Source organism: Rhinopithecus roxellana, chromosome 13 (genome assembly GCF_007565055.1).
Source record: "Rhinopithecus roxellana isolate Shanxi Qingling chromosome 13, ASM756505v1, whole genome shotgun sequence".
In the NCBI taxonomy this organism is placed as follows: Eukaryota; Metazoa; Chordata; class Mammalia; order Primates; family Cercopithecidae; genus Rhinopithecus; species Rhinopithecus roxellana.
The window spans coordinates 98,350,598-98,493,884 of NC_044561.1; the positions used below are offsets into that span (position 1 = coordinate 98,350,598).

The window sequence follows — 143,287 nt, forward strand, 5'->3', positions numbered from 1 at the left end:
GCTTTATTATGAACTTCATAAGGACAAGAACCAGGTTTTGCAATCACTCAAGGTATCTAATACAGTGGCCCTTTAGTCTAATTTATCATTTTTTTGCTTTTATAGTGAGCCGTTTTGTGTCGTGTTTAAGAAATCTTTGCCTACTCTGAGGTCATGAAGGTGGTCTCCTATGTTTTCTTCAAAAGCTTTATTGCTTTACCTTTCACGTTTAGATGGATTTAAAAATCCATTTGGATTTTTTTTTTGGTATGGTGTGAGGTAATTTTTCACATGAATATATAATTGATCCAGTACACTTATTGGAATGACTGGTTGGGCACACTGGCTCATGCCTGTAATCCTGGCATTTTGGGAGGCCAAGGCGGGAGGATTGCGTGAGGCCAGGAATTCGAGACTAGCCTGGCCAACATAGCAAGACCCCATCTCTATATATTAAAATAACATTTTTTAGAAACCAGATATTTAACACCAACGGTACAGTTTATTTAGAAAAGGCAGGAAACGCACTTGATTCTTTCCTTTCACTAACTAGTTTTAGAAATAGAGTTGGTTTGCCCACATCCTCCAATACTGATTACATGAATGTAGGTATTATTATGAATTCATGTATTTAAATATAATCAATGTGTTTCCATCGATTGCAGTTATTACCCTTATTGATGTTCAAAATGTCCCATGTTTAGGAGCCTCTTCTTGCTGACTCTGCCTCATTTTGACATGACCCTACCGTTTGCTTTTTATGGCTTCCTTGCTCTCTAGTATGTTTGCAGCAATAAATAATGGACAAATAGAAAGTCTTTGGTCAGATAACAATCCCTCAAGGTTGACTGATGACTCTGTAGAGTTCAGTGTGAGCAGCCACTTGTGCAACAGCTATGTTCAGGGGCAGGGAGACCCAGACCCAAGAGTAACTCCCCCACCCAGAATGGGACCACCCCGGGGGTTACATTAAAAGGCCAAGCGACCAGGCACGGTGGCTCATGCCTGTAATCCTAATATGTTGGGAGGCCACGATGGGCAGATCACTTGAGGTCAGGGGTTCAAGACTGGCCTAGCCAACATGGCAAAACCCTGTCTCTACTAAAAATACAAAAATTAGCTGGCTGTGGTGGCAGTGCCTGTAATCCCAACTACTCATGAGGTTGAAGCACCGCTTGAATCCAGGAGGCGGAGGTTGCAGTGAGCCAAGGTAGTGCCACTGCACTCCAGCCTTGGCGACAGAGTGAAGCTCTGTCTCAAAAAAAAAAAAAAAAAAAAAAAAAAACAGGAAAGGCCAAGCCTTCAGATCAGGAAGAAAAGGGGGTGCCAGTGGGAGCAGACACTGAAATAATAATGGTAATAATAATATTTATGAAAACTCACTGTGTGCCAGAAGCTAGTCTAAGCTCTTTGAAAGTATTAACTTATTTAATCCTCACAATGATCATGGGAGTGAGTATAATCCCCATATAGTATAAATGGTATTATCTCCTGTTTTACAGACAAGGAGACTGAAGCACAGAAAGGTTAAATAACTTGCCCAAGGCCACACAGCCACTAAGGGATGGAGTCAGGAATCGAATTCAGGCACTTCCCCAGCCCGAATGGAAAAGAAGACAAGCCATTCCTCCTTCATGGATTTGGTAAGGATGGCTGTGGAGGAGGTTCTAGCACCTGATGGGAACCTGGACGATGTCATGAAATAGCCAGCATTCCAGTGTGAATTTCAGTTCGAGCTGGCCTGGGCGTGTTCAGTGTAAGGTCAGCCACGGTTACCACTTCATTCCCCTCCCCTTCATTCCCAAGAACTCCCTTCCCTCTCTGTGCCCCCAGCCTCAATGTCCGGCTCTGCCTCTGCCTTCACTGGAACATTTCTCTGCTTCTTCTCCGGCATCCCTGAGAAATTCACTTCTCAGCCAAGGTGGTAATATTACAAATAAAAGTTTAAAATAGTGTAAATAAAACTTTCTGTTGGATGATTACTAGATGCTAGGAGGGGACACATGCTTTGTAAATTTTCTCAATTACCCTCAGTTTATAGAGGGGGAAGCTGAGTGGTTAAGGGTTTTGTTACAGACCACAAAGCTAGTGAATGCTGGGCTAGGATCCTCTGCAGATAAGGATGTCTCACTTCTAAGCCCTGCCTGTGCCTCACTCCTGAACCACTACTGCCCTCTGCTGGGCCCATGACAGCACTGCCTCACTATGCTGGGTACCACATCTTACCTAGGCGTCTACAGCAGTGGCCCCAGGTATTTCTATCACATGAGGGAAGGGGTGGCCAGGAAGGAAGTAGGAAGGGTATTTCTTGTTCTCAGAGCTCCTGCGGAGTTCCTCAAATTGCACCAGTCAAAAACATACGTATTAATATTCTTTGCTATGACGGATATTATTGGGATAATTGGTTAAATCTGAATAAGGTTATGTAACAGTAAAGGGACATAATGTCTATGATTTACAAATAATTCAGAAAAAAAAAGTGTGTGTGTGTGGAGTGAGAACATAAACAAATGTGGCCAAATGTTAACATTTGGAAAATTTGGGTGAAGGATGTAGGAAATTCTTTATACTATTCTTACAACTTTTCTGTAAGTCTAAAACTATTCAAAATACAAAGTTAAATAATTACAACTTCAGGAAGTCACAAACCCCAGCTCCCCAGATCCAGGAGGTTCTCTAGTAACCCACAGATTATCAGAGGGCTCCCTCCTGGCCCCGCTTCCTGATGAACACCATGGGAGACAGGGTATTTAGGGGCCCGTGAGACTATGGCGGGAAAGAAGCTCACTCTTGGGCAGTGGCTACGGGGGTCTTCAGTTCTCACAGGATCCCATGCATGCCCCCTCCAACACACGCACTGGTGCACAACTACAGGAAGTGACTAGGGACCCCCAAAAAGGAAGCTTGTGGGTGTCTAGAACTGGTCAGCATAGTGAAAGGAGTGGGAGGCATTTCTCATGAGAAAAAGTGAAAAGAACAAGATGGAAAACTTGGGAAGAGAAGGCTGGGCAGCAAGGGGAACGCCGGGAGGCACTTAAGAATCATTGTAGACATGCGTCATGCAAAAGAGGAATGAGATTCAGTCTGTGAGGTGTAAGAAGACAGAAGGAGGCCGGGTGCGGTGGGTCAGGCCCGTAATCCCAGCACTATGGGAGACCGCAGCAGGCGGATCAGCTGAGGTCAGGGGTTTAAGACCAGCCTGGCCAACATGGCGAAACCTCATCTCTACTAAATTAGCTGGGTGTGGTGGTGGGCACCTGTAATCCCAGCTACTCAGGAGGCTGAGGCAGGAGAATTGCTTGAACCCAGAAGGCGGAGGTTGCAGTGAGCTGAGATTGTGCCACTGTACTCCAGCCTGGGTAAGAAAGCAAGACTGTCTTAAAAAAAAAAAAAAAGAAGAAGACAGGAGTCCTGGGCAGAGGCACTGGGAGGCACACACCATTCTGCACCGTGGCTTATGGTGTAGAATAAAAGCATTGGATAGAACAGCAGCACTGCCCCAGAAGGGTCACCTCGGGACATCCTGAGGCTCACCCTGGGATGCTCCAGCAGAGGGTGCTGCTGACCAGTTGCAGCTGGTTTCTGAGAGGGGCTGGACTCACTGGAGGAAGTTTCAACCACCGTTTCTTAACCTCAGCTACACTTTGGAATCACTCCAGGGAGCTGTCTTTTAAACACTCATGCCTGTGTCCCACGCCCAGAGATTCTTATCTAATTGGTCTGAGGTACTGCCTGGGCATTGGTGGATTTTTAGCTTCCTCAGGCAATTCTAACTTTGAGCCAAGTTTGAGAATCAAAGGTTTAAAAGGCTCTACCTCTACGACTCTTGGAATCCACGAGAAATAGAGACCATGTGGGCAAGATCAGAGAGCCCATCTTTGCTGCAGGAATAACTTCAGTTGCCTCAGTCAAATCCAGATCAGAGTTTACCCTGAACCTAGACTCAGTCTGATGGATGTGCTTATTACCCTAAAAATGTGCTGAAGTTTGTTAAAATTGAGAAGTGATATTAACGTAAATGACACAATGGTGTTTCTTTCATTTGAGAACTCCCGGAGGCCGAGACGGGCGGATCACGAGGTCAGGAGATGGAGACCATCCTGGCTAATAACACGGTGAAACCCTGTCTCTACTAAAAAAATGCAAAAAACTAGCCAGGCGAGGTGGCGGGCGCCTGTAGTCCCAGCTACTAGTGAGGCTGAGGCAGGAGAATGGCGTGAACCCGGGAGGCGGAGCTTGCAGTGAGCTGAGATCCGGCCACTGCACTCCAGCCTGGGCGACAGAGAGAGACTCCGTCTCAAAAAAAAAAAAAAAAAAAGAGAGAGAGAGAGAACTCCCTAAGTTTTGGTTGACTTGGGAACTGGCAATGTCCTTTGGTAAATATTGGATGGCGTGTAAGTTAGTATGCCATGGCCAGGCCATGAGTCCATCTCTGGGGCTCCCCAGCCCGACTGCCTGGCCTCTGTCAAATAGGTAAGTTACTCTTGCTTTGTTTCCCTTCCTCTCCTTTCCCCAGGAGACCAAAAGGTAAAGCTGCCCTTTCTTCTCAAGGAAAGGGCACCCAGGTCTCTAGAATTCCGGCCCCAGGGGAAAATTAATATCTGCTTCTGCTGTCAGGTGGGAGTGGGGCCACCTGAAAGCAATGCTACCCAGGCCTTTCCCCAGGCCTGAAGGCTGGATTGTCTTATTGAAGGGAAAGGAGTAGCCCTAGCTAAAAAGTAGATCCTCAAGTCCAAAACAATGGAGAGGCTCATCTCCAGACCTTAGCTCCTCTCTGTTGGTGACTTTATCCAGTCTTCTGGCTCCTGGTGTAGACTAACGCCCACACCCTGATCACTCTCAAATTTCTATTTCCATCTCAGACTCCTCCCTGGGACTGGATATCCCTGTGTGGGTATCTCACAGGCATCTCAAACCGAACGTGTCCAAACCCAAACTCCTGACTGTCCATCTGCATCCACCTCCCACCTGCACCTGTCCTCCCACAGCCGTCCACAGTTCAGAAATGGCAGCACCATCCTTCTGGCTGCCCAAGGCAACTTCACAGCCATCCTTGACTCCTCTTCTTCCCTCTCCCCCATACCTAATCCTTCTGCAGATTCTGAGTCTGACCATTTCTCACCACTGCCCCACTCCCATGTCCCCTGTTGAGTCACCTGTGTGTCTGGATCGCTGCTGTTGCCTCCACTCTGATCACCCTGCTTTCGCCCTTGGCCGGCTGTAGTCTGTTCTCAACATAGCAGCCCTTTGCAAACAAACACCACTTTGACACTGCCAGGCTCCGAAGGGTCACTCCCAAGTTCTGAACTCCCCAACAGCTTCTCATCTTGCTCAGAGTAAAAGCCAATGGCCCTGTGTCATTACTCAGGATCCCTGCGACACCTGGGTTTCCTGCCAGCGCTCCTCCCCACTCCCCTGCTCCATCTACCCTGCAGTTCCTCCACAACACAGGTGTCTTTGCACTTCCCCAGATACCTGAACAGCCCCCTCCCCCAGAGCCTCGAGGTGTGTCCATTTGCCCAAACACCACCTCTGCAGTGAGGCCTTCCCTGTTCACCCTATTTAAAATGGCAATCTCTCCCTACCAGCATTCCCTCTTCCCTCCTCCTGGCTACGTTTTTCGCCATCTAACAAGCTTTCTCAGGTTTAGTGGTTCTTCCCTAAAATTAGCTCCATGAAACAAGGACTTTTTGTTGCAGTGTCTGGACAGGGCCTACCCCAGAGCAGGCACTCCACAAGTGCTGGCTGAATACACAACCAGCCGTGGCTCACGCCTGTAATCCCAGCACTTTGGGAGGCCAAGGCGGGTAGATCACCTGAGGTCAGGAGTTCGAGACCAGCGTGGCCAACATGGCGAAATTGTCTCTACTAAAAATACAAAAAAATTAGGGGGGTGTGGTGGCACGTGCCTGTAATCCCAGCTACTTGGGAGGCTGAGGCAGAAGAATCACTTGAACCTGGCAGGCGAAGGTTGCAGTGAGCTGAAATCCCACCACTGCACTCCAGCCTGGGCAACAGAGGGAGACTGTCTCAAAAAAAAAAGAAAAAGAAAAAAAAGAAAGAAGACAGAAAAGAGAAAAAAGAAATCATCAAGGCCACTGTGTGGGGGCTCTGGATATGGAAGGACGCCAGATGCAGGCAACTGCACAGGTGCTCTGATGCCATTGGCCTAGGGCCTCCTATGGACTTCACAGGCCTGGACAACAGAACCTTCAGCAGATGGAGTTGAGCCCAGGGGCCCTCACCACTTCAGCACCATGTGAGCCCTTGGCTCCTAGTGCAAAAAAAGGGAGCAAGGCAGCCAGGGAAACCACTCATGTTGGTTTTCCCGACAGTCTTGGAAACTGGTGGCTTGGAGTCAGATTTTGTGGGGTTTAGGAAAATAAGTGAATGCAGCGGGTTTTTTTGCATCTTGAATGTGGGTGAGCAATTCGCTGTGGAAGTTCTGATGGTAACAGGTTTCCTGTGGGTGAAATGGCAGAGGCCCCTGTCCAAAAGGTAATCAATCTAGAGGTCCCACTGGCCTCAGACATTTGCTCTGGTAAGGTTGGTCTGCTGGCTCCCAGGAGTTCAGATCCTCCTGTCCTGGGCCAGGAGACACACAGTGAGGAGACAACACAAGGCCTCCCCAAGGAAGTGCTGTTGACGGTGAGAACTGCAAGGAAAAGAGGAGTTAGGCAGGCTGAGGAAGAGCTGGGGAAAGGAAAAAAACTGGGCAGAGGAAACAGCACATGCCAGGGCCCGGGACAGGCGCACACCTGGAACAAGGAAGGACAAGCAGCAGCTGTGGCTGTGAGGGCCCGAACGTGTGGGTCAGCCACTGGCCAGCTCACAGATGGCCCCAGAAGCCTCGTTACCAAGTCTGAACTTTAACCTCAGGCCCCAAAGGGTTCCAAGCAGAGAGCTCATCCCAGCTATCATGTAAGAAATGGATCAGCAGAGGTGGCCAGGCTGTAGGGAGAGGGCTAGAGGCAGCCTTAGAAATCCTGGCAGGAGGTGGGGCCTGGCCCAGAAGGCTGGCAGTAAGGATGACTCCAAGGATGTTTGGAAGGCAGAATGGGCAGGCTTGGGTGTCTGATGAGATCACTCCAGTTACTGGCTTGTGTGACAGAACACATGGGAAGTTAGAGAACACAGGACTCAGGACATGGGTAGGAAAAGGCCATAGGTTTGGGTTTTATCACGCAAAGTCCGTGTGAGAGGCCTCACAGGCAGCTGGAAATGCAGGTCCACTTGGGCTAGAGACACGGACTTGGGAAATGTGGTGATCAGGGCCCTGGGAGGGGGTGGGAACCCCCAGAGGGGAGAGTTCAGTGGGCGAGAGCCTCAGGCAGAATGCCACCACCCAAGGGATGGCCCAGAAAAGGGACACGTAGAAAGAAGACCGAGGAGGAGCAACCAAGGGCAGGAGGAAAGCCAGGGGGGCAAGTTGCAAAGGCCAAGGACAGAGGGAGTCTCTAGAAGCAAGGGGTGGTCAGTAGCATCCTGGAAAGTAATGCTGGCTTCACATAAGTGACCAAACGTCCACATTCTTGGCCTTCCGCCACCCCACCATCAAAAACCACACATGATCTAGAATTTAATATGTTTATTGGTGTAGTAGGAACATTCAGGTATATAAATAAGGTAAATGCTTTCCAATGTACAGTATATCATGTTCTTACATTGCATGGAAAAAGAACCTACATGTATTGTTCAACACGGATCACCAGTGCACAGAGATCAGCTGCATTTAGTGAAACACCAAGTTGGGGAAACGGCACAGCAGTAGCGCACAGGCACACACCTATCTGGGGAGGCCGTGGGGACTGTGACGTGGACTCTACAAACCGAGAGCTGCTTCAAGGTCGCCCATGTCTGAGTGGGGGAAAAGTGAATATTAACACCCGGGTTATCAGGGTGAGACAACTGAATTCCGTCATGTCCATCCACTTTACAAAGGGGTAGGGGACACCACGGAGAAACTGACCAGAAATGCTCTGCCCTGTCACAGAGGAGACAGGGCCAGGGCAGACACAGGGCTGACCGCTGGGAGGCACAGACGCTGGCAGTGATGGGGCCCATGGGATGCCTGGCACTCCCAGCACAGACAGCTCCCCAAAGCAGGTGGGGAGGCCCTTTCTGTGTCTGGGAACTTTTTAGTTAAACAAATCCTCAGAGTGGAATTAAGAAGGATGTCCACAGCTGTGCACAACTCAACCAGAAAAAAACAAAAACCAAGGTTCCTAAGATCCTTCAACTGAGGCGCTTTCCATCTGATCTTACCCTTCTGTTTTAGAAGGTATTAAATATCAATAAAAATTAAAACTTGTTATCAGTATCAACTCTAGAAGATAACCCATGGCTTCAAATCTCCCTGGATGGGTTCTCTGAGCCCAGATTTCTGGTCCTCAACTCACATGACATCCACGGCCAGTGAGCGTTCAGCTGGCCTCTGTTAGAGTCTGCCCTCCACTGTGAGACTCCTGGCCCCTCCCTGGCCCTAGTATCCCTCCTGCTGCTGCCCCTAGGAGTCCTCCAGCTGGATAACAATAAACCAAACCGCTGTCTCCTAGTCCCTGACTTGTTCTCCTGACTCCTAGTCCTTTGGTTTCATCGGCCGCTGATGTCTGCTCAACTCTTCCCCTTTGTAATCAGCCCCTAGCACCCAGCGAGCATGATGTAAGACAGAAAAATGGTTTACTAAAGGCCAGAGCCCTGTGCATGGAGGATTTAAAAGAAACGCACCCAAAGGACACTCATAAAAACCATGTATGCAGTCTGCCTGCCAGAAAACATTCTTAACCTCTTTTCTACTCTGGTGTTCCTTTAAGAAAAACCAGCATAAGCAGTACAAGAACCTAACGCAGGTGAAAAAAAAAGGCACCCAAACAGCAAGGACAGAGGTGGCTATGTGGATGATTATTGGCAAACAGTTTCACTACAGACAGAATCACCAGGTGGCTAACGCTTCTGAGTGCTTTATGCAGGGAAGGTCCTCTGGGGGCTGCAAAGGGCTAAGCCCTGCCCAATGCCCAGGAGACCACTGCAAGGATATTCTCTGCTTGATTTCCAGAGGGCCCTTACCCCCATGAGTGGAGGCTTTCTATGGATACAAGGCCGCCTGGGTCCATTCAATGACACAGTGAGGGAGGAAGCACCAGGCCAGGCAAACACAAACCCAGAACGGCAAGAGGCCTCTGAGGGAAGCCTGGGATTGGCCCGTCACAGCAGCTGCTTCCTAGAAACCCCCACAACCATCTCCTGGTTCATGGCATCATCATGACTTCATTAATTCACTGAAACAGAGGGACCATTATTTCCACTCTTAATAGCAATGTGCTATTGGGTCCCACAAATATCCAGGAAATAATCCACAGTCAAACCAGTAGTTCAGTGTTATTATTCAACTGACCTAAGGATTCCATGGATCCTGTTAGCCAACACCATTCCTTCAAACTGAGGCGGCCTCCCCTCACACACACACGTGCCCCAACTCCCCATCCCCATTCAGAAAACTAAGTTCAAGAAACTCTTTTCATTAAGTCCTGTGCCTGTTCTCCCATCATTCATGAGTCACCCATTTGAGTCTTTGCTAACCTAGAATCTGGCAGAAACACCACACATCATGTGTCCTCAATGGGTCACCCACTTCTACCCTGTTACTACTTTTAAGAAGGAAACATGAAGCTCCAAATTGGCTGTGTCATAAGGATGTGAGCAGAACTTCTAGGCTTTTAGTCCACATAATCCCCTACAAAGCAGGTTTCTGTTGTCCCATTCTTCTCTTCTTGGCCCCTGATGACATCCACCCATACAGGGAACTGCTGCAGGTTCCTGAGCTATGTGCACAGAGGACAGCCCTTGGCCAGAGCGGGAAGTGGGGTCCAGAGCGAGTCACAGACAGGCCCTCCCTGCCCAGAGTGGAGGCACCACCAGGCAGGAGGAGATGGCCTCCTTCCCACAAGCAGTCTAGACTGTGGGCAGAGGAGATGAGCTGGATTCTCAGGCCAGCCATTCCCACTAAGAATAGAACTTCTGCACACCCTCATATCCTCTTGCCTCGTTAGGCTGGCCTCTTAAATGGTGTGTGAAGCACCAAGATGCTGTAGAGGATGTTCAGGTTGGCCTGCTTCTCTCGGAGGGACCCAGACTGTGTGCAGGATGGTGGCAGTGCGGTGGCTGAGAATCCCATCTCTGGCATTGCACCAACGGAGGTCAAACTACCAGCTGAGCTCAACAAAAGTAACTGTGATTTATTGAGCGCTTACTATGTGCCAGGCATGGTACTACATGCTTACACGCATTACCTCGTTATATCCTCACAACCACACCGCGAAGAAGGTACTATTATCAGACCCAACTGCTTCAAGGTGGAAGCTTAGAGCAGTCTAGTAACCTGCCCACACCTAGGGTGATTTGATCCCAAAGTCGGTCTTAACCACTGCTCTCGGCCTCAGTCATACTGACTGCCTCAGTTTCCTCATCTATAAAATGGAGATAATAATGCCTAATCAAAGGTTGTTTTCTGGATTAAAAAAGATAACGTATGTAAACCCTTAGCACTATGCCTGGCACATATTAAGCACTATACTACTGCAATCCTTATTAATAAACACACTGATATCTCATTGGCTCAACAATAAAAAGAGAAGGCGACTCAGTAGGTAGGCATTTGATGGGAAAAGGAAGGGGAGGGTTGGGGAGGAGACAGGGTCTTTAAACAGCCAACGAATTTGAAACCCACTGGACATAAAACCCGAGACTTCACATATTCTGCCCCTCTATTCTCATAAATCATCCACATGACCTCAAAACTCCAACACTTCAGCATCCAAAGGATACCTCCTAAACTGCACTCAAAGTGCGTTGGGAAACATGGTCCCCATACAAACAGGTGACAGCCTTAATCAAGAGACAGCCCCAGGTGAGAACGGCTTCCATCCACCTGAGAGGCCAGGTAAGGCCACTGCTGGTCAACCTGAAAGGTAGGGGCACATTCAGATGGCAACAGCAGCCAGGACTTTTCTGAGAATAGGGCCCACCTTCTGCAGGGATGGGGATAAGGACAGTCCAGGCCCAAGAGAAGGTGGGCCAGGCAGAGCTCTGAGATAACAATCCTTTGTCACCACTTGGTTTAAACCCTAGCACTCCATGCAGGTTGTAGCACAAGGCCCCCACCCAATAAGAGAAAATGAATCAAGAAGTGAGAGCTGTTCATCTCTTTAAAAACTGGAAGCTGGGCAACTGTGTGGAGGGTAATAAAGGGAAAAGGAAGTTTGTTTTGACCAAGTCAGGGAAGAATATGAGGCTCTGCCCAAGTATTAGCCACCATCTTCAGGAGCCCAGAGTTTGTTCCACCTGCTCTTTGGAGCCCAGTGTTCCAAAGCACAAGTGAGAGTCCATCTGCAGCTTACTGTCTTGCAGTGTGTCCACAAAAGTCACCTGGACATCCTCCCCACCCTGACCTCAGAAGAACAGAAATCTGGGTTCAAGTGAAATTGTCCTCCCAACTCCACCCCTTTCTTAGCACATAATCACTGTGCAAGAAACGTGGGCCCAGATATGTTACTCTGGAAGATGAAAGACAATAGTGCCTAAGATATTACTAAAACAGGGAAAGGCTTCAGCAGTGACATACCACATTCAGTAAAGTGATGAAAATCTACTGCCTTGGACATGCATCTAGGACTGGCTTTGTAACTAACAAGACCCCTGCTTCACAGTTTTCTGAGCAAGGACGCTCTGTCCCAAGTCACTGATACCCTCCCACTACCCAACTCTGTCAACAGTGGAGATGAACCTGAGCTTTGGGAAACATGGTCCCCATACAAACAGGTGACAAGGGCTGAGCCAAGGGCTCAATGACAGTGTGAAGACCTCAACTCAAAGATCCATTCGAATAAGGCTCCAGTCGACTCAGCAACTAGCTCAGATCCAAATCACAAGGTCTGTGTAGTCTCCCTTAAAACATATTTTTGGGATTTTTTTGCATAAAATAGGTCAAGTTACAGGATAAAAACCCAGTGGAAAAAAATTCTATAAAAATGGTTTCAAAGTCCACCTGTGTAAAGTCAAAAGTTATATCCTCCCCAATGAAAGAGATTAGTTTCAAAGGATGTGAAACTAGTTCTCATACGTTATAGGGCTGTACAATACTAAGAGTAATTACATTTTAAATGTAAAATATTGTAGCTATTAAAATGCTCAGAATATGAAACAAGTTGCCTAAGAGGGTTTCACTTTCAGGAGTAAAACATAAATGGAACCTTTTTGAATACTAAGAGCAGCTAAAAGGGCGACATGCACACACACAAAAGGCAAAGACTTGGCACCCTGTGAGCAGTCATGAGCAGAGCTCCCAGGGGCTGGGTGGTGCCCATCAGCCCTGGTTTCTATGACCCCCTTGTTCCACCAGGCAGGAGCCAACAGCAATTTAAGCTCCCACCTGGCTCAGGCCACACCTCCTGAGCTAGAGGGAAGGAAACTGCAATACCTCGGTGTACTCACACCACATTCACAAAAGCAAGAAGGGCTGGGGGACCCTCCAGGTGTCCTGTGGGTAAAGTGCAGGATAGAGTGAGCCCTGACTCCACCACGCTACACTGGGGAAGCTCCCTGCCTGGTAAGGTGCTCCTGACTCTCACCCAGGGTAAGAAGGTTGTTGTGAGAATGTAGGGATAGAAGTTGGAAAGTAAAGCAAAAGTCTCTGAATCAGGATTATGCAGTATTTATGAATACATAAACAAATGAGAAGCATAAAACCACACATGGAAGTGATAAACAGGGAACTCACGACAAGGAAGGGCACACAGTTGCAGTCACATTTTATTTCTGACCAAAAAAAATGGGTCTAAAGCAAGTGATGCCATTCATTAAGATCTGAATGTATATACGTAAAAATGGTTTCTTGAATCTTGTCTGTGAATAGGAGAGAGAGAAACATTGTGCTATACGGACACAAGGCTGCGGTGCTCTCCCAGCTACCTGACAAAAATTCTTCATCTCCAGAAAGCATGCAGGGGAAATCAGAAAATAAAACACAAGCTGACCCTCTGGCCTGCCTGCTGGCAGCTCTAGTGAGCACTCAGCTTTGGCTTCCTAGGACCCCCCTTCCCCACCCCACCCCCCACCAAGTGACCACTTCCACAAGTGAACATGAGCCTTGCCCAGTATGCTCGGCTCCCTGATCCCAAAGGCAGCCCTATTCAAAAGCAGGTCTCTGCAGCTGGGCCCCAGCTGAGACTCCCTCCTCTCGAGGAGCCCACCATATGCCCACAATGGGACAAAAGAGACAAATGAGGAGCCCTTTGGTATCTAGTTTGGTGATCAAGGTTCCTTCTTCAATCTGAAAACTACAGTTTCATTATTGATCACCTTTACTGTTTGGGTGTGCTGCTGAGAGGATAAGCATGTAAGGGCCTGAAAACACTTCCTGTTTGGGGGGTGCCCAGGACCTCACTCAACGAGCCTCTACTGGCATGAACTTGCCCAGCCAGAATCACAGAAGAGTGGAACTGGGAGTAGCTCTGAAAAAGGGGCCCTTGAGAGTGACGCATCCTGCCTGGGGTCACACAGCCAGTACTGAAATGAAACCCCTTGTAATAACACGTTTTGTTTTTAAGGGGCCTTGGACCTGAACTTTTACTCATGGAAATAAAAGTTCAGCAGAAAGAAGCCGATTCAGCCCTGCACACATGTGGAAAGTCACTCAAGGGTGTGTGAGCTGAAACATCCCGAAGACTCCATCCTCTGCTGGACGCTCTAGAGACCTGGGCTGACTGTGCACTTTCAGGGAGGCAGTGAGGCTGATTTACAAACAAAGACACCACAAACCAGCACTAGACCAAGGTGCTGAAGCAAATCATTACACCCTTATTGGCAATGAAAACATCCATGGCACCGAATAATTTAATATATTTGGGCACCAAGTTCTCTCTCCGGCACTCCATTGCTTATTGGCCTGACAAAGAACTAATCTGTCCTCCCAAAGTCAATCTCACCCCTGAAATTAGGGAGGGGAAAAAAAATCACAGTTTAAGCAAACAACAACAACAAAAGGTCCCCAGTACAATATAAACTACATTTAAACTGGTCACATTATATAAAAAGTGTGCATTTAATCTTCAAAATAGTCAAGCCTCTAATCAGGTTAGGTTTTCCATAGTTTTAAGCAGGACTTTGTGGTTTTAGTGAAGAAGTCATGGTACAATTGAAATCACTGTAAGAAATAAGTAACGTTTAAAACAAACACAGACACACACACTCCTCTTAAGAGTTATATATACACAACACAGCAGCTACATGGGTGTTCAGGCAAAGGGTGCATGAACGAGAAGCCCTCTGCTCCCTGCCTGATGAGAAAGTCCCCAGAAAGGATTCAGCAGCAGAAAGTCGACAGCACATACGTGGATGGCATCGTCCCTGAAAACACACAGTTAGGTGGACTGACCTACAGGAGACACTGGAGCCTAGACATGTGGGAAAGGGCTCAGTTACAGTACATCCTACTGCATACACTTGAAATATTACAGTGTGTTTTTTCTCCAGACTACTATAAATAATTTTTCGTGCTTTCTGAAAAAAATAAAAACTGAAACTTTCTTTCAGTCTGTGATGAAGGTGAACCCATCTTATAAAGCAGAGCTTATTTACATTCTGCAGGATTTTGGTGTGGATGGACAGAAGGCTTATCTGGTTAGTAAGCCTCCATTCCTCCGACCTACAGAAGGCAACTCTCCTGCAGCTCCAAGCAGGGATTTCTAGAAAAGACCAGGTGTACAAAACATCCAAGCTGTGCCTCCCCCCACAGGTGGGGAAGTCCCCTGATTTGGTTGGACACAGATGAATGTCTGTGTTTGACTGAGCCCAGAAACAGTTCAATTGATAGGGGCTGGAACCACCAAGAAAACAATCCTGACCTGGGCAACACTGTCTTCCAGATAAATACTTTTGTTTTAAAAAAATCCTAATGGTTTTACAACCCATGACTTCTTTCCAACTCAAAGCTGTAGTTTACTCACAATGCAAATTCTAAACACATAGACTGCTGTATGTACAGATTTGTTGAACCCACAAATAAAAAATACCCTACAAAAAAAAAAAAAAGACAGTGAGTTGAAGCCTCATCATTGTCTAAGTCACACCAGCTGGGCTTGCCTTGGAGACCTGTCCCCGCTCAGTTCCGCTCCTGTTCTTTTGGCCCTGGGTGGCCCCTATTCGTCCTCTGTGGCGGATGTCAGCATCCCCTTGTCGATCAGATGAGACCGCAGCGTGTTGAAGATATGGAGCTGCTGATCTGGCCGTAAGGTCAGGAACTGCTGAATCAGTTTGCTTGGGTTAGGGCCTCTGGAACAGAATGTGAAGAAACAGCACTGAGCTGGGCCCCGGAAGCTTCCAGGGCCTGATTATCCGAGTGGCTGCTCTGATCTCTGGATCAGAGAGTTATCTATTAACAGATGGCAGGAGAAGGCCTCAGAAAATCCGTAAGCAGCAACAACTGAAAATTGCATTATTTGGGATGCTTTTCACTAGAACTGAGATGCTGCTAAAATTCTAGAATTGCACCGTACTTAAAAATCCACCAACTTGGTTCAGATGGAAAGGTACTATACCTGATAAAACTGGCGATGTATACATTGACAAAGGTGGCCATCAGATACTGGCAGTCAAAGCGATCCATGATACCTCCATGGCCAGGAATGGTATTGGCAAAGTCCTGTTAGAGGCAAGTGGAGGACGGGTGAACTTGGGCTCAGCCACTGATCAGTCCCAACCTAATGGTCCCACCCCAATGTCTGGCTTCTGTCCTGAGTAGCTGAGGGCAACAGAAGGTGAGAAGTATTAAATCTACTGGTGAGGCTATATTAGGACATAATTTTACTGCATTACAAAATGTTCTTATTTCATTTACTTAATAAAGACAGGAGTCTTGCTATGTTGCTCAGGCTAATTTTGAACTCCTAGCCTCAAGTGATCCTCCCAGCTTGGCCTCTTAAAATGCTGGGGTTACAGACATGAGCCAATGCCTGGCCCAAAATGTTCTTTTGAAGAAAACTATTATTAACAAATAAACTGAAAAACGACGATTGCATTTTCCTGAGAATAATGTATTGTTATTAACTCACCTAAATTCAGTGCATGGGTCAAGATCACACATTAAATGCCAGGGTGTGTAGCCCAGTGTTTTGGAGGGGGCAGGGAAGGGGGAGAAAGGCAGAAGATGGGTGAGGAGGGAGTGAGATGAGAGGAACGCAAGAGGGTTTTCCTACTTTGATTTTAAAGGCTCGTTTGAATCCACTTGCGAAGAATCCTCCAAAGGGGCCAATGAGCGAGGCAAAGGTGGAGAGGGCGATGCTGTGAATCTGGAAGGGGTACATCCGGACCGTTTTCTGAGGAGAGTAAATGAAGTAAAAGTTAAGGTGCGTACACGCCCAGTGTTAATGGTTTGAGTTGTCAACTCATGTTGAAATTTGACCCCCATTGTAGCCTCACTGGGAGGTGATGCCTAGTGGGAGGTGTTTGGGTCTCAGGGACAAATCCCTCATAAATGGCTTGGTGCCTTTCTCCTGATAGTGGGTTCTCTCTGTCAAAAGACGAGATGAGCACTGGCAAATGGGTTGTTATGAAATGATGAAGCCCCTGGTTTTCCTCTTTGCATGTCTGCTTCCACCTTTGACCTTCTCCGCCATGTTACAATGCAGCACAAAAAGCCCTCACCAGAGGCCAGGCAGCAGCCAATGCCACACTTCTCGCACTTCCCAGCCTGCAGAAACAAGCTAAGTAAACCTCTTTTCTTTATAAATTACCCAGCCCCAAGTGTTCTGTTATATCAACACTATATTGTTATAATATACCTATAATATATAATGTGTAAATATATAATAATGTTATAACAACAGACAGACCAAGACATCCAACCTCATAACTCTTTATGAAACTAATTGCATATATGTAGGTTTTTAAATCAATAAAAGGAGTGAATTTTTCCCATTTTTATAAATTTCTAATATCAAAGTTAATGGAAAACATTAAAACATTCTGCATTCAATCTGTGGCAACATGCTGTTTTAGTGGAATTATATAAAGAAAATCCAGCCTTACACAGATACATAGTTGAAAAGAGTATTTTAGTCATAGTCTCAGATGGTTTTGGGTATTCTCTGACACTACACCAGAGCTTGACAAGCAGTCATTTCTTGAATATTAGGTGTGATATGGAATCCAGAATTCTATCAATGTATTTTGTTCTCTCTTACATTAAAATCCATTGGTCTATCTTATGCTTGAATGGATCTTTTACCCATGCATGACTATATAGCACCGTGCATCAGCCATTTTGAAAATAATGGTTCACTGAGTTATGTAAATCTTCCAAATATAGACACATTTCATTATACAGTGTCAAATGTTTGTTTTTCTCATGTGATCAACACACACACACACACACACACACACACACACACACACGTACGTTAAGAATCATCACAGACCTCATCAGAAAAGGCTTTAAGTATTAGGAAGTTGTCAAGTTCACACTGGCAGGTTAAGTTTTCCAAAATTCTAATGTTCATTTGAAAGCCAAATTTTATCCTTGGTAACAATTACTGTCAGTCATTTTTCTTTTTTTCTTTTTTTTTTTTTGAGACAGTCTCACTCGGTTGCCCAGTCTGGAGTGCAGTGGTGCGATCTCGGCTCACTGCATCCTCCGCCTCCTGGGTTCAAGCAACTCAACCTCCCGAGTAGCTGGGATTACAGGCACACGCCACCACGCCCAGCTAATTTTTTGTATTTTTAGTAGAGACAGGGTTTCGCCAGTTCCAGGCTGGTCTGGAACTCCTGACCTCAAGAGATCTACCTGCCTCAGCCTTCCAAAGTGCTGGGATTTCAGGTGTGAGCCACCATGCCTAGCCTCAGTCATTTTCTTTAAAGTGATAGGCTCACTTCATTTCTTTTCAAGAAAAATGTCTGCCAAATACCCAAGTCTGAAAAATTATAATTTGTTCTTTCCAAGTAAAATTTACTTTCTTTTCTAGAAAAAAGCACCTAATTCAGTTCACAAGTCAAACAACTGCACACCTGCTTTCCCTTTAGGCAAGCACTGTACTGCAGTACTTAGCAGAAATGTTTTACACATACTTTCCATTTCAGTAGAGTATTAAAAAGGTGTGTATACAAAGGTCAAGATTTAACAAAATTAGTAACTTTACTATTTCACAGACATTCATTAGAAGAACTGGCCTGTTTGTACTGTGAGTGTGTGGCATTAGGAACCCACTGCCTTAACTCACGCAAAGGCATCAGCAGTTTTAACCACTGTTGCTTTTGCGCGTATCACAGCAAATGTCAACACAATGAAAAAGGCAAATAATGTCACAGTCTAATTATGAAAGAGTTGTGACCTCACAGACCCCCCACACTACCCCTGCAACTAAAAGGATCCCACAGCCTTCCAGGGATCCACAGAACACACTTTGAGAACCACTGGTCTAAACGATCTGACTTTGGGGGAAACGTCTTCTGCCTGTACCCCAACCTGGCGTGAGCAATTCTCCCTCATCCTGGGGCTTACAGCTTTGGGAAGGAGGAAGCTAGCTTTTTTTGGAAGGCAGGTGGTGGAGGGGGATCTCTCTTTGTAGCCACTGTCCACAGAGGCCGCTGACCCCCTGTGAGTGGCACATACCCAACCAATGACTGACTGGATCACCCCAGGAATGTTGTACTCCTGCAGGCGAAACAGGTCCGAGGGCTCACAGTCCACAGTGAAGCTGTTGGTGTCGTTGTTGTACTCCACAGGGCAGACGAAGCATCTGTACCCAGACATCACATAGGACAGCTGAGGAGGAATAACAGAGAGACTGGCAAGGAGGTAAGTTCCAGCCATCCAGCCTAGACACTGGCACCTGGTTTGGCCATGTTCCTCAGCGTGCCCAGTACCCTGCTAACTGCAAGCTATGTGCTCAGTGGTTCATGTTTTACCATACATATTTTACCCCAATTAAAAAAAAAAAAAGGCTCATGACCCATCAAGGTTACACATAGGCACCCAAACACCTATGCCCCGAAAGAATCTGGGAAAACCTGAAGGGACTGGGGCAAAAAACTATAGGAAGACTCTCCCCATTTGGGGAGCTAGGACCACTTTCCTCGGAATCTCTGAACTCAGTGATAACTGGACAGAGGCCATGGGGAAGGGGCACAGTGAAATTCAGACCTCAGGAGGAACAAGGCTGGAAAGCAACAAAGCTGGGTGGGGAGCACTGAGAGGCAGTCAGACAGTGCTGAAGAAGGAGGACTGGCCCAGGGGTCAGAAGCAGAGAATGGTGTTCTGGAAAGGGTGGGAAGATCACCCACCTCTGGGCAAGGCACATGTAGGAGAAAAGCTGTGTATCTCATCTTCCCTTGGGTGCCCTCACCCTGACCTTGGAACATCAAATGCCTGACAAGAAGGCTACCTGCTGATGTCACCGTGCCTGGGCGTGAGAGGGCACAAAAGGTGCTCTCCAACTGCTAGCACCCTGCCTGAAAGCTGGTGGATGGCTGGCATGGCCAGTGGCCCTCTTCAGGGCAAGGTTGCCATTCAGCAGGACAGAGTCCTGGTCTCCAAAGACACTCTCTAGCTCTGGACAGGCCTTGGAAGGTGGTGTGAGGCCTCTGTCCACCCAATCCCTCACACAGCTAGAAGCCACCACCTACCAGAAGGCCAAACACCACAGTAGCAAAGAAGCCCCCAATGAAGCCTTCCCAGGTCTTCTTCGGGGACAGCTGTGGACAGAGAGCAAGTTCTCAGCAAAGGATGTTTTGATAACTACAGCTTTGGGAACAGTAAGTACTTGTTAAGAACCTTTCTTTCATAAAACCCCATTTTCTTAACCATGTCACCTTCCAAAGCTCCCCCAAATATGGTTTCCTTGTTCCCTACCTTATACCCTCCCTTTGGTTCCCTTTCTGTTTCAATCAGTCACTTGAATAGTTTTATATTACAAAACTATATACTAATTAAACGACTACACTCAAATCCAGATCAAAGTCCCAAAAAATGTGTCCCCCAAAAAAGATTATATAAATCTGTAAAAATATTTTCCTTTCTTCTTTTTTCAAGACATGATCTTGCCCCGTCAGTCAGGCTGGAGTGTAGTGGCACTATCACAGCTCCCTGAAGCCTCAACCTCCTGGGCTCAAGAGATCCTCCCATCTCAACCTCCCAAGGAGCTGGGACTACAGGTGCATGCCACCACCATGCCCAGCTAATTTTTAAATATTTTAGTAAAGACACGGCCTATGTTCCCCAGGCTGGTTTTGAACACCTGGCATCAAGCAATCCTCCTGCCTCAGCATGCCAAAGTCCTAGGATTACAGGAATGAGCCACCATGCCCAGCCTATTTTCTTTATTATCTTTTTTTTTTTAATCAGTTGTCAGTGTTTTCCTTTGGCCTTTCTCCAGGATGACAGGAAGACATGGCCACAATACAACACAGCAAGATTTCTTCTGTCTGCCAGGCTGATCTACTCACATTGAGAGCACCACCCTCCCCCTCACAGTGGTATTTCACATTAGGGTAATCCATTTACCTTGATGAGTGGGGTCCGACCAAAGAAAAAGCCAAACATATAGGCCATGATGTCATTACAGATCACACAAGATATGGGGACAATGAACCTAGAAATGAACCAAAGTAAGGATCAACTCAACCAAGGTGACAGTGCCTCAAGAGTACACAAAACAGTGCCATTCTTAAATTCCAGTACCAAAATCACCCATAAAATTCTGGTAACCCATTAAGGAGTAAGTTAAAAACATAAAAATACCAAAAAAGTCATACCTAGCACCTGACACAAAGTACACATTCAAGTGTTTACTGAATGACTACTGAATAAGTGGAGGTTGCAAACTAAAAGGTTATGTCCTTTTTTTCATGATAAAGAAATATACATAAACGATGATAGAAATTTAATTTTAAAAGGAACAAAAAGTTTTCCTTCTTTCCCCCATCCCTATCTCCATTCCCAAAAATAACCACTCCTAATCGTTTCTAATTTTTATTTTTCTAGTGGTTACCTCCCCAATTCTAAATAATACGCTTTAATGTCCAATTACTGACTTTTTTTTGCTGTTTATTACTAGCTCTAGTAGGCCCTACCTTTCCCTAGGACTGTATTGAGCATGAAACCCCAATATGCACAGCTAGATTTCCTCTCTCCCCACTCCCCAGTCATCCTCACTATGAAAGAGGTGGTTTCCACACTTGCACTCTCTCTCTCCTCACTCTCCACGCTGACACTTTTTAAAAAGTTCTTTGATTACTGTTTTTTGTTTTGTTGTTTTTTTGAGACAGAGTCTCTCTCTGTTGCCCAGGCTGGAGTGCAGTGACACAATCTCGGCTCACTGCAACCTCCCCCCCCAGGTTAAGTGATTCTCCTGCCTCAGCCTCCCGAATAGCTGGGATTACAGGTGCCTGCCACCATGCCCAGATAATTTTTTGTATTTTTAGTAGAGACGGGGGTTTCACTATGTTGGTCAGGCTGGTCTTCAACTCCTGACCTCATGAAATTTAATTGTAAAAGGAACAAAAAGTTTTCCTTCTTTCCCCCATCCCTATCTCCATTCCCAAAAATAACCACTTCTAATCATTTCTAATTTTTATTTTTCTAGTGGTTACCTCCCCAATTCTAAATAATATGTTTTAGTTATTTAATATTTAATTATTTAATATCCAGCCTCCCAAAGTGCTGGATTACAGGCGTGAGCCACCGCACCCGGCCTTTTACCTTTTCACTAAGATCACCTAGCTGCTTTGGTTGGCCAGTGGTTTCTATCAATGCTGACAGATGAAACCACTGCATTTTTGGAATAAAATTCACTCAGTATTTGCATATTATTCCCTTGACACACTGCCAGATTCTATTTGCTAATATTTTATTTAGAATGATTTATCTATAATCGTAGCAGAAATGGGTTTATCATTCCTGCTTCTCTCTCCTCATCAGCTTTGGTATAAAGGTTAGATAAAACTCAGCTGTTAACCCATTTGGTCCTGTTTCTTTTTCCAGATATGGAACCTTACATAATTTTCAAAGCTCATTTAAAGTTATTGATCTATTCACGTTTTCTTCTTCATGACTTTTAGTACACAATTTGCCAAGAAATCATGAATATTTCCTCTAGGTTTTCAAATCTGTTGCCATACATGTTGCATTGTCTTTGCATCTTTAAATATTCCTGTACCTGTTAGTCTAGAACAGTGGTTCTCAGAGCCTGGGTCCTGTCCAGCAATATCAGCACCACCCAGAAATGTATTAGAAATTCAAATTCTCAAGCCTACCCCAGATCTAATGAATCAAAAACTCAGGGGTGGGGCTCAGCAATCTGTGTTGTAAGGAGCCCTGCAGAGGATTCTAATGTGGCTCAAGGTGACAGCTACTGGCTTAGAGGGTATCTGTACATGAGAAACATTCACAAAATAAAAGGGAAAATCCACCTCCCAACTCTCACCAGATCATTCCTTCAAATAGGTTGTGGATAACAAGATGTGACTGTGTTACAACAATCAGCAGGGTCACATGGGTCCAGCCAAACTGCAAAAAAAGAAAAATAAACACTACTTACCAGTTTACCTTGAAAGTAACTTCAAAGAACAATCAGTACCAAATAGAAAATTGCTGAGAAACAGGTAGGAAAAATATCTGCTTTTGTATCTGACTTATTGAAAGTGAACAGGTAAGATCAGGCTTCTGAGAGTAACACTTTGTCCCCCACAGCCCACTAGTGAGTGAGCTCTCCCATCCTCTGAAAGCCTGGGTATTTTCCATTTTCTTAGTAGTTATTGAACACCTGGAGCACTCAGAGAGGAGCTGTTCTCTAGTGAGTCAGGGAATAAGCGGTAGCAAGTGATGTACCAGACAGGACATCTGTGGCAATGTCTGAAGCTTCAGCTTGTGCCTTCTCTGGAACCCACCTCAGGGTCCTAGTGGAGAGGCTGCTTAAGGTGTAAGTTAAGTAACAGTGACTGGGTCTAAGTCAATGTAAAGTCGTTAAACCTAAATGGGCATTCTTCCTTCATGCTCTAGATCCTTACAGATCAGACCATGTTCCTGAGTTTTGATTTGTCACAGAAAGCATGAAAGCCTTGTTGAGTTCCTGAAAAACTTCATTTAAATCAAGAATTCTGACACACACACATGCATTTCCTTTACCATGTAGAACTGCAGTCGATAATGCTTCTTGACCAGACTCAGTACAAACATGCAGAATCCTAGTTTGAGGTGGGAGGAGAAAAGAAAAATGAATTATGTTCTGCATTTATCTTTGCCCTTCTTTAGCTATGTTAAGTGGTTCTCTGGCTGATTTATTCCCAACAGCTAACCAGTGCACAATGTCAAAGCCCAGGGGAGGAAAACAGTATCCAGATAAAGTCACAAGGAAAAAATAACTCCTCCAAAACAGTAAAAGGAAGGCAATATTTTATAGTCATGCAGACCACACTAAACTTAGAACATGGTTCATCAGATAGGAATGTTTATTCCTAGAACAGGGACCAGCAAACAGGGGTCAGGCCAGCTGCTTGTTTTTATAAAGTTTTATTCAAACACAGTTATGTCCATTTGTTTACATATTGTCTATGGCTGCTTTCAAGCTGCAACTCAGCAGAACTGAGTACAGTCATGCTCTGAACAACGAGGTTCTGGTCTACAACAGACCACATATGCAACAACGGTTCCCTAAGATTATAATACCCATTAGATTGTAATACCATAAGATTTACTAACTACCATATAGTACCTTTTATATGTTTAGATACACAAATACTTACCATTGTGATATAATTGACTACAGTATTTATTTAGTAAAGTTACATGCTGTACAGGTTTCTACTCTAAGAGAAATAGACTACACATTATAGCCTAGGTGTATAGGAGGCTATATCATCTAGGTCTGTGTAAGTTCACTCTACGATGTTTGCACAATGACAAAAATCACAACAATGCATTTCCCAGAACATAGCCCATCATTAAACGATGCATGGCTATAATTGCAAGAAAGACCCTATGGTCCCCAAAGCCTAAAATATTTACTGTTTGGAACTTTAATAAAAAGTTTGCAGGCTACTGTGCCTACAGAGTAGCAATTCTTTTATTCCTTTACTTTCTTAATAGACTTGCTTTCACTTTACTCCATAGACTCGCCCCAAACTCTTTCTTGTATGAAATCCAAGAACATTCTCTCGGGGTCTGGGTCTGGACCCCTTTCTGGTAACATCTTTCTGGTGAACCCCAAAGGGACAATACTGAGGAGACCCCCCCCCCAACCCAAAGGAAATAGACTGCAGCACTGATTGGCTGACTTTTTTTTTTTCCTGCAATTTAGACTGTTTGTTCCTGTGAACCAACCAGTGATCTCTGGCTGCAGCTCAGAAGAAACAAGAGGGACTGGTGATGTAAAAATCTGCATCAGTATTCTAATTCTGGGAACATATTGCAGTCAGCTACCGACTCCATATCAGCTTGGTTCCAACAACTACCCAGTTCGTGGAAAGCCTTCTTTAGTTTACTTGGGATAGTTTTGCTTATTTTGCTTTACTGATATGGAATATATTGCTGTTGTACTATTTGTGTAGGAATGCAGGATAAGCTTACTCAATGTTCTCTTAAACACTTACAAAATCTTGCAGATATCACTTTGTGTCCCAGTTGTGAATGGCCCTCACCATACTGACACTTTCTGACTGAGCTCCTCTCTATCCTGAATACGAGAGACCTTGATAGGTAGGCAGGAATATCATTGCCCCTAATCAGCCTGAAGAAGTTACAGAGGATGGATCTTCATCCCTCTGCAACCCTTAGGATTAAGGGTTCTCTTATAAAAGTGATGGGGGAAATGTCAGAAGCATTTGCACTAGAGCAACTCCATCTTGAATAGGAGCTGGGTAGAATCAGGCTGAGACCTATGGGGCTGCATTCCCAGACGGTTAGGCATTCTAAGTCACAGGATGAGACAGGAGGTCGCACAAGATACAGGTCATAAAGACCTTGCTGAGAAAACAGTTTGCAGTAAAGAAGCCAGCCAAAACCCTCCAAAATCAATATGGCAAAGAGAATGACCTCTGATCGTCCTCATTGCTACACTCCAATCAGTGCCATGGCAGTTTACAAATGCCATGGCAACGTCAGGAAGTTACCCTATATGATCTAAAAAAGGGAGACATGAATAATCCACCGTTTGTTTAGCATATAATCAAAAAATAACCATAAAAATGGGCAACCAGAAGCCCTTGGGGCTGCTCTGCCTATGGGGTAGCCATTATTTTATTTCTTTACTTTCTTAATAAACTTGCTTCCTCTTAAAAAAAAGGGGGGGGGGGCCGGGCGTGGTGGCTCAAGCCTGTAATCCCAGCACTTTGGGAGGCCGAGACGGGCGGATCGCGAGGTCAGGAGATCGAGACCATCCTGGCTAACACGGTGAAACCCTGTCTCTACTAAAAACTACAAAAAAAAAAAACTAGCCGAGCGAGGTGGCGGCGCCTGTAGTCCCAGCTACCTGGGAGGCTGAGGCAGGAGAATGGCATGAACCCGGAAGGCGGAGCTTGCAGTGAGCTGAGATCCAGCCACAGCACTCCAGCCTGGGTGACAGAGCGAGACTCCGTCTCAAAAAAAAAAAAAAAAAAAAGTTTGCCAACACCCATCCTAGTATTCACAGGGCTGGGAGAAGAGGGATCCACATGGTATAGGGTCAAGACCACCTTTTTATCTCTCTCACAGTGACCTAGGTGGTAGCAAAACATATCTGCAGACCCCTTCTCCAGGAAGGAAAGGAACCTTTACCCATAAATATGCAGAGCCCCTCAAAAGCAGTCCTGCCCAGAAATAAGCATGTCGTTGTTCCAGACCCCTGACCTCCCACTGTGGAAGGCTGCTTTCGGCGTCTGCAGCATATTCTCTGAATATCCTCAATGGCAGCAGACCCCTTCGCAGATTTTATATTTCAATAGTCAGGTGTCATTCACAGAAGTATTGCTATCAAGATGATCAAAAATAGGTCAGACTGACGTTGCGGTCAGAAGAAATTTTTCGTGCACCTCAAACTAGCTTTGAAGGCAGCTATGAAAAATTATCAGCATTATTAGAATTAGTACGTGGCCTCAACTGAGTTTATATTAATATAACGCTTTAATGTTTGTGAAGTTTTAAAGTATTTGATTTAATCCTCAGAGTAACCCTGCAGTTTTAGCTCTAGATTACAAAACAGTTGAGACTCAAATATTAGGTTCCTAGCTCCCCCTGAGGTTGCAGTCTTTTTAAGCCTAAATCCAGTAAAATTTCCACCATGCTACAATGTCACCCAAGGTGGTCTCCTAAAATGACTCCCCTAAAGATGGTAAGTTCCTAGATGATTTTTGTTTCAGTCCCACTGCAGAATCTTTGCCAACAGGAGAGTCAAGACAGGACCATGCTGTGCTGTTCCTCAATGGTGGCTGAAACACAGGGGCAGGTGGCACAGGCTACAGTCCCATCCCCACACTCCGTTTCTCTTAAAAGTGCTCCTACAAGGGCAGGCGTGGTGGCTCATACCTGTAATCCCAGCACTTTGGGAGGCTGAGGCGGGTGGATAAGTTAAGCTCAGGAGTTCGGGACCAGCCTGGCCAACATGGCGATACCCTGTCTCTACTAAAAATATAAAAATTAGCTGGGCATGGTAGCATGCACCTGTAGTCCCAGCTACTTTGGGACCTGAGGTGGGAGGATCACTTGAACTCGGGAGGTAGAGGTTACAGTGAGCTGAGATCATGCCACTGCACTCCAGCCTGGGTGACAGAGTGAGACCCTGTCTCCAAAAAAAAAAAAAAAAGGAAAGACCTGCTACAGCTTGACATAGAGCATCAGCTCTGCTCCCCTCCATGATCAGAGTTAATGTCACAAAACTGTACACTAACCAAGAAATTCCCCAATTCCTACTTGACAGATATACAAAAGCAATACAGACACAAGAAGTGGTGAACTGCTTAATGCATACCTATTAGATAGAGAGTAAAGGAAATGAACCGGTGGTATTTACTGAGAATCCGCAAAGGCTCTTCTCTCTGGACCAGGGTGAAGAAGTAATCCGTCACTGTCTCACCATAGAAGAAGTAGTTTACACACAGGAGAAAGTACCTGTAAATGAAGACAGGTCATTGCCGCGGAGAGCACCCTTGCCTTTACAGCAAGGCAGTCAGTCATCCCAGAGGAGGGGACAGAGGGCAGCAGAATACCCTCCACCCTTGAGCCCCCCAGCACAGCTCACAGAGGGACAGGCAGACCACGGTTTCCTGCTCTCTGGTGACACCATAGGTGAGAAATTTATCTAGAAACAGACAGCAGCTTTCATTCACTCCCCATTTCTCCCAAATTTGAGACTCCATTTTTGCCCCTTTTGTAGCATTCCCATACCTAACTGAGGGATCTTTGAACCATACGACCTTCAAAAACATGCCTCATCCTGCTTCCCCAGTCTTGTTTCCACTCTTCCCAACAGGAACCCCTTCACTCCTATCAAAATGGTTTCTTCCAGCTATGCCGCCTGTCTGCTGTTCTCCTGCCTTTTTCCTGCTCCTGACATTCTCTTTGCATCTCCATTTTTTCACTCCTTGCTCAAATGCCATTTTATTCATAAAACTTTGCATGACCTAACATGACATCTGCCTCCCCTGCATTTATTTCTATAGCAAGTAATATGTGATTATCTGACTAAGCAATTCATGATGCATCTCCCTCTCTGAAGCCTGGCTCTGACACAGACCTTCCGCTAGCGTTAACTCTTCACTTGCGTATCCTCTCTCCTCAACTGGCATTCGTGAGAAGAGAAGCCATCCCTTGCAGCCTCCATAGTACTGCTGAGTATGGGACTGTGCAGCCACCACTGCAAACTCCCAGCAAAGATCCTGAGACAGAGAAGAAAGTGGAGAGCTTTTCTTTCCCATTCTTTTTTTTAATTATGAAGTACAAAAACTTCATATTTCGTTTCTTTTCTGTTACATGGAAAAAGCTTTCTTTGTAAAGTGACCACAGCCAGGAGTCAGGCCTCCTGAGTATGTTAACAAAACACAAAACACTGCTTTCCAGCTAAAGAACAGCCGCAACAGGGATCTGCATCTTAAGCCACGGGGCAATCACAGTTCCATCTGGAGGCTGGGAGGCAGCCCGTGCTGTTGGGTGACAGGAGACACCTCAGGAAGCAGGTGCCCAGCCTACATCTGAGCACATCGGCTTCCTTGACGGTGACCAGGTTGCTGGGGCAAAAAGCACTACTCTCCAGCCAGCTAAGTCATGGCCTCAACCCCTGTACCCCCTGCACAGTGGGGTGAGAAGGTCCGCATTTGCCCCAGGTCTTCTCGGCATTGTGCAGTGCTCTGCTCAAAGGTCACCACCTGAGAATACTACAGCCAATAAAGCAGAGAGTTTCAGATCAGAAAGGGGTCTCAGACATGTGCTACAGGTTTTTCTTTCGTTTTTGCTTTAAGAAAGCTGAGTCCTTTCCTAAGAAACAGAGAAAGCCAACTTTCCCAGCAGAGCCCAGATCCCATGCATTCAGTCTCACTCCTGTCCACCCTGGCACTCAAAACACCTCTGATGAAGTAGGGCTCAAACACCAGTCTGGAAACCACTAAGTCTCAACCATCTGTCTTAGATACAAGGAAACCAAGTTCCAGGGATAACAAGGAAAGCCGGCAGCAGAACCTAACAACTTCCAGACAACTCTAGTGGGATGCTGAGATATGAGAGCCTGAAAAATATACTGATCTAGAAAAAAGGGATCATCACGCAGAGTTTAAGGAATCCAAATACCGAGGCAAACACAGTCACAGAATGCAGCCCATCTGGTTTCTTCTCAGGAAGAGTCCAGACTTCAAGCAACTATTAAAGACTCCTCCAAGGCCAACCACACAGTCTGGCCTATGAAATACTCAGGTCTCAAAGGCACGGTGCAAGTCTGCAGGAATCACCTCCTTTTCTCCTGCTTTTTCCTGCTAACATTCTCTTACCCATTTCTTTACTCGTTGCTCAAATACCATTTTCTTCATAAAACTTTGCATGACCTAACATGATATCTGCCTCCCCAGCATTTATTTCTATAGCAAGTAATAGAAATACCCACCATCACTGTAAATACCTGCCAAAAAGCACATCATCCAAATTCTAAGGGCCTCTGTTAGGCGGAGAGCTTACCAGCTGAGGGTCCTGAACCAGGGCAGATCATAGGAGTGGTAGACGTTGTAGCCAATAGTGATTATCTCGTGGAAACACTTAATCTGAACACACATCACCTGCGGGACACAAAACATTCACTGACACCCCAATTCTTATGATTTTTGGAAATGGAAACCAACAGGTCATGAGCCTTCCAGAAAATCCATTGTACTTAAGAAAATATCAGGCTTCCAATGGTTCTGCTTCCTCTCTCACACCATCCCACAGAGCAATGCAGCCCTTTGTGTAACAGGGAGTAGATCCAATTTTCCACTCACAATAAAATACACACCCTGATGTTTCAATTAACTTTTTTATTTTTTAAGACAGGGTTTCACCATATTGCCCAGGCTGGTCTTAAACTCCTGGGCTCAAGCAATCCACCTGCCTCAGCGTCCCAAAGTGCTAGGATTACAGGCGTGAGCCACTGTGCCCAGCCAAAAAGACTTTTTTTTAAAGTAGAGACGAGGTCTCACCTTCTTTCCCAGGCTGGTCTCGAACTCCTGGGCGATCTTCCCTACTTGGCCTCTCAAATTGCTGGGATTGCAGGTGTGAGCCGCCATGCCTGGCCCTCAATTAACTTTCTATCCTAGAACCTCCTTTTTAACTTTTTATTCTAGAACCTCCGAGGATTCACCCAATCCATTCTCCTTTTGACTTTGAGTACTTTAAAAGTCTCATCTGCGGCCGGGCGCGGTGGCTCAAGCCTGTAATCCCAGCACTTTGGGAGGCCGAGGTGGGCGGATCACAAGGTCAGGAGATCGAGACCATCCTGGCTAACACGGTGAAACCCCGTCTCTACTAAAAAGTACAAAAAACTAGCCGGGCGAGGTGGCGGGCGCCTGTAGTCCCAGCTACTGGGGAGGCTGAGGCAGGAGAATGGCGTGAACCCGGGAGGCGGAGCTTGCAGTGAGCTGAGATCCGGCCACTGCACTCCAGCCTGGGTGACAGAGCGAGACTCCGTCTCAAAAAAAAAAAAAAAAAAAAAAGTCTCATCTGCTTAGCTCACATGCAGCTGATGGTCACCTGACTCTGTCCAGGACAGTGGGAAGACAGAGAGAGCAGCTCTGTGGACTGGGATTTCTTAATAAAAGCTCTACACCCAGGAAGGAGGCCCCATGAAAACAAGAAACAAAACCAGGAGTCACATAGAGACATGGCTAGGGTAAAATTTTACAGAGTTGGAATAATAAAGTTGGTTGTTTGTTTGTTTTGAGACAGAGTCTCACTCTGTTGCCCAGGCTGGAGTGCAGTGGTGTGATCTCAGCTCACTACAACCTCTGCCTCCTCGGTTCAAGCGATTCTCCTGCCTCAGCCTCCTAAGTAGCTTGGATTACAGGTGGCTGCCACCACGCTTGGCTAATTTTTGTATTTTTAGTGGAGACAGGGTTTTGCCATGTTGGTCGGGCTGGTCTCGAACTCCTGACCCTGTGATCCGCCCGCTTCTGCCTCCCCAAGTGCTGGGATTACAGGCGATAAAGTCAGTTTTTTAAATGAAGATACATCTTCAACCATATACAACTAGCCTCATCAATGGCCCTCCAGGTGGCTACTGAAAAGTGAGAAGTCACAGATGTTCTATGGCAGAGGTTTTCTGAGCAGCCTGGACCCCTGTCAGTTCCCCCAACCAACCCAATACCTGGCACTTAAGACAACCGGGCCTGCAGCAAAAACTGAAAGGAAAACTAAAATAGTATGAAATGGCACTTACAATTATCATTAAAACCATTGGTCCCAGGTAAATGATGATGAAGAAAAATGCAATCATGGCCAAAGTCAGGATGCCTCTCACCCACCAGTTCTTCCATCTATGTCAGAGTAGGGGAAGGAGAAAACACCAGTTAAAAAAACCAATGTACAAACTCAAGGAACATGGATCTTTCTGAGATTTGAGGGCCCTGAGCTCAGTCCTTTCCAGATTCACCTTGACAGAAGCACCAGCCACATGTTGGCAGGAGCAGGGCCACAGTACCAATGCCTCAGCCACAACCAAACTTGGCAGAAAAATACACCTAGCTTATATCTTAAAGAAGGTATCGGGCAAAAAACAAACAAACAAACAAAAAGCCAAGGGAAATGTAGTACCCTCTGCTTCTGTATCCACTTGGATGGTTTCTACAGCTGACTATCTGAAGAAAAAAAAAACTTTTTTTCCGACAGCAGGATCCTACACTGTACTGCCCTGAATAATTATGGGAATAACAGTAACATTATGCAATGATAATAACAGCTACCACAAATATGCATAAGGTAATTTTATGAGGACTTTACATATATTAACTCCTTCAATCCTCAACACACTTCGCTTTTACAGACGAGGAAACAGAGGCACAGGTTGAACAGCTGGCAAACAGTAAAGCTGGGATCTGAATCCAGGGGTCTGGCTGCAAAGTCCACGTCCTTAACCACTGCACAATTCAGACTCCCAAGGGGACAGCTGGAGGCACACATAGGAACACCGGGATAATGCTTTGGGGTCGTATAAGTTGTTTTTGATCTACTCACATAGCTGTGTTAAAAGAACCAAGTTCTCAAGGGCCAAAAGTTTTAACTAGATTCACCTAGGTTAAGATGTTTCCCAGTTCTTCCTGGAGAATTTAAGGAACTGTTCACAATGGATGTGGGAGAGAGAAACTAAACTGAACTGGAAGCATAGACTCCTCAGTGAAAAGCAGCCTGCCCATTAATCACAAACCCAAGGCCGGTTTCCTGTGCTGTGCAGTGTCAGCTGACCTCACCCACCTCCATCCCTCCTGTCCCCTCTTCCTCTTTGGACTGCACTTCCTAGTCCAGTTTGGAGCACCCTTCCAGGGCCAGATCCTTCCAGCCTTGGTTGCCCTCCCCTCCTGGTCACTGTGCTAACTGCCACCGCTAAGCACTAGATTACACTCAATGGAGCCTGGAGCAGTGGCATGGGAGGCTGAGGCAAGGGAGCAGGCCTGCTCTGCAAGACCACGGGCTCTCTGCAGGCTCTTCCAGGGCACTTGGACATGGTGCAAACCCCCCAACAAGCACCTGCATCATTAAGCCAGGTTACCTTGAAGACAAGTTGGAAAGGGCCCTATTGAGGACCTCCGGGGTATCATCTGCAGAGACTGGCAGGGGTGCAGATTCTGCCCGGCTCTCACTGTCCGATGCAGTCTCTCCATCTACCTTTGCTTCTGACTCTGACTCCTATGTGGCAGAAATACAGAAGAGAAAAAGGTCAAAAGTGCTGAGTCGACCATTGAGAAGTCTATGCCTGTCATGAGAGATCTGTGGGGAAAGACTCCAAACAGGGCCTAAGAACCTGGCACAGTCAAGTGATGGGACCGACAGGACTAGCAGCAATCCTGACACTGTTGTGACATGTGCCGAGGTGGCCAGCCGCACTCTGCTGGAAGAGAGGTGTGCATCTGCACCATGTACCATCTGCCCAACTGCAGAGGACAGATCCAGAAGAGAGAACATGGCTCCTTTGTATCCAAAGAATGCAAAAGGGAGGCAGGGACCAGTTTTACCAGGAGGTTATCCCTGAGCCTGGTAGGGCAGCAAATGGCACTGACCAGGCTCTCTCAGGGGAAGCCAGGTAGTGTGGGCTATTGCCCCTGTAGACCCGTTAATGTCAACATGCCCCAAGTCCAGAGTGTTATTTCTGGACTTCACTAGAGCACTCTGTAAGGAGGTCAATCACAGTCAGTGTGGACGACGAACCAGACAGCCTACTCCAGCCAATGCTTGAGCTAGGACTGTGCACCTCAGTCCTTTCCCTGCCACCAGGCCCTGGGTGTCAAAAGACCCGAAGGAACTCACCCTGCTCCCAGCCTGGGTGAGGGAACCAGAGCCATGCCAGCCGCAAGCTCTTTACCCAAAGTATCAAGGGACAGGATATTCTGAATCCTAGGAACTATCCTATTACTCAAGTCTTTTCTTTCGTACGGGAATTTAGAATAGCTGTTATGAGAAGAGGTGGAGGAGAAATTAAATCACTTAGAGTAACAACACTACTTAGTATCTGTATAGTATGCAGGGTCTGAAGAGCCTTTCCCATGCCTGCAAGCTTCAGAGCAGTACTGGGAGGAAGGGAAAGGACAGAAGCCTCATTTACAAATAAGAAACGGGATCTGGGACGTTCAACATGTGGCCCAATGTCTCATATTAACCCAGGTCCTCTGACCTCCCTGATGATTGATAAATACATGGAATTGAGCACTGTTTCACATGTTCATTGGCCATTTGGGTATCTTCTTCTGTCAAGTGTTTTTCAAATTATTGGCGAGTTTTTCTCGGAGTTTTCTGCCTTCCTTTTTTTATTGATTTGTAGTGGTTTATGTGCTCTAGATTTGAGTACTTTGTTTTACTAATATGTTCTCTCAGACTGCTCTAACCCCCACCTTCACCTCAGGTAAGGTTAGACACTCCAGTTATTTGCTTTCTTAACACTCGGACCTTCTCCCTCTCAGCGCTGGCCACAATGGGGACTTTCATAAATGTCTCCTTGGCTGACAATAAACTCCTTAAAGACAAGAACATAACTTCTTGTTCTCATTATCCCCATGCGTGGCACACAGCAAGACACTTACTAATGGATGGAAGGAGGAGAGAGGAATTAGGTTCAGGTGTGTAAAGAAAAACCCAGCCCCTGCCCTCAGGGAGACAGCTCTTTCTAAATTAATTTACAACTGTGACAAGACAGAGGGCCTTAACCAGTGCAGATTAGCAAAACAGAAACACAAAACAGATTAGCAAAACAGAAACACAAAACAGATTAGCAAAACAGAGGGCCTCGCCTAGTGCAGACTGCTGATAAAAAAGAGACAGCTGGCTTTGGTAAAGGCCTGATAAAGACGCCTCATCATTAGGATCCGAGAGGAAGAGCTACAGCTTCTGATGACAGTGACTGCTCCCTACTCTGCCACAGCCGAGCCAGGTGGCTCTGGATAAGTCATCCAAGTGCCTCTATACTTTGGCGTCTTCATCTGATAAAAGGGGCCCAGTAACGTAAGGACCCTCCTTCCAGTGGGGATTCCTTGAAGAGGTATAACCGAACTCTCACCCGGAGCTGTGTCCCAGTACACCACTCCAGAGGTTCTGAAACACAGTAAGGTCTCCAGAGTCGCCCCTCTCCAGGGAGACTAAATGAAGACGAAGCATTCAGAACAGCTGTCCAGTCTTTATTTCAACATTGACACCCACACACCATCGGCAACCACCAGTTGCCAGTAATATTACGGTAATCATTACGAGTTACAAGGTAATGATGCTGCCTGATTATCTGGCTCTGACCTCTAAAATCTCGGGGCTTCAAAATGCTAGCACCTGGACCCCACCGAGGCTCCCAGAGATGCATCCCAAGAGCCTCTAGAAGCTGCAGGGACTGTGCTCTAGCATAGCAGGCGAGAGGGCACTCACACACAGAAAGCTCGGCACAAGGTTATTTTTAACTTATCCATCCTGTTGTCAAGGAGACTCACAAAGGCTGCTAGTTCCCCAGGCAGGAAAGGACAGGAACGGAATCCAGGCAGCGTCCTGTGAGGGAGGAGCAGGCAGCTCCAGCTCCGTGCTAAGAGCCTCTCTGGATTTCCCGTTAGCCCAGCACTGCATCCTGCAACACTGTCAGACCTGACTCCTCTCCTTCCTTGTAGGAGGCGGTGAACTGAAGAGGGGTATCCGGAAGCAGGGAGCAGTAAAAGGAGATGGAGAACTGTTACAAAGATACCGCAACTATTGTTACCAAGAAGACCTCAGGGGGGACCGATCTGAACAACTAAGAAATGAAGTAATCACCTGAGCAAACAAGGCTGAAAGAGATTCACTTTCTAGGTTTTCCCTGCCTTTAAGTGAGGAACTCCAGGTTCCCTGGGCCTCACCTGGGCCTGCTAAGGAATGATCCTCTGAGCAGGAGACCAACACAAACCACGCTCTCCCAAAAGCTGAGATAGAGCCGAACATGTGCCAAGGGCAAATCCCTGTGAGGGGGGAAACTGCACAGCCTGGGGAAGACACAGAGGGGGGGGGGGGGGGGGACAGGTCAGCCAGCCACCCAGCTCCTGATATCCTGTGGATGCCAAAGGGAACAGAAACATGAGAGAACGTGGAGGTCTGCAGTCTCCCGGCTCCTCCCCACCCCGTGGACAAAGTCATTCTGCTTGGGGAAACAACTGCTCACACCTGGGAAAAGGAAGCTGCGTGCCAGCGGCAGCTTCCACAGGGGGTCTGGAAGGAGGCAGGGACCTGGAACCCATGCTTCTTCCCACAAGAAAGGTGGTACATGCTGAACATGTTCATCAGTTTGCTCCTCTGGGGCATAGCGAGGCGGGAAGATGTCAAGGAAAACTTTCTGCAGAATGAGGCAGCAGCCAGTCCAGGAAAGCAAGGCCCAGGGCTGGCTCTGACACTCATGACACGCAGCACAGGCCTCCATCCTCTGGTCTTCAGTGGGGAAAGGACTCCCTGTCTTGGAAGGTTGTTGGGATGACCAATGTGACCTCGATGAAAGACTATGAAAACTATAAAGTACTGAATAGCAGCAGGTGCCTGCTGCACTCCCCTCAATAGCCTAACCACAGCACACAGGACAGAAGCAGGAGAGCCTAAAACACCCACCCCAGACAAGCTGGGCACCCTTCCCAAGGAGAGCATCAGGCCTTGCTGGGGCCAAGTGCTAATAAATGATCTGGGCACAGCATTTGCCTACCTTGCTTCAAGCTCTTTCACACCAGCTGCCCTGACTCAAAACTGTGTAAGGTGGTGTCTGAAACACAAAGGCTACCCATTAAAGCAACAGTCCATGCTAGTAGACTCTGAAGCTGAACCATCTGCCAAAGTGTGGGAGGAAATCTTAGGACTTGTTTCTACTTACCTCATTCTTTTCTTTCCCATGTATGCTTTGTAATAGGCATTATCAGGACATATGTATATGTTCATGAGTGTAAACTGGGACACATGGTAAAAACACCACATACATGTCAGACATGGTGGTGTGTCAGGGGCCAGGAGTTACCTGTTCACCACTGCACTGAGCGGTGTCTGGAACATAGCAGGTGCTCCAAGATTTGCTGAACTGATAAGCTAATTAATTCTACTTGACCTATGATGGACCAAAGTGTCCAGACTACACTGAGATATGATAGTACACACTTTCCTGCTCGTGTGCCTGACTGGTGCCCCTGTAGCAGCCCTGGAAGCAGGACCAGCATCCACTCCTGCCTTGCTCCTGGTGGGAGCCGAGACCAGTACGGCAGGGAGAGGCTGCCATGCCTCTTCCGACTCATACCCGCCCAGCTCCCAGGCACCCCTCCTCCTTCCTTCCCTTTCGATCCCAAGGGCCAGGAACAGAGGCCGAGTGGGGCAGACCCTCTCAGGTTCTCTCTCAACCACCGCCCATCCTCCCACGGTTCCTCAGCCACTTCCCAAGGGGGCTGTAGTGCTGGAATAAACAGGAAACAAGAGTGCTGTTTTAAAGGAAGGGGGAAAGCTCCTCTGAGGGCCCACCCCTTTTGGTTTACATAGACCCTCTAGGGAAAAGCAGAAGCACTTAGGATGAGGGACACATATAGTGTCCTGTGCACCAGGGGCTCAGTAAGAGCCATTAGCATTTTTGGAGAAACTCATGCTTAGAAAGCTTCTCCACCAACTGCCCAGAAGCTTCCACACACACAGCACTGACCCGAAGATCAGAACAGAACAGAAGCAAGAGAAGGCAGTGAGGGAGGACCAGAGGGAGCAGTGGGCGGGAGGGGATGTTCCTGCCTCAGCCTCCCAAGTAGCTAGGATTACAGGTGTCCGCCACCACGCCCAGATAATTTTTATATTTTTAGTAGAGATGAGGTTTCGCCACATTGGCCAGGCTGGTCTTGAACTCCTCACCTCAGGAGGAAGGAAATTTCATTAAAAGGCAGAGTTCAAGGTACTGGTGGGTTATACCTCCAACAACTCTGCCTTTCCCACTGACACTGCATTCAAATTCACAAGTTTCACTGACTAACTCCATAACTTACACAACTTTTTGTATCGCTTTATACACAAATTATCAACTTTCTCCTGGAGGAAAGTCATTAGTCTAAGCCTAACCTTTCTGCTGAATACTATGGCCTCCATCTTCTAGATCAAGCCCTGTGGCCAGCTGCCAGGGAGGGCAACTCCCCACTCACACAGACAGGATCCTAGGAGAGAAATTACCAGAGATCTATCCTTAATAAGCATCCTTAATAAGTGTCAGGGACTTAGGTGGCTGTCTCAATGAAAAAGCTAAGTAGGCTTTCATCTGAGTTCCTACTGAAAAAAATATATACGTATATATGTGTGAGTGTGCATCTGTGTGTGTGTATTGTTAGGAATAACAAAGAAATACTTTAGTCCTAATACTAACTCCATTTGGCAAGTTCAATTGTCAGAACAAAACACCAAGCAGAAGGAGGACCCCACTCTGAATGAGTTTACAATCATCGCCAGTATGGCCATACCCTGTCCTTCAAAAGCCTCATAGCAATGATGGGATCCAAAGCTACCCAGATGGACAGCTTCACTTCTGGCATCTCTAACAGGTTAACTGCACTCAGAGAAAGGACAAAAAAATACATGAATGTAGCAGATTCAGCTTCTTAAAACCTAACTCTGGCTGTGAGCCATTTTGCCTCCAGATAAAGCTATTTACAAAGGACCACAGGGGACTCGGTAGAGGACACACTACTGGTGGCAAAGGACAACTGTCCCCAGGACAGTCACACTCGGAGCCAGCCATGTGCTCGCAATGCCCTCTCTTCCTACCTCCTCAGAGACTCACTCCATTGCCCTCCCCATCTTCTCACCTCTCTCCCTCACTACAGCCCTACTTACAACCATCTAGGCAGGCTCAACAAACAACTTTTAACAGCTCATCCAACCAACACACTTTTTTCCCCACTTCATGGGTAAACCTCTGGGAAGAGCTGTCAACATTTCATTTCCCCTCCCTGGCTGTGCATCATTCCTCAAACCACAACAACCCAACTTCAGCCCCACCTGTTCCACTGAAGCAGCTCTCCCAGGTCAACAAGGACCTTGTCACAAAACCCACCGGGTACTCAGTCCTCACCTCGTTCAATCCCTCAGCAGCTTTTAATGCTATTATTGAAAAACACTCTTCCTCTGGCTTCCAAGCAGCACCTCCCCCTAGGTTTCCACCTGCCTCTCTGGCCAGGCATCTTTAGCTGGCCTTCTCCTTAGGAACGGCCTCTTCCTCGGCCTGTCCCTTCATTTGAGGGTTCCTTGGGGGTGGTCCTAAGCTCTCTTATTATTCTGCTGCCTCCCACTCTCCCTGAGTTTTCCCATTCATTCTCATGCTCCCTGCTGTCTCTTCTTGAGCTATAGACCCTAACTCCAAATGCCGAATAGATGTCTCCACAGACACCTAAAACTCAACATGTGTCCAAAACCGAGCTCATCATCGCTTCCCACAAACGTCTTCCTTCTACTATGTGACTTATCTTAGCAAATGGTACCCTTTACCCTGAATTCTCAAGGGAACAAGGTGGCCATCACCCTTAGTGGCTCCTTCCTCAGCTTGCAGATCTGTCACCAAGCTTGTTCATGCTACCTCCAAAACAGCTTTCAGCTGCATCCACTCATTATGCCACCCGTAATTCAAGCCATCATCCTTCCCCTGAGTAACTGCAACAGCCTAACTGGCTACCTCACCTTCAGCCTAGAGTCCACTCCACCTACACTCTCACCACTGCAGCACAAGGATCTTCCCAGAAATTCTGATTGGGTCATTCTCCATCCTGAACCCCTCCCACAGCTCCCCAGTACCTACATAACAGCTCTTTAAAATGGCGTACAAGCCCCTTGGGAGAAGGGTCTTATCTACTCATCCAGCCTTATCTCTTACAGCCATTCTGAACTAGAGTCAGTTTCTAGAACAGGTTGTACTTTCTTACCTTTAGGATTTTTGCTCCTGTGTTCCTATCTAAAACAGTCTGCAAACCACCCTCTACTGAAACCCACTTCTCTTCCGGCAAATTTTCATTTATCCTTTAAGAGTTCCCTTTCTCCCCTAATCTTCCCCAGCTGCCTGTGTGTCCCAGCGGCCCCTGTCCTTCCTTAGGAGTGCTCCCCACCGTGGTTCATGCCTGTAATCCCAAAACCTTGGGAGGCCAAAGTGGGAGGATCGCCTGAAGTCTAGGAGGTTGAGGCTGCAGTGAGACCTGATCACGCCACTGCATTCCAGCCTAGACGACAGAGCAAGACCCTGTTCTCAAAAAAAAAACAAAAAACAAAAAAGGACTGCTTCCCACACTGCACAGTCTCTACCTCAAGACCATCATCTCTCTGGGGGAGCCATGTTGATATCCTCATCACTGTACCCCCAGCACCTGGCCTGGCACCTAGAACCACATCTGCATAGGCAGCCACAGTCAATTATGTTGAGAGAATCCAGGGTTTGCTACAGTGGCAGGTACAGCTGGGCTACATATAGCATAGGCCAACCATTCATTTTTGCACTCAATAGCACTATAGGAGGCATTTTAGGGCTGCAGCCAGCTGTCCCACTGTTTATCTCCCCGTCTTCTTAGGTGTTTGTGGCCAAATGTATCCTAAGTGATACGGGGGTTTCCAAAAAAAGTACAGGGTCTGTATGTCTCAGAAAGGACAAGGAAAGCCTGTCTGAAATCCAGTTTCTAGGAATGCAAGGCTTTCTAATTCAAATACATATAGTTGTATTGAGTCCCAACCTCTGCACAACTGCCAATCTCATACATTAAACCCGTAATTTTTGTGACAAGGAATGATCAGGAATCCTTCTTTCTCCCAACACCCTCTCACACCTTGCCCATTAAAGCCTCCTTCTAGAGTAAATGCATCTGTTTACTAACAGCAAGCATAAAACGATAAATGTGAAAGAGTTGCAGGAAGTACCAACCTCCATTACAAGCCATTACTTAATTCAGAACAGAGACTATCAGAGACAGGAAAACCACTCAGGTCCCCAGGAGGCTCTGCCAATGGCTCTGTTCTGATGACATCACTTGTTTTCCTATTGTCTTCCAGGGTTAGGGGAAAGACACCAAAAATCAGAAGCCCCACTGGAGTTCAATAGGTCCTCCTACTATCAGTTCCTTAGTCGGGCATCTCTATTTAGTATTTAAAGGAAAATGAGTTTTCAGCCTTACTGGGAAAGGAAGGAATTTTTTTTTTTTCAGTTTATTAAGATAAAGCTCTTCCAAGAACAGAATACGTCGAATACTGCCAAAAGATCTAGTAAGATGGAGAAGAAAAATATATTTGCAATCTCAAAACTGGGCTCAAGTGTGCTCCCCAGACCCCTGCCAAGAAGCAGAACCAGGACAGCTGCTGGGTTCCACATGCAACGAGCCCCTAAATCATAAATCGCTCTCTGGTACCTGCTTCGCTGTCACTCACCTCACAATAGTGCTTAAGATTCCTAGACAAAATAAGTAGACATGAGAGCAAATGTCCCCAGTGTCTCATGCCCCAAACTCTTCTACTCCTGTGGGCAGGCAAGTACCCTGGGGCTGTTTATCATATGGGAACATTATATTGTCACTTTTGTACTATTCCTGGTTTATAACCAACACTCATGGAATCAAGTACCAATCAAATAGACTCTAACTATTCAAGGGAGAAACTAGTATGTTTCTCCCTTGAAGAACATGGAATTAACAGTGTTCTCAATCCCAAATTTGTCATATTAGTTATAGAAGAAATTATGGGCTGGGCCCAGTGACTCACTCCTATAATCCCAGCACTTCGGGAGGCCGAGGTGGGCGGATCACTTGAGGTCAGGAGTTCAAGACCAGCCTGGCCAATATGGTAAACTCCGTCTCTACTAAAAACACAAAAATTATCTGGGCGTGGTGGCAGGCACCTGTAATCCCAGCTACCTGGGAGGCTGAGGCAAGAGAATTGCTCGAACCTGGGAGGTGGAGGCTGCAGTGAGCCGAGATCGCACCACTGCTCTCCAGCCTGGGTGACAAAGCTAGACTCTGCTTCAGGAGGATGTCACTAGACTCTGCTTCAGGTAGGAAGAAAGGAAGGAAGGAAGGGAGGGAGGGAGGGAATTATGAAAGCCACAATGCTAAATAGTTTCTCTTTTTGATAAATCACTAGGGATGCCTGGGGAAAAAATTAAATTGAAAATGAGAAAGGCATTGAAGAAAGACTCCTAATGGCCAATGATAGGACAATTTGAGCATTAAAATAATAAACAAAAAGTGATTTAAACACAAGTATATAAAAATGTATGAGTTCATAATGATAACTATAAGAAACTACTGGCCAGACGCAGTGGCTCATGCCTATAATCCCAGCACTTTGGGAGGCCAAGGCAGGCGGATCACCTGAGGTTGGGAGTTTGAGACCAGCCTGACCAACATGAAGAAACCTCATCTCTACTAAAAATACAAAATTAGCTGAGCATGGTGGCCCATGCCTGTAATCCCAGCTACTCAGGAGGCTGAAGCAGGAGAATCGCTTGAACTCAGGAGGCAGAGGTTATGGTGAGCCGAGATTGAGCCATTGCACTCCAGCCTGGGCAACAAGAGCAAAACTCCATCTCAAAAAAGAAAACAAAACTACTTTGGCCACCTTTGAAAGGTGCTGAAACACCAAATCTTTTTTTGAAAACCAGTAATTAAAAGGAAAGAGCCTCCCTACATTGCCCAGGCTGGTCTCGAACTTCTGGCCTCAAGTAATTCTCATGCTTTGGCCTCCCAAAGTGCTGGGAGAATAAGCATGAGTCACAGCACCTGGCCATCAAATTACTTCCAAATATCCATTACCCCAGCAAAGAAAAGTCAGTGTGGCCTCAGTGTGATCTCCCCAGGCTCTGGAGACTAAAGTCTTCAAACATAAGTAAATAAAACAACCTCCATGCTGCCAAATCAGACTCTCCTGCCTTCATCTTATCATATATCTTGGCAATGTCAGATCTAGTTGACCATCTCCTCCTTGAAACATTCTCCGCTCAGCTACTTCCATACCATACTTATCAGATTCTCACTCTACCTGACTGGCTGCTCTTTCTCAGTCTCCTGTGCTATTTTATCTCTATCTGACTTCAAAATGTTGAATGAGACCTGGGCTCAGTTCTGGACCTACCACACTCTCTCCCTAGGTATCATCATCCAGCCCCTTGGCTTTAATTCCCAATTTCATGCCAATGACCCCAACACTTGTATGTCCAACCCGAACTTCTCCCCCAAGCTTCAGACTCCTATTTCCAACCAACCACTTACCAACATCTCCACGAGAAAGTTCTTACAGGCATCTCAAAAATAACACATCTAAACAGAGTGCTTTTGACACTGTCCATAAAACTGTTAATCCTGAAGTCTTGCCTAGTCAATCAGTTGACAGCATGCAAGTCTATGTACCCTGCATAAGCCAGAAACCTGAGAGGTACAGACTGAATATCCCTTACCCAAAATGCTTGAGACCAGAAGTGTTTTGCATTTCAGAATTCTTTTCAGAATTTGGAATATTTGCATTATACTTACTGGTTGAGCATCCCTAATCAGAAAATCCTAAATCCAAAATGCTCCAATGAGCATTTCCTTTGAGCATCACATTGGCACTCAAAAACTTTCAGATTTTGAAAATTTCAAATTTTTGATTTTGGGATGTTCAACCCTTAATTCTTATCTCCCCACCTTCCCCCAGGTACTGGACACTGCAGTTGGTTCCCTCCTAAAAATCCATTCAACTCTTTCATGGTATACAGTAGCTTGTACAGTCTACTTATTTTTAATCCTGCCCCTCTGCCATAGTGATAGGTTCACGAACAGGCATTTACCCCAGCCTAAGGCAATGTGCACCTTGACTGTTTTGGAGTAGGCACTTGACTCAAGATGGTACAATCAGTTCAAATAGCAAAAATAAGTAGTGGTATTTTAGGTTATATTAACACAGGCATGGTCTGGTTCTAGTTAGCATTAGTCAGACTTTACCTAGAGGCCAAATATGTCCAATGGAGTGGTTAAAACAGTAAGGAGACCAAAAAGAGCAAGATGATAAAATGAATAGATGAAGAAACCAGAAGGGCTAAGCGTGGAGACAACTGGGAAATGAGCATACTCTACTGCAGTACTGAAAAGGAGAAACTGGTTTTATGTCCCTAACAAGGAAAAATTATTAGGTAAATGATGGTAAATCAATTTTCTGTGCAGCTATTAACAAGACAACTATAAACACCGTGCAGCAACATGAAAAAGGCAGAATATAAAACTATGTCTATACTGGGCTATACTACATACACAAAGTATGAAAACAATTGATGTATGTGTCAGTTATCAATGGATTGCCTCTCAATGTATGTGTCAGTTATAAATTGACTAAATCCTTGGTGACTCTGCTGGGCTTGGATCAATCCCTTTCAGGTCCACTGCTACCTCCAGGTTTTGTCAGTATAGAACTTTCTGCAATAATGGAAACGTTCTCTCTGTACTGTCCAATATGAGAGCCACAGCGGCGTATGGCTATTGAACAATTAAAATGTGGCTAGTGTGACTAAGGAAGTGAATTTATGTATTTATTTTTAATTAAATTTAAACTGCCACACACTTCACATCCACTAGAGTGGCTATTTTCAAAAAAGAAAAACCAAAATAACAAGTACTGGTGAAGATGTGAAAAAACTGAAACCTTTGTGCACTGTTGGTCAGAATGTAAAATAATGCAGCTGCTATAGTAAACAGTCTGGCAGTTCCTCAAAAAATCAAACATAGAATTACCACGTGACTCAGCAATTCCACTTCTGGGTATATACCCAAAAGAACTGAGGGCAGGGACTCAAAGAGATATTTATACACCCATATTCATAGCAGCCTTATTCACAATAAACAAAAATGTAGAGGCAATCCGAGTATCCATCAACAAAGGAATGAACAAAACGTAGTATACATACACAGTGGCATATTATTCAGCCTTAAAAAGGAAGGAAATTCTCACACATGCTACCACATGGATGAACCTTGAGGACATTGTGCTAAGCGAAATAAGCCAGACACAAAAGGACAAATATATTATTCCACTTACATGAGGTACCTAGAGTAGTCAAATTCATAGAGACAGGAAATAGAATGGTGGTTGTCAGGGGCTGGGGGAGTGAGAGGGGAGAGTTGCTTAATGGGTACAGAGTTTCATTTGGGGAAGATGAAAATATTCTGGAATGTTTGTTCTGGTGACAGTTGCAAAACAATGTGAATGTACTCAATGCCGTAGAACCATATGCTTGAAAACGGTTAAAATTATCAATTTGATGTTATATATAATATTTAGCCACAGTAAGAAAAGGTTTAATTGGCCACATGTGGCTAGCAGCTACTATACTGGACAGTGCAGACAGTCTAACAGCTGTATCTACCCCAACCTGCAACCAGGGAGAAAACTGCTAAGGTTCCCCAAAGCTCTGATTCCCCTACTACTGTGAGAAGGGGGCTAGAACCCCCGATACCACCTCAGCAACCTACAACTTTTAGTCCTCAATAGTCAGGTCAACACGATTCTGAACAAGATTCAACCAGTCAAGGACAGACCTATCCCTTCAGCAAGCATATGAAGCATTAAGTAGTTGCAGGGCTAAGAAAAGACCTGAGCAAAGCCATCCTCAGCAGAGATTCCAGCTCTCCCCTGCCTTTCTTTTTAAATTTAATTCAGTGGCCAGTTACTACTCTGCCTTTTAACAGAAGCAGCAACAGATATAACAGTTGTGATTCTCGCAGCATCAAATGGCAATGGCACAAACAGCTCAGCTTCATCATCATCGGCATATGGGCAGCCGGTCAAAAAGTAAAATGAAGAGAGGCATGCCAACCACTCCAATATTCTGAATCTTGCATTACTTTTCCCTCTTTTTAAAAAACATAAGGGCACTGAATCACAACGATTCTGAGTTTTTACTTCATTTTTTAAAATGTGTCAGTAATTTATACTGCTAAGATGTACACACTTTACACAGATGCCCAACACCATTATTTTTAAAGTAAAAACAGGGGAATTATTTAACAAACCAGGGTTGGTTTGCTTTTTAACCGCACATAATATATATGGAAATGACCTGAAAATTACTAGAAACATCTTTCAAAAGAACACAGTTTGGTATATACTTAGTAGAAAAGGTTTGTGAATAGTGTAACAAATACAATTTTTACCAATCTTTTATGGGGAAAAGATGAACAAAACAAAGCTGGTTACCATCTGCACAGGCATTATTATTCCTTTGACATCTTACTAATAGTCTTTTAATGAAGATCAAAACACCTAAAATTTGCTTCTGATGCTTTACAAACATTCCTTACACTTGTTTACATGCACATCATCCAAAAAAAGGAAAAAAAACTGTAATATACTTTTAAATTACTGAACTATAAAATTTTAACATAATTTCATATTCAAATGAATTTATCAAGACCATTGAGTCATTCTTTGATGCTTCTCTGTTTTACATTTTCTGACATAAAATTTCAATCTGATTTTCAAAGCAGCTTGCTTACCCTTCTGTTCCACTGCAAAGACACATGGGTTAAAGCAAGGTTTTCCTGACATCAAGTGCCTCACCCTCACCTGTGCTGAAATAACAGTGTGAATGAGTCTCAGTTCATCTTCACTGTCAGATTTAAATTTTGTTTGGAGAACCCCTAACATATCAGCAGAGAACACAGTTTGCAAATCACTGCAAAACACCACCTTACATCTCTGACAAATGAGTCATTACTACTTGAGGATGCACCTTGTGAGATACAACAATCACCCAGTATTAAATTCCTACTGTGTCCCCAAACCACCAGCTGCTCAGAAACTGGCTGTGTTCTCATTCTGTCACTCCAACCAGAAGTTGGGGTACATACTGGTGGCTCTGTTTGTACATATCAAACCAAGATTCACAAGCTTTACTGTTAATAGAAAAGTCTACTTATAGTCTTATATCCTGAAAATACGTCATTTGATAACCTGGAGACCAGAGTCAAACAGATTCCATTATAATCTCGAAACAGCTGAAAAATCCTGGTGAGATTTTACAGGGTTTTTTAAAAAATGATGACCTAGGCCGGGCGCAGTGGCTTACGACTGTAATCCCAGCACTTTGGGAGGCCGAGGCAGGTAGATGACTTGAGGTCAGGAGCTCAAAACCAACCTGGGCAACATGGTGAAACCCGAACTCTACTAAAAATACAAAAAATTAGCTGGGCATGGTGGCAGGTGCCTGTAATCCCAGCTACTCGAGAGGCTGAGGCAGGAAAATCACTCGATCTTGAGAGGCAGAGGTTGCAGTGAGTCGAGATCATGCCGTTGCACTCCAGCCTGGGCAACAAGAACAAATCTCTGTCTCAAAAAAAAAAAAAAAAAAAAAAAAAAAAAAACCTAAAGCAGGAGCCAATTTTTTGGCTTCCCTGGGCCACACTGGAAGAACAATAATTGTCTTGGGCCACATATAAAATACACTAACACTAACGATAGCTGACAAGCTCAAACAAACAAAAACCAAACAACTCATAATGTTTTAAGAACGTTTGCAAATTTGTGTTGGGTTGTGGGTCGGACAAATTTGAACTAAAGGACCTAAAATGATAATCTGTCAGTAACAAGCTCCTTCAGAAAGAAGTGAAATAAATGCCTGCCATCTACCCCAATCTGAAGTCTTGGCCTACTGTGGTCTGAATATCTATGTCTCCCCAAAATTCATACGCTGAAATTCTTTTTTTTTTTTTTTTTTTTTTATTTTTTATTATACTTTAAGTTCTAGGGTACATGTGCATAACGTGCAGGTTTGTTACATATGTATACGTGTACCATGTTGGTGTGCTGTACCCATTAACTTGTCATTTACGTTAGGTATATCTCCTAATGCCATCCCTCCCCCATCCCCCCACCCCACGACAGGCACTGGTGTGTGATGTTCCCCTTACTGTGTCCAAGTGTTCTCATTGTTCAATTCCCACCTATGAGTGAGAACATGCAGTGTTTGGTTTTCTGTCCTTGTGATAGTTTGCTGAGAATGATGGTTTCCAGCTTCATCCATGTCCCTACAAAGGACATGAACTCATCCTTTTTTATGGCTGCGTAGTATTCCATGGTATATATGTGCCACATTTTCTTAATCCAGTCTATCATTGATGGACATTTGGGTTGGTTCCAAGTCTTTGCTATTGTGAAAGTGCTGCAATAAACATGTGCATATGTATTTATAGCAACATGATTTATAATCCTTTGGGTATATACCCAGTAATTGGATGGCTGGGTCAAATGGTATTTCAGTTCTAGATCCTTGAGGAATCACCACACTGTCTTCCACAATGATTGAACTAGTTTACAGTCCCACCAACACTGTAAGTGTTCCTATTTCTCCATATCCTCTCCAACACCTGTTGTTTCCTAACTTCTTAATGATTGCCATTCTAACTGGTGTGAGATGGTATCTCATTGTGGTTTTCATTTGCATTTCTCTGATGGCGAGTGATGATGAGCATTTTTTCATGTGTCTGTTGGCTGCATAAATGTCTTCTTTTGAGAAGTGTCTGTTCATGTCCTTCACCCACTTTTTGATGAGGTTGTTTTTTTCTTGTAAATTTGTTTGAGTTCTTTGTAGATTCTGGATATTAGCCCTTTGTCAGATGAGTAGATTGCAAAAATTTTCTCCCATTCTGTAGGTTGCCTGTTCACTCTGATGGTAGTTTCTTTTGCTGTGCAGAAGCTCTTTAGTTTAATTAGATCCCATTTGTCAATTTTGGCTTTTGCTGCCGTTGCTTTTGGTGTTTTAGACATGAAGTCCTTGCCCATGCCTATGTCCTGAATGGTACTACCTAGATTTTCTTCTAGGGTTTTTATGGTATTAGGTCTAACATTTAAGTCTCTAATCCATCTTGAATTAATCTTCATATAAGGAGTAAGGAAAGGATACAGTTTCAGCTTTCTACTTATGGCTAGCCAATTTTCCCAGCACCACTGATTAAATAGGGAATCCTTTCCCCATTTCTTGTTTCTCTCAGGTTTGTCAAAGATCAGATGGCTGTAGATGTGTGGTATTATTTCTGAGGACTCCGTTCTGTTCCATTGGTCTATATCTCTGTTTTGGTACCAGTACCATGCTGTTTTGGTTACTGTAGCCTTGTAGTATAGTTTGAAGTCAGGTAGCGTGACGCCTCCAGCTTTGTCCTTTTGACTTAGGATTGTCTTGGCAATGCGGGCTCTTTTTTGGTTCCATATGAACTTTAAAGCAGTTTTTTCCAATTCTGTGAAGAAACTCATCGGTAGCTTGATGGGGATGGCATTGAATCTATAAATAACCTTGGGCAGTATGGCCATTTTCACGATATTGATTCTTCCTATCCATGAGCATGGTATGTTCTTCCATTTGTTTGTGTCCTCTTTTATTTCCCTGAGCAGTGGTTTGTAGTTCTCCTTGAAGAGGTCCTTTACATCCCTTGTAAGTTGGATTCCTAGGTATTTGATTCTCTTTGAAGCAATTGTGAATGGAAGTTCATTCCTGACTTGGCTCTCTGCTTGTCTGTTACTGGTGTATAAGAATGCTTGTGATTTTTGCACATTAATTTTGTATCCTGAGACTCTGCTGAAGTTGCTTATCAGCTTAAGGAGATTTTGGGCTGAGACGATGGGGTTTTCTAAATATACAATCATGTCATCTGCAAACAGGGACAATTTGACTTCTTCTTTTCCTAACTGAATACCCTTGATTTCTTTCTGTTGCCTGATTGCCCTAGCCAGAACTTCCAACACTATGTTGAATAGGAGTGGTGAGAGAGGGCATCCCTGTCTCGTACCAGTTTTCAAAGGGAATTTTTCCAGTTTTTGCCCATTCAGTATGATATTAGCTGTGGGTTTGTCATAAATAGCTCTTATTATTTTGAGGTACGTTCCATCAATACCAAATTTATTGAGCGTTTTTAGCATGAAGGGCTGTTGAATTTTGTCAAAAGCCTTTTCTGCATCTATTGAGATAATCATGTGGTTCTTGACTTTGGTTCTGTTTATATGCTGGATTATGTTTATTGATTTGCGAATGTTGAACCAGCCTTGCATCCCAGGGATGAAGCCCACTTGATCATGGTGGATAAGCTTTTTGATGTGCTGCTGAATCCGGTTTGCCAGTATTTTATTGAGGATTTTTGCATCGATGTTCATCAGGGATATTGGTCTAAAATTCTCTTTTTTTGTTGTGTCTCTGCCAGGCTTTGGTATCAGAATGATGTTGGCCTCATAAAATGAGTTAGGGAGGATTCCCTCTTTTTCTATTGATTGGAATAGTTTCAGAAGGAATGGTACCAGCTCCTCCTTGTACCTCTGGTAGAATTCAGCTGTGAATCCATCTGGTCCTGGACTTTTTTTGGTGGGTAGGCTATTAATTGTTGCCTCAATTTCAGAGCCTGCTATTGGTCTATTCAGGGATTCAACTTCTTCCTGGTTTAGTCTTGGGAGAGTGTAAGTGTCCAGGAAATTATCCATTTCTTCTAGATTTTCTAGTTGATTTGCGTAGAGGTGTTTATAGTATTCTCTGATGGTAGTTTGTATTTCTGTGGGGTCGGTGGTGATATCCCCTTTATCATTTTTTATTGCGTCTATTTGATTCCTCTCTCTTTTCTTCTTTATTAGTCTTGCTAGTGGTCTGTCAATTTTGTTGATCTTTTCAAAAAACCAACTCCTGGATTCATTGATTTTTTGGAGGGTTTTTTGTGTCTCTATCTCATTCAGTTCTGCTCTGATCTTAGTTATTTCTTGCCTTCTGCTAGCTTTTGAATGTGTTTGCTCTTGCCTCTCTAGTTCTTTTAATTGTGATGTTAGAGTGTCAATTTTAGATCTTTCCTGCTTTCTCTTGTGGGCATTTAGTGCTATAAATTTCCCGCTACACACTGCTTTAAATGTGTCCCAGAGATTCTGGTATGTTGTATCTTTGTTCTCATTGGTTTCAAAGAACATCTTTATTTCTGCCTTCATTTCATTATGTACCCAGTAGTCATTCAGGAGCAGGTTGTTCAGTTTCCATGTAGTTGAGCGGTTTTGATTGAGTTTCTTAGTCCTGAGTTCTAGTTTGATTGCACTGTGGTCTGAGAGACAGTTTGTTATAATTTCTGTTCTTTTACATTTGCTGAGGAGTGCTTTACTTCCAATTATGTGGTCAATTTTGGAATAAGTGCGATGTGGTGCTGAGAAGAATGTATATTCTGTTGATTTGGGGTGGAGAGTTCTATAGATGTCTATTAGGTCTGCTTGGTGCAGAGATGAGTTCAATTCCTGGATATCCTTGTTAACTTTCTGTCTCGTTGATCTGTCTAATGTTGACAGTGGAGTGTTGAAGTCTCCCATTATTATTGTATGGGAGTCTAAGTCTCTTTGTAAGTCTCTAAGGACTTGCTTTATGAATCTGGGTGCTCCTGTATTGGGTGCATATATATTTAGGATAGTTAGCTCTTCCTGTTGAATTGATCCCTTTACCATTATGTAATGGCCTTCTTTGTCTCTTTTGATCTTTGATGGTTTAAAGTCTGTTTTATCAGAGACTAGAATTGCAACCCCTGCTTTTTTTTGTTCTCCATTTGCTTGGTAGATCTTCCTCCATCCCTTTATTTTGAGCCTATGTATGTCTCTGCATGTGAGATGGGTCTCCTGAATACAGCAGACTGATGGGTCTTGACTCTTTATCCAGTTTGCCAGTCTGTGTCTTTTAATTGGAGGATTTAGTCCATTTACATTTAAGTTTAATATTGTTATGTGTGAACTTGATCCTGCCATTATGATATTAACTGGTTATTTTGCTCATTAGTTGATGCAGTTTCTTCCTAGCCTCGATGGTCTTTACATTTTGGCATGTTTTTGCAATGGCTGGTACCAGTTGTTCCTTTCCATGTTTAGGGCTTCCTTCAGGGTCTCTTGTAAGGCAGGCCTGGTGGTGACAAAATCTCTAAGCATTTGCTTATCTGTAAAGGATTTTATTTCTCCTTCACTGATGAAACTTAGTTTGGCTGGATATGAAATTCTGGGTTTAAAATTCTTTTCTTTAAGAACGTTGAATAGGCCGGGCGCGGTGGCTCAAGCCTGTAATCCCAGCACTTTGGGAGGCCGAGACGGGCGGATCATGAGGTCAGGAGATCGAGACCATCCTGGCTAATACGGTGAAACCCCGTCTCTACTAAAAAATACAAAAAAACACTAGCCGGGCGACGAGGCGGGCGCCTGTAGTCCCAGCTACTCGGGAGGCTGAGACAGGAGAACGTTGAATATTGGCCCCCACTCTCTTCTGGCTTGTAGAGTTTCTGCCGAGAGGTCTGCTGTTAGTCTGATGGGCTTCCCTTTGTGGGTAACCCAACCTTTCTCTCTGGCTGCCCTTAAGATTTTTTCCTTCATTTCAACTTTGGTGAATCTGGCAATTATGTGTCTTGGAGTTACTCTTCTCGAGGAGTATCTTTGTGGCGTTCTCTGTATTTCCTGAATTTGAATGTTGGCCTGCCCTACTAGGTTGGGGAAGTTCTCCTGGATGATATCCTGAAGAGTGTTTTCCAACTTGGTTCCATTTTCCCCCTCACTTTCAGGCACCCCAATCAGACGTAGATTTGGTCTTTTTACATAATCCCATTCTTCTTGTAGGCTTTGTTCATTTCTTTTTCTTCTTTTTTCTTTTGGTTTCTCTTCTCGCTTCATTTCATTCATTTGATCCTCAATCGCTGATACTCTTTCTTCCAGTTGATCGAGTCAGTTACTGAAGCTTGTGCATTTGTCACGTATTTCTCGTGTCATGGTTTTCATCTCTGTCATTTTGTTTATGACCTTCTCTGCATTAATTAGTCTAGCTGTCAATTCTTCCACTCTTTTTTCAAGATTTTTAGTTTCTTTGCGCTGGGTACGTAATTCCTCCTTTAGCTCTGAGAAGTTTGATGGACTGAAGCCTTCTTCTCTCATCTCGTCAAAGTCATTCTCTGACCAGCTTCGATCCGTTGCTGGCGATGGGCTGCGCTCCTTTGCAGGGGGAGATGCACTCTTATTTTTTGAATTTCCAGCTTTTCTGCCCTGGTTTTTCCCCATCTTTGTGGTTTTATCTGTCTCTGGTCTTTGATGATGGTGACGTACTGATGGGGTTTTGGTATAGGTCTCCTTCCTGTTTGATAGTTTTCCTTCTGACAGTCAGGACCCTCAGCTATAGGTCTGTTGGAGATTGCTTGAGGTCCCCTCCAGACCCTGTTTGCCTGGGTATCAGCAGCAGAGGTTGCAGAAGATAGAATATTGCTGAACAGCGAGTGTACCTGTCTGATTCTTACTTTGGAAGCTTCCTCTCAGGGGTGTACTCCACCCTGTGAGGTGTGGGGTGTCAGACTGCCCCTAGTGGGGGATGTCTCCCAGTTAGGCTACTCAGGGGTCAGTGACCCACTTGAGCAGGCAGTCTGTCCGTTCTCAGATCTCAACCTCCGTGTTGGGAGATCCACTGCTCTCTTCAAAGCTGTTAGACGGAGTCGTTCGCGTCTGCTCAGGCCTCTGTTGCTTCCCCTGTTGTTTTTTTAGCTGAGCCCTGCCCCCAGAGGTGGAGTCTATAGAGACAGGCAGGTTTCCTTGAGCTGCTGTGAGCTCCACCCAGTTCGAGCTTCCCAGCGGCTTTGTTTACCTACTTAAGCCTCAGCAATGGCGGGCGCCCCTCCCCCAGCCTCGCTGCTGCCTCGCGGTTAGATCGCTGCAGACTGCTGTGTTAACAATGAGGGAGGCTCCGTGGGCGTGGGACCCTCCCCGCCAGGTGAGGGATATATTCTTCTGGTGTGCCCGTTTGCTTAGAGCGCAGTATTGGGGTGGGAGTTACCCGATTTTCCAGGTGTTGTGTGTCTCAGTTCCCCTGGCTAGGAAAAGGGATACCCTTCCCCCTTGCGCTTCCCAGGTGAGGCGATGCCTCGCCCTGCTTCAGCTCTCGCTGGTCAGGCTGCAGCAACTGACCAGCACCGATTGTCCGGCACTCCCTAGTGAGATGACCCCAGTACTTCAGTTGAAGATGCACAAATCACCGGTCTTCTGTGTCGCTCGCGCTGGGAGTTGGAGACTGGAGCTGTTCCTATTCGGCCATCTTGCTCCGCCCCCCCATACCCTGAAATTCTAACCCCCAACTCAGTGGTATTAGAAGACGGGGCTATTGGAAGGTGATTGGGTCATAAGGCTGAACCCCTCATTAATGGGATTAGCACCCTTATAAAAGAGGTCCCAGAGCAATCCTTCTTCCACCACATAAGGACTCAGTGAGAAGCCATGGATGAATCAGAAAGCAGCTCCTTACCAGACACAATCTGCTGGCGCCGTAATCTTGGACTTCCCAGACCCCAGAACAATGAGAAATAAACTTCTGTTGTTTATAAGCTTCCCAGTTCATGGTGTTTCATAATAGTAGCCCAAACAGACTGACACATGGCCTCTCTTTCCCTGCCCAGGCCCCAGATCCCACATCTTCCAGTGCTCTCCCACACCAATCAACTCCTCCTCTCTCTACCTCTACCATATGATCTTTTCTCTCAGATTTTTTTCCACTCTTCAGATGTTTGTCCTAAAACCATTTTCCTTTCAACTCCATTCGGCCTGGAGTCACCAATTCACTTCTCCTCCTCTTTACTTCCAAACTCTTTTACAAAGTCTGCATCTACCATATGTTCTCAAACTTCCTGAGTCTGGCTTCAGCCTACACTGTGTCAGAAAACCGTTTCCTGAAAGATTAGCTCCTGACTGTCAAGCCCCACACACTGTTCTCCAGCATCCTCACAGCTATCTCAGCAGCATCCAACCAATTCTTGTTTTGTGCACCACCATTCCCCTTCCCACCCAGATCCCTGGTGTCCTGGACATTTAGTGTCTTGCTACCCAGCTTCGTTCCACTCTGTGCAGTAACGGTTCCTTTATTTTGCTTTTGAGTACTCCTCCCACCCCCTACTCCAAGTGTAGGCACATAATTTAGACCTGATTCATCAGAGCACTGTGCTCCCTTAACCACAGTGACCAGGTCAGAGATGACAAGAACACATAACAGCGATTTCCTGTGCTTCTGAAGCCACCAGGAGGAAGGCATGACCTTTCCCATGGGACTCTCACCTGCTGGCCGACACCTTTCTACATCTAGCTCCTACCATTTAAAACCCAAAAATGAAGCCAACACGAGGGGGAGCCAAGAGATGGAGGGAGACCAAAGCTTGGTGACATCTGAGAACCTGGATTAAACCAGGCCTGAAGCTAGAATTACCTTAGTCTTCTAAGTTACATGAGCCAATGGATTCCTTTTTTTCTTTTTAGTCAATTTGAGTGGCTGCCTGCATTTACAATTAATCACATCTGAATCCTCTCCAATGACATCTTCTCTGTTCTTCCTCCCCACACTTCCTAAATGCCAGTAGCTCCCCCAGGCTGTATCTCCACACTGCCCCTTAGTGAGCTGACCCTGCCATTCAGCCTCTCTTCTGTGGACCAGCTCCCATAACATGAGTTATGTCCTCTCCTCCAAGCTCCAGTGCAACCTTTCAACCTGTCAACAAGATACCTCCAACTCAGTGGGTTCAAAAATAACCACCATATTTCCCATCCACACTAGTTCATCCTTCTGCTTTCCTTCAAGACCCTAATCTACCTGAAATGTGCCCCATGGAAAAGACTGTCCACATCACTGTTGCCAAATCCCCTGCCCTATACACCTCCTCAGTTCTCACACTATGCAGACCCTTTCATTTAGGGTCTTTCCCATTCTCACAGCTAGCACCCTTGCTGAAGCCTGCAGATCAACCCTTCACTACTACGCTGGCCTCCTAATTGGCATCTCCACAAACTCCTCCCTTCTCTCATTTATTCTCCACACACTACCATATTAATCTTCAAAAAGCACAGCTCTGATTACACCCCTCCTCCATTCATTTTTGCCTAGTGAATTAGACAAACTGTTCCCACTCAAGGTCCTTCACAATCCATCCCAGTCCATCCCCCACACCACCTGCTCCAGCCAAGCAAAACTGCCGCTCCCTGTTCCTGATTACATCCCACCCTTCCCTCCTCTCCCCCTTTACTCTCAATCTTTTCTCCTCCCTGTTCATCCTTACAAGCCACTAAGATAAACCTCTTCTGATTGTTGTCTATGGGTAGGCAGAAAACTCCCCCCAACAAAATTCACTTCCTAATCCCTGGAACCTGTGAATATTATCTTACACAGCAAGAAGAGTAAATATTACCTTACATGGCAAAAGATATGACTAAGCTAAGAGAGAAGGGATTTATCCTGGATTATCCATGTGGGCCCTAAATGTAATCATATATATACTTACGAGAGAGGGAGGAGATTAGACACAGAGGAGAGAGCAATGTGACGACAGAGCAGAGAGAGACATGGCTACAGCCAAGGAATGCCAACAGAAGCTGGAAGGGAGACAGCTAGATCCTCCCTAGAGGCCCCATATGATTTTTTTTATGAGTTATATTTACAGTAAGAGGGCACCTTCCATAATTTTAGACTTCGAGATTATAAAAAGCAGGGACTGCCTTATTCATCTTTGTTTACCTTCCTTTGCCTTGAACCTGTTAAAAACTCAAGGAGTAATTTTTTTTAAATGAATGAAATCCATCAACCTTTATCTACAAGGCCCGCAATATTGCCTTGCCAGCATTTGTGTGGGAAAGACAACCTTAGAGCTACAGTTACATAAACACAACTAATGACTAAAAGCACAGCATTTCAGCCCTTCCCAAAGGTTAAAATGACTTGGGGTGGGGGAGTGCCTCCAAGGAACGACCATAAAATGGAGCGTGGTAATAAATGAGCTGCATCTCCCACAGCAGCAAAGGTCCTGCCAGGGATAGTGACTAAGTAGGCAAAGTAAAAACTTTTAGAGTCCTAAGCGGTTCAATCTTGCCCTACGGAATGTGTAGGTCTATAGATGTTTTCCTTCATTTCCCTTGAATAACGGGAAACGCTCTAAGCAGAGTCGGAACAAATCAGCTGAGTGCAATGGCTCATGCCTGTAATCCCAGCACTATGGGAGGCCAAGGCAGGCATATTCCTTGAGCTCAGAAGTTTGAGACCAGCCTGGGCAACATGGTGAAACCACATCTCTACTAAAAATACAAAAATTAAATGAGTGTAGTGGCACGCACCTATAGTCCCAGCTACTCGTGAGGCTGAGGTGGGAGGATCTCTTGAGCTCGGCAGGTGGAAGCTGCAGTGAGTCAAGATCGCACTACTGCAGTCCAACCTGTGCGACAGACTAAGATCTTGTCTCGTTAAAAAAAAAAAAAAAAAAAAAGGCCGGGCGCGGTGGCTCAAGCCTGTAATCCCAGCACTTTGGGAGGCCGAGACGGGCGGATCACGAGGTCAGGAGATCGAGACCATCCTGGCTAACATGGTGAAACCCCGTCTCTACTAAAAATACAAAAAAACTAGCCGGGCGAGGTGGCGGGTGCCTGTAGTCCCAGCTACTTGGGAGGCTGAGGCAGGAGAATAGCGGGAACCCAGGAGGTGGAGCTTGCAGTGAGCTGAGATCCGGCCACTGCACTCCAGCCTGGGCGACAGAGCGAGACTCTGTCCCAAAAAAAAAAAAAAAAAAAAGACATCTGTCCTTTGTGCCAACTGGACAGCACACTGGAAAGCTCCTTCAGATACTGGCACTTCAAAAGGCTGTATCCTATTAAGAAACACCTGTTTTATTCTTCTACCATCACTACCACCTGAAATGACTTCACATTTGTCTGTCTCCTCCACTCGGACAAATGCTCAGAGTGGAAGAGACTTTGCGTATTCACTGCTATATCCCCATGGCCTACAACACAGCCTGGGACATACCCTGACAGTGTTTCCAAGCTGCCTCTCTCCCAGAGAACTACCAAGGGTGGTGAACCCAGAAGGTCAAGGCTCTCAGAATGAAAGCCTCAGCTGTGAACTACCACAGCTAGTGAACACCTCACAGCCCAAGAGAGCCTCGAGGCTCGGCAGCTGGGGAAAAAGTTTCCGGGTATGGGCTATGGGCTTCTACTCCCAGAGGTGCTGGCTGGGAGCAACGATCTCACAATCAGACAAGCCTGCAGATGACAGGACAGCTTAGCACTCAGGCCCTCCACGTAGGTATTCTGGAGCCTGAGGGAGACATGAGGTGGGAACGGGGTGGAAAGAAATCTCTCTATAGGCAAAGCCTACAAGCAAGGAAGGGACTGCAGGCCAGCACAGTGAGGGTGGGGAGCTGTGCACAGTCATCATTTGTCATACCCGCATGCCACCTGAAGAGCTTCATCCTATTAGGGGGAGGCCATGAAAGTTTCCAAGCCACAAACCTCCAAAGCAAAAGCAAATGCCTTCGACTCAGTCACAAAAACACAAACCATTCTCAGTACTTAAGAATGGTAAGATCAGGAACTCACTAAAGCTACATTAATAATGAATATCAATCTTGTAAATACATTAAGGGAGAGTGATAAACAAGACATAAAACAAAAAGGGCTGCAACTGTCTTTCCAAAGCAAGTCTCTCCTCATCTCAGGGAGAAGAGTAGCTCAAATGCATGGGAAAAAGGGGAAACAGTACAAGCTGTAAGATCTTGGGAGAAATCTGACCACTGGGTCTTACCTTTTTCATCCATAAAAAGGAATTCCTATCTTAAGAGTTATTGGGAAAATAAAACAAAGTTGTGTTTTTCAAACTATAGGTTGCGACCTACTGGGTCTTGAAATCAATTCAGTGGGTCACAACTAGCAAAATATAAAATAAGATATGGAGCCAGAAGTCAGGCTACTGGCTCCCCTGAGTGGGGGCAGTGACCAGGAGATATCATGAGAGATGCTTCCCAGGGACTGGTGCCATTTTGTTTTATCTTGGTTGCAGGGATGTGCTTACTTTATGAAAAGTCATTGTAAAAATATGATATGTACACACTCTATATGTATGTTATACTTTAATAAAAAGTGTACATAAAAAGTATAAGATAGACTCAAACAGAAAAGAAAACTTCTGAATATATCACAAATAGTAAGTACTGTTTCTCGAAACTTTTGTATCCAAGTGATACATGCCTGCAAGGTGGTATTGGGACACACTGTAAGTTGTTATTTACTCCTGCGGATCAAGGTTCAAAACAAGCCCCAAAGGCCCCAAGATAATCCAGACAAAATATTGTAAACTACACTACACAAAAGCTGGCTATCACTGTGGGACAAAACAGGAGGGAAAGGAGACACAGTATGGCTGACCTTTTACAGATGAGAACCTAAAACACAAAGCCATAATGCCTGTGTGGTACGAATGCATTCTAAATGGCATGCTTTTCCAGTTACTCCACTTATATTTTGAGAGCTATCCACACCAAGATGTCCTCATTTAAAAGCCTTCTTCTTTTCCTCCATAATCCTCAAGAGGAGGAAGAAAACCAATCAGTAAAGCAAAGTTTTTGTCTAGAGACTAATTCATGTGTGTGTGTGTGTGTGTGCGCGCGCGTGTGTGTGTGTGTATGTGTGTGAAAGAGAGACGGAGTCTCACTTTGTCACCCAGGCTGGAGTACAATGGCGTGATTTTGGCTCACTGCAACCTCCACCTCCCGAGTTCATGCAATTCTCCTGCCTCAGCCTCCGAAGTAGCTGGGACTACAGGTGTGTGCCACCATGCCTGGCTAATGTTCTGTATTTTTAGTAGAGACAGGGTTTCACCCTGTTGGCCAGGCTGGTCTCGAACTCCTGATCTCAAGTGATCCACCCGCCTCGGCCCTGCAAAGTGCTGGAATTACAGGCGTGAGCCACTGTGCCTGGCCTGCCTGGAGACTAATTCTTATGCCAGTTCAAAGAGTTTCCAAACTAAAGATGAAACAAAAGTACACCAAGATAAACAGGAAATGCTGTCTTTGAAACAAAAACCATAGGACACTAGCAATAAAAAGGCTGCAATCTCGGCCAAAAAAAGGAATCCTTAAAGTTATCAAACATAAGGTGGGATTCTTTAGAGATGAAAGTTTAACAGGAAAGAGTTGCAGTTCAGTGCTCTCATCACTCCCCTACTCCTAGTTAGTTTATCAGCACGAGGAAAAAAAAACTTGAAAATACACTTATATCAATGTCACCAATTATGAATATTTTAAAAGATCACTGCCTGTTTTTTGTTGTTATTGTTATTTGTTTTTTTAAAAAAGACATGGAGTCTAGGCCAGGCATGGTGGCTCATGCCCATAATCCCAGCACTTTGGGAGGTGCAGACAGAAGGACTGCTTGAGGCCAGGAGTTCAAGACTAACCTGGACAACACAGCAAGACCCCACCTCTACAAAAATTTTATTTATTTATTTATTTTTAAGAGATGGGATCCTGCTATGTTACCAAGCTGGACTTGAACTCCTGGGCTCAAGCAATCCTCCAACTTCAGCCTCCCAAGTATCTGAGACTACAGGTACATACCACCTTGCCCACTGATCACTGCATTTTAAATCTTAGTTTTAACTCTGAATTAAATGCAGTAAATGAAGTAAATGTAATTTAGTACATCTTAGTAAACATTAAATTTTATCTACACAGGAATGGTAATTTATGTTGTGCATTTAATTTTTATCAAATTTGGTTTTTATTTGATATTCTCTAATGCGTCCAAACTTGGTGCACTTGCATCAGTTTTACTTTTTTAGTTTTATAAATTCTAAGTACTTTTTAATCAAATATTGAGACTAGCTGGTCGCAGGGGCTCACGCCTGTAATCTCAGCACTTTGGGAGGCCAAGGCGTGCGGATCACGAAGTCAGGAGACCAAGACCATCCTGACTAACACGGTGAAACCCCGTCTCTACTAAAAATACAAAAAAATTAGCCAGGCACAGTGGCAGGCACCTGTAGTTCCAGCTACTCGGGAGGCTGAGGCAGGAGAATGGCGTGAACCCGGGAGGCGGAGCTTGCAGTGAGCCGAGATCGCGCCACTGCACTCCAGCCTGGGCAATAGAGCGAGACTCTGTCTCAAAAAAATAAATAAATAAATAATAAAAATAAAAGAAATATTGGGACTGATACTAAGTATATCATATGTTAATGTAGCATTAACACTGTCAACTTGTTAAGGTGGTGCTTCAACACTAAAAATAAACACTAACATGGCAATATTTTATTTTGCTGCACAACAAATTCCTGCTGAAACCAGAGGCCTGGGTCTCATTGCTCAGGCAGCTGCTAATCTTCAAAGCTGATTTAGTACCAACTCAACCTCCTGACAACCATACGTACTTGGAACAGCCAGGTCTGACCAGCAAGGAGTTCATGACCAAGTCAGAAGGTGGCTCAGCATGTGATCTCTGGCTACTTTGTTCCCCTGATAGTTTTGCCCTTCTGCCAGGAACCCCTATGATGAATCAACACGCTTTTACTGAATCATGTGGGAGCTACAGAAATCTAAGACAAATAACCTGACTCCAGAGAACATCTGCTGAGGAGACAGCACCTAATGAGGGTTTGGACAGTCAATTTCCAAAGAAGCCTGGAGAGGAGACAGAGATGAGGAAATGGGGTGGGAGCATCAGGAGAGCTCCACAGCAGAGGCTGGGGATGGAGCTGAGTTGAGCCTCGGGATGAGGGCACTGTGCCACACAGGCCTGGCACTGCTCCAGGGTGCCCTTGCTTTTGGCCTGCAGGCCCCATGGAACCCAGCGGCCCCTGTCACCTCCTCTTCTCTCTGAGACTGGGTACAGAGTAAGGCAAGGGCTGCCCCACTCCTTATGGCCCTGCTGGCTGACGCTGAGAAACTTCCAAGTCTTCCCTGTGTTAGGGGCTCTTTGGCCAACCTGTGGGAGAAAAATGACTGGCGGAAACCAGGAAGCTGGGAAGGCAGAATTGTAACGCAAAGAACATGGAACTGAGATTCAGCACACCTGGGTTCAAACTCCAACATGTCAAGTTACTGAACTGCAGGTCTGTTTGCTCATCATGGTAAAATAAGGGCCAATGCTTCTGATAATCCAGTGAGCCCGTTTCTAGAAACGGACACAGGAGGACAGCTGGTTATTGCATGGTCAGCCCTGCTGAGCAGCCAGCCAAGCCAACACAAAGTCACACTGCCCGAAACCCTCCTCAGTTATCACAGTCGCAGCACTTAGAAAAATTGATCATTTTTTAAAATCCTTTAAGAAAGTGTCACATTTTAGATCTCTACTTCACACCCCATTAAAAGATATTCCAGATGGATGAAAGATTTCAATGTCAAAAGCAAACTATAAAAATACTAAGAGGGCCAGGCACAGTGGCTCACACCTGTAATCCTAGCACTTTGGGAGGCCAAAGTGGGTGGACCGACTAAGGTCAGGAGTTCGAGAAGAGCCTGGCCAACATGACAAACCCCATCTCCACTAAAAATATAAAAATTAGCCAGGCGGGCCGGGCGCGGTAGCTCAAGCCTGTAATCCCAGCACTTTGGGAGGCCAAGACGGGCGGATCACGAGGTCAGGAGATCGAGACCATCCTGGCTAACACAGTGAAACCCCGTCTCTACTAAAAAATACAAAAAACCAGCTGGGCGAGGTGGCGGGCACCTGTAGTCCCAGCTACTCGGGAGGCTGAGGCAGGAGAATGGCGTAAAACCCGGGAGGCGGAGCTTGCAGTGAGCTGAGATCCGGTCACTGCACTCCAGCCCGGGCGACAGAGCGAGACTCCGTCTCAAAAAAAAAAAAAAAAAAAAAATTAGCCAGGCATGGTGGGGGGGCACCTGTAATCCCAGCTACTCGGGAGGCTGAGGCAGGAGAATCACTTGAACCCAGGGGGCAGAGGTTGCAATGAGTCAACATCGTGCCACTTCACTCCAGCCTGAGCGAAAGAGCAACACTCGATCTCAAACAAACAAACAAGCAAAAAATGCTAGAAGTCTGTGCACACTGGCTCACACCTGTAATCCCAGCACTTTGCGAGGTTGAGGTAGCAGGATCACTTGAACCCAGGAGTTCGAGACCAGCCTAAGCAACATAGTGAGACCCCATTTCTAAAAATAAACTAAAAGAACATATAAGTTAAGTACCTATATGGTGGGGGAAGCAAGGAGAGGAGGACTAAGGCCCTTCTAAGCATGTCATCACAAGCAGAAACACAGGAAGACTGACAGGTTTAGTGAAAATAATTTAACACTTCAAATGGAACAACACTAAAAATGGCAAATTGAGAAAAATCTGCAGCATGTAACAAAGGGTCCAACCTCTTTAACTATTTAAATAACTTACAAGTCAATAAGAAAAATGTGAACATGCCAAAAGGAAAATTAGCAAAAAAGAAAAGTCATTTACCAAATATAAATAGCATGTATATTTGAATACTCAATCTCACTAATAATCCATGATATAAAAAATAAAATAGCCATGAGAAATAATTTTTCTCACATCAGGTTGATGGGCCAGGATTGGAGAAAACTAGTATATTATACTCAAATAGTACTCATGGAAATGGAAATTAGCACCATTTTATAGGATCGCTTGAGCCCAGGAGGTCAGGGCTGTAGTGAGCCATGATCGTGCCACTGCACTCCAGCTTGGGTGACCAGAGCAAGACCTGGGCAAAAGAGCAACACTCCATCTCAAACAAACAAACAAAAAACACTAGGAGAACTCGGTGCACACCGGCTCACACCTGTAATCCCAGCAATTTACAAGGTCAAGGTAGGAGAATCACTTGAACCCAGGAGTTCGAGACCACCCAGAAAAAAAAAACCCAGAAAAAGAAAAAAAAAAGAAAAGTCCCCAGAGGAGACTGGTATCTCTGAAGAAACAGTTCTTGGTCAATTTTCTTTTTTTTTTTTTTTTTTGAGACGGAGTCTCGCTGTGTCGCCCAGGCTGGAGTGCAGTGGCCGGTTCTCAGCTCACTGCAAGCTCCGCCTGCCGGGTTCACGCCATTCTCCTGCCTCAGCCTCCCGAGTAGCTGGGACTACATTAGCTGGGACTACAGGCGCCCGCCACCTCGCCCGGCTAGTTTTTTTTTTTGTATTTTTTAGTAGAGACGGGGTTTCACCGTGTTAGCCAGGATGGTCTCGATCTCCTGACCTTGTGATCCGCCCGTCTCGGCCTCCCAAAGTGCTGGGATTACAGGCTTGAGCCACCGTGCCCGGCCGGTCAATTTTCAAAACAGTTACTCCTTAGTGGTACGTTTTCAACAGAGAGGTCACTGCGTACATATTGAAAAAAATCTCTGTACAAAGAATTCTGTTGAACAATAGGAGATAGAAAGAGCAACTGTTCAAGAGAAAATTGGGCGTTTGGCTGACATCCCTGTGAGAAAACAAAGCTCAGGCAGCTTTTACGCTCCCAAAAATCACAAGAGGGGACAGATACTGACCCAACCACAGTGCAGATAGCATTGTAGGGGGAGATTCTACTCAAAGTGCCAAAAGATCAGCAATGAGGAGGGATTGCAGGGCATCTACACGCCACCTTCACACTGGAAGCAGATTTATGGGACACCATAAACCTACAGTTGAAGGGACTAAAAACTAATTTTTTATGCCGTCAGAGTGAAGCCCATGGAAAAAAACTAGCCAGAAGCAATCAGACATCTGGCCAGCCTGCCAGTCTCTCCATGAGCCTCAGTTTCCACATGTAACAAAACAGATGGCCTAGACCTACTTCTAAACCTTATCCTTTCATATTTTTGAACCAAAGATCTCTTATTTTGAAGACTGTCTACTAAACTGCATTAGTGACTGATTCATTTCCCCAGAGAGAAGTGTCCCCATAAAGCTGATAAGAGCCTAACCATGGCATCCTCAAAAGGCCCTTTAGACAGCAGGACACCTGGGTTTCAATCTCAGCCACACTGATACCTGTGCCACCTCTAGCAAGTCATTTTGCAGCATCTAGGGAGGAGACGGTTCTGTTGCGATGGCAGGAAGGGGGTGCAGCTGCAATAACTTGTATCCAAAGTCATCTTGTTAAAGCAGCCCCATTACTGGCTCTCTTCAACAGGTCATTTCCACACAATTTTGTAAGAGCTCAAGATCATGTTAGATAACAATTACTGCTCTTAGAGGTTGCAGTGAGCCAACATCATGCCACTGCACTCCAGCCTGGGCAGCAGAGTGAGACCTTGTCTCAAAAAAAAAAAAAAAAAAAAAAAAAAAAAAAAAAAAAAAAAAAAAAAACAGCAACAACAACAAAAAACAAGTACTGCTCTTAGAGATCAAGAGACACAAATCAGACAATGAGGGACAGAGAGCTGAAAGACTGGTTTTTCCTCTACTTTTAGAAAAGCGTGCCCCGCTGGGTGCAGTGGTGTGCCGCTACAGTCCCAGCCACTCAGGAGGCTGAGGCAAGGAGTTCAAGACCAACCGGGGCAACATGGCAAGACTCTGTCACCGAAGAAAAAAAAAAAGAAAGAAAAAAGGAAAACAAATGTGGCTAGGCAGTGTGGTTCACACCTGTAATCCTAGCACTTTGGTAGGTTATGGCGGGTAGATTACTTGAGGCCAGGAGTTCGAGACCAGCCTGGGCAACATAGGGAGACCCTGTCTCTACAAAAATAAAAAGAAAGAAGTGGGCCTGGACATACTTGAGAGCTACTGGGATGCAGGGAGTTTTCTGCAGATTAATCCCTTTATTTACCAAACATTTATGTACCAGACACCAAAAGACCTGCAAGGCCTGTGCTCTCCTGGGGTCCACTGCTGATGTGCAGGCAGCTGCTTGTGACTATACTTGACCCCCCTCTTTCCTATCCCCAAGTCTACAAAACAGTCTCCCTTCCCTTTCTGCCTGGCTGTCATTGAATCAGCTCTTACCACTGCTAATGAAGACTCCCAGCAACCACAACTGGTCTTATCTACTCTCCATCCTTATAATCTCCCAGCGTCTCCTCTGTATTGCGTCTTAGATCTGTCCATTTTTAACAGGCATCTTCAGGCCTTTAGGAGTTCTCAGAGACTGCTGGTTGTCTCCCAACATCCATTCTCCTTTTCTTCCACTGTAATAGAAACCTCAATGCTTAGCCAAGCACATGACCCCTCAGGAGGGACATTTCCCAGCTTCTCTTGCAGTTAGGTAAGAAAATGCAAATTAGTTCTGACCAATGAGATATGAGCAGAAATCATGCGTTTTTCAGAAAGTATCCTTACAGGAAAGGAGCAGACTTCTCTCTCCTTCCTGCTTACTGAAGTATGAAGTGATGGTCCTAGCAGCCATCCTATACTAGAGATAGAAGCCACACACTCAGGAAGGTAGAAGAGCAAGAGAATAGAAACCTGAATCCTAGACACCATGAAGCTGCTAGAAATCTGACCTCCAAACTTCTTTCAAGCGAGGAAAAATAAACTTCTAGCTTGTTTATTATATTTAGTTTTCAGTCATTTGCAGTTAAAAAGACATGTACTATTTTTTGGTATAAAAGTCTGGAATTTTGTTGTAATGGTTTAAAGAAATAGGTTATAAATGCATAGTGGTAGTTATTTCATAAGAAAATAGAGGCTAAAAAAATCATAAACAACAGCTTAGCAGTATCCAGAAAATAACAAATGTATTTTATAAAGGTTTACTGCTCAAAAAAATTTAGGTCCTATCACCCGAGATGACAGCATCTTCATCTGCCGTCTGGGCCACTGTGAGAAGCCCACAAGGGTGGGATAAACCATGTCTCCTTATGCTACTCACACCCTCCCGTGGCACTTGACACTGACCTCTTCCTCCCTCTCAAAAACATTCAGGCTTTGGTAGCACTCCACACTCTCCTGACTCTTTCGTTGGTCTCCTTCCCTGACTCCTCTGCTACATCACCCACCTCTAACCAAGCACAAGCACTTCCCAGGGTCATTGTCAGTGCCTGCCTGTCTTAATGCCAAGAGCAGAAGCCCAGAATTCACAAGCCTGATCAATCAAGAGGAACCATTTTTATCCTTCACCACATACACAAAACCAAACCAAAAAATGTCAACAAAAGTGTTGCAACTGCCTGCTTCTATGTTGTAATGCCAGCTCAGTTTCTCAAAATTGGATGGGCACAGTGGCTCATGCCTGTAATCCCAACATTTGGAGAGGCCAAGGTGAGAGGATCACTTGAGCCCGGGAGTTTGAGACCAGCCTAGGCAACATAGTGAGACCCCATCTGTACAAAAATTTTTTAAAAATAGCTGGGCATGGTGGCACATGCCTGTGGCTCCAAATCCTCCGTAGGCTGAGGTGGGAAGGTTGATTGAGAGTGAGAGGTCGAGGCTACAGTAAGCCATAATTACACCACTGCACTCTAGCCTGGGCAACAGAGTGAGACTTTGTCTCAGAAAAACAAACAAACAAACAAACAAAAACAAAAAAATGCAAAAGACAAAACACACAACTTGAAACTTCCTGCAGAAGCTAGGAGACAAAGCCCATGCTTTGGGCCCCAATATCCCAGTGAAATGAATGTCAATAAGTACAGTAAGGAATGAAACTATGGCCTTAGAAACAGCAGGAGACAGGCATCACCAGTGGATATGAGATTTCAGCATATTTCTGGATGACAAAAGAGTCTGAAGAGCTAAGATGGATGAAACAAAACAGAAAATGCAGCCAAGAGTGTACTTCAGGAAGGCTCTGGAGGAAGTAGGCGCCTCTGCCCTCTGAAACTCTGGAGAAGCTCCAGACCAATATCTGGCAAATGGGATAGCGGATGAGAGAAAGAACTAGGGACTGTAACAGAAATTGAAGGTCTGTACACTGAAACAACTATGCAAGTTACAAGCTCTATTCCCAGACTCACCTGCGGAGAACGTGGCTATTCCTCCAGGCTCAAAACTGGTATTATCTTTAAATAAACCAAATAGACCATCTGGGTTAATTTAAGCTTCCAGCGTGAATACTGAACCCTAGAATGGAACTCTCCCAATTATTGGATTTGGTGGGGGGATCGGGGGGTCGTTCCTCTCTCCCCATTCATCCTTAAATGAGGCCTATCGGGCAAAAGACTCCATCTACACGCCCAGAGATCTTAGTCCAATTTCCACTCAGGAGAGAGGTGAGCCAAGACACTGCATCTTGTCTCCCCATTCTTTCCTTGTCAGAACAGGAAAGCTTACTTTGGTTATTCTGCCCCACTCCATCCTGTTCCTCTTCCACAACTGCAGTTGGAGGGGAAAGGGAGGACAGATGACCCTTTGGTGCACAGTCACTGGACCCAAGAAAGAGACTACTGGGCATTAAACTGTGATGCTGAACTCTGAGCCACTCACAATACTAGTAACTGGATGGGGCTTCATGCTGCCTCCCTTGGGGAGGAAGCGATATGTTCTGCAAGTCAGAGGGGAAAGGACTGGATCAAGCCAACACACCCTGCAAACCCTCCACAGTTAACATTTTCCTAGGAAGACATACATGGATTGTTAATACACAAACTTCACAGAATGCATGTAATCCTCAACATGATGGTTTCAATGTTTATATGAAAAAAAATGTGGCTGGGCATGGTGGTTCATGCCTGTAATCCCAGCACTTCGGGAGGCGCGTGGATCACGAGGTCAGGAGATCGAGACCATCCTGGCTAACATGGTGAAACCCTGTCTCTACTAAAAATACAAAAAATTAGCCGGGTGTGGTGGCGGGCGCCTGTAGTCCCAGCTACTGGGGAGGCTGAGGCAGGAGAATGGCGTGAACTGGGAGGTGGAGCCTGCAGTGAGCCGAGATTGCGCCACTGCACTCCAGCCTGGGTGACAGAGCGAGACTCTGTCTCAAAAAAAAAAAAAGAAAGAAAGAAAAAAATGTATATTTTGTCTCAAAATTTACTCAACATTTTTAACAAAGAAATGTGTAGGAAAAGTTTCTTGATCTTAGCCAAAAGGCCGAGAAGCGATGTGTAGGAAAAGTTTCATGTTGAATTTCAAATAACACTGGAAGAACATCAGAATTGCTACTCATTTTGGTAAGTATGTCAAATCTCAAAAGAGATATGTACTCTCCAAAGCCGTTTCTTTCATCCTAAACTTTGGTCCACCAAGGTTGGCCATCAAAGGAAGATTTAAGTCTGTGAGTTCAGGGAGCTCCACAGCAACACCAACACTAAGGTGACTTCATTACCAAGTGTGACCATCTGCCTAATATGAACTCCATTACTAGGGGGGCCATATATCACCCAAACTGGGTCACTTGAGAGCAAAAGAGTATGTCACCCAACTCACCCATGTTATCATTTTCTATACTCACTGACAATGGCTGCTTCAACCCTCTCCTTGATAATACAGTTCATTAAAGTAGTTCTTGAATTACTGAGGATCCCAATAGTTATTGATGTAGATTATATCTACAGAATAAATTAAAACTGAGAAGTTTCTAAAATACAAGAATACCCAAGTGTGGCAGTTGCAATCCAGTTCTTCTGGGTATATACCCAAAAGATCTGAAAGCAGGCGGGGCGTGGAGGCTCATGCTCATAATCCCAGCACTTTGAGAGGTCAAGGTGGGCAGATCACTTGAGGCCAGGAGTTCAAGACCCGCCTGGTCAACACGGGAAAACCCTGTCTCTACTAAAAATACAAAAATTAGCAGGGCATGGTGGCACACTCCTGAAGTCCCAGCTACTCGGGAGGCTGAGGCACAAAAGTCGCTTGAACCTGGGAGGCAGAGGTTGCAGTGAGCCAAGATCACACCACTGCACTCCAGCCTGGATGACACAGCAAGACTCTGTCTCAAAAAAGAAAAAAAAAAGAAAAAGAACTGAAAGCAGAGACTCAAACGGACATCTGTACACTTATGTTTCTAGCATCATTATTCACAATTTGGATTGTTTGAAGTTTGGGGTTACTACAAAGAACACTGCTTTGAATGTTCTGGAACTTGACTTTCAGTGAATACATGTACAGATTTCTACTGGGCAATCACCTAAGAATGGAACTGCTTGATCATAAAGTCTGTGTATATTTAGCTTTAGTAAATATTGTCAAATAGTTTCCCAGAATGATTGTGCCAATCTATACTCCCTCAAGCAGTCTAAGAAATGTCCACTTGCTCCACATACTTGCCAACTCTCAACATTTTCATTCTTTTTGTTTGTTTGTTTTGAGATGGAGTCTCGCTCTGTTGCCCAGGCTGGAGTGCAGTGGCGCAACCTTGGCTCACTGCAAGCTCCGCCTCCTGGGTTCACGCCATTCTCCCGCCTCAGCCTCCCGAGTAGCTGGGACTACAGGCACCTGCCACCATGCTTGGCTAATTTTTTGTATTTTTAGTAGAGACGGGGTTTCACCATTCACAGGATGGTCTTGAGCTCCTGACCTTACGATCCACCGGCCTCCACCTCCCAAAGTGCTGGGATTACAGGCATGAGCCATTGCGCCCGGCCCATTCTTTTTAATTTTAGCCAATCTAGTGGGTGTGCAGTGGTATCTTATCAAGGTTTTTAATGTGCATCTTCCAGATGACCAATGATACTAGACATCTTTTCATGTTTATTGATCATCTAAAGTACCCATTTTTGGCTGGGCATGATAGCTCACACCAACAATCCCAGCACTTTGGGAGGCTGCGGTAGGAAGAATGCTTGAGCTCAAGAGTTCAAGACCAGCCTGGTCAACATAGTGAGACCCTGTTTCTACAAAAAAATACAAAAATTAGCCAGGCATGGCGGTGTTTGCCTCTATTTCCAGCTATTAGGGAGGCGAAGGCAGGAGGATCCCTTGAGCCCAGCCGTTTGAGGCTTTGGTGAGCCACTGCACTCCAACCGGGCAACGGAGTGAGAACCTGTCTCAAAAAAACAAAGTGCCCATTTTTCTACTGAGTTGTCTTTTTATATATATTTATTTTGAAGTAATTATTTATAGATTCTAGAAATTAGTCCTGCATCAGATACATTTGTTATAAATACCTCCTCATTGCCCGTGGCCTTCCTTTTCACTCTTAATACTGTGGTTCAATAAACATAAGTTCTTAATTTTAATGTTGCTCAATTTATCAATAGTTTCTTTTATGGTTAGTGCTTTTTATACAGGAGTAATGTTTAAACATCACCATGCCAATATCGTACCTAAAAAATTAACAATTCCTTTATTTTAAATATCCAATATTCAGATTTACCCAATAACTCAAATTCTTTCTCTTTATCGCAGTTTGATTGGATCAGGATCCAAATTAGGTCCAGAAATCATTAATATGCCTTAAGTTTTTGTTTTTGTTTTTTTTTAAGACGGAGTCTTGCTCTGTTACCCAGGTTGGAGTGCAGTGGCGTGATCTTGGCTCACTGCAACCTCCACCTCCTGGGTTCAGGCGATTATCCTGCCTCAGCCTCCCGAGTAGCTGGGATTACAAGCATATGCCACCGTGCCTGGCTAATTTTTCTATTTTTAGTAGAGATGAGGTTTTACCATGCTGGCCAGGGTGGTCTCAAACTCCTGACCTCAACTGATCTGCCTGCCTCAGCCTTCCAAAGTGCTGGGATTACAGATGTGAGCCACCGCACCCAGCCTTAAATCTTTTATTTAGGCGATAGGGTCTCACTCTATTGCTCAGGCTAGTCTGGAACTCCTGGCCTCAAGCCATCCTCCCACCTCAGCCTGTAGAGCGCTGGAATTACAGGCACAAGTGAACACATCCAGCACCTAAAGTCTTTTAATCTATAGGTTTTACCTTTCATATCTATCTCTATCTCTCCCCTCTCTTCCATGTTTTTTTAAATCAGAGAGAGTAGTGTGTGAAAGTGGTAAAACTCAAACTGTTTTTTTTCCCTCTGTTCTCACACTGTAACAACAATCACAGAAGGCTCTGTGACCAAATGTTTGGGGATGTCTCCCCACACACCCGACAAGCAATCAATTCTGCAGCGGACACTAGCTGGGTGCCCTACAATTCAATTCACTTCAGCCACTATTTGCCTGGAGATAGCTTCAGAAACCAGAGGTTAAGAACTCAGTCCCACAAGACCACCCCCTCTTTCCCATCAGTTGCAAATCTGAGGCTCAAGAACTTCTGATCTACCAGCTTCAAGCTGGAGTCCCCATCATTCCCGCCCCCACCACCACCTTTGAGTTTGACTAATTTGCTAGAATCGCTCACAGAACTGAGTAAAACACTTACTTACATTTACCAGTTTGTTACAAAGGACACTTTAAAGGATACAAATATACAGCCAGGTGAACAGATATATAGGGAGAGATCTGGAAGAGTCCCCACTGCAAGAGCTTCAGAGTCTCTAGTGTGAGAGCTTCTGTCCCAGTGGAGTTGGGGTACACCACCCTCCCAGCATGTGTTTACCTTCCTGTAAGCCTCCACATGTTTAGCTACTCAGGAGCTCCCTGAACCCTGTCCTCTAAAGCCTTGTATAGAGACTTCATTAGATGCACACGTTGCATGGACAACCATGCAGAAATGTGACTGAACAAAAAGGATACTATCTAATACTAACAGACTAAGTGGGGAAACCCAGCAAGGCCTGTCTGTTCAGATTCTCCTTAGCCTCCCTGTGCAACAGTCTTTCCTCCAGGCTACAGGGTTTTGAAATGAGGTCTTATAACAATCAAACAAGGAAAGCCAGATAATTTTTTATGGCCAGCTCCAAGATAGAAAGGCAGGGGAAGATTCCTGCCTTGGGGAGAGAAAGGAGCAGGTGAAAGGGGAGGAGGAGATGGTCAGAGAGGGAGATTCTATTTTCTGAGGCCTGCTTCTGAGTTTCCAAGTGCCCCAAAGTTATAACAAGAGATTTTAATGAGGGCTTTGAGAATTATAAGCCAGGAAATCGCAGACATGGAAAAAGAAATTTACACACACCCAAAGAAATTTACACACACACTTATTTAACTAAAGCAACCAGGTCCATGTGTTCTTCTGTCTCTTTAATTTCCTATAAACCAGCACTTAGAACTAGAGTCTTGATCAAGTTCAAATATGATTTTATGGCAAGATTTCTCCATCAGGAGGTACATAGTATTTGGTTGGTTGTCTCTGTGATGGTAGGAGCATTGATGATTACTGCTTCATTCTATTAATTCACTGGGGATTGGAAATTTTAAGTATTTTAATTACATCACTTCATCATTTATTCTATGAAGAGAAACTCTCCCTAATCAACTACTTGAGCTCTAAGGTACAATTTTAAAGGAAAGAAATGATAATGCCTTGGAACAACCCTATAAGGTTGATACTATTCTCAGCCCTATTGTTCAGATGACAAAACTGACACAAGTTAATGATGGAACTAGGCTATAAATCAAGGAGTCCAACTCCTGAGCTTATGATTGTAATCAGCAGGCTAAAATGCCTCTCCTAAAATCAAGAAACAAGTGAATACTCAGTATTACTCTGCAGGGAGGAGAGACCACAAAGACAGGCATTCATACAGTTAGAGTGGCTACAAATTTACTGCAGAAGAGAATATATTAATTGTATCAAAACCTAAACAAAGTACATCCCTTTGAGTTAGCAGTTCCAAACAAAGGAACTTATCTAAGAATACCATACATGTGCAGAAAGGTTTTTGCTTTAACAAGGGTTATTTCCTGTAGCATTACTTACAATAGCAAAAACCTTAAAACAACTTAAATGCCTGATTGGTTCAATAAGTTGAGATACAGTCACAAAATGAAATGGCACATCACTAAAAATGATGCTATATCAACAGAATGAAGGACAAAAACCATATGATCATTTCAGTTGATGCTGGCCGGGTGCAGTGGTTCATGCCTGTAATCCCAGCACTTTGGGAGTCCAAGGTGGGCAGATCACCTGAGGTCAGGAGTTCAAGACCAGCCTGGCCAACATGGCAAAAACCCGTCTCTACTACAAAATACAAAAATTAGCTGGACATGGTGGCGGGCGCCTGTAATCCCAGCTACTTGGGAGGCTGAGGCAGGGAGAATTGCTTGAACCCAGGAGGTGGAGGTTGCAGCAAGCTGGGATAGCACCACTGCACTCCAGCCTGGGTGACAGAGCGAGACTCCATCTAAAAAAAAAAAAAAAAAAAAAAATTGATGCTGAAAGAGCACTTAACAATGGTTCACAATAAAAACTCTCAACAAATTAAGTATAGAAGGAACATACCTCAACATAATAAAGGCCATATATGACAAACCCACAGCTAACATCATACCGAATAGGCAAAAGCTGAAAGCCTTCCTCTCAGCACTAGAAGACAAGGATGTCCACTTTCACCAATCTGATTCAACATAGTACTGGAAATCATAGCCAGAGCAATGAAGCAAGAGAAACAAATGAAGAGCATCCAAATTAGAAAGGAGGAAGTCAGACTCTCCCACTTTGCAGATGGCATGGTCTTACATACAGAAAAACCAAAAACCATCAAAAAACTCTTGGAACTAATAAAATAATTCCGTAAAGTTATAGGACACAAAAACAACATACAAAAATTAGTAGCATTTCTTTTTTTGTTTGTTTTTGATACAGAGTCTTGGCTCTGTTGCCCAGGCTGTAGTGCTATGGCATGATCTCGGCTCACTGCAGCCTCCACCTCCCAGGTTCTAACAATTCTGCCTCAGCCAACCAAGTAGCTGGGATTACAGGTATAGGCCACCACACCCGGCTAATTTTTGTATTTTAAGCAGAGATGAGGTTTCACCATTTTGGCCAGGCTGATTTTGAACTCCTGGCCTCAAGTGATCCACCCACCTTGGCCTCCCGAAGTGTTGGGATTACAGGTGTGAGCCACCACGCCCAGCCCGTGTGTCTGTTTTTATACCAATACCATGTTGTTTCGGTTGCAATAGCTTCATAGTACATTTTGAAATCAGGTAGTGTGATGTCTCCAGCTTTGTTCTTTTTGCTTGGGATCACTTTGGCTATTTGGGATCTTTTGTGATCCCATACAGATTTCAGGATTTAAAAAATATCTGCAAATCTGTACCTTGTTTTAGGTGGTATGGTCGTTTTAACCATACTGCAGTGCAGTGGTGCGATCGTGGCTCACTGCAACCTCCACCTCCCTGATTCAAGCGATTCTCCTGCCTCAGCCTCCCAGGTAATCCCAGCATTTTGGGAGGCCGAGGCAGGTGGATCACCTGAGGTCAGGTGTTTGACACCAGCCTGGCCAACGTGGTGAAACGCTGTCTCTACTAAAAATACAAAAATTTGTTGGGCATGGTGGTGCATGCCTGTAATCCCAGTTACTTGGGAGGCTGAGGCAGGAGAATGGCTTGAATCCGGAGGGCGGAGGTTGCAGTGAGCCAAAATGGCACCATTGCACTCCAGCCTGGGTGACAAGAGCAAAACTCTGGCTCAAAAATAAATAAAATTAATTAACAAATTAAATTAAAACAGACACACAGACCAACAGAACAGAATTGAGAACTCGGAAATAAATCTATGCATTTACAGCGAACTGATTTTCCACAAAGGAGCCAAGAACACACATTGGGAAAAGGACAGCCTCTTCAATAAATGGTGCTGTGAAAACTGGATATCTATATGCCAAAGAGTGAAACTAAAACCCTACCCTATCTCTCTCCATATACAAAAATCAACTCGAGGCTGGGCGTGGTGGCTAATGTGTAATCCCAGCACTTTAGGAGGCTGAGGCAAGAGGATCACTTGAGGCCTGGAGTTCGAGACCAGCCTGGGCAACATAGCACGATCCTGTTTCTACAAAAAAAAAAAAAAAATTTAAAGAAATGATAAATGTGGCCGGGTGCGGTGGCTCACACCTGTAATCCCAGCACTTCCGGAGGCTGAGGCGGGCAGATCACAAGGTCAGGAGATCGAAACCATCCTGGCTAACATGGTGAAAACCCATCTCTACTAAAAATATAAAAATTAGCCGAGTGCGGTGGCAGGCACCTGTAGTCCCAGTTACTCGCGAGACTGAGGCAGGAGAATGGCGTGAACCCAGGAGTCGGAGCTTGCAGTGAGCTGAAATCGTGCCACTGCACTCCAGTCTGGGTGACAGAGAGAGACTCTGCCTCAAAAAAAAAAAGAAAGAAAGAAAGAAATGACAAATGTTTGAGGTTATGGATATGCTAATTACCCTGATTTAATTATTATACACTGAACACATGTATGGAACTATCACTCTGCATCCCATAAATATACGTCAACTAAAAATTTTTTTTAATGCTGGGTTAAAATATTTTAAAACTTGAGCAATATTTAGGGCACATGTGTATTTTTTGAGACATTGTCTTGCTCTGTTGCCCAAGTTATAGTGTAGTGGGCTACAGTGCAGCCTCAAACTCCTGGGCTCAACTGATCCTCCTGCCCCAGCCTCACATGGTAACTCAGAATGCAGGCGCGCACCACCACGCCCAGCAAATTTTAAAAAATATTTTTGTAGAGACCTACTTCTGTAATTTTTAATAATACATGCTTACATCACTTCTAGCCAGAGATGCTCTGAGACACATTTTGAAAAAATAAGACTTAAATAGGTAGAAAGGTCAGGCGCAGTGGCTCACGTCTGTAATCCCAGCACTTTGGGTGGCCAAGGCAGGCAGAACACTTGAGGTCAGGCATTCGACACCAGCCTGGCCAACATGGTGAAACCCCATCTCTACTAAAAATACAAAAATTAGCCAAGCGTGGTAGCATACACCTGTAGTCTCAGCTATTAGGGAGGCTGAGGCAGGAGAATTGCTTGAACCCGGGAGGTGGAGGCTGCAGTGAGCCAAGATCACGCCATTGCACTCCAGCCTGGGTGACAGAGCAAGACTCTATCTCAAAAAAAAAAAAAAAAAAAAAGGTAGAAAAATAGGTAGAAATGAGGGAGGGTGACAGAAAGAACACATTTCAGGGGTAGGAAAGAGCAAGAATCAAGATCCATGACACAGAGGCACCCAGCAGGGAGAAAGGCCAGTTAAGAGAGAAAGCTATATAAAAAAGAATAAAATCATGTCCTTTGCGGCAACATGGATGCAGCTAGGGGTCATTATCCTAAGCAAATTAATGCAGGAAGAGAAAACCAAATACTGCATGTTCTCACTTGTAGAGTCAACTGGGAGCTACACATGGACACAAAGAGGGGAACAACAAACACCAGGGCTTGAAGGTGGAGAGTGGGAGGCTGGTGAGGATTGAAAAACTATCCATCTAGTACTACGCTCACTACCTAGGTGACAAAATCATTTGTACACCAAACCTCAGCAACATGCAATCTGCCCATGTACCAAACCTGCACATGTACTCCCTGAACCTAAAATAAGAATTGGAAGGAAACAGAGGGACAGAAGGCTACAAAGGATCTTAAAGTTTAAGTATTACAAAAAAGAGCCAGAATTCTACCATTCCACCCCACCCCCCAATAATTATTAGAGTAGTTTCAGAACCCCTGGAAGAGACAAAGGACAGATGGATTAGGAGGGACCTAGAGCAAATCCTAACAGGAGGGAGCTCAATTCACAGGGTTTACAATAAGACAAGCAATAAATCCTGAAATCTGGGAAATCTGAAAGAGCAAAAGACAGATAAGGATTCCAGGAGAGGTAAGGAACTCGGATTTAGAAGGATACTGCAGGCATTTACAATACTGCAGTCCTGAAATGATGAAATCTCCAAAAGCAACAATCAGACAACAAACAACAAACAACAAACAGATAAGGATTCCAAGTCACACCTGGTTCGAATCTGCATCCCACAGATTCAAACAAAGGCATAGGAGATTTCAAACCTGAGTAACTGAGTCATCTGTGATTTTATCACAGAAAAAAGAAACTGAAGGAGGGTGGTAAGAGTAGAATGAGAGAATTCAGATTTGAGACAAAGTCAGTTTGTGTGGACTGAAGGGCATGCACCTAGGAATGTCCCGTAGACTACTGAAACCACAGGACTAGCCGGGCATGGACTGTGGAGACACAACTCTGAGAGCTGTCCACTCAGGGCTTCGGCGTCAACGGCAGACATCCTCTCCACATCAGAGACCCAGAGACAGAGAGTGTTGCCCGTAAATCCCAAGTCCCAAGAACTCTCAAAACCTCAGCAAAGTCTTCACAGAGAAGTCCCAAGCTGGCCCTATGGTGACCTTAATTCAAAGGAGCTTCTGCCGAAGGCAACAAATCAAAAAGATGTCTGACTTTGGTAGGACAGGTCAGGTCCTTCCACACAGACAGCAGTGCTCATGAGAACCACAGTGTGGCATGAGGCTGTCCCTGGGGAGAGGCAGGTGGGAGAAAGGAAACCTTCACAGAGTACCCTTTGCTCCCTAAAAATTCTGAACCACACATTGCCTACTCAAAATAACATCATAAAGTTTAACTTTCTTCAAAAGGTCACTCAACTTAGTGGGCTCAATGCCATCCCTACTGTTGGGGCAAACAACATGAGAACAAAGATCAGTGACTGGCATAGGAAGCTGCCTGGTGGGGACCATGCGTGGGGGTAGGGAGGGGGTGCCTCACTATTACCCCAATCAAGTAACCACCACATGACAAGATTTGGAAGGCAGGAGCCCTGCCCAATGCCAGGAACAAATTAGCATTCTTTCAAGGAGACTTTGGCAAAATTAATAGTGAAGAGTCAGTGTCTGTCTCCTTTCTGAACCAGAGGCAGTATGACACACAAACAGCCGTACTTTTTCACCCCCAGCAGCCTCTAGTGCCAGTACAGAAGGCCTGGGAGACCTTAACACCACAGAATGTAGGTTAACAAACTGTAGAGAGGAATGCCCTCCACCTATGTGGATCCTAGAAAAGATAGAAAAGTGTGAAAACCAGAAACAGTAACACTCAAATGTTTTCAAACAGTTTAAAGGACGGTTAACTGCCCTGTGAAATTAGTTACAATGGCCAGGCACAGTGGCTCACTCACGCTGTACCAGCCCTTTGAGAAGCCGAGGCGAGAAGATCGCTTGAACCCAGGAGTTCAAGACCAGTCTGGACAACATTTTAAGACCCTGTCTCTATTATAAAATAAATATATATTTGTATATATATTTTATATATTTATACATAAAGAAATTAGTGACAAGATTCATTTTAAAAAGTTTCTCAAATATATTCAAGATTATATAATTTCTGGCAGTTGTAAGTTTGAGAATAAAGTGAGGGAGGGGAAATGCTTTACATTAGTAGGGCAGTGAAGGTTTTATACAACCTTCTTGTTTGTCAAACATATTCTGAATGATTTTATCAAGTATTATGTTCCCATATCCATCAGCTGTTAGACTCTCATGATCACTTTCTACCTTACCAATTTAAAAATGCCGTCGGCTGGGTACAGTGGCTCACACATGTAATCCCAGCACTTTAGAAGGCCAAGGCAGGCAGATGACCTGAAGTCAGGAATTCGAGACCAGCCTGGCCAACATGGTGAAACCCCATCTCTACTAAAAATATAAAAATTAGCTGGGCGTGGTGGTGGGCGCCTATAATCCCAGCTACTTGGGAGGCTGACGCAGGAGAATCACTTGAATTCGGGAGGCAGAGGTTGCAGTGAGCAGAGATCCAAGCCATTGGACTCCAGCCTGAGCAACAAGAGAGAAACTCCATCTCAAAAAATAAATAAATAAAAATAAAACTATTAAATATTATTGATTTAAAAAAGATTGTATTATTTCTTTAAATCAGTAAGGAAAAAATTGATTATGTGGAGTCAAAACAGGCATAAAATTCTCAATAATATCCTTATGAACACTGATAATACCAGCCCCTCGCAGAAATACAGACACTGTCCATAGCAGACCCTGGAGTCAGTGAATGTTCTAAAGAGAAGTGTTGAATACCGAATGACTGCTTCTTACTAGAACAAATGGTTCTCATACTAACAGTCATTAACTGGAAAGCATTTCTTCCAAGCAGCCTCACCCGCTGCCTGGGTGAGGCGCCTTGTGGTCTTCAAGCACTGTGCTAGGAGTGACTTTCAAGGATACCAGAGTGGCCACTCCCAGGAAAGTGCTTACAAATGTCTAAATCACAGTCATCCAATAACCAGGAAAACTGAACCTAATCAACTTTCTCTACAAAAAAAATATATTTTTTCTTCACAGTCTCCACATTTACTCTCTGAGACCTTACTTTTAAACATTTAACATTTTGAAAGATTTATATAGTATTTTTCTGATTTTGTAGCCAAATAAGAAAAATAGGTAATATTTGGATATCATATCTACCAACGTTAATCACTACAGAAGCTTTTAAAGTCTGTAAATTAATTCTATGAGAAAAAAATAAAAAACAACAACCGGGAATTAGAAGACCTTCAAAGGCCGGGCGCGGCGGCTCAGGCCTGTAATCCTAGCACTTTGGGAGGCCAAGGCGGGAGGATCACCTGAGGTAAGGAGTTCAAGACCAGCCTGACCAACATGGAGAAACCTCATCTCTACCAAAAATACAAAATCAGCTGGGCGTAGTGGCGCATGCCCGTAATCCCAGTTACTTGGGAGGCTGAGGCAGGAGAATTGCTTGAACCAAGGAGGCAGAGGTTGTGGTGAGCTGAGATTACGCCATTACACTCCAGCCTGGGCAACAACAGCGAAACTTCGTCTCAAAAAATAAATAAATAGAAACTCTTCATAATATGAACCACTCTGTATCTAACCAACTATGTCATCTTGAGCTAATAACTTAAAACTCTCTGAGCTGTGGCATCCTCTTCTATAAAATAACTGCCTCAAGCCGGGTGACATGGCTCGGGCCTATAGTCCTGAGCTACTCAGGAGACTGAGGCAGGAGGATGGCTTGAGCTCAGGAGTTTAAAGCTGTAGTGAGCTATGACTGTGCCACTCTACACTCTAGCCTGGGCAACAAGGTGAGACCCTATCCCTAAAAATAAAAAACACCTCTAAAGTCCCTTCTAGTCCTAACATCCAAGGAGAGCAATTTAACATTTTTAAAAGATGATAAAAATTTTTTTTTTTTTTTTTGAGATGAAGTCTCGCTTTGTCCCCCAGGCTGGAGTGCAGTGGCGTGATCTCGGCTCACTGCAAGCTCCGCCTCCCAGGGTCATGCCATTCTCCTGAGAGGCTGGAATTACAGGCGCCACCACACCCAGCTAATTTTTTTTTTTTGTATTTTTAGTAGAGAAGGGGTTTCGCCGTGTTAGCCAGGATGGTCTCAATCTCCTGACCTCGTGATTCACCCGCCTCGGCCTCCCAAAGTGCTGGAATTACAGGCGTGAGCCACCGCGCCTGGCCAATAAAGATTCTTCTAATGAAATACCATATTAACTTGGGCAAACACAAAACATTTTTTAAAAACAGATTTTGGAAAAACTTTAGTCAAAAATCGTGAAGTAATTGAGTTTTTTAAATAAAATCATACTGTTTGAGCAACAAAAATAAGAAACATAAAATACTGGGTTATATAACAAAACAATCTTTCACCTCCTCTCCGTGTTAAGCCTGGGAATCATAGTTAAGGTTTATAGGCCAGGCGCGGCGGCTCAAGTCTGTAATCCCAGCACTTTGGGAGGCCGAGACGGGCGGATCACGAGGTCAGGAGATCGAGACCATCCTAGCTAACACGGTAAAACCCCGTCTCTAGTAAGAAATACAAAAAAACTAGCTGGGCGAGGTGGGGGGCACCTGTAGTCCCAGCTACTTGGGAGGCTGAGGCAGGAGAATGGCGTAAACCCGGGAGGCGGAGCTTGCAGTGAGCTGAGATCTGGCCACTGCACTCCAGCCTGGGTGACACAGCAAGACTCTGTCTCAAAAAAAAAAAAAAAAAGTTTACTGATATTTTAATTCCCAAATTACTTCTCAACATAAAAAAATTTTCTTGAAAAAAATTAAGCATTTCTCTTACACCTGAAGTAGTTATAGTTCTTTAATATTTTATTTGAGTAGTTCAATCTCAAAGTCTATTGAAAACCATTTTTTAATTATAAAAAGATAATTGCATACAACAACATTCAGTGGTCCTTCTACAGTTAAACCTTGTATTCGGAGTACTGAAAAATTCCTCAAGAAAATAAACCAAAAAGATAGGTCATGGAAGGCTAAGTCCTTTCTATAAAACCTTCCTTAAAAGGTAATGAATATGAATAGTTTCTACAAATATGTATAACTTGAAGATTTCATCACCTTTCACGAGTGTAAGATGAATATTAAAGTTTTTTCTATAAAAATCTATTTTAATCAGTAGCAACATAGCTAATATATTACAATGTGATAAGCTCTGCTGGCAGCCCATACATACATTTAATCCACATGAATATCTTGTGAAGCACATACAATTTTATGACCCCCATTTTAATGATGAACAAACTGAGGCTGCCACAACTTCAGTGATCTGCTCAGAGTTACACAGCTTCTATGTGGCGGAGCCCAGGCTCAAGGTAGATGTAACCGACTCAAGCCCCTGCTCTTACACATTATCTTCAGTTAAAATGTAAACTCCCCTTTCTTTTTTTTTTTTTTTTTTTTTTAATTGAGACGGAGTCTCGCTCTGTCCACCAGGCTGGAGTGCAGTGGCGCGATCTCAGCTCACTGCAAGCTCTGCCTCCCAGGTTCACACCATTCTCCTGCCTCAGCCTCCCAAGTAGCTGGGGACCACAGGTGCCTGCCACCATACTCAGCTAATTTTTTTTTTTTTTTTTTTTTGAGAGGGAGTTTCGCTCTTCTGCCCAGGCTGGAGTGCAATGGCACGATCATGGCTCATCGTAACCTCTACCTCCCGGATTCAAGCAGTTCTCCTGCATCAGCCGAGTAGCTGGGACTACAGGCATGTGCTACCATACCCAGCTAATTTTGTATTTTTAGTAGAGGCAGGTTTTCTCAATGTTGGTCAGGCTGGTCTCAAACTCCCAACCTCAGGTGATCCTCCTGCCTCGGCCTCCCAAAGTGCTGGGATTATAGGCGTGAGCCACTGCACCTGGTCTTTTTTTGTTTTGTTTTGTATTTTTAGTAGAGACGGGGTTTCACTATATCGGCCAGGCTGGTGTTGAACTCCTGACTTTGTGATCCACCTGTCTCAGCCTCCCAAAATGCTGGGATTATAGGCATGAGCTACCACGCCTGGCCATGTATAGGATTTTTAATAAGGGAACATTTTAACAACTGCGAAATCTATTATTTGTCTTTGAATGTATATAGTAAACTTTTGTTTGTTTTTTTTGTTTTTTGAGACAGAGTTTCACTCTTGTTGCCCAGGCTAGAGTGCAATGGCACAATCTCAGCTTACTGCAACCTCCGCCTCCCAGGTTCAAGCAATTCTCCTGCCTTAGCTTTCCCACTACCTGGGATTACAGGTGTCTGCCACCACACCCAGCTAATTTTTTTGTGTTTTTAGTAGAGATGAGGTTTCACCATTTTGGCCAGGTTGGTCTCGAACTCCTGACCTCAGGTGATCCACCTGCCTTGGCCTCCCAAAGTGCTGGGATTACAGGTGTGAGCCACTGTGCCCAGCCCATAGTAAACTTTTAAAAAATCCTAATTTATTCTGTTTCATAGTTTGGGAAACACTTACGTCTATGACTTTGGCTTTGCCAATATTCTTGTGTTAGAACCCGAGGAAATTAGAAATAATAAAACAGAGTTGTCTTTTTAAGGAAATGCATTATGAAACAAGAACTTCTTAATTTCATAAAAGAATCCAGTGAACAATTTTCAAGTCAGTGCTTTAAAAGCTCTGGAATAGGCCGGGTGTGGTGGCTCATGCCTGTAATCCCAGCACTTTGGGAGGCCACGGTAGGCAGATCACCTGAGGTCAGGAGTTTGAGACCAGCCTGACCAACATGGAGAAACCCCACCTCTACTAAAAATACAAAATTAGCCGGTCATGGTGATGCATGCCTGTAATCCCAGCTACTCAGGAGCCTGAGGCAGGAGAATCGCTTGAACCCGGGAGGCGGAGGTTGCAGTGAGCTAAGATTGCACCATTGCACTCCATCCAGCCTGGGCAACAAGAGCGAAACTCTGTCTCAAAAGAAAAGGAAAAAAAAAAAAGCTCTGGAGGCTGGACGCAGTGGCTCATGCCTGTAATCCTAGCACTTTGGGAGGCCGAGGCAGGTGGATCACGAGGTCAGGAGATCAAGACCATCCTGGCTAACATGGTGAAACCCTGTCTCCACTAAAAATACAAAAAATTAACCAGGCGTGGTGGCGGACGCCTGTAGTACCAGTTACTTAGGAGGCTGAGGCAGGAGAATGGCGTGAACCCGGGAGGCGGAGCTTGCAGTGAGCCGAGATGGCGCCACTGCACTCCAGCCTGGGTGAAAGAGCAAGACTCCATCTCAAAAAAAAAAAAAAGCTCTGGAATAAACTTGAAAGATTCCTCAAAATGTTACAGTTGCTTAACTGCTGTGGCAAAACTGTCTTGTAAATAGAAAATCATTAGTATCAAAATAGTCTGGAGAATGTTTATTTATAAAAGTCAGAAGGTATTTTGTTATATTTAGCATCTGGGAATGGAATTTTCAAAGCCAATTGCTAATAAAGGAAATGTTCTCCTCTGGGAACTGTGCTTATAATTTTAAAGTCCCAAAGCACAGTATAGTTGCCAAACTAAGAAACTTGGAGTTTAGGCTTTGGGAATGATCCTCTTCCTACCCAACCATATTTTTCTGATGGAGCTTAGGAAAGCAAAGGATGAGATGTGGTCTGAAAGACTGGCATCTTAAAATTTATGATTGAGTTGGCATTTCAGGAGATTTTGTTTCAGAAGTTAGAGGTTCTGGGAGATTGTGCCACTGCACTCCAGCCTGGGCGACAGAGAGAGACTCTGTCTAAAAAAAAAAAAAAAGAAAAGAAAAGAAAAAAATCCCATACATGACAATTCAGTGACAATTCAGAAGTTCTGAATGATGGGGTGAGGAACTGATTTTTCTCGTTCTCAGTAACGAACATCAGGCTTTTAAAACAGTGCACAGCAGCTGTCTTTTAGGGAACAACATGCCACGAATGGACCTCATGACCCCAGGTATTCTGTCACTGTGTAAGTGATGTAAGTGCACCTCTAGCTGGACAGCTCCTCATGTCCTCCCTGTCTAAAGTACGGGATGTGAAAGTAAGATGGTTCAACTGGCACTTTATCTCTGGGGGATGGATCTAACGAGTCCGGGAAGGAGGGTAGAATCTTTATGTTGCATATCATAACCCCAAGGTTGTTTTTTGACATTCTAATTATTGTACATAGTTAGCTTTTCAAAAACATGGCCCACCAGCTATCATGCCTTCTTTCTTCTCTCTCTCCTCACACCTTCTAGGTCCACAAAGTCCCACTGACATCAAGTATGATCTCACCCTTAAACAGAGCTACAGAGCCTCCAAACATCTGCATACTAATCAACTAGCAGTAAAAGGTGAGTCAGAATTATTTCAGGCTGAACCAGGATAGCCAAATGAAAAATTAGAGACTTCAAAGTATCTTGTCTCTGCAAGCGACTGCTAAATCCTCAGCCCCAGTCCTAAATTTTCTCCAAAATGTTTTTGTTTTTTGAGACAAGGTCTCAAACTCCTGGGCTCAAGCGATCCTCCTGCCTCTGCCTCTCTAGAAGCTAGGATTACAGGCGTGCAGCACTGTGCCTGGCCAAAATATATGTTCTAAAAATCAGTAGGAACAGTTATCTTTGGATGGTCCACTGTCAGCTGCAGTAACATGAAAGTTGTTTTAAAAAACCCATAATCTCATTATATTTCACCCAAAACATTCCTCCTAGTGTAACTGCTCTGTTGACATCCTGTCACCAAATCTTGTGTTTTCTTCCTTCTTCGTGTCTCCCTAATGTCCATTGCGTCCAGTCATCAAAAAGTTACAGGCTGCATTAGGGGAAGGTGTGAGTAAGGCAACAGGGATTGGTGGGAACACATAATCCTCAGCTCCAGCCAACCATTTATCGGGTGACAAAGTGATGATGGACCCTCCAGTTATCTAAGACAAGAAAGAAATTTAGATTGTTAGGATAAATTTTCTGATTTTTAAGACAACATGTGGGCCAAAGAAAACATCTACAGGTCACTCATGGGCAATCCCTGAGTGAACCAGTCTCGCTCATTCTGGTCCAGGCTCCCTCAGTCCATACACATCACTGCCAGAGCAGTTTTCCAAATACAGGGCTCCTGATCACTGCTATCTCGGAAAGCACAACTACTGCTACAAAGTCCTACACTGCCATTCAACCTCCACAGTAATAAAACCAATCCCTACCTTCCTTAACTCCCCTACACAGACCTTTCACTTCACCCAAAGGAGTGTACTCCCCCACCCGTCACCCCCACCCCGGGCCACTGTCCCTGCCAAGATGGCCTCCTTCCTACTCTCCTCCCCTACCCACCAGAGCCCACACGGTGCAGGAAACCCATCAACCGGGCGGACGCCCTCCAACACCTGCTGATGACGGGCTGGCTGACTGCGTTAACACCTCTGCTCAAAGTCGATGATTTCATGCCCAAGAAGGGACTTACATCTCCCAGGAGGCAAATGCTATGGCCTTGTCCTGATTCCCTCACCCCCCAAAATAATAATATTGTAAAAGGGAACGGAGAGCCTAAGTTGCGCTCAGAGGAGCCGCCTCCCTAAGAAGGCTCTGCACATCTTCACCTCCAGGAAGGCCTCAGGGAGTTAGGGGAGAAGGGAATCCCCGCAGCCAGCCCAGCGAGGCAGGAGGCCGTACGCCACTCCTGGCGAGCTCCTTCCTGCGCCGCGGGGGAGCCACTCCAGTCAGACCCTGAGCCCGGACCCCGACCCGCCGAGACCTGACGCGCGCGCCGCGAGGGCCGGGCACCCGAGGACCCTTCGCGCTACCCGGGCCCGGGTCCGCCGTCGGCTGCGACAAAAGGTCAGAGGACAAGACGACCCCTCTGCGCGCGTCCCCCGCGGGCCTCCCGGACGCGCCGCTATCCCGGCCGCACCCACCCCGACGCTGCCGCTACCTTGTCCTCGGGTGGCGCATCCGGCTCATGGGCCACTCTCTGCCTCAGCTCGGTCATCCTGGAAAAACCGGCCCGACGCCGCCGCGAGCTAGCAGCGAAGCCGCCAGAGCAGGCAGCTCGGCGCGGGCACGCGCGGACTCCCTCAGCCGGCCCCGCCCCGCCCGAGAGGCGCGCGGCTCCGAGCGGCTCACAGTTCCCTTAGCAGCCCAGCAGCCAGCCCTGGAGCTCGGCCCCACCCAGTGCCGTCGCCGCCCTTTCACCCGGTCCGAGTTGGGTCAGCCTTCCCTAGCCCTGACCCGCGAGCTCCCTCTCCCGGGAGGAGGGCTCGGAGCGAATGCGCATGCGCAGCGTCGCCATCACGTTCCGGAAGATCCACCAATGGCACAAATACGACAGGGAGGCGGGGCGACGGGGGCGGGGCGGAGCAGAGTCGAGAGGCGCACATTGGACGGCAGCGCCAGGGCCGGGAAAAGGCGTGCGTTTCAGAGTGCGATTAGCCAATGGGAGCTCCCGCTTGACCACGGATGGCCGGAGCTGGCGCCCTGGTTCTGGAGGTGACGGGTTACTGAAGGCGAGAGGCGCCACCCGAAGGACAAATGCTTGCTGACCTGGGTCAGGGCTCTTCCCTTACGCAAGTAAGTAGATGTTATTTAGGTCGAATGGAGAGGCCAGGTGAGCCGACCTGATTAAGAGCATTTTATCACCTATCACATGATGAGAAATGAAACCCACACTTCAGTCTGTGTTGCTTTGCCAAGCGGTCGCTAGTACTTTTTGAGAGCTAATTGTATACTAGGCACTGAGCTGAGTAATCTCTTTAGTTGGCTTATTTCATTTAATCCACACTTGGCTTGGAAGTGGGTATGATTTGCATTTTACAGTTAAGATCTTCCTCAGTGTTTTTTTGTTTGTTGGTTGGTTTGGTTTTTTTTTTTTTTTTTTTTTTTTTTTTGAGACGGAGTCTCGCTCTGTCGCCCAGGCTGGAGTGCAGTGACGTGATCTCGGCAAACTCTGCCTGCCGGGTTCAAGCAATTCCAAGGCGTGCATCACCACGCCTGGCTAACTTTTGTATTTTTAGTAGAGACGGGGTTTCACCATATTTGTCAGGCTGGTCTCAAACTCCTGACCTCAGGTGATCCGTCCGCCTCGGCTTCCCAAAGTGCTGGAATTACAGGCATGAGCCACCGCGCCCGGCCCTTCCTCAGTTTTTCAAATTTGTCTTCTGGACTATGGAAAGACCTTTTTTGGGACAGAAGTGCTGTCTACTTTGTTTACTGTGCATCTTGTATATCTTTGACACATCCATCTTAAGTACTTGTTGGATGGATTTAAAACTTTTAAAAGGACCTTAGCCAAGGTCTCCCAGCTAGAAAGTGCCTAGCAAGAATTAGAACACAAATAGGTTTGTTACCAGCCGACACTCTAACGACCATACTATACTGCCTGCCTGAATTTATTAAAATTTGTGTTGCTCCAGCATTGCCTTTGGTGTTTCCTGTTCTTTTCTATTCACTGCCCTGTAAGTGATGTAAAACACATATAACATAACACTGGGTCCCCAATTTAAGCATATTGTAATCTCACAATGAGACACTTGCACACAAAAGAATTGCAATTTCCTTTTTTAAAAAAATGTAATTTTACATTTTTCTTATTTTCAATTTTTAAATTTTAATAAATTTATTTCTCTCTCTCTCTTTTTCTTTTTCTTTTCTTTTTTTTTTTTTTGAGACGGAGTCTCCCTCTGTTGCCCAGGCTGGAGTGCAGTGGCGCAATCGCGGCTCACTGCAAGTTCCGCCTCCCGGGTTCACGCCATTCTCCTGCCTGAGTAGCCGGGACTACAGGCCGCCACCAGGCCCAGCTAATTTTTTTGTATTTTTAGTAGAGATGGGGTTTCACCGTGTTAGCCAGGATGGTCTCGATTTCCTGACCTCGTGATCCGCCCGCCTCGGCCTCCCAAAGTGCTGGGATTACAGGCGTGAGCCACCGCACCCGGCCTATTTCTCTTTTTTTTTTTTTTAGAGACAGGGTATCGCTATGTTGCCCAAACTGGTCTTGAACTCCTGGGTTCAAGAGATCCTCCTACCCGGGTCTCCCAAAGTGCTGGGATTATAGGCATGAGCTACCACACCTGGCTAAAATCTCCTATTGGTAATTTTGACCTGAGCTGTGAGTTTTGGGGCAGGTAGTGAGAATTCCGAAAACAGCATTATATATTCCTGGTTTCTATGTGAGTATATTCCCGAGTAGCTTGGACTATAGGTGTGCAGCACCACACCCAGCTAAGTTTTAAATTTTTGTGTAGCAATGAAGTCTCATTTTATTACTCAGGCTGGTCTTAAACTCCTGGGCTCAAGCAATCCTCCCACATAGGCCTCCTAAAGTTCTGGGATTACAGGGATGAGCCACAGCATTCGAGCAAGATGATCGTCTAAGACAGGTGGAGATGTTAGTGTCTAGAACTTCACCTTTAGGGGCACATAGTTATGAAAGGTCATATCTAAGTGAGTGTCATGTCAGTCCTTCTAGAAACTCAGCTGTTCCTTTTCAAATCCAGCCTAATAAAAGGAGGCTTGGGCCGGGCGCGGTGGCTCAAGCCTGTAATCCCAGCACTTTGGGAGGCCGAGACGGGCGGATCACGAGGTCAGGAGATCGAGACCATCCTGGCTAACACGGTGAAACCCCGTCTCTACTAAAAACTACAAAAAACTAGCCGGGCGACGTGGCGGCGCCTGTAGTCCCAGCTACCCGGGAGGCTGAGACAGGAGAATGGCGTGAACCCGGGAGGCGGAGCTTGCAGTGAGCTGAGATCCGGCCACAGCACTCCAGCCTGGGTGACAGAGCAAGACTCCGTCTCAAAAAAAAAAAAAAAAAGGAGGCTTGGAGAACCAATGCACGTAAGTCAGAATTATAGAATGCACACTATGATTACTAGGATGGATAATATCCTAAAATGTGCTCTGAACAAACTTCTCATCCATTACACTCAGCCCTCTCAGGTTAATGGAACTCAGATCAAGTATATTCCTGAAGCCAGTGCTATGTAACGAACAGGGGTCTGGTGGAAGTCATGCTAATAGGCCTTTAGGCAAGCTTTAGGGCCTTTCTCTCTCTCTTTTTGTTTTTTGTTTTTTTGAGTTTTTTTGGGTTTTTTTTTTTTTTTTTTTTTTGAGACAGAGTTTCACTTTTGTTGCTCAGGCTGGAGTGCAGTGGCATGATCTCGGCTCACTGCACCTCTGCCTCCTGGGTTCAAGTGATTCTCCTGCCTCAGCCTCTGTAGTAGTTGGGATTACAGGTGCACACCACCACACTTGGGTAATTTTTTGTGTATTTTAGTAGAAACAGGGTTTCACCATGTTGGCCAGGCTGGTCTTGAACTCTTGACCTTGTGATCTGCCCGCCTCAGCCTCCCAAAGTGCTGGGATTACAGATGTGAGCCACTACGCCCGGTCAGGCCTTTCTCTTAATTGTAGAAAGAAATTAAAAGTAAAAGTCTCTCTCCACCTTCAGCTAAAAGAATTTTGTTACTTTACCTTGCACCTCCTCCTCTGTTCTCGATTTTTCTGTTATGTTACTTATATTAACTTTTTCCTCCAGGCTTGGGGCACATCTTGTACACAGTGATTTCTCTTCGTTGCACTCCTTGGTTAGTTTCATTATTTTTAGATGCTATGTTGATTAACAGAAGTCACTAGCATGGGATTCCTGGTCCCCCAGAATATGCAGGCTGACTGCAAGCTCAGTATAACTGGGCAGCTGTTGCTATAGCTATTATAATTCTATAATGAAAACACCTTCCTTCATCTTGATACTGGAAAACTACAATGGTACAAGTGGCATGACAATTCTTCAGTTCCCTGAATAGTGATTTCCCTTCTCTTAAGAGGGGAAGAATTGTCACTAAACATTCCTTGAACACTAAACAATAAATTCATTGAAAAAGAATTTCTTTTTGTTTTTTTGTTTTGTTTTTTGAGACAGGGTGTCTCACTCCATCCGCCCAGCTGGGGTGCAGTGGGGCAAGATCTCAACTCACTGCAACCTCTGCCTCCCCGGTTCAAGCTATTTTCCCACCTCAGCCTCCCAAATAGCTGGGAGGACAGACATGTGCCACCACGCCCAGCAGATTTTTGTATTTTTAATAGAGATGGGGTTTCACCATGTTAGCCAGGCTTGTCTTGAACTCCTGACCTCAAGTGATCCACCTGCCTCAGCCTCCCATAGTGCTGGGATTATAGGTGTGAGCCACCGTGACTGGTCTGAAGAATTGTTGATACACAAAATCAGGCTTTATCTGATCTGCTCTTTCTCTTGCCCCTTATATTGCCTTTCTAGTTCTTAGTTTGAGAAATGTTTTCAGATAGCTAAAACTTCTTATTCAGTTTAATGAAATGACATACAAAGTGAAAGTGAGAATAAGCTATGCAGAATTGTCTAACTCTTGTTTTTTTGAGGCAGGATCTTGCTCTGTCGCCCAGGCTGGAGTGCAGTAGCACAGTCACAGCTGAACTCACTGCCTGGGCTTGAGTTACCTTCCCACTTCAGCCTCCCGAATAACTGGGACTACAGGCGCCATCACTACACCCAATTAATTTTTGTTTTTTGTATAGAGATGGAGTCTTGCCATGTTGCCCAGGCTGGTCTTGAAATCCTGGGCTCCGGGGATCCACGCACCTTGGCTTCCCACAGTGCTGGGATTAGAGGGGTGAACCACCATGCCCAGCTTTGTCAAACTTCTTACAGCTTCAAAAAATGTAAATCCTGCACTCCCATAAACCTACAGGCCTATTAGATTATGACATACAGAATCTGAACGATGTCAGTCTTCTCTCTGACAAACTGGAGGCCTCACTTTTTCAAACCAATACTCTACATCGTGGTTTTAAGCACAAATATTCGTCTATTGACCACACACGCTGTAAAGTGCATCTCCGTCCTGATTATTCATTAGAATTGCCTGGACAAGGCTGGGCGCACTAGCTCACGCCTGTAATCCCATCACTTTGGGAGGCCAAAGTGGGTGAATCACTTGAGGTCAGGAGTTCGAGACCAGCCTGGCCAACATGGCAAAACCCCATCTCTACTAGAAATATAAAAATTAGCTGGCCTTGATGGTGGGAACCTGTAATCTCAGCTACTCGGGAGGCTGAGGCAGAAAAATGGCTAGAACCCAGGAGGCAGATGTTGCAGTGAGCGTAGCACAGCACTCCAGCCTGGGCAACTCCATCTCAAAAAAAAAAAAAAAAAAAAAGAATTATCTGGACAGCTGCTAAAACTACTGATGGAGGGGCCACCCTAAAGTAAGTAAGAATTTCTGGAGGAGGGCCAAGTGGAATAAACTTTTTTTAAGCTCCCCAGGTGAGTCTCAAGTGCAGCCAGGATTGAGTATAATACTGATACATATTACGTTGTGAAGAAATTTGCCAGATACTACATAAAATACAGCATTTTCTCTCAGTATTCATTTTCTGATCAACAATACATTTTTACTGAAAAAAGTATAGAAAATACAAAAAGGTAAAAGAAAAAATTAAAATTATTTGTGGCACCATCAGTCACAGATGTTAATATTTATATTCTTGCTTTTCCATTCCATTTACTGTACACATATACCTAGATATAACAGTTTTAGAAAATTGGAATATCTTTGTTTATTCTGTTTCATAATGTGATTTTTCTCTTTATCATTAAATGCCTTTTGCAAATGGTACTTTAGAGGCTATACAATATTCCATCTTACAAATTTATCATAATTTACCTAACAAATGCAAATATTGTTATACCTTAAGGTTATGTCCAATTTCTGGGGAATTATTAATAATTCTGTAAGAGGCCAGACATGGTGGCTCATGCCTGTAATCCCAGCACTTTGGGATGCAAAGGTGGGAGGATCGTTTGAGCCCAAGAGTTTGAGATCAGCCTGGGCAACATGGTGAAACTCTATCTCTACAAAAAGTACAGAAAATTAGCTGGGATGGTGGTGTGCATCTGTAGTCCCAGCTAATTGGAAGGCTGAGGTGGGAGGATCACCTGAGCCCAGAAAATCAAAGCTGTGGTGAGCCAAGATTGTGCCACTGTACCTCAGCCTGGATGACAGAGTGAGAAACTGTCTCAAAAATCATCATCATCATCATAATTCTGTAAAAAACATTCTTTTTTTTTTTTTTTTTTTTTTTGAGACACTGTCTTGCCCTGTTAGCCAGGCTGGAGGGGAGTGGTACTATTTTGGCTCACTGCAACCTCCGCCTCCCAGGTTCAAGCAATTCATGCCTCAGCCTCCTGAGTAGCTGAGATTACAGGTGTGTGCCACCATGCCCAGCTAATTTTTGTATTTTTAGTAGAGACAGGGATTCACCATGTTGGCCACACTGGTCTGGAACTCCTGACCTCAAGCAGTCTGCTCGCCTTGGTCTCCCAAAGTGCTGCGATAAAAGTGCTGCAATTACGTGCATGAGCCACCATGCCCAGCCAAGAAACATTCTTTTTTTGTTGTTGGTTTTTTTTTTTTTTTTTGAGATAGAGTCTCACTCTGTTGCCCAGGCTGGAGTATAATGGCGTGATCTTGGCTCATTGCAACCTCCACCTCCCGGGTTCAAGCGATTCTCCTACCTCAGCCTCCTGAGTAGCTGGGATTACAGGCGTCCGCCACACGCCTGGCTAATTTTTGTATTTTTAGTAGAGATGGGGTTTCACCATGTTGGCCAGGCTGGTCTCAAACTCCCGACCTCAGGTGATCTGCCCACCTGGGCCTCCCAAAGTGCTGGGATTACAGGTGTAAGCCACTGCACCTGGCCCAAGAAACATTCTTAAGCATGCTTGATCTTGGTAAGTTCCCCTGATTTCTTCTGTAGGAAAAAAACCTAGAGATTGAATTTCTCTGTCAAAGAATAAGTAAAATTCTAAGGCTTTTGATACATATTTCTAAGTTTCCACCAGAAAAATTATCCCAATGTATACTCCCACTTGCAATGTATTAAAGTGCCTACTTCCTTGAATCCTTCCTAACACACCGGGTGTTCACATGATTTTTATTAATTTGATAGGTTAAAATTCTGTCTCCATTGAATTTACATTTCTTTGCTTATTAATGTGGCTAATAACCTTTACTTATTTACTAAGACTAGGACTGGACAGTGGAAGCCAGATACCTCTGGCTTTTTGTTTAGATGAATAAATTTTCTTTTTCTGTTAATCCATTCAAATTGAGTTCTCTGTCACTGAAACCTAAACTATACTAACCAATAGAATCCTCTGAGGCATACTGAAGTCTTAGAACTTATATAGTCATTCATTATGTTTTATGGGTTTTTTTCTTATGTTTAGAACCCATAGGAAGATCTCATTAATATTTACCAAAATATTTTTCCATTTCTTACTGGGTTAAGATTTGAATTATTTATCTAGAATTTATTCTAGTGAATAATTATTAGGAAAAGTCTTTTTTTTTTTTTTTTTTTGAGATGGAGGCTTGCTCTGTCACCCAGGCTGGAGTGCAGTGGTGCAATCTCGGTTCACTGCAACCTCCGCATCCCAGGTTCAAGCCATTTTCCTGCCTCAGCCTCCCTAGCAGCTGGAATTATAGGCGTGCACCACCACGCCCAGCTAATTTTTGTATTTTTAGTAGAGACGGGGTTTCACCATGTTGGCCTGGCTGATCTCGAACTCCTGACCTCAGATGATCCACCCACCTCAGCCTCCCAAAGTTCCAGGATTACAGGCATGAGCCACCGCGCCCGTCCAGAAAAGTCTACAGCTTTGATTCTCTTCTAATAGTTTAACCAATTATCTGATCAAAATTTACTTCATTCTTCCACTGATCCAGTAGTACCTTTACTAGATGTTAAAGTAGCCGCTTAAAATGTTAATTGGATCACATCAAAGACCTGCTGCTGACCACATTCCCTTGCACTTTTAGAGAGCCTACAAAGTCCTGCAAGAGCTCACCCCAGCCTCTCTGCAACCTCACAGTGCACCACTCTTGCTTCAGACACATCAGTCTGAGTTCCACATCAAACTTGCCTGAATATATTCCAAGTATGCTGACCTTTATAATCATGCTATTCTCTCAGCCTAGAAAGCTTTCTTCCAACTCTCCAAACAGCTGCCTTCTCTGATAAGATGCTACCTCCTCAGAGAGGCCTTCTCTGACCACAGTCATAGACATGTTTATGTCCTCATTTCAGTTTAACATAAAATTAACATAACTATACACCTCTTTATCATCGGACACTTTTAGGAGCACATCACTTCTATAATAGCAGAAATAAACAGATTCACATACATCGCGGGTCCCACATGGGTAGAGTTTGACATTAAAATGTCTTCAAATCTATTACACTGTGATTTGGCATTAAACCAAAATGATATTATGTAAGCAGACAGAACTGAAACAGAGTAGTGGAGCATATGCATTTGTTTTTAGTGAAGCAAATGTTCCTCACTGGAGGAATGAACACATTCCACATTTTGCAAAGGAACTGAGATTTTAACGGACCCAAGAAAGGAAAATACCCACAAACAGATGATGCTGTATTATGTTTTGATATTGAGATGTATGCAAATGGATAGTCCATCACACATAAAGCAAGAAAGTGCCAACATCAAAACTTACAAATGAGTAGCAGAGGCTTGCAAGAAATTCGAGAGACAATAGAATAGCACTACTGAAAAATGCTGCATCAATACCCTTGGCAACACAGAGTAGGATATTATACAGAAAACAGCAGTATCAACAACTGAGTGGAGAAACAGTAGGAATGCCTTAACCAATGTAGCTTAAATTTTTTCATGTTTGCACAAGAGTAATATATAATAAGAATGTTTTTAAAGTCTAAAAGTTCTTTTAAAACAAAATAGACCTGGCGTGGTGGCTCACGCCTGTAATCCCAGCACTTTGGGAGGCCGAGGCAGGCAGATCACATGAGGTCAGGAGTTCAAGACCAACATGGCGAAACCCCGTCTCTACTAAAAATACAAAAATTAGCAGGGTGCAATGGCACTTGCCTGTAATCCTAGCTACTTGGGAGGCTGAGGCATGAGAATTGCCTGAAGCCAGGAGGCGGACGTTGTGGTTAGCCAAGATCGCACCACTGCACTCCAGTCTGGATGACAGAGTGAGATTCCTTCTCAAAAAAAAGGAAAAAAAGAAAGAAATTCTAAGTGATAAAGCATTGTATAACAGTTTGAGGCTGGGCACAGTGGCTCATGCCTGTAATCTCACACTTTGGGAGACCGATTGGGAAGATCGCTTGAGCCCAGGAGTTGGAAACCAGCCAGAGCGACATAGTGGGACTTTCTCCCTACAAAAACATTTAAAAATTAGCCAGGTACAGTGGTGCGCCCCTGTAGTCCCAGCTATTTGGGAGGCAGGAGGATCCCTCGAGCCTAGAAGTTGGAGGTGGCAGTGAGCAGTGATCTTGCCACTGCACTCCAGCCTGGGTGTCAAAAGGAGACCCCCCTCTCTAAAAAATAATAGTTTGACAGTTTTCTTTCTTGTGCTACATAAAATAATTGTACACATTACAACTGAAGGCATCTTATAATAGAAATACCAGAAATGCCCTTTCCTATTCCCTTTTAAGGTTGACCCAGTGCTTTAAGAGGCTGATACAGAAGGGTAAAGTTAAGTCTCCACAAAACCCAGGGAAGGGACTGTGAAACTCCTCTTAGAACCTTGTATGGAGTCATAGCTGAACTAGAAAAAAAAAAAAAAAAGGAAAGAAAAGCATTCCAGAGTAAAGAATAGAGTAAGGAGAGGAGATACTTGAAGCCATAATGATTGAGAATATGTCAGACTTGAAATGAATCTTCAGTTCCTTCAACAAGATAAAGAAAACTAAATCCATACCTAGATACATGGTAGAAAAACTAAAGAATTCTGCTGACCAAGATATTAAAAGTAACTAAAGAGAAATGGTGTAAACAAAGCAGGAGAGAAACAACAAACCCTGTCCATCCTGTAATAATTGAAATTTTCTGGCTGGGCGCGGTGGCTCACACCTGTAATCCCAGCACTTTGGGAGGCCAAAGTGGGTGGATCACCTGAGGTCAGGTGTTCGAGACCAGCTTGGCCAACATGGTGAAACCCCATCTCTACTAAAAATGTAAAAATTAGCCGGGAGTAGTGGTAGGCACCTGTAATCCCAGCTACTTGGGAGGCTGAGGCAGGAGAATTGCTTGAACCTGGAAGGCGGAGGTTGCAGTGAGCCGAGATAGTACCACTGCACTCCAGCCGGGGCAACAGAGCAAGACTCCGTCTCAAAAAAAAAAAAATTGAATTTTTGACACAGATGAGCAATGATTAAAAAATGAGATTGCTAATATCTATAGTTAGGAAAATAAAGATAAATGAGCATGTTCATACACAGTCTTGGCTAGAATGTAAATTGCAAACTTTTAGAGATTTAGTAACATTTATCAAAAATTTAGCCGGGCATGGTGGCGCATGCCTGTAATCCCAGCACTTTGGGAGGCTGAGGCGGGTGGATCACCTGAGGTCGGGAGTTCAAGACCAGCCTGGCCAACATGGTGAAACCCCGTCTCTACTAAAAAAAAAAAAAAAAAAATACAAAAATTAACCGGGCGCGGTGGTAGGCGCCTGTAATCCCAGCTACTCGGGAGGCTGAGGCAGGTGAATCACTTGAACCTGGGAGGCGGAGGTTGCAGTGAGCCGAGATCGCGCCACTGCACTCCAGCCTGAATGACAGATCAGGACTCTATCTCAAAAAAAAAAAAAAAGAAAAGAAAAGAAAAAAAATTAAATGTGTACGCTCTTTGACTCAGCTGTATTACTTCAAGGAGTTGGTATCACCAAAACTGCCTAAGTGCTCAAAGGTGTTTGTAATTAACAACAGGCGATTGATAAGTTACATACATATGATGCTATCTTTTAAAGAGGTACTGATATAAAAAAGATGTACGTGGCATAAAATTAAATGTACTTTATTAAGTACTTTTTCGAAGTGTTTACGGAATGAGTGCATTTTGAAAAAAAAAGTGCATTCGAACTTTCAAAAAAGCTTTAAAAGCTTTATACAAGGAACGATTGAGTGATTATAAGAGCTGACGGTGAAATGTTTAGAGAGTGAGAGGGAGCTAAGTTTAACATAACACTTCACCTCTTTATCGTGTGACACTTAGGAGCGCATCACTTCTGTAATTGAAAAATAAAAATAAAGTGCATATTTGCAGCAGCTGTAGACCCTTCAGGCTGCAAGGAGGCTTTTCCTCCCGGTAGGCTTGATTTGCTTTTCACTTTCACTTTCGTGGCTGGAAACTTTCTACCCACGGAGTTGGAGGCTGAGGAGGCACCATAAAGCTGGGGCTTGACGAACCGGGGCCTGGGCCGGATCCTCACATATGCCCAGACTTGTTCAGTGGCCAGCTTCAGGAGTCAGCCGAAGAGGCGGCGAGACCTGCGGGACGCTGCCCCGCCCTGCACCCGCTTCCTCCAATGTATGTTCTAGGGGGCGGGCCTCGCGAGGAGCATCGACACGATTGGCCCTAAATTCTTCCCCGCCCAGGCCGTGGGCCGGGTAGCGTGGTGACGTCGCAACGCGGCGCAGGGTGAGAGCGCGCGCTGGCGGACGCGGCGGCATTAAACGGTTGCAGGCGTAGCAGACTGGTAGTCTTCTTTCTAGGTCTCAGATTGTCGTCACGACGTTCGCCCGCTCGCTCTGAGGCTCCTGAAGCTGCAACCGGCTAGGCTTTCCTCCTTCCCGCCTGCCTGTAGCCGCGTTGTTGCCACCCCGCCACCATGTTCGAGGCGCGCCTGGTCCAGGGCTCCATCCTGAAGAAGGTGTTGGAGGCCCTCAAGGACCTCATCAACGAGGCCTGCTGGGATATTAGCTCCAGCGGCGTAAACCTGCAGAGCATGGACTCGTCCCACGTCTCCTTGGTGCAGCTCACCCTGCGGTCTGAGGGATTCGACACCTACCGCTGCGACCGCAACCTGGCCATGGGCGTGAACCTCACCAGGTGAGCCTCGCGGCGCAGAGAAGCCGGCCCCGACCCACCCCCACCTCCGCCGCTTGGCGGGATCGCTTCCGAGCCGAGCCCTCATTGGCTGGCGTGGACCATCCGCACCTTCTCATTGGCCTGCCATGCAGGGGGGTGGGGCCCAGTTGAGCGCGCGGTTCGGAAAAGCCCGCGCTGGCTGCTGCGCGAACCTCCTTTTTCGCGCCAAAGTCACAAAGCGGGTGGTGGCGGGAAAATGACTGTTTTTTCTGCAGTGCCAGGAACACTGCTCCAGAGCTTTTGCTCACTAAATCCTGTCGGCCTTGAATGGACGCTTTAGTTGTGGCTTTTTTGTTTCCGAGACGGTCTCGATGTATTGGCCCGGGCTGGTCTCCAACTTCTGGGCTCAGGCGATCCTCCCGGCTCAGTCGCAGTTGACTTTAAATGCTTTATACTGTGCCCTTGCGAGAAGTGTGTCAGCTTGTCATCCTACTTAGTGGCAGGAGATTGTTTCTATCCAGAAGGGAAACTGCTGGTGGTATTTTAGTATAAATACTGCCAGATGCATCCCAAAATGTCTGCATTAATAGTCGCATCCTCCAGCAGTGCAATTACCCTCCACCAGTTCTGAGACAGCCTATGGGTGAGAGTGGTAACCCCTTCTAACTGCGTTAGAAATACAGACCTTCAGCAGATGGTGTTGATTTTAAACCATGTGTCTCCTGTCTTCTAGTATGTCCAAAATACTAAAATGCGCCGGCAATGAAGATATCATTACACTAAGGGCTGAAGATAATGCGGATACCTTGGCGCTAGTATTTGAAGCACCAAGTAAGTCATACCTTTTTACTGAGTTATGAAGCTACAGAAGATCAAAAGTCTGTGCCAGTGTTTCTCAAGAGCATTTGCTTTTTTTTGGTAGACCAGGAGAAAGTTTCAGACTATGAAATGAAGTTGATGGATTTGGATGTTGAACAACTTGGAATTCCAGTGAGTATCAGTTTCTGATTGTAGCGAGTGCTGTACACGGGCATGATAGTTATGTCATAGAATGTTGTTTATTTTTACAGACAGGGTCTTCTTCTGTTGCCCAGGCTGGAGTGCAGTGGTGCCATATAGCTCACTGTAACCTGGGACTCCTGGGCTCAAGCAATCCACTTAGTCTCCTAAGTGGCTAGGAAGGACTACAGGTCTGTCCCACCACGCCTGGCTAATTTTTTTATTTTTGTGTGGTGTGGGGGCAGTCTTGCCCAGGCTGGTCTGGAACTCCTGGCCTCAATGATCCTCCTCCGTCAAGATATATTAATATAATTTAAGCCTACTTCACAACAGAACTTTTTCTAGAAACATATCTACTGGTGCATGTTTTAAAGAGATTTTAGTATTTGGATAGTTGTTTACCAGAAGTCTAAAACTCACTGGTTACATTTATTGTTTACTGCCAGTTGTCTATTTGCTTTAACTTCCATGAACCTCTTTTAAAATTTGCTTCCTTCTAGGATGCTTGATTTTTATTAAGTGGGTTTGAAAGCTATCTTAGAAGAAATTTATCCAGGTTAGGTTTATAAACACCAAAGGAGAGAAGAAATGTTGGAATGTTGAAAATGCCTAATATCATATTCTCTCATTTTCTTTTAGAAAGTAGTTAGACCTGCTTGCGCCGTCATCATTTCTGTGCCATACTCTAATGTTCTCTTACTTTATCCCTGGAGGATGAGGAGGAGGAGGAGGCTCTTGTTCCCTGGACAGTGCATTTAATAGCCATTTATTTTTTTTTGAGTGGAGTTTGTTAAGAAATTACACGAGTCAGTAATCAGAAAATCTTGATTCTGGGTTGTTTAGATGTTGCCTTTTAAGAAAGTGAGGGTGCTGGCCGGGCGCGGTGGCTCAAGCCTGTAATCCCAGCACTTTGGGAGGCCGAGACGGGCGGATCACGAGGTCAGGAGATCAAGACCATCCTGGCTAACATGGTGAAACCCCGTCTCTACTAAAAATACAAACAACTAGCCGGGCGACGAGGCGGGCGCCTGTAGTCCCAGCTACTCGGGAGGCTGAGGCAGGAGAATGGCGTGAACCCAGGAGGCGGAGCTTGCAGTGAGCTGAGGTCCGGCCACTGCACTCCAACCTGGGTGACAGAGCGAGACTCCGTCTCAAAAAAAAAAAAAAAAAAAAAAAAAAAGAAAGTGAGGGTGCCAAATCATTAAATTTCTAACAATTAACTTTTGGAAAATTTTTGTTCTTAATAGGAACAAGAGTACAGCTGTGTAGTAAAGATGCCTTCTGGTGAATTTGCACGTATATGCCGAGATCTCAGCCATATTGGAGATGCTGTTGTAATTTCCTGTGCAAAAGACGGCGTGAAATTTTCTGCAAGTGGAGAACTTGGAAATGGAAACATTAAATTGTCACAGACAAGTAATGTCGATAAAGAGGAGGAAGCTGTAAGTAGTTTTTAAGTAAAAAGAAAATAGTTTGAAGAGAATTTTAATACTGCTTATTAGGTTAATTGCTAAAATTAAAAGTAGACAGAATTGGATCCCAAGTAATTTCTGAAAATTGAGATACTGTTGAAATCTGCAACTGATTCTTAAGTGTCATCCAATTTAGAATTATTTGCAAGAAGGGAATACAAATTCAGCACATGTACATACCACAGAACAATGGTTTGTGGATCAGGCCCACACAGGCTCTTAAGGGTAGGATTGGGAAGCTAGGCATCTAACCTTTAGCTTTCTGGAGATATTTACTGTATTACCAAATAATTGAGCATAGAACAGCAACTCAACAGGAGGATATGGTTAGGAGTAAAAGTCTACCTGTTAGGAGCACTTATGTAATCCTTATATTAGCTTACATGTTGTGGATCCAATTGGTAGCCCATTTTAAAGGTGGAGAAGCAGGCTGAGCAACCTTAAGTGACAATTCAGCCAAAGTCACAGGCTGTAGGAATCAAAGGTTAAACAGGAAGACTTCTCACTAAGGCTAGAAAGCAGACTCCATGCAACTTTGAGAGTACCTAGAGAGCCCTTGTTTAACCAAAATATAAAAAATTAGCAGGGCATGGTGGTGCACACCTGTAACCCTAGCTACTCGGAAGGCTGAGACAGGAGAATGACTTGAACCGAGGAAGTGGAGGTTGCAGTGAGCCCAGATCATGCCCCTCCCCTCCAGCCTGGGTGACAGAGCAAGACTCCATCTTAAAAAAAAAAACTCGATAACCTGAGCGTAAATTAAAACTTGGTAAATCAAGGATGAAGGTCGTAATCTCATAAGCTTGTTAGGATTAAATATGGTAAAGAGCTTAGCATATGCTGTGTCTGGCATATTATAAGCTTACAATAAATACTATATATTGCTTTCTTGTCCCTTGAATGGGTAGTCAACATTTAAAGTTGTAAAATTCAGTTGGAAGTTGTTTTTTTTTTATTAATAAAGGCTAGGAGCTGATTCTTTATCTGTTTCCTGAATCACATTTCCACTCCTCTGCCAACCTCATTTTTTTCTTTTTCTGTTTTTCTTTGTTTTAGAGACAGGGTCTTGCTCTGTCCATCCAAGCTGGAGTGCAGTGGTGCAGTCATGGCTCACTACAGCCTCAAACTCCAGGGCTTAAGTGATCCTCCTGCCTTGGTTTCCCAAGTAGCTGGGACTACAGGTGTGTGCCAACACACCTAGCCTGGTTTCCTCTAATTTCATTCTCCCCCTTCCATTACAGTCTATTTGTTGAAGAAATTAGATGATTTGTTAAGTTTTCCAGAGTTTGGATTTTGCTGATTGCATTCCTGTGTATACGTAAATTCTTCCACCCTGTGTGTCCTACAGACTGGTAGCTATAGCCCTGGAGCCTTGATGATACTCAGGATGTTTTGTTTCGGGGGTGAGAGAGCAAGAATACTTTATAGGTGGTGGTGTGTGTAGAAGGCACAAGGGGTCTGGATGTCTTCGCAATGTTAGCAGCTATAATAGTCATTGTCTAGATCCATTAAGTCATTAATTAATACTTAATGAAAGTATTAAGTATTTATACTTAATAAATTTTTTTATTTAATTTATTTAAAACTTATTTATTTATAAATAAGTATTTATACTTAATAAATAAAAAATTTATACTTAATAAATAAGTATTAAGTATTGAGCTGAAATTAATACGTTTTATTCATTTATTGGCTGCTTATCAGAAGATTTTCCATAAAGAAAAGCTTTCCCATATTATATAATTTGGTTATCTAAATTATAGGAAAGACGAGCTAGATACTCGATTCTTTTGCTTTATGCATCAGTCTTCAAAATTTTCATAGCTCCCTCCAAAGTGACCAATAAAAGTGTTTGTGGGTTTTTATAAATGCAAGCTAATAGATTGCAACTTTCTTGATGTTTTTCAATGATGAATCTTCTGTTTTCTCTTGTAGGTTACCATAGAGATGAATGAACCAGTTCAACTAACTTTTGCACTGAGGTACCTGAACTTCTTTACAAAAGCCACTCCACTCTCTTCAACGGTGACACTCAGTATGTCTGCAGATGTACCCCTTGGTAAGATAATAAATTTGAACCTTGTTTTGTAGGTAGTATATGTGATACTCCTCAGTAATTAACTATCTTCCTGTCTTTCAGTTGTAGAGTATAAAATTGCTGATATGGGACACTTGAAGTACTACTTGGCTCCCAAGATCGAGGATGAAGAAGGATCTTAGGCATTCTTAAAATTCAAGAAAATAAAACTAAGCTCTTTGAGAACTGCTTCTGAGATGCCAGCATATACTGAAGTCTTTTCTGTCACCAAATTTGTACTTTTAAGTACATATGTAGATATTGTTTTCTGTAAATAACCTATTTTTTTCTCTATTCTCTGCAATTTGTTTAAAGAATAAAGTCCAAAGTCAGATCTGGTCTAGTTAACCTAGAAGTATTTTTGTCTCTTAGAAATACATGTGATTTTTATAATACAAGAGGGTCTTGACTCTAAATGCAGTTTTAGAATTGTTTTTGAATTTAAATAAAGTTACTTGAATTTCAAACATCACAGGGCAGTGCCTTCATTTTGACCAGGACTGTTGGAAGTATCCTACTGAATTCCCAGCTACCCTTTCATGTAAATGGTTTTTCAGTTTAGAGCAGCCTGATGGAGATCAAAAGGATTTCAAATACAGTAGGTTACTAGATATTTTAGGGGGATTCACTTGTCAAACTTACTCCAATTTGAGGACAAGGAACAAGCGAGAGTAGTACAAATCCTGTGTATTTCATTTTACTTGGCAAAAGTAATATTCTTCAGAAGCTTCATGTACCCAAAGTCGTGTTGGCTTTATAAGGATGTTAATGGAGTGTTTCTTTTTAGCCTAGGGAGTCCTACAAGAGTCTTTGATGTTTCAGTAGATCTGTAATGGGGCCCAAGGAGTATGGTTCTGCAAAATTTATCTAGTTTACTTTTTGCAACTTCACTCACATAAAGGATGAAGATGTCTTAAATTCCATGGATGTTGGATCCAACCAAGAAAGTGAAAAAGCCCTGAAGTTACGAAGAAAGACTTAAAAACATTCCCATTAATAGCTGTAAGATAACTGCTGTGTATTAATTTTTTTGTGTGGTGCAGTGCCTCACACCTGTAATCCCAGCAGTGGGAGGCAGGCGGATCAACTAAAGTCAGGAGTTCGAGACCAACCTGGACAACATGGTGAAACCCCATCTCTACTAAAAATGCAAAAAAAAAAAAAAAAAAAAAACTAGCTAGGCATGGTGGCGCATGCCTGTAGTCCCAGCTACTTGGGAGGCTGAGGCAGGAGAATCGCCTAAACCCGGGAGGTGGAGGTTGCAGTGAGCCACGATCATGCACTCCAGCCTGGGCAACAGTGAGACTCCATCTCAAAAATATATATTTTTTTGGCTGGTTTGATAGTAGTAGGTTATCAGAACTTACATTAGTGTCACTAAAGTAGGTATACAACCCCCGCTGCTGAATTTGGCTTTAGAAAAAACATTTTTAAAAATTGCTTTATCATAATCCTTTTTTCCAGTGCATTTTTGTGTTTGGTAGATTAAATGACTAGTTTCTTTCTTAAATTACTTGGACTGAGTTCTAGTTACTGGACATGAGAATTAACCATGTTCAGTAGTTAAGTATTCATTTTCCTACAGTGTGCCTGTGAGTGAAGAAGGAAACAGGCTGCAAAAGAGGCTGATGGAATTTTGGGGTGATGGATGTATTTCCATCTAGATTGGTGATGGTTCTAGGACCATACGTATTTTCAGAGCTCATCTAATTGTACTTGTGTATAAATTATACCTTAATAAACAACTTTCTAAAAAGCTTCATGTACAGCAAAATGTCCCTTGTGGGCAGGCCTTTTACCTGGACAAGGCCTGAAAATAAGCACATTTTGTGGAGCTATTCAAGGGAAGTATAGTGGGGTGTTGACAGCACAGACAAGTGTGCTATTCAAGGGAAGTGTGGTAGTCGGATGTTGACGGCGCGCGCCCGTGGAAGGCTGGCGCCTTGCAGCGGATATCTGGCCGCTCTGACTGCTGGTCCTGAGGCTGCGACGGACTCGGCTTCTGCCTCCCTGGGAAGCCATGGCGCTCTCTAGCCTGGCCCCTGTTCTGAGGAAGGGAGAAACCACGTAGCTGGCTTGCCCCGGGCCTGACGGTGACCCAGGTGGGCGAGGACCCTAGGTGCTCGCCCGCCACAGTGGAGGTAGCCGGCGGCGGGCACAGGTCGCGGCTGCCTAAACAAAACCCATGAATCGGCATTCGGGCCCTGCGGGCCCGCTGCCTACTGCAGCTGATACTCGGTAAACGACAGCCCGGGAAGCTGGTTGAGGAAACAAACGCTTCCGGAGACGCAACTTCCGACGCGCCTGTTTCCGGCACGCCAATTCCGGCGCACTGATTCCGTCTGGGGCGGGCTGAGTGGCCCTTAAGCGGGCCGTGCCATGCGACCTCGGGCCCTGCCAACCGTGGGCGAGCTCTGGGTGTGCGGGCGGCCTGGCGCGGCGCTCCGGTAAGGCGTGTGTGCGACGGGGCGGGGACAGAACCGTCCTCTTGGGCTCTGGGCGTGTCCGAGACCGCGCTTCCCGCCGAAATCAAGCTCTGAGTCATCCGTGTGGGGCATTCGTTCTCCCTGGCACAGTTTGTTTTACGTCTAAGTTCGCGTCGGTTCTTATTTATCTCTCTGGCAAGGTCTGAAGACGGGCAGGAGAATAACGTATGTAGAGACGCGTAATGCCAGGCAGGCACTGTGCCAAACGTTTTATGATGCTTTTAGAACTCTCGTAACATTCAGGTGCTGAGGGAGTTTGGGGGTAGCGGTGAGCTGGTAAAAAGCCTGTTGGGAACGAAGACTGATACTTTGAAAATGCTCGTTTTTCTTTTTCCCCTCTTTTAGAATCCTCTTTGCCCAGAGTAAACATTCGTCTCCCCTCTCCCTCACGCCCCTGCGATGTATTGTTTTGATGCGGATGTATGAATAATGTCAGGACATACTTAACAAAAAAGCCTAAGTGCAAGTTAGATGTGGTTAAATTCCTTCAAAAACCACACATATTGGTAGTTTGAACTTTTATAGAATTAAATGCAGTCGGGATCACAACACTAAAAACCTAGTATTTGACGCAGTTTGATCCAATCTTTTTTGAAAAGTATAGAGATTAGCATTATGCTCATTTTTCAATACTTGATTTTTAGACCAGGATGTAATCAATAAAAAGGGACACTAATATTTAGCACCAATTATTTAATTATGCTAGTTATTTTACATTGACTGCAAGCCACTTAAAACAGTTTGTTAGACCGGGCACGCTGGCTCACGCCTGTAATCCCAGCACTTTGGGAGGCCGAGGCGTACGGATCAAAAGGTCAGGAGTTTGAGACCAACCTGGCCAATATGGTGAAACCCGTCTCTACTAAAAATACAAAAATTAACCGGGCATGGTAGTAGGCGCCTGTAGTCCCAGCCACTTGGGAGGCTGAGTTAGGAGAATCGTTTGAACCCTGGAGGCGGAGGTTGCAATGAGCCGAGATCGGGTCACTGCACTCCAGCCTGAGTGACAGAAGCGAGACTCCGAGACTCCGTCTCAAAAAAAAAAAAAAAAAAAAAAAATTGTTAATTTTTGGAATTAAGTATGTGCAAAGTACTTAGAACAGCTGGCATCTAACAAAGACTAGTTAAGTACTAACCACCATTATTGTGATGATGATAATGATGAATTTTCAAATTGCCAACCCAGAGAAAAACTAGTCCTTTTTTTATGTTGCCCTTATGCCCTTATTGAAATACTTCATTTTATTTATTTATTTTTTTTTTGAGACGGAGTCTGGCTCTGTCGCCCAGGCTGGAGTGCGGTGGCCGGGTCTCAGCTCACTGCAAGCTCCGCCTCCCAGGTTTACGCCATTCTCCTGCCTCCGCCTCCCAAGTAGCTGGGACTACAGGCGCCCGCCTCTTCACCCGGCTAGTTTTTTGTATTCTTTAGTAGAGACGGGGTTTCACCGTATTAGCCAGGATGGTCTCGATCTCCTGACCTTGTGATCGCCCGTCTCGGCCTCCCAAAGTGCTGGGATTACAGGCTTGAGCCACCGCGCCCGGCCTCTTTTTTTTTTTTTAATACGGAGTCTCGTTCTGTTGCCCAGGCTGGAGCATAGTGGCCTGATCTCAGCTAACTGCAACCTCTACCTCCTGGCTTCAAGCGATTCTTCTGCCTCAGCCTCCCGAGTAGCTGGGACTACAGGCGCCCTCCACCATGCCTGGCTAATTTTTGTAGTTTTAGTAGAAACGGGATTTCATCATATTGGCCAGGCTGGTCTCGAACTCCTGACCTCGTGATCCACCTGCCTCGGCCTACCAAAGTGCTAGGATTACAGGTGTGAGCCACTGCACCTGGTCAGTTTTCTTTTTTTAAGGATATGTTTTTGAATTTAGAATTTAAAAACTTTGACTAAAATATATTTATCCATTTTGATCATACAGCTTTGTTACTTTATGGAGGAAAAGTGGACAAATAAAAAAAATTATTTTTATTTTATTTTATTTTTGACACAGAGTCTCATTCTGTCGCCCAGGCTGGAGTGCAGTGGTGCAATCTTGACTCACTGCAACCTCTGTCTCCCAGGCTCAAGCGATTCTCGTGCCTCAGCCTTCCAAATAGCTAGGATTACAGGCATGTGCCACTGTGCCCGGCTAATTTTTTTGTTTTTTTTAGTAGAAACGGGGTTTCACCATGTTGGTCAAGATGGTCTCAACTTACTGACCTCAGGTAACCCACCCACCTCAGCCTCCCAAAGTTCTGGGATTACAGACATGAGCTACCACACCCAGTGTATTCACACCCAGCGTATTAATACAAATTGCCTTAATTTAAATGTTAGGATTTTTCAGACTTATCCACTGTCTCTTAAACTGACATAATAGCCATGATTTCATTACCGCTGTCTGCTTTGAATATTTTGAACAAGAACCCAGGTTTTTATTCCATTTTTTCTTTCTTTAAAATTTATTGTATGATATTGTACCATGTTCCGTTTCTTAAGGTTGGTACAGAAGTAATTAGGAAAATGAAATACTACTTTTGGTGCTTGGGATGGGACAGAGAGGTGGGCACTTCTGGAGGCACTAGTATAGCCAGGCCCTTTTCCAAATTTACAAGGTTCCTGGCATGGTGGCCTGTAATCCCAGCGCTTTGGAAGGCTGAGTTGGGCAGATCACTTGAGGTCAGAAGTTCGAGATCAGCCCGGCCAAAATGGTGAAACCCCATCTCTTCTAAAAATACAAAAATTAGCTAGGCATGGTGGTGCATGCCTGTAATCCCAGCTACTCAGGAGGCTGAGGCAGGAGGATTGCTTGAACCCAGGAGGTGAAAGCAGCAGTGAGCGAAGATCGCGCCACTGCACTCCAGCCTGGGCAACAGAGTGAGACTCTATCACAAAGAAAAAGAAAAAAAGGAGTTCGAGACCAGCCCGGCCACCATGGTGAAATCCAGTCTTTACTTAAAAAATACAAAAATTAACCAGGCGTGGTGGTGCATGCCTATAATCCCAACTACTCGGGAGGCTGAGGCAAGAGAATCACTTGAACCCAGGAGGCGGTGGTTGTAGTGAGCTGAGATCAACCCACTGCACTCCAGCCTGGGTGACAAAGCAAGACACCATCTCAAGAAAAACAAACAAACAAAAAAAACCCACAAATTTACGGCAAGAAACTTTACAGATCTTTTGCATTAAAGGGTTGATCTTTATCGAGGGGCAATAGGCAAAATATTGATGTGAGTGTATTCCATTTCCTGCCCTCTTCTCCCTCCCTGTCAAACAAGAGAATCATTTGAGTATATGCTCCTCTTGCTTTTTCTTAAAAGTGGGAGCAGGGGACAGGCAATACTGTGGTGTCAGGTGGACCTGGATTTAAGTCCTCATTATTCTACCTAGTCTCTATGTGACTTTGGAAAAATTAAAAGTCAGGGAATCTTGGTGCCAAAATAAACTGGAATGTGATTCTTGGTGAGTGTCTTCACTGTCATTCTACAAGGACAGACCAGACTAGATATTTAATATATAGTGAGAATGTTTTCACTGTGTCAGAGGCATATCTGGTTCTCCAGATGCGTATGCCTCTGAAACAATGAAAATTTAGCAGTGAAGTGTAAATTGCCCATTGCTAGTCTGACGTGGCAGCCCAGAACTCCAATGCAGAGCATCCAGTAACCCTGAACTCATTGGCTCTAATGCACCATTGTCACCTACAGACAATAACAGGGTTTTTTGTTTTCAAACCGTAGCTGTGTCAGCGTGTTATGATGCCGTCCCGTACCAACCTGGCTACTGGAATCCCCAGTAGTAAAGTGAAATATTCAAGGCTCTCCAGCACAGATGATGGCTACATTGACCTTCAGGTAAATGCAGACGAGAACTGCAAGACTGGCTGGCTGTGTTTCTGTTGAGTTAGCCGGAAGACCTTCCAAATGGAGGTTTTGCTAACTGTCCCTAGGGATTAGAGGGAGCAACAAGAAGAAAACTCAGCTCTGAGACCTTTTCAGCCATAATTGCAGAAGAGGGCGGTGGCAGGGTAGTTTCAAACCAATTCCAGTATTGTCCATTTCTAAGAATTTTTAGTTGTAATGCCAGAGCCTTGTAGTTACAGGTTTTATTTACTTTATTCAGAAACTAATCAGATTGTGTTTTGTTAAGATGGAGTTTGTTTTTTTTTAAGGAACTTTAAAATTTTTGTTAGGTGGAATTTTTTTATCACTGTTTATTTACACTTTAGTCAAAGCCAGTTCACCTTTTAAGGGAGAAACTTATTGCTAAAGCCAGCAGATTGTAGGAGTCTTCCTTCTTTCCTGATGTCATGAGATCCAATTTATTAAAGGTATTCTTTGTGATAAACAGTAAGTAAAATAGAGTATTTATTAAATTTGTATCCTACCCTAACCATTTATAAACTAGTCAGTACTATTATAGCATCTCCTTTTTATGCACTTCCCCTTACAATAGAATATTCTAGGTGGAACTAGGGCCAACGAGGAAGTAGCAGGAACCCATCCTTTATAAATAAATAAATTACTCTTTGGACCCACATTTGAAGGAGAGATAAAAATAGATCTGGAAAGATCTGGAAAGCTTCCAGCCACTTAGGTCAGACACAACCATGAGCCAAACCTTAGAAAATTTGTCTCTGAATCTTAACCTTGAATTGAGTTTGTTCATAAGGCAGGTTTACTTGCTATGTGGAACAAACAATTAATGGTTTGGAATAAACTGAAATTGCCTTCCTTTCCTTTTTTTTTTGAGACAGAGTTTTGCTCTTGTTGCCCAGGCTGAATGAAGTGCAATGGTGCCGTCTCGGCTCACTGCAACCTCCGCCTCCCAGGTTCAAGCAATTCTTCTGCCTCAGCCTCCCAAGTAGCTGGGATTACAGGCATGCGCCACCATGCCCAGCTAATTTTGTATTTTTAGTAGAGACGGTGTTTCTCCATGTTGGTCAGCCTGGTCTCGAACTCCTGACCTCAGGTGATCTTCCTGCCTCGGCCTCCCAAAGTGCTGGGATTATAGGTGTGAGCCACCGCGCCCAGCCTCGTTTTGTTTTTAAGATGTAGTCTTGCTCTCTTGCCCAGACTGCAGTACAGTGGCGCAGTCCTGACTCACTGCAACCTCCCTCTCCCAGTTCAAGCGATTCTCATACCTCAGCCTCCCTAGTAGCTGGGGGACTACAGGTGTGCACTACCATGCCTGGCCAATTTTTGTATTTTTAGTATAGATAGGGTTTTGCCATGTTGGCCAGGCTGTTCTCAAGCTCTTAACCTCCAGTGATTCACCCACCTTGGCCTCCCAAAGTGCTGGGATTACAGATGTGAGCCACCGCTTTTTCTTTTTTTTTTTTTTTTTTTTTTGAGACAAGGTCTTGCCCTTTTGCCCAGGCTTGGGTACAGTGGCACAGTCAAGGCTCACTTCAGCCTTGACCTCCTGGGCTCAAGCAGTTTTCTTACCTCAGCCTCCTGAATAGCTGTTACCACAGGCATGTGCCACCACGCCCAGCTAATTTTAAAATTTTTTGTAGAGACAGGATCTGTTAAATCCTCGTAAGTTAGTACAGCTATCTATGTGCCAGGCAGTTAATAAATATATGTCTAACGAATGACCATAAAGTCAGTTCTGTTTTTTGTTTATAAAAAGTTTCTTGGCCTGGCGCGGTGGCTCAAGCCTGTAATCCCAGCACTTTGGGAGGCCGAGACAGGCGGATCACAAGTTCAGGAGATCGAGACCATCCTGGCGAATACGGTGAAACCCCGTCTCTACTAAAGAATACAAAAAACTAGCCGGGCGACGAGGCGGGCGCCCGTAGTCCCAGCTACTTGGGAGGCGGAGGCAGGAGAATGGCGTAAACCTGGGAGGCGGAGCTTGCAGTGAGCTGAGATCCAGCCACCGCACGCCAGCCTGGGCGACAGAGCCAGACTCCGTCTCAAAAAAAAAAAGTTTCTTATGATACAATGAATGATTTATGGAATGAGATTCAAACTAGAGTGAATGACATTCCTCTGAGATTCCTTTGAGTAACTGTGTGAGCAATAACTAGAGCTTCATCTCTTGCATCTCTTGCCAGTCCCTTTTATTTCTCAGAGCTGCACTGGGTGGCAGGACATACTTAAGACACATAAAGCATCTAGTTTGGTTCTTAATTACCCTCCCGTTTTTGTTGTTGTTGTTGTTGTTTTTGAAACAGGCTCTTGCTTTGTCACCCAGGCTGGAGTGCAGTGGTGCAATCTCAGCTGGCTGCAGTCTTCACCTCCTGGGCTCAAGCCATCCTCCCACCTCAGCCTCCCAAGTAGCCGAGACTGCAGGCACATACCACCATGCCCAGCTAATTTTTGTATTTTTTGTAGAGATGAGGTTTCACTATGTTGCCCAGATTGGTCTCAAACTCCTGAGCTCAAGTGATCCGCCTGCCTCAGCCTCCCACATTGCTGAGATTACAGGTGTGAGCTCTCCTCCCTATTTTAAAGTGTTTGTGGCTGGGCTTGATGACTCACACCTGCAATCCCAACACTTTGGGAGGCAGAGGTAGGAGGATTCCCTTCAGCCCAGGAGTTGGAGACCACCCTGGGCAACATAGTGAGACCTGTCTCTACAGAAAATTTTAAAAATTAGCTGGGCATAGTGGCATACGCTTGAAGTCCCAGCTACTTGAGAGGCTGAGGCAAGAGAATTGCTTTGAGTCCAGGAGTTTGAGGCTGCAGTGAGCTATAATTGCACCACTGCACTCCAGCCTGAGTGACAGAGCAAGACTCTGTCTCTAAAATCATAAAAATTAGGCAGGGCGCTATGGCTCACGCCTGTAATCCCAGCACTTTGAGAGGCCAAAGCAGGTGGATAACCTGAGGTCAGGACTTCGAGACCAGCCTGGCCAACAAGGTGAAACCCTGTCTTTACTAAAAATACCCAAAAAAGTGCTGAGTGTAGTGGCAGGCACCTGTAATACCAGCTACTCAGGAGGCTGAGACAGAAGACTCGCTTGAATCCAGGAGGTGGAGGTTGCAGTGAGCTGAGATCATGCCATTGCACTCCACCCTGGGCAACAACAGCAAAACTCCGTCTCAAAACAAGCAAAAAAAAAAAAAAAAAAAAACCCATAAAAATTAAAAGTAATTAAATGTTTGAACACAGGTATTTTCATAATGTTCTTCATTGTCTTTTTTTGTCTCTGTTTCTCTTCCAGTTTAAGAAAACTCCTCCTAAGATCCCTTATAAGGCCATCGCACTTGCCACTGTGCTGTTTTTGATTGGCGCCTTTCTCATTATTATAGGCTCCCTCCTGCTGTCAGGCTACATCAGCAAAGGGGTAAGCTGACGGGCATGTGGGAATAAGCTGTGAGATTTTAAAAATGTTAGCCAAGGCTCTTGTGTGTGTGTGTGTGTGTGTGTGTGTGTGTGTGTGTGTGTGTGTGTGTGTTTCCCAGTGGTCTATTTTTTTTGAGACAGGATCTTGCTGTGTCATCCAAGCTAGAGTGCAGTGGCACAACCTTTACCTCCCTGGGATCAAGTGATCCTCCCACCTCAGCCTCCCAAGTAGCTGGGACTACACGTGTGTGCCACCAAGCCCAGCTAATTTTATTTTTTATTTATTTTTGTTTGTTTTATTTTTTGCAGAGGCAGGGTTTCACTATGTTGCCCAGGCTGATCTCTAATTCCTGAGCTCAAGGAGTCTGCCTGCCTCAGCCTTCCAAAGTGCTGGGATTGCCAGTGTGAACCATTGCATCTGGCCAATTTTTTTGTTTGTTTGTTTGTTTGTTTTCAATTTTTTTTCCAATTTTTACGGGGACGTAGTAGGTGTATATACTTAGGGGATACATGAGATATTTTGATACAGTCATGCATTCATAATAATCACATCAGGATTTCTAAATGGGGTATCCATCACCTCAAGCATTCATCATTTGTGTTACATTCCAATTATACTTTTATTTATTTATGTATGTATTTATTTATTTATTTTTGAGACAGAATCTCACTCTGTCATCCAGGCTGGAGTGCAGTGGCATGATATCAGCTAACTGCAACCTCTGCCTCCCAGGTTCAAGCTATTCTTGTGCGTCATCCTCCCGAGTAGCTGGAATTACAGACGTGTGCCACCACACCCGGCTAATGTTGGTATTTTTAGTAGAGACGAACCATGTTGACCAGGCTGGTCTCGGACTCCTGGCCTCCCAAAGTGTTGGGATTACAGGCATGAACCACTGCGCCTGGCTTACTTTTAGTTATATATACATAAATATATATATATATATATATATATATATATTTTTTTTTTTTTTTTTTTTTTTTTTTTTTTTTTTTTTTTTGGAGACAGAGTCTTGTTCTGTCACCCAGGCGGGAGTGCAGTGGTGTAATCTCAGCTTACTACAACCTCCGCCTCCTGGGTTCAAGTGATTCTGCTGCCTCAGCCTCCTGAGTAGCTGAGACTACAGTGGCAAGCCAGCACGCCTGACTTATTTTTGTATTTTTAGTAAAGACGGGTTTTTGCCATGTTGGCCAGGCTGGTCACGAACTCCTGACCTCAAGTGGTCTGCCTGCCTGGGCCTCCTAAAGTGCTGGGATTACAGGCGTGAGCCACCACGTCCAGCCTTAGTTATTATATTTTTAAATGTACAATAAATTATTCTCTAGTCATTTTGTGCTATCAAATACTAGAGCTTATTCATTCTATGTAACTATGTTTTTGTACCCATTAACCATCCCCATTTCCCCCCACCTTTCCCAGCCTTTGGTAACCATCATTCTGCAATATCCATGAGTTCAATTGTTTTAATTTTTAGTTCCCACAAATGAGTGAGAACATGGAAAGTTTGTCTTTCTGTGCCTGGCTTATTTCACTTAACATAACGTCCTGCAGTTTCATCCATGTTGTTATAAGTGACAGGATCTCATGCTTTTTTGTGGCTGAATAGTACTCCATTGTATATATGTACCACATTTTCTTTATTCATTTGTCTGTTGAAGAACAAACACTTTGGTTGCTTCCAAATTTTGGCTGTTGTTAATAGTTCTGCCATAAATATGGAAGTGCAGATATATCTTTGACAGACTGATTTCCTTTCTTTTGGGTATATACCTAGCTGTGAGATTGCTGGATCATATGGTAGTTCTATTTAATACTGTTCTCTGTAGTGGCTATACTAATTTACGTTTCCATCAACATTGTACGAGGGTTCCCTTTTCTCCACATCCTTGCTAGCATTTGTTATTGCCTGTTTTTTTGGATAAAAGCCATTTTGGCTGGGTGCAGTGGCTCACACCTGTAGTCCCAGCACTTTTGGAGGCCAAGGCAGGAGGATCACTTGAGCCCAGGAGTTCGAGACCAGCCTGGGCAACATAGTGAGACCTCGTGTCTATATTTTTTAAAAAGCCATTTTAACTGGGATGAAATGATATCTCATTGTAGTCTTGATTTGCATTTCTTTGATCAATGATGTTAAGCACCTTTTCATATACCTATTTGCCATTTGTATGTCTTCTTTTTAGAAATGCCCATTTTTGACTGAATTATTAGATTTTTTTCTATAGAGTTTGAGCTCCTTATATATTCTGGTTATTAATTTCTTGTCAGATGGATACTTTGCATATATTTTTTTCCATTCTGTGGGTTGTCTCTTCACTTTGTTGATTGTTTCCTTTGCTGTACAGAAGCTTTTTAACCCGATGTGATCTCATTTATCTGGTTTTGCTTTGATGGCCTGTGCTTTTGGGGGCATTACTCAAGAAATCTTTGGCGGGCGCGGTGGCTCAAGCCTGTAATCCCAGCACCTTGGGAGGCCGAGACGGGTGGATCACGAGGTCAGGAGATCGAGACCATCCTGGCTAACACGGTGAAACCCCGTCTCTACTAAAAAATACAAAAAACTAGCCGGGCGCGGTGGCGGGCGCCTGTAGTCCCAGCTACTCGGGAGGCTGAGGCAGGAGAATGGCGTAAACCCGGGAGGCGGAGCTTGCAGTGAGCTGAGATCCGGCCACTGCACTCCAGCCCGGGCAACAGAGCGAGACTCCGTCTCAAAAAACAAAAAAAAGAAATCTTTGCCCAGTCCAGCATCCTGGAGAGTTTCCCCCATGTTTTCTTGTAGTAGTTTCATAGTTTTAGGTCTTACATCTAAGTGTTTAATCCATTTTCATTTGATTTTTGTATATGGTAGGAGATTTGAGGGGTCTAGTTTCATTCTTTGGCATATGGATGTCCAGTTTTCCTAATACCATTTATTGAAAAGACTGGTTCTTTCCCTAGTGTATGTTCTTTCTTTTTTTTTTTTTTTTTTTTTTTTTTTGAGAGAGAGTCTCACTCTGTCATCCAGGCTGAAGTCCAGTGGCACCATCTTGGCTCACTGCAACCTCAGCCTCCCAAGTAACTGGGACCACAGGCAGGTGCCACCACACTTGGTTAATTTTTTTTTTTCATTTTTTATATAGATGAGGTTTTGCCATGTTGTGTAGGCTGATCTCAACCTCCTAGACTCAAGCAGTCCAGGAGTACAGTGGTGTGATCACAGCTCTCTGCAACCTCGATTTCCTGGGCTCAATCGATCCTCCCACCTCAGCTTCACAAGTAGCTGGAGTTACAGGTGTGAGTCATCATAACCAGCTAATTTTTTTGTTTGTTTGTTAGAGATGAGATCTCATTATGTTGCCCAGGCTGGTCTTGAACTCCTAGGCTCAAGCAATCCTCCTGCCTCAGCCTCCCAAAGTGCTGGAATTACAGGCTTGAGCCACTGCACCCCTATGGCTATGTTCCCCATTGTGTATTAATTATGGTCAGTGTGAGGCCCACCCTAGCCTCCCAAAGTACTGGGATTACAGGTGTGAGCCGCTGCACCCGTTGGATGTAGAATTTTATCAAATGCTTTTCTGGCATTGATTGAAATAATCATATGATTTTGGTCCTTTATTCTGCTGATACGATTTTATCACATTGATTGATTTGTATAAGTTGAACCATCCTTGCATCTCTGAGATAAATCCCACTTGGTCCTGATGAATAATCTTTTTAATGTATTGCTGAATTTGGTTTGCTAGTATTATCCTCCTTATTGAGGATTTTTGCATCAATGTTCATCAGGGATATTGGCCTATTTTTCTTTTTTCGATGTGTCTTTGCCTGGTTTTGGTATCGGTAAAACTGGCCTCATAGAATGAGTTTGGAAGTATTCTCTCCATGTCTGTTTCTGTTTCAGAATAGTTTCAGTAGGATTAGTATTCTTTTATTTATTTATTTATTTATTTATTTTGAGACAGGGTCTCATTCTGTCACCCAGGCATAGTGCAGTGGTGCGATCTCAGCTCACTGCAACCTTTGCCTCCCAGGCTTATGTGATCCTGCCACCTCGCTAGCAACTGGGACCACAGGCGTGTACCACCATGCCCGTCTAATTTTTGTGTTGTTTGTCAAGACGGGGTTTTACCATGTTGACCAGGCTGGTCTTGAAATCCTGAGCTCAAGCGATCTGCCTGCCTTGGTCTCCCAAAGTGCTGGGATTACTGGAGTGAGCCACCATGCCCAGCCAAGTATTAATTCTTTAACTGGTATAATTCAGCAGTGAAACTATCAAGTCCCAGGCTTCTCTTTGCTAGGAGACTTTTTATTAAGGCCTCAATCTCATTACTCTTTGTTTGTCTATTCGGATTTTAGGTTTTTTTCCTGGTTGAATCTTTGTTTTTATATTCATGTCTAGTACAGCAGATTCCAGCAGAAAGAACAAAAAGATTTTCTTTTGCATTTTGTTTTCTGTTAGCAAAACATGTTTTTCTTCCTTTGAGCAACAGTAAACTTCCATAGTTCCTGTAAGAGAGGTGGTGGCAGGTAGACAAACTTGGTCTCTGAGATATTAGACAGTTTGCCCTGTAATAGTTTGGAACAACATGGCTGAGCCTGGCATGCAAGGGTCCTGACTGGTAAAGGGCTGGAGCTGGAGCAGCGTGCTATCATTGTAGCTGTGCAGTGCCATGGACGTACTGTCAGTGTTTGGAGAGAAATAGCAATTCTGTTATATGTGTGGGGTCACTGTGCCTCATAAGTCAGTTCCTTCTTATGTTTGGATGGAGTTCCTGTTGAGCTTCAATATGAAACCTTAGAGTGGCCGGGCGTGGTGGCTCAAGCCTGTAATCCCAGCACCTTGGGAGGCTGAGACGGGCGGATCACGAGGTCAGGAGATCGAGACCATCCTGGCGAACACGGTGAAACCCCGTCTCTACTAAAAAATACAAAAAACTAGCCGGGTGAGGTGGCGGGCGCCTGTAGTCCCAGCTACTCGGGAGGCTGAGGCAGGAGAATGGCATAAACCCGGGAGGCAGAGCTTGTAGTGAGCTGAGATCCGGCCACTGCACTCCAGCCTGGGCGACAGAGCGAGACTCCGTCTCAAAAAAAAAAAAAAAAGAAACCTTAGAAACCTAAAGTAGTTGGTGCTTCTTTCTCATGGGCTGTCCCCACATACACAGTGTCTAAGTTGTCTTGAACCAATTCTGACTATAATTAACACACAACAGGGAACACAGCCAGCCAGGTGCAGTGGCTCAAGCCTATAATTCCAGCATTTTGGGAGACTGAGGCAGGAGGATTTCTTGAGCCCCAGAGTTCGAGACCAGCCTGGGCAACATAGTGAGACCTCATCTCTACCAAACAAACAAACATACAAAATTAGCCAGGTATGGTGACTCACACCTGTAACCCCAGCTACTTGGAGGCTGAGGTGGAGGATCACTTGAGCCTTGGAAGTCGAGGTTGCAGTGAGCTGTAATCATGCCACTGTAATCCAGCCTGAGCAATAATAGAGCAAGACTCTTACCTCAAAAAAGAAAAAAGAAAAAAAAAACCTGAAATTCTGAGAAAAGCACAGAGTTTATTGTAGTGGTAGCTGTACAATTACAAAAGGTGAAAAACAACCAAAGTGTCCAGCAGTTGTATGTGGGGCATTTAAGTAAAACTGGCATGTCCATTTCAGTGGAATGTTACACATCCTTACAGTTTAAATATATGAAGAAGTTTTAATAATATTGGCCACAGGACACAGAATATGTTGTGTTCACAACTAAGAGCTTTAAAAAAAAGGAAAAGACGCTAAAATATCTGGATGAGAATGGGTCATTTTTTTCTTTATAATTGTTAGTACTTTGTAGTTTTTCTTCAATTTATAATCAGGAGGAAACCTTTTCCCTCGGTAGTACACAACTCAAAGAAAATGTACTGAAGAGTATAAAATACTGATTTAAGGATTAGGTACGAGACTTTTTATTTTAAAATGTGTAACTCTTACGATACTAACGTGTTTGCCTCCTTCTGCCACCAGGGGGCAGACCGGGCCGTTCCAGTCCTGATCATTGGCATTCTGGTGTTCCTACCGGGTTTTTACCACCTGCGCATCGCTTACTACGCATCCAAAGGCTACCGTGGTTACTCCTATGATGACATTCCAGACTTTGATGACTAGCACCCACCTAATAGCTGAGGAGAAGAGTCACAGTGGAACTGCCCCAGCTTTAAGATACCTAGCAGAAACTATAGCTAAGGACTAAGGAATTCTTCTGCTTGCAGATGTTTAAGAAAATAATGGCCAGATTGTATGGGTCCTTCCCAAAGATGTTAACTGAACCTACAGTAGCTAATTAGGACATGCTCTGTTTTTCATCCGTTGGCCCTGGCAAGAGCTCCTGACAAGTTTTTCCACAGGAATATCATGGAAAAATAGAGGTTATTCTGTAATGGAAAAGTGTTGCCTGCCACCACCCTCTGTAGAGCTGAGCATTTCTTTTAAATAGTCTTCATTGCCAATTTCCTCTTGTAGCAAATGGAAGAATGTAGTATGGCTAATTTCTTATTACTAAGTAATTTATTTTTAAAATATCTGAGTATATTATCCTCTACACTTATCCCTACCTTCATGTTCCAGTGGAAGGCCTTAGTAAAATCAAAGATCAGTGAGTTCATTGGTAATGTTTTTTTACTTGCTTATTGACAGCAACCAGGAATTTTTTTTTTTCCTGCAGAGCAAGTTTTCAAAATGTAAATACTTTCTCTGTTTAACAGCCCTTGCCCCATTCTGATCCAGTTCACCAGTAGATTGGACAGCATACAATTTGGATCATTTTGTCCCTTGTAAATCAAAATGTTCTGTAGATTATTCCTTTAATGGCTGGACTTTTGGCTGTTTCCTAATGAAACATGTAGATAAGTGGTTATTATTTTGAGTTTATAACCCTATTGCTAGCACCTTGTATGATGTCATCATTCTGCTCATGATTCCAAGGATCAGCCTGGATGCCTAGAGGACTAGATCACCTTAGTTTGATTCTATTTTTTAGCTTGCAAAAGGTGACTTATATTCCAAAGAAATTAAAATGTTGAAATCCAGATCCTGGAATTAAAATGAGTTAACTTTAAACATTTCAGAAAACATTTTAATGATTTTATGATATCTTTAATCCCAGTACCCAGATCCACCTTAGTTTCTAGGTAGCTGGCATTGTGGGTCACACTCTACTTTCCCTAACTCTGAGGTATGGACTTGGGCAACTAGAAGCATGGACTTGCCATCAGCTGAGTTGGAAGGCTATGGGAAGAGCAGGTTTTAGATGTCTACTCAATATCCAAGTGGAGCTGTTGAGGAGGCAGTTGCGATACATGTGTGTGTCTAGAGTTTAAGAGTGGGTCTTGGATGGAAATAGAAATTTGGGAGTCAGTATTTAAGACTGTATGTATCTTAAAAATCAGAGGGCTGTTTGAGATCACCAGTAGAGCGAGTGTAGTTGGAGGGGAAAAAAAAAAAAGACTCAGGAAATGAGGGACAAAGAGAGGGTGACCTGAAGCAGCCTCCAAGATTAGGCACTTTTGGTAATGGGAATGTTGACTGGGGATTCCAGTAGTCTAGAGTTCCTGATCCTTGACAGTGAATATGTGAGGTGATATATGAAGCTTTATCTTGGGGAGTGGTTGCCAAGCAAAGCTCAGATCAGAAGGTTTTGACCAAACCGAATGATTTGGTTTGTTTATTTATTTATTTATTTATTTTTTTTTTTTTTTGAGACAGAATCTTGCTCTGTCACCCAGGCTGGAGTGCAGTGGCCAGCCAGATCTCAGCTCACTGCAAACTCTGCCTTCTGGGTATACGCCATTCTCCTGCCTCAGCCTCCCGAGTAGCTGGGACTACAGGCACCCACCACCTCGCCCAGCTAGTTTTTTTGTATTTTTTAGTAGAGATGGGGTTTTACCGTGTTAGCCAGGATGGTCTCCATCTCCTGACCTCGTGATCTGCCCGTCTCAGCCTCCCAAAGTGCCGGGATTACAGGCTTGAGCCACCGCGCCGGCCTATTTTTATTTTTGTTTTATTTTTTTGAAACAGAGTCTTGCTGTACTGCCCAGGCTAGAGGGCAGTGGCAGTCATGGCTCGCTGCAGCCTTGAATTCCTGGGCTCAAGTGATCCTCCCACCTTGGCCTCCCAAAGTGTTGGGATTACAGGCATGAGCTACTGAGCCTGGCCTATTCGGTCCTTTTTTAAAAAGTTGATGCTGCTGGTCAAAAAATATAAACAGAAGGGTGTAAAGTGAAAAGTAAACATTTGGGCATGGAGTGGAGAGTGTACATTCACTCTAGCTTACCTCTCAAGGTTTTCCAAATAAATTTCTTAATATACCCCTTCCTGAAATGCTCTAAGCACATATATACATACCTGGTTTTTAAAACTTGGTCTCCCATTGTATAGTTCTATAATTTTTTCCCCCCACTGATTCTATTTTGTATATCTTTCCATATCCATGGAGATCAGTCATATTCTTGTTAATGTACATTATAAGTGTAGTTTTTCATCCTATGCATTTAGTAGTCATAGGATCAGAGCAGAAACCAACCAACTTCCTACCTGGGGTAGGAATCTCCTCTCCAGAGTTCCCTGAGGAATGTCCTTTGCTGCTCTATTTGAACATTCACACTTGTGATCTTACTCCAGCTGGCATTGTTACATAATTATCATTTTTGAAGCCAAAATCAGACTCCCTGCAACTTACATGCTTGTACCGTAGTTGTATTACTTGGTGTTTTATAGAAAAGACTTAAACCTCTACGGCCATACTACCCTGAATGCTCCCGACCTCATCTGATCTTGGAAGCTAAGCCGGGTCAGACCTGGTTAGTAGTTGGATGGGAGAAAAGATCTAAACCTCCATAATAATGTTGAACATTTCTTGACCCCTTTGCCAGGTATTCTGCCAAATAGTTTCATTACATATCTCATTTTAATCCTTAGAAAAGTCCCAAGTTAGCCAGGCATGGTGGCTCATGTCTGTAATCCCAGCACTTTGGGAGCCCGAGGCGGGCGGATCACCTGAGTTTGGGAGTTTGACCAGCCTCACCAACATGGAGAAACCCTGTCTCTACTAAAAATACAAAATTAGCTGGGCGTGGTGACACATGCCTGTAATCCCAGCTACTTGGGAGGATGAGGCAGGAGAATCGCTTGAACCCGGCAGGCTGAGGTTGCAGTGAGCCAAGATCGCACCATTGTACTCCAGCTTGGGCAACAAGAGTGAAACTCCATCTCCAAAAAAAAATTCTGAGGTAAGATTCTTAGGTAGGAAGTAGGTGAGATATTTGGGATTAAAGTTAGTAGGCAAAGCCTGGGCCTGGCACGGTGGCTCACGCCTGTAATCCCAACACTTTGGGAGGCCGAGGTGGGCGGGATCACTTGAGGTCTGGAGTTCAAGATCAGCCTGGCCTAAAAATACAAAAATTAGCTAGGTGTGGTGGCGGGCACCTATATCCCAGCTACTCAAGAGGCTGAGGCAGGAGAATCACTTGAACCCAGGAGGTGGAGGTTGCAATGAGCCAAGATCACACCACTGCACTCCAGATGGTGACAGAGTGAGACTCCATCTCAAAAAAAAAATAATAAAAATTTTAAAAAGGCAAAGCCTGAATTCCCTTTACCAGATATGACAGCCAGATGCTTTTAGGTACTGGGCCAGTGAAGAAATGGGGGAGGTGGGTATGGACAGTAGAAGTAGTTGGGGGACCGTGGTCACTTGTTAGATGTATATTTTACCTGAAAGTAGCCTCCTCCCCGCTCCAAAATGTTGGCCAGACCATATATCTTAACTTTTTTAAAGAATGTTCTTATTGTAACAATTATTATGCCTCCTGTTAGTCATTTCCAAGGCTAAAAACCCTCTCCAGTTGCTTCAGCTATTCTGCATGTGATGGAAATTTCAGATCCATTGCCACTCTGGTGGGTCTCTTGGTTAAGCTTCACGTGGTCATATACCAGAGGCACTTCTGTTCTGCCAGGAATTGTGAGGTGCTGAAGGTACAACAGGAGAAAATAGGACTTGGGTAGTAAGGAACACAGGTTGCAAACCAGCAGCCACATGTTGGCCTGCATTTGAAGATTTTTTTTTTTTTTTGAGACGGAGTCTCGCTCTGTCGCCCGGGCTGGAGTGCAGTGGCCGGATCTCAGCTCACTGCAAGCTCCGCCTCCCGGGTTTACGCCATTCTCCTGCCTCAGCCTCCCGAGTAGCTGGGACTACAGGTGCCCACCACCTCGCCCGGCTAGCTTTTTGTATTTTTTTTTAGTAGAGACGGGGTTTCACCATGTTAGCCAGGAGGGTCTCGATCTCCTGACCTCGTGATCTGCCCGTCTCGGCCTCCCAAAGTGCTGGGATTACAGGCTTGAGCCACCGCGCCCAGCCAGAGAGGATTTATTTTTTGAATTGTTCGTTTTATCTTCTGACCACCTGTCCCCAAGTTCTGCGCATTTTGTTTCTGAAAAGGGAAATGTTCACATGATCTTGATTTTGGACTTGAAAAATCAGGTGGTCCTTCATTGCTGAGAGGCTCCAGCCAACTCAAGTAAGGTAGTACACGTTTTAGCTGAGCAGCATTCTCCAGTTCACCAAAGTTTCCAGCACTCTTATTTTTATATCCAGCATGCTAATTTTCCTCACTAAGGACAAAGACTGTCTTAAACCCTCCCACAAAGCCTAGCACAGTGCTTGTAGGCACTTAGGTTTGTCAAATGAAGAGCTGGAATCGTGTGCATTTCCATCCCAGGACACTGTTCCTTTGAGGTATGGATAGGTAGGCAAGTACTGACCTACGTTTACTTCAGACTTTCCTAAATGGCCCTCCACCAGCTGCCTAGCAGGCCAACTACTCTTCACACAGTTGGTGCTGCCTGGTCAGTCATGCCTCTGCCTGGCACCCTCTGCCCAGGCCAAGGAGCCCATTTCATGACCTACCTGTACCAGCTGGCACAGGAGAACCTCCTGCCACTGGTGTATGGTAAGGGAACTGGCTTTCTGCTTACCTTTGAAGGGCTGTATACCAGTCAATGCACCTTAGTTGCCTTGATTTCTCATTAAATTCCTATCCTGAGGCTTCTCTCCTGGATTCGGTCCCATAGGCTCCTGGCCTCACAGGTATGTAGTTCAGTGATGGGGCCTCAGTTTCCTTCTAAAGTGGGGATAAAACAGTTCCTACCTCAAAAGGTGATTGTGAGGATTAAATAAAAACAGTTCCAGATGGTGGTTCACACAGCCTGGCACAAAGTAAGCTGCCGTTCAAGAAAGTAAAGAGGATCACTGCTTTGGCTTCAGGGAGCAGAGCCTGGGATGAGGCAGAGGTGGAGGGAAGAGAGACCATCTGTTACCCTGTTGCCATCTTGAATCTGCTGTTCCATGGCAGAACCACCCCAGAGCCAGCAGCAGGGGCGAGGGTTGATTGCCCAGCCCAGGCAGGGCTCCTCTCCCTGACAGCTGCTGATGGAAGGTGTGAGGAGGTCTCAGGCCCCTGGCCCTTTACCAGCATTCAGCTGGGCCTGGAAGGCTGTGTGTGCTCCAGTCCTCTGGAAAGGGTGAAAGGCCCTGCAGGGAAGTCCTTGAAGACAGGTTTTGCAGCTGGAGCATCATCAGATCACCTCTCATGGAGCTTGTTTTTCCTCTCTTTTTTTCACCTCCACTCAGTCTTGCTCCTTGCTATGCAAATACAGTCTGGTCTGTGGACTGGCAGCATCAACATCACTTGGGAAATTTGAAATGCAGAGTCTTGGGCTCCTCTCCTAAATCGGTATCTGCATTGTAGCAAGAGCCCTGTATGTCAAGAACCCTACCTATTAGTTGCATGTCAGTGTCTGAGAAGCACTGGCTGATGGGGGCTCACTTTCCCTCCTAGTCCGTCTCCTCACCTTGAGACTGGACCTCCTCAGGCAGTGCCAATGGGTGGCCCTGGGTGTGGGGGCACTTAGAAGGTATAGTCCCCCCTCTTTGATCCACTATTATTCTCCAGCTAAGACAGTAACTCCCAAAGTCTGCAGAAATGGCAGAGAAACAATGCAGGAAGACTTTGTGAAGATCATTTTTTGTGATCAGTGAGAAATTTTTTGTGATCAGTGAGAACAGGAGTCCCAAAGATGAGGAAGGTCAGTGGCAGGAGTGGAACATGCTTCGGTTCCCTGAAGGCCCAGGGAAAGGGACGATGTGTAATTTCTGGCCCAGTGAGAGGCAGCATAGGTTTTCTTTCTGTTTCTGTGGGAGACAGGCCTGGTGACTCAGGAGTTTACTCCGAACGCTGGAGGTGCTGCCTTGCCTCCATCCATGGATCTCTAATGCCTCCATTCTTTCATTCCTCTCACTAACACAAGAAGAGCCAACTAGAAAATGCTCCAGTCTGAGGGTTAAAGTTTCTTGGCTAAGATGCTAATCCTTCGAGAGGGTTTTCTCTAGAATTAATGTCTACAGAGTTTGCCCTGAGACCACCATCCACAGGGCTGCTTTTGCCCCACAGCTGAAATAATGGCAGCAGCAAAATCACCAGCACATCCTGGGAGGGTCCGTGGCCTGATAGGTTGAAGAAAAGCAGTGCCCCTTTGCCCGTAGTTGCAAGGAGATGACTTGCATTGGGAAATAGGAGGTGACCATGAGGAACCTGGGCAGTAAGACTAACTGTCCCTGTAGCTGTGATCAGAAAAGTATAAGACCTAGCTGACTGATGGCATTGGGCATGGTGGCCAGCACCTGTAGTCCTAGCTACTTAAGAGGCCAAGGTGGGAGGATTCCTTGAGGCCAAGAGTTCAAGACCAGCCTGGGCAACAGATCTACAATTTTTTTTTTTTTTTTTTTTTTTTTTTTTTTTTTTTTTTTTTTTTGAGTCAGAGTCTCGCTCTGTCTCAGGCTGGAGTGCTGTGGCAGGATCTCGGCTCACTGCAACCTCCGCCTCCCATGTTCAAGCTATTCTCCTACCTCAGCCTCCCGAGTAGTTGGGATTACAGGCACGTGCCACCATGCCTAATTTTTGTATTGTTAGTAGAGATGGGGTTTCACCATGTTGGCCAGGCTGGTCTTGAACTGCTGACCTCGTGATCCTCCCGCCTCAGCCTCCCAAAGTGCTGGGATTACAGGCGTGAGCCACCATGCCTGGCCAAAAATTTTTTTAAAAAAATATTAGCCAGGTGTGGTGGTGTGTGCCTGTAATCCTAGCTACTTAGGAAGCTGAGGTGGGATCAGTTGAGCGCAGGGTTTGAAGTTACAGTGACCTATGATGGTCTACTGAACTCCAGCCTGGGCAACAGAATGAGACCTTGTCACTTAAAAAGGCCAGGTGCGGTGGCTCACGCCTGTAATCCAAGCACTTTGGGAGGCCGAGGCAGGCAGATCACGAGGTCAAAGTTCGAGACCAGCCTGACCAACATGGTGAAACCCCGTCTCAACTAAAAATACAAAAATTAGCCAGGTGTGGTGGTGGGCGCCTGTAATCCCAGCTACTCAGGAGGCTGAGGCAGGAGAATCGCTTGAACCCGGAAGGCAGAGGTTGCAGTGAGCCAAGATTGTGCCACTGCACTCCAGCTGGGCAACAGAGCAAGACTCCATCTCACAAAGGAAAAGGGGGGAAAAAAAAAAACTAACTGTTCGGATTTGTTGATAGCTCCAAGTTTCCCCCAGAGTTATTTCTAAGTATTTTACGTTTTATATAGCCTTGATAAATGGGGCCTTTTAGGCTGGGTGCAGTGGCTCATGCCTGTAATCCCAGCACTTTGGGAGGTCAAGGCAGGCGCATCACTTGAGACCAGGAGTCCAAGACCAGCCTGGCCAACATGGCAAACCCTGTGTCTCTACTAAAAATACAAAAATCAGCCAGGCATGGTGGTGTACTCCTGTAATCCCAGCTAGTCGGGTGGCTGAGGCATGAGAATCGCTTGAACCCGTGAGGTGGAGCTTGCAGTGAGCTGAGATGTTGCCACTGCACTCCAGCCATCTCTAAATCAATCAATCAATCAGGCGCAGTGGCTCATGCCTGTAACCCCAGCACTTTGGGAGGCTGAGGCAGGCAGATCGTTTGAGCCCAGGAGTTCAAGACCAGCCTGGGCAACATGGCAAAACCCCATCTCTACAAAAAAATTAGCCAGGTATGGTGGCATGCACCTGTAGTCCCAGCTACTCAGGAGGCTGAGATGGGAGGATAGCTTGAGCCCAGGAGGTGGAGGTTGCAGTGAGCCAAAATTGCACCACTGCACTCCAGCCTGGGCAACATAGTGAGGCCCTCTCTCTACAAAATAACAAAATTAATATAAAATAAAATAAAATATGAAATAAAATGGGTTTTTTTTCCTATTCATTTTTTTCTTTGAATAGTTCTTTGTTAATGTATAGAAACACTACTGATTTTTATATGTTGCTTTTGTATCCTACAACTTTATTTAGTTCTAACAGGTTTTTGGTGGTGTCTTTAGGGTTTTCTATATATAAGATCATGCCATCTGTAAGTAGAGACAGTTTTACTTCTTCGTTTCCAATTTGGAGGCTTGTCATTTCTTTTTCTCGCCTAATGCCCTGGCTAGGATTTCCATTACTATGTCGAGTAGAAATGGTGAGAGTGGGGATGCTTGTCTTGTTTCTGATCTTAGTAGAAGAGCTTTCAGTATGTTCACTGCAAATTTGTCATACAAGGTAAATTCCCAGGTACATCAAAGTACATTCCTTCTATACCTAACTTGTTGAGAGTTTTTACCATGAAAGGTTGTCAAATTTTCTCAAATGCTTTTCTACATCTATTGAGATGATCATGTGATTTTTGCCTTTCATTCTCTTTTTTTTTTTTTTTTTTTTGAGATGGAGTTTCACTCTTGTTGCCCAGGCTGTAGTACAATGGCGCAATCTCGGCTCACTGCAACCTCCGCCTCTGGGTTCAAGCGATTCTCCTGCCTCAGCCTCCCCAGTAGCTGGGATTACAGGCATGTGCTACCACCCAGGCTAATTTTGTATTTTTAGTAGAGACAAGATTTCTCCATGTTGGTCAGGCTGGTTATGAACTCCCGACCTCAGGTGATCTGCCCACGTTGGCCTCCCAAAGTGCTGGGATTACAGGCGTGAGCCACCGTGCCTAGCCTGCCTTTCATTCTCTTTACGTGTGTATTACATTTACTGATATGCATATGTTGGACCCGGGATGTCAGAAAATGTCAAGTATTTTCCCCATGTAATGGGGAGTGAAACCACAGTGAGACCAAAAGCACCATGGACTGATGCTGGCCCAGGATTGAGGACTCCTCGTTCTGAACATCAACTCAAGATGATCTTCCACTATATTTTTCTCCCTGGTGTTTTCATCTCCCCACCTCCAGCAAGGGGCAAGAAACTAACCTCTCTCTGCCAATCTTATCAGACCAGCAATAAAAGAAGTTCAGTATCTCAGTGTGTGGAAATTACAACTTTGCAATCTAGGAAAACAAAGGAGTCAGGCATAAAGTCTAGAAAGTCACATAGGGTGTTGGCAGAGTAAATTCATATTTATATACCAAGTCCCAGGTCACCAAAACTTGAAACTTGAGAGTACTTTGGGAACAAAAATATCTCTTCATTAAAAAAAAAAAAATTAACCAAAAAAGTAGACCACAGAACTTTGAATGCAGCTCTATCTTGATGTACTTACATTCTCCAAATGTCTTAACTACAGTGACAGCTCTAATCTAACATTGGTTTTTATCTCCAGACTTTGATTTAAATTTGCATATCAAGTCACCTTGAATTCGACGTTTATGTTTATCCATGAATTATCTTTGGGGCATCTACTATGGACATAGCTTTGGTAGGTATCAAAAAGGAATCATCCACCATGCCCATCCTCCAGAAGTCTGCAATATACTTACATAGAAATAGATCCATATTTGAAATAACTGAACAAATATAATAAGTAATATTAATAAATAAGTACAGTCAGCCCTTCATATCCTTGGGTTCCACATCTGTAGATTCAACCAACTGCAGATCAAAAATATTTGGGAGAGGCCGGGCGCGGTGGCTCAAGCCTGTAATCCCAGCACTTTGGGAGGCCGAGACGGGCGGATCACGAGGTCAGGAGATCGAGACCATCCTGGCTAATACGGTGAAACCCCGTCTCTACTAAAAAAATACAAAAAACTAGCCGGGCGCGGTGGCGGGCGCCTATAGTCCCAGCTACTCGGGAGGCTGAGGCAGGAGAATGGCGGGAACCCGGGAGGCGGAGCTTGCAGTGAGCTGAGATCCGGCCACTGCACTCCAGACTCCAGCCTGGGCGACAGAGCGAGACTCCGTCTCAAAAAAAAAAAAAAAAAAAAAAAAAAAAAAAATATTTGGGAGAAAAAACAACAAAAATAACAATACCAGCTGGGTGTAGTGGCTCACACCTGTAATCCCAGCACTTTGGGAGGCTGAGGTGGGTGGATCACCTGAGATCAGGAGTTCAAGACCAGTCTGACCAACGTGATGAAACCCCATCTCTACTAAAAATACAAAAATTAGCCAGGCGTAGTGATGCATACCTGTAATCCCAGCTACTTGGGAGGCCGAGGCAGAAGAATTGCTTGAACTTGGGAGGCAGAGGTTGCCGTGAGCTGAGGTAATGCCACTGCACTCCAGCGTGGGCAACAAGAGAGAAGCTCCATCTCAAAAAAAAAAAAAAAAAAAAAACAACAACAGCAAAAAAAAAAATCCTTACGAAGAATAAAAAAAATTAGCCAGGCTCTGTGACCCATACCTGTAGTCCCAACTACTTGGGAGGCTGAGGTGGGAGGTTCGCTTGAATCCACGAGTTTAAGGAGGCAGTGAGCCATGATCTCGCCACTGCACTTCAGCCTGGGTGACAGCAAGACCCTGCCTAAAAAAAAAAATTCAACAAGGCTTATCATGAAAATCAGTAGTTCTTGGCAACCACTCCTTTCTGTCCAAGAGACAACCACCTTCAGTTCTTCCAGATGAAGCTTTTAGTATTGACTTTCATGTCCATGTGAAATATTTTTATTACCATTTCACAGTTGTTCAGTATTAAGCCTTATCAACTGACTGTATCTAGTGCTGCAGATTGGGCTGCTGTTTGGTCATCCTTCGACACAGACACGTACTTTCAGTCCCTCCATTTGTCCATATAATTGTGTCATTTTGGTTGGATCAATATTAATGTTGATGTTACTAAGGATACACAAATGCTATTCATAGCTGAGCCAGAACACTTAGTATGACTGACTTCTTTTCCTTCTGACACAACTTTTAGTTTTTCCTTGGAGTTAGTAATCAGGTTTGTTTGCATGATTTTCTATGTATCTATGTATCCCTAGTTAAGCCCAAACTGACCCCATTTGTATATATCCCCTAGTCTCCCATCCGTTTCATCTGAAAGAACTCTCTCCATAAAGGAGGGTGCTGCCCTGTCCTCTTCCTGCCCATTGTCCCTCTGAGGGGAGGAAGTGACTGTAGTGCCTTCTAGCTTCCCACATGACTTCTGATTCTTGGTTCTTCCTTTGTCATCATTTTTCTCTCTGGATGCTTGTAGAATTGTCTTCAGTGCTCTGAAATGTTACAATGCATGTCCTGCTGTTGGCCTATTTCTATTCAGCACCCACTACCCATTGTGCCAGGTGCTCTTGGCCCTTTCAGTCTGGAAACTCATGTCCTTTAGTGCTAGGGGATTTTCAGAAATTAATTTATTTGATAATTTATTTCACTCATACCTTGGTTTCCTATTTCCGGAATTTTTTCATTAGATGTAGGTCCTTTTTCTATTTTTCGTATTTTTGTCTCTTTTCCATATTTTGTCTTTTTGATCTCCTTTGTGGAAGATTTCCTCAGTTTTTTTTCTTTCAACTCCTCTGTCATATTTTCTTTTCTTTTCTTTTTGAGACGGAGTCTTCTGCCACCCAGGGTGGAGTGCAGTGGCGTGATCTCGTCCCACTGCAACCTCCACCCCCCAGGTTCAAGCAGTTCTCCTGCCTCAGCCTCCCAAGTAGCTGGGATTACAGGCACGTGCCACCATGCCTGGCTAATTTTTGTATTTTTTACTAGAGATGGGGTTTCGCCATGTTGGCCAGGCTGGTCTTGAACTCCTGACCTCAGGTCTCGGCCTCCCAAAGTCCTGGGATTACAGGCATGAGCCACTGTGCCCAGCCCTCTGTTATACTTTCTACTACTGTTTGTTTTTTGTTTGTTTGTTTTTTGTTTTTTTCTTTTTTAAGACAGAGTCTCACTTTGTTGCCCAGGCTGCAGTGCAGTGTGGCGATCTCAGCTCATTGCAGCCTTTGCCTCCCAGGCTCAAGCAATTCTCCTGCCTAAGCCTCCCAAGTAGCTGGGATTACAAGCCTGTGCCACTACACCCAACTAATTTTTGTATTTTTAGTGGAGACGGGGTTTCACCATGTTGACCAGGCTGGTCTCAAACTACTGGCCTCAAAGTGACCTGCCCACCACAGCCTCCCAAAGTGCTGGGATTACAGGTGTGAGCCACTATGCCTGGCCGTCTACTCTTCTGTTATTATTTTTTTTCTTTTATTTCTTTCTTTTTTTTTTTTTTTTGAGACAGAGTCTCACTCTGTTGCCCAAGCTGGAATGCAGTGGTGTGATCTCGGCTCACTGCAACCTCTGCCTCCCAAGTTCAACCAATTTTCCTGCCTCAGCCTCTCGAATAGCTGGGACTACAGGCACGTGCCACCATACCCGGCTAATTTTTTGTATTTTTAGTAGAGACGGGGTTTCACCGTGTTAGCCAGGATGGTCTTGATCTCCTGACCTCATGATCCGCCCACCTCGGTCCCGCAAAGTGCTGGGATTACAGGCGTGAGCCACCACCCAGCTCTGTTACTTGCTATCATGGTTTTAATGTCCAAGAACTCTTTTTTACATTTTACAGCAATCAACTTTTATTTTATGACCATAACATTTTTATCTCAGTATATTATCAACATAAAATAGTCACTTATCAGCACAGGAGTGAGAGTGATCCCTTTAAGATCTATTATACTAAGTTCCCACCCCCACTCAGATGAACTTGATGTCATTAACAGTACCATTCCACCTGCTGCTTAGACCGCCTGTCGCCATTGCCTCCTCCACAGTTGTTAAACCTGGTTCTGGGTTGGGCATAGTGGCTCACGCCTGTAATATCAGCACTTTGGGAGGCTAAGATGGGAGGATCTCTTGAGCCCAGGATTTTTTGTTTGTTTGTTTGTCTGTTTGTTTGTTTTTTGAGATGGAGTCTCTCTCTGTCACCCAGGCTGGAGTGCAGTGGTGCGATCTCAGCTCACTGCAAGCTCCGCCTCCCGGAGCCCAGGAGTTTGAAACCAGCCTGGGCAGCATAGTGAGACCCCATCTCTACAAAAAAATTTATTTTAATTAAGCCAGGTGTGGTGGCATGCACCAGTGGTCCCAGATACTCAGGGAGCTAAGGTGGGAGGATCCTTGAGCCCAGGAAGTGGAGACTACAGTCAGCTGTGATCATGCTACTGCACTCCAGCCAGTTGAGTGCAGTAGGCTCATGCCTATAATCCCAGCACTTTGTGAGGCTGAGGCAGGAGGATTTTTTGAGACCTGTGTCAAAAAAATAAAAAAACACCTGATTGCTTCCGTGTTGCCCTTCTGCTGACCTGGCTGAGTTAGGAGACATGAACACAGCTTCATTTTTCAAATCTCTGTCTCCTATGGAAAATGCTGGCTTTTTTTCCTTCTCTTTGAGGGAGGTTGGTTTGAATCAATTGTGTTTGAAACCTTTTTTTTTTTTTTTTTTTTTTTGAGACGGAGTCTCCCTCTGTTGCCCAGGCTGGAGTGCAGTGGCATGACCTCAGCTCACTGCAAGCTCTGCCTCCTGGATTCAAGCAATTCTCCTGTGTCAGCCTCCAGAGTAGCTGGGATTATAGGCATATGCCATCACGCCAGGCTAATTTTTGTATTTTTAGTAGAGACGGGGTTTCACCATGTTGACCAGGCTGGTTTCAAACTCCTGACCTCAGGCAATCCACCCGCCTTGGCCTCCCAAAGTGCTAGGATTACAGGCGTGAGCCACCGTGCCTGACCTTGAAACATTTTTTTTTTAAGTATGTCCTGGCTGGGTGTGGTGGCTCATGTCCGTAATCCCAGCACTTTGGGAGGCCAATGCGGGCAGATCTCTTGAGGCCAGGAGTTTCAGACTCGCCTGGCCAACATGGTGAAACCCCATCTCTACTACAGATACAAAAATTAGCCAGGCGTGGTGGTGCATGCCTGTCATCCCAGCTCCTCCACCAAATGCCTCTTCTCATCTTTACCCAAAGGAGCTTGTTTTTCTCTGGTGACAGGAGTTGTGATACGGGTTTCCTATTCTAATCTTCTAGTCCCAGACCAAAAAAAAAAAAAAAAGCCACACTTTCTTTGGGCCTATTTACCAGATTTAGGTGATAAGCTGAGAGTGAAGAGAAGGGCTGGACCCCCAGCTGGGGTAGGGGACGGGAAGCCAGCCTCTACCCAGGCCAGGGGAGAGGAGGTACAGGTTGTAGATCGTACCACTGCTCCAACCTGTGCGACAGAGTGAGACTCTGTCTCAAAAAAAAAAGAAATATGTCCTCTTGCTCATTCCTTACTCCCATCCCCTACCTTAGCGGAGGGTCCAGCCCTTCTCTTCACTCTCAGCTCATCATCTAAATCTGGAAAGCACCTGGAGTGTACAAAGCACTGGGAAAGTCCTAGAAATGATCAGGTTCCAAAGTTCAAAACCCTGTGAGTAATTGATACTCTGGAGTGAAGGCTGGAAGGCAAGGTTGTCTTTTGTCTAAGAGGGAGACAGCTACGTGTTGAAATCTGGACACAGTTGAGGCTGTGATGGTGTTTCTGTCTTCTAGGGTCAGTCTTGGGTTTTCCTATGTCATCTTCCAGACTTTGAAAAATAATTGTTGGCCAGGCATCGCAGCTCATACCTATAATCCCAGCACTTGGTGAGGCTGAGGCAGGAGGATTGCTTGCATCCAGGAGTTCGAGCCCAGCCTGGGCAAAATAGCAAGACCTCATCTCTACAAAAAATCAAAAATTAGCTGAGCATGGTGGTACATGCCTATAGTCCCAGCTACTTGGAAGGCTGAGGTGGAATGATTGCTTGAGCCTGGGAGGTAGAAGCCCCAATGAGCCATGGTCACACCACTGCACTCATCCTGGGGGACAGAGTAAGACTCTGCATCAAAAAAATAACTAAACAAATGAATAAGAAATTAGCCAGGCATGGCAGTGTGCACCTGTAATCCCAGCTACTTGGGAGGCTGAGGTGGGAGGATTGCTTGAGGCTAGAAGGTTGAAGCTACAGTGAGCTGTGATTGTGCCACTGTACTCCACCCTGGGCAACAGAGCAAGACCCTACCTCAAAAGAAAAAGAAAAAGAATTGTTCATTTAAAGATGGAATTATATTAAGCAAAATATTAAAGACTCCATATTAACAATCTGTCATTGTATTCTTCCAGAAAAAAAGCATATATAAAAATATATACAGATACTTTTTTTTCTTTTTTTGAGACAGTCTCAGTCTGTCCTCCAGGCTAGAGTGCAGTGGTACAATATCTGATCACTGCAACCTCCACCTCCCGGGTTCAAGCAATTCTCCTGCCTCAGCCTCCTGAGTAGCTAGGATGCAGGCAGGTGAGATGTTGAAGAGTCCTTTATGTCATGGAAAGGAGCCTGGCCTCCCGTCCCCTACCCTAGCTGGGGGTCCAGCCCTTCTCTTCACTCTCAGCTCGTCATCTAAATCTGATAAATAAGTTTAAAGAGAGTGTGGCTTTTTTTGTCTGGGACTACAAGATTAGAACAGGAAACCCATATCACAACTCCTGATGCCAGAAAAAAACAGGCTCCTTCGGGTAAAGATGTAAAGAGGAACTTGGCTCATGAAAAGATTCAGGAAGCCAGGCGCAGTGGCTCACTGTAATCTCAACAGTTTGGGAGGCCGAGGTGAGCAGGTCACTTGAGGTGAGAAGTTTGAGACCAGCCTGGCAACCATGGTGAAACCCCGTCTCTACGAAACATACAAAAATCAGCGTGGTGGCGCACACCTGTAATTCCAGCTACTTGGAAGGTTGAGCCATGAGAATTATTTGAATCCAGGAGGCAGAGGTTGCAGTGAGCTGAGATTGTGCCACTGCACTCCAGCCTGGGTAACAGAGTGAGACTCTGTCTCAAAAAAAAAAGAGAGAGAAAAAGAAAAAAGATTCAGTAGCATGAAAAAAAAATGGAACAGGAGAATTGGAGGAGAGTTGCTACCAGCAACAGGAGAAACTTGTACAAAAAGAAGGTTCGTACCTATAGTGAGATCAGAGAGGTTGTTGTAGGGGGCGATCTGGAGTCCAAGAACACAGTTTTCAGATGAAATTCTGGATTCAGGGATAAACATTCAGATAACAGAATATTAGGTACAACCTTGTGTGTGAGTTAAAAAATGGAAATGAAATGAACTTTTTAAAAATAAATGAAATGGACTATTTTAAAGATAAAATATAAATTACTAAAATTGACTCAGGAAGAAATAGAAAATTGGAATAAACCAACGAACTCTGGAGGATAGGAAAAGGGTCACCAGAGATCTTATGTTGCATTAACAGTGGACTGGATAAAGAAAACATGGTACATATACAACATGGAATATTATGGGGCCAGATGCGGTGGCTTACACCTGTAATCCCAACATTTTGGGAGGCCGAGGCAGATCACCTGAGGTCAGGAATTGGAGACTGGCCTGGAAAACATGGTGAAACCCCATCTCTACTAAAAATACAAAAATTAGCTGACTGTGGTGGCACACACCTGTAGTCCCAGCTACTCAGGAGGCTGAGGGAGAGAATCACTAGAACCCATGAGGCGGAGGTTGCAGTGAGCAGAGATTGTGACACTGCACTCCAGCCTGGGCAACAGAGCAAGACTCCGTCTCCAAAAAACAATAATAATAAAAATTAAAATAGAATATTATGCAGCCATAAAAAGAACAAGATCATATTATTTGCGACAATACAGATGGAGCTGAAGGTCATTTTCCTAAGTGAATTAACACAGGAATAGAAAACCAAATACCACACATTCTCACTTATTGTAAGCAGAAGCTAAACCTTCTGCACACGTGGGTACAAAGAATGGAACAGTTGACACTGAGGCTTGCTTGATGGTGGATAGTGGGAGGAGGGTTAGGATCAGAAAACGACCTTTTGGGTACTATGCTCATTACCTGGGTGACGAAATAGTCTGTATACCAAACCCCCATGATACATAATTTACCCATGTAACAAACTTGCACGTGTATTCCCTGAACCTAAAATAGAGAGAAAAAGATCTTATGCCCCCAAATTTTCAGACCTAGTTGAACAATATTATGGAAAATTTCTACTAAACATCAAAGAAAGACTGTAGGTAATTTTGCATTCTAGAATCTAAAGCAAGAGAGGCCAGGCGCGGTGGCTCACACCTGTAATCCCCGCACTTTGGGAGGCCAAGACAGGTGGATCACGAGGTCAGGAGATTGAGACCATCCTGGCCAACACGGTGAAACCCCGTCTCTACAAAAAAAAATACAAAAAATTAGCCAGGCATGGTGGGCACCTGTAGTCCCAGCTACTTGGGAGGCTGAGGCAGGAGAATGGTGTGAACCCGGGAGGCGGAGCTTGCAGTGAGCTGAGATTGCGCCACTGCACTCCAGCCTGGGTGACAGAGCGAGACTCTGTCTCAAAAAATAAAATAAATAAAATAAAATAAATAAATAAATAAAGCAAGAGAAAAGTTTAGAAGCATCACTATCCATTTAACAAGCCTAGTAGAACACTTATATCAAAGCTCATCCAAACCAATGTGTTAAGAAATGTACATGCCAACTTCATCTATAAATACTGATTTTAAGATTGTAAATAAATTATAATAAGACAAAACCAAGCTGTGGATTAAAACAAATAGGCAAAGTCAAAGGTCTATTAAGGAAATCTGTGTGTACTTGATTGCCCTAATAGGTTGAAGAAGAAAAATCGTATGACTCTCTTGATAGAAGCCAAAAACCGTCTGATAAAATTCAACATCTATCCCTGATTTACTAAAAAGGCATATTAAAATTCCCTAGCCAGGTCTTTCCTCTCACAGGTCCCCATTCTCTCAATAGAGAGAGCTGTTTTTCTTTCTCTTTCTTGTATTAAACTGCCGCTCCTGAAAAAAAAAAAAAAAAATCTCCCTAACCAACTTCAAAAAGATGGGTCCTAACATCACCAAGAATATGAAGAATTAGGCCGGGTGTGGTGGCTCACGCCTGTAATCCCAGCACTTTGGGAAGCTGAGGCTGGCGGATCATATGAGGTCAGGAGTTTGAGACCAGCCTGGCCAATGTGGTGAAATCCCATCTCTACTAAAAATACAAAAATTAGCCGGGTGTGGTGGTGCACACCTGTAATCCCAGCTACTCTTGAGGCTGAGGCATGAGAATCGCTTGAACCCGAGAGGCAGAGGTTGCAATGAGCCAAGGTCGCGCCATTGCACTCCAGCCTGGGCGACAAGTGAAACTCTGTCTCAAAAAGAAAAAAACAAACAAACAAACAAAAACAGAATATGAAGAATTAATCACAAATGCCATAACTAATAATAAAATACCAAATGCATTCCCATTAAAATCAGAAACAAGGCAAAAATGCCCACATCTGTCATTTTGATTGAACAAAGCCAAAGGAGGTGTGAATGTCAGTATACAGACAGCCTTGCAAGAAATAAGGGTTTCCTTAAGACTGGGCATGGTAGCTCAAGTCTGTAATCCCAGCACTTTGGGAGGCCAAGGTGTGTGGATCACTTGAGAGTCAGGAGTTTGAGACCATCCTGGCCAACATGGTGAAACCCTGTCTCTACTAACGGCACAAAAATTAGCCAGGTGTGCTGGTGGGCACCTGTAATCCCAGCTACTCAGGAGGCTGAGGTGGGGAGGATTGCTTGAGCCCAGGAGGTTGAGCTTGCAGTGAGCCTAGATCGTGCCGCTGCATTCCAGCCTGGGCAACAGAGCAAGACTCTGTCTCAAAACAAACAAAAACTATGCAGTTATTTTTAAAAAAAAACTAAAAATACAGAAAGTAGCCAGGCATGGTGGCATGCACCTGTAGTTCCAGCTACTCAGGAGGCTGAGGCAGGAGGATCACCTGAGCCTGGGAGGCAGAGGTTGCAGTGAGCCGGGATTATGCCACTGCACTCCAGCCTGGGCAAACAGAGCAAGACCCTGTCTCGGAAAAAAAAAAAAAAAAAAAAAAGACAGAGAGAGAGAGAAACAAGGCTTTCCTATTTTTTTCTTCTTTTTTAAAAATTTCAGTGAATGGCTGGGCGTGGTGGCTTCCAGCACTTTGGGAGCCTGAGGCAGGTGGATCACCTGAGGTCAGCTATTTGAGACCACCCTGGCCAATATGGTGAAACCCCATCTCTACTAAAAAAGAGACACAAAAATTAGCTGGGCGTGGTGGTGGGTGCCTGTAATCCCAGCTACCCGGGAGGCTGAGGCAGGAGAATTGAACCCAAGAGGCGGAGGTTGTAGTGAGCCAAGATTGCGCCACTGCACTCCAGCCTGGGTGACACAGCAAGACTCTGTCTAAAAAAAAAAAATTCAGTGAATTTCAAACATGAGTGACCATTCTCCCAGGTGATGGAAATTTACTCCTGGCCATAATAAGACTGTTCCCCTTTCTGATAGCAAGCAGGGAGGACTGTCACTTGGTGTCAAGGCCTCCAGAAAGGAGGAGCATCTGACTCTTGAGTGTCCACAATGGCTAAGATGTGTTTTGTTTTGTCTAGACCTTGGGTGCTGGTGATACAGGTAGCTATGGTTTTGTTCCCTGTTCTCAGCTATGAACATTCTTCTGATCTGTGTCTCTTAGCTCCTTCTGCACCCCATTTGGGTATGTGGGAGCTTTAGGTGGCGTGTGTGCCTACTTCGTGGGAGTGTTCAAGATTTTTTGCTGCCTTTGGGCTCCTTCTGGACACACATCAAATTGTTCTGCTGCTCCCAGCCCATGCTGGGATGCGTGCGTGAGAACCATGTGGGCTGCCAGACCCAGCTGCCCTGCTGTGCCCATAGCCTTTTCACTGTCTTGCCACTTACCAGACTCTACTTAGAAAAAGGGCATGGGTGCCTTCAGATTCCAGCTTTCTGGTTCATCAAGGATATCTCTTGTTCTCCTGCTGGCAGCTCGCCCCTTCCATCCCCCACCACCCACTTACAGCAATTTTTTGGGCTTCTAGGGGAGGGGACAAGATGCAGGGGCACATCTCAGATTCAAACCCACATGCTTCTCTCTAACTCTCTTCTTTCTCTGCATCTAGAGACTTCTAGTTAAAGAAGCACTTATCAAGCAATCTATGATGGAAGACCAGTTTTGTTTTATTTCCAATTGCCATGAATTAATCTTTTTGGCCTGTACACTGTTGAATGAGTCTGCCAATCATGCACTTGGATATTGTGACAACATCATATTGCTATAACAGCTGCTAAATGTTCTCAGTATCTGTACTTAACTCATCATGGACAGTAACAGACAGTTCATGGATCAGCAGGGGTCCAAGGGCCACAGTGTGTAACCTGGTATAGAGTCTCACTCACCTCATCTGCTATTTCAAGTCTGAGAAAGAAGCCTGGGTACAGTGGCTCACACCTGTAATCCCAGCTTTGGGAGGCCAAGGTGAGCTGATCACCTGAGGCCAGGAGTTTGAGACCAGCCTGGGCAACATGGTGAAAATTGGCATGGTGGCGCATGCCTGTAGACCCAGCTACTGAAGAGGCTGAGGCGGGAGAATCACTTGAATCCAGGAGGCAGAGGTTGTGGTGAGCCGAGATTGCTCCACCACACTCCAACTTGGGCGACAGACTGAGACTCCATCTCAAAAAAAAAAAAAAAGCCGGGCGCGGTGGCTCAAGCCTGTAATCCCAGCACTTTGGGAGGCCGAGACGGGTGGATCACAAGGTCAGGAGATCGAGACCATCCTGGCTAACCCGGTGAAACCCCATCTCTACTAAAAAATATAAAAAACTAGCCGGGCGAGGTGGCGGGCGCCTGTAGTCCCAGCTACTCGGGAGGCTGAGGCAGGAGAATGGCGGAAACCCGGGAGGCGGAGCTTGCAGTGAGCTGAGATCCGGCCACTGCACTCCAGCCTGGGTGACAGAGCCAGACTCCGTCTCAAAAAAAAAAAAAAAAAAAAAAAAAAAGAGAGAGAGAAAGACTTTAGAAACTAAAAAGTTCAAGAACTTGACTTCCTTTTTCTACATTCTGCTGTGTCATTCCTTCCCTAAGCCAATAGGCACTGAACACCCTAGCTGCTGCCAGACTGGAGAGAAGCAGTCATGGGGTCACAGAGGACAGTAGAAATTAAAATGTATTGGTTAACACAGCAACTTTCAGTCTTGCTGTAGAAATGAGAAGTATGAAATTGGTACAAAAAGAAAAAGGAAAGAAAGAAAGAATGAGAGACTAATCATAATTTGTGAACACATTCATTGCAACTTACAAAAACCAAGAGGATTTTTCTTCTTTTTTTTCAACCTTTACATTAAGGACACAGAGATTTTTTTCAAACAGCTGTTTGCACTAGTAAGAGAGTTCAGCAGCAGGATAGATGGTTACAAATAATATCAAAATTGAGAGAACTTCTACTCTACTAGAATAACATTTAGGAACATTGTCTCATTCACAATAACTATAAAACAAAATACTTGAAGATCAAATTAATAGAAAGTTTCTGAATATGGTAATCCGGCTTTTACTAGTTTTTGTTGTTTGTTTTGTTTTGTTTTTTGAGACAGAATCTCACTCTGTCGCCCAGGCTGGAATACAGTGGCACGATCTCGGCTCACTGCAACCTCCGCCTCCCGGGTTCAAGTGATTCTCTTGCCTCAGCCTCTTGACTAGCTGGGATTACAGGCGAGCACCACCACGCCCGGCTAATTTTTGTATTTTTAGTAGAGATGGGGTTTCACCATGTTGACCAGGCTGGCCTCGAACGCCTGACCTTGTGATCCGCCCGCCTCAGCCTCCCAAGGTGCTGGGATTACAGGCTTGAGCCACTGCGCCTGACTACTAGTTTTATAAAATAATCTTTTTAAGTATCTCAGTAAGATGTTATGATTTTTTTTCAAACAAACAAGCGAACAAAAACTATGCAGTTAGCTTTTTAAACTAAAAATACAAAAGTTAGTCAGGTATGGGGGTGCATACCTGTAGTCCCAGCTACTGGGGAAGCTGAGGCAGGAGGATCACCTCAGCCTGAGAGGCAGAGGTTGCAGGGAGCCAGGATTGCGCCACTGCACTCCAGCCTGGGCAACAGAGCAAGACCCTGTCTCAAAAAAGAAAAGAGAAGGAGAAAATAAGGCTTTCCACTTTTTTTTCTTCTCTTTTAAAAATTTCAGTGAATTGCAGTCATGAGTGACCATGCTCCCAGGGGATGGAAAGATTATTTCATTCCACTAGTAAAAGTGGGTTCAATGGCTTGCACCTATAGTCCCAACTGAGGTGGGAAGATCACTTGAGCTCAGGAGTTAGAGGCTGTAGTGATCTATGACTGTGCTATTGCACTCCAGCCTTGGTGACAGAGCAAGCTGTCTCTAAAAACAAAACAAAAACCTAATGTCTCAATATTATAAAGAAATGCAAATTCATGTACAAATGCAATTCCATTCTAATCAAAATCACGTAGAAGGAGTGGGGGGATTTGACAAAGTGATTCTGAAATCTATCTAGAAATAAAAGATTAAGATAATAGCCGGCCGGGCGCGGTGGCTCAAGCCTGTAATCCCAGCACTTTGGGAGGCCGAGACGGGCGGATCACAAGGTCAGGAGATCGAGACCATCCTGGCTAACACGGTGAAACCCTGTCTCTACTAAAAAATACAAAAAACTAGCCGGGCGACGAGGCGGGCGCCTGTAGTCCCAGCTACTCGGGAGGCTGAGACAGGAGAATGGCGTGAACCCGGGAGGCGGAGCTTGCAGTGAGCTGAGAGCCGGCCACTGTACTCCAGCCTGGGCAGCAGAGCAAGACTCCGTCTCAAAAAAAAAAAAAAAAAAAAAAAAAAAAAAAAAGATAATAGCCAAGAAAAGGTCAAAGGAGGATCTTGAGAATACTTAACCTCTTTGATATTAAATGACATTATAAATCAGGCGTGATGTCTCATGCCTGTAGTCCCACTACTCAGGAGGCTGAGGCAGGAGGATCCCTTGAACCCAGGAGATCAAGGCCAGCCTGGGCAACATGACAAGACCCTGTCTCTAAAACAATAAGATAAAATAGCATTATAAACCTACAGAAATTAAAACAGGGTAATTCTGCATAGGCACTGAAAGAAAAAACAATGGAACAGAAACACTATGCAAAAAGAGTCACAAATATCAACAAAAGTTTTGTATATGATAAATGGGCAATTAAAATCACTAGAGAAAGGATAGCTTATTTAATAAATAGTGTTGGAATAACGAATTAACAAATGTAGGCTGGGCCCGTTGGCGCACGCCTGTAGTCCCAGCTATTTGGGAGGCTGAGGCAGGAGGATTGCTTGAGCCCAGGAGGTTGAGGCTGCAGGGAACCGTGATCATACCACTGCAGTCCAGCCTAGGCAACAGGGCAAGAGTCTGTGTCTCAAAAAACACAAAAAAACAAGTGGCACAGTTGTCTGGGCTCATGTTTGGATTGAACTTCCTCATCTCTTAAAGGAGGGTGACTTCCCACGTGACTTGCCTTGGCAAGGAAATGTGAGTTCAAGCAATATGTGTCATTCCTGAGTAGCGGCTCTAACCGCCAGTGCGTAATTTCCCTTGTTTCACTTTCCCTCTGCCACGGTCCTAGAGTGATGATGATGCACAACAGAGCCCCCTGTTGACCCATAATGAACGCAAAGTGTGAGAGTGAAGTACACACCTTTGTTGCGTTAAGCCATCGGATTTGGGGGTTTCTGTCATGCAGCATACCCCAGCCTACACTGGATGATACAGTCTCTATCTCATACTTCACACCTATTAGAGGAAAAACAAGTCACATCAGTAAATTAGAAACATGAATGATTAGCATTTGCTGGGTGTATCTGTGCTTCCAAAGAGGGCGATAGGGAGAAGGCACTGTTTATTCAAAAGAATGAAGGACCAGCTTCGTAACTTGTAACATGTGGGGCCCAGTGCAAAATGAAAATGCACAGTCCCTTGTTTAAAAACTGATTAAAAACTTCAAGAAGGTGACAGCAGAGCATTAAATCAAGCACAGAGTCCCTCTAAGAATGGGTCCCTGTGTGTCTACACAGGTCACACACCCAGGAAACCATGCATCATCTCTGGCTGTGTCTAATTGACATGTCTGCATCCTCCCTTTTCTCCTGGGCCAGTTTCTACTGCTCTGCCTCAGATTATACTTCCACGGGGCAGTGAGGTTGATGTCTGTGTGTCATTCATGAAGTCTTGGTACAAATATCACTTCAGTGAAGCTAAACCCCCATGCCCCATGCTACTTATCTCTGATCCTGATTCATTCTTTTCCTTAATACTCACTACCATCATAGTATGTATTTCACAAATTTATCTTATTTACAAGTATTTCCCCTAGTAAAATGGAATCCACAAGGGCACAGATTTTTTTTTTTTTTTTTTTTTTTTTTTTTGAGTCTAGCTCTCTTGCCCAGGTTGGAGTGCACTGGTGCAATCTCGGCTCACTGCAACCTCCGCCTCCTGGATTCAAGTGATTCTCCTGCCTCAGCTTCCTGAGTAGCTGGGACTACAGGCGCCTGCCACCACACCCTGCCAATTTTTGTATTTTCAGTAGAGATGGAGTTTCACCATATTGGTCAGGCTGGTCTTGAACTCCTGACCTCAAGTGATCAACCCACCTCGGCCTCCCAAAGTGCTGGGATTACAGGCATGCGCCACCATGCCCAGCTAATGTTTGTATTTTTAGTAGAGACGGGATTTTGCCATGTTGACCAGGCTGGTCTCGATCTCCTGACCTCAGGTGATCCACCCACCTCCCAAAATGTTGGGATTACAGGCGTCAGCCACCACACCAGGCCAAAGACACAGATTTTTGTCTGTTTTCGTCACTGTGTAACCTCAACATTTAGGCTAGCCTGTCTGACAGGCTACACATTGGTGAATCCCTCCATTCAACAATATTTATTTATTTTATTTTATTTATTTTTTTGAGATGGAGTCTTGCTTTCACCCAGGCTGGAGTGCAGTGGCATGATCTCGGCTCGCTGCAACCTTCACCTCATTGGTGCAAGTGATTCTTCTGCCTAAGCTTCCCGAGTAGCTGGGACTACAGGCACCCACCACCATGCCTGGCTAATTT

The 143,287-nt window shown here is 44.7% G+C and overlaps 3 protein-coding genes and 1 non-coding gene across 8 annotated transcripts; 3 read left to right on the top strand and 1 right to left on the bottom strand.

The window, feature by feature from the left end:
- Nucleotides 1–7,552: 7,552 nt before the first annotated feature.
- On the bottom strand, nt 7,553–86,158 carry CDS2 (CDP-diacylglycerol synthase 2). 3 transcript variants are annotated; one of them, XM_010378932.2, is made up of 13 exons: nt 85,770–86,158; nt 32,217–32,353; nt 30,891–30,987; nt 29,159–29,256; nt 26,967–27,106; nt 23,153–23,211; nt 22,452–22,534; nt 20,531–20,618; nt 19,654–19,722; nt 18,665–18,793; nt 16,230–16,349; nt 15,573–15,676; nt 7,553–15,306 (listed from the first exon to the last, which is right to left on the bottom strand). In XM_010378932.2, exons 1-13 carry the CDS (start codon nt 85,824–85,826, stop codon nt 15,174–15,176), a joined length of 1,314 nt encoding a protein of 437 aa, XP_010377234.1. In that variant the 5' UTR covers nt 85,827–86,158; the 3' UTR covers nt 7,553–15,173. The 3 variants fall into 3 exon arrangements, with proteins under 3 accessions (XP_010377234.1, XP_010377232.1, XP_030770308.1); XM_010378930.2 differs by having other exon boundaries at nt 18,641–18,793; XM_030914448.1 differs by lacking the exon at nt 85,770–86,158 and adding an exon at nt 34,633–34,743 and having other exon boundaries at nt 18,641–18,793.
- A 9,179-nt stretch (nt 86,159–95,337) lies between these two features.
- Nucleotides 95,338–95,460, top strand: LOC115893063. Its single transcript, XR_004053019.1, has one exon. It is a non-coding gene; the product is annotated as a small nucleolar RNA SNORA26 (small nucleolar RNA).
- Nucleotides 95,461–97,310: 1,850 nt separating this feature from the next.
- On the top strand, nt 97,311–102,744 carry PCNA (proliferating cell nuclear antigen). Its single transcript, XM_010378933.2, has 6 exons — nt 97,311–97,745; nt 98,458–98,555; nt 98,647–98,714; nt 99,971–100,165; nt 102,131–102,254; nt 102,336–102,744. The coding sequence occupies exons 1-6, from the start codon at nt 97,525–97,527 to the stop codon at nt 102,413–102,415; spliced, it is 786 nt and encodes a 261-aa protein (XP_010377235.1). The 5' UTR covers nt 97,311–97,524; the 3' UTR covers nt 102,416–102,744.
- Nucleotides 102,745–104,591: 1,847 nt separating this feature from the next.
- TMEM230 (transmembrane protein 230) lies at nt 104,592–119,122 on the top strand. Of its 3 annotated transcripts, XM_010378937.2 has the most exons (5): nt 104,609–104,721; nt 106,323–106,426; nt 108,483–108,596; nt 111,917–112,039; nt 118,026–119,121. In XM_010378937.2, the coding sequence occupies exons 1-5, from the start codon at nt 104,652–104,654 to the stop codon at nt 118,164–118,166; spliced, it is 552 nt and encodes a 183-aa protein (XP_010377239.1). In that variant the 5' UTR covers nt 104,609–104,651; the 3' UTR covers nt 118,167–119,121. The 3 variants fall into 3 exon arrangements, with proteins under 3 accessions (XP_010377237.1, XP_010377239.1, XP_010377238.1); XM_010378935.2 differs by lacking the exon at nt 106,323–106,426 and having other exon boundaries at nt 104,592–104,719; nt 118,026–119,122; XM_010378936.2 differs by lacking the exons at nt 104,609–104,721; nt 106,323–106,426 and adding an exon at nt 104,746–104,923.
- The last annotated feature ends 24,165 nt before the right edge of the window (nt 119,123–143,287 follow it).

Excerpts from the sequence above, each read along its gene's own strand:
- CDS2 (XM_010378930.2), bottom strand. The coding sequence starts at position 85,826 with ATGACCGAGCTGAGGCAGAGAGTGGCCCATGAGCCGGATGCGCCACCC. Across the intron at positions 23,212-26,966 it reads CTTTACTCTCTATCTAATAG|GATTCTGCATGTTTGTACTG; the intron begins GTATGCATTAAG and ends ACCTCAAACTAG. Across the intron at positions 15,677-16,229 it reads AACGAGCCTTTAAAATCAAA|GACTTTGCCAATACCATTCC; the intron begins GTAGGAAAACCC and ends TGCCTCTAACAG.
- TMEM230 (XM_010378937.2), top strand. The coding sequence starts at position 104,652 with ATGCGACCTCGGGCCCTGCCAACCGTGGGCGAGCTCTGGGTGTGCGGG. Across the intron at positions 104,722-106,322 it reads GCCTGGCGCGGCGCTCCGGT|GGAGTCTCGTTCTGTTGCCC; the intron begins AAGGCGTGTGTG and ends TTTTTTTAATAC. Across the intron at positions 106,427-108,482 it reads CTTCTGCCTCAGCCTCCCGA|CTGTGTCAGCGTGTTATGAT; the intron begins GTAGCTGGGACT and ends TTCAAACCGTAG.
- PCNA (XM_010378933.2), top strand. The coding sequence starts at position 97,525 with ATGTTCGAGGCGCGCCTGGTCCAGGGCTCCATCCTGAAGAAGGTGTTG. Across the intron at positions 98,556-98,646 it reads GCTAGTATTTGAAGCACCAA|ACCAGGAGAAAGTTTCAGAC; the intron begins GTAAGTCATACC and ends TTTTTTTGGTAG. Across the intron at positions 102,255-102,335 it reads GTCTGCAGATGTACCCCTTG|TTGTAGAGTATAAAATTGCT; the intron begins GTAAGATAATAA and ends CCTGTCTTTCAG.